This window comes from Thunnus thynnus, chromosome 9 (genome assembly GCF_963924715.1).
Source record: "Thunnus thynnus chromosome 9, fThuThy2.1, whole genome shotgun sequence".
In the NCBI taxonomy this organism is placed as follows: domain Eukaryota; kingdom Metazoa; phylum Chordata; class Actinopteri; order Scombriformes; family Scombridae; genus Thunnus; species Thunnus thynnus.
The window spans coordinates 31,526,365-31,637,583 of NC_089525.1; the positions used below are offsets into that span (position 1 = coordinate 31,526,365).

At 38.6% G+C, this 111,219-nt stretch overlaps 2 protein-coding genes across 2 annotated transcripts; one reads left to right on the forward strand and one right to left on the reverse strand.

Annotated features, from left to right (window-relative positions):
- The first annotated feature begins 4,026 nt into the window (after positions 1-4,026).
- slc25a48 (solute carrier family 25 member 48) lies at positions 4,027-23,679 on the forward strand. The gene is made up of 7 exons (XM_067600045.1): positions 4,027-4,322; positions 7,278-7,321; positions 8,013-8,084; positions 9,084-9,336; positions 12,273-12,560; positions 17,190-17,323; positions 20,736-23,679. Exons 1-7 carry the CDS (start codon positions 4,268-4,270, stop codon positions 20,838-20,840), a joined length of 951 nt encoding a protein of 316 aa, XP_067456146.1. The 5' UTR covers positions 4,027-4,267; the 3' UTR covers positions 20,841-23,679.
- An 8,555-nt stretch (positions 23,680-32,234) lies between these two features.
- Positions 32,235-95,447, reverse strand: LOC137189917 (complexin-2). Its single transcript, XM_067600046.1, has 4 exons — positions 95,341-95,447; positions 56,550-56,723; positions 38,854-39,029; positions 32,235-38,364 (listed from the first exon to the last, which is right to left on the reverse strand). Exons 2-4 carry the CDS (start codon positions 56,578-56,580, stop codon positions 38,167-38,169), a joined length of 405 nt encoding a protein of 134 aa, XP_067456147.1. The 5' UTR covers positions 56,581-56,723; positions 95,341-95,447; the 3' UTR covers positions 32,235-38,166.
- Positions 95,448-111,219: the final 15,772 nt, after the last annotated feature.

The following is a 111,219-nucleotide window of genomic DNA, read 5'->3' on the forward strand; positions in this document are numbered from 1 at the left end:
TATTAATTTACATTTATATTTAGGGATATATTCTTAAAGTTTACTTACTGTTTTCTATTATATTTTATATTTTTATATATGTTATGATCTGGTAAGCTGTGTAGAAACAGTTTTCACGTTGGCCGTTGGATCCCGCAGCTCCACAGGTCTATGTATAGCTGAACACATCAGCTGCGGTGTAGATTTCATCAAAGGAAATCCGTCTAAATGTGTAGTCTAGGCTTTCAGCAAGTAGATATATTTCTATTTACACTATGATCCTGTTACAGAGATTTAACCCTTCATCATCCATATTTTTAAGGTTTGCCATGTATCTGAATTACTTTTTTTTGAAAATGACGACAATGTCCAAAGATACAAGAATCTGATCTTTACACACACATATATATATATATATATATTAAATGTTCATATATTAATGTAACTATTCATAGTAGCAATCCATGAAAGTTGTAGATAGTGTCCTGAGGGTATTAGTGTTGGTTTTGAGAAAAAGAAAAGTCATGAAATACATATATGATAATCAAAGTCCTTATATGACAGTACAATAATACAGTAAGAAGCAGATTGGCTGCTTTAGTTTCCCTTTAGGACATAATGAATGTTTGATAAATTAACTAAAAGCAACTTACAGTAATTAACTTTTAAGTCCACTTAAATTGTCTTCTTTCAAATGTTAACAGTGTGTGTTTATATGTTTTAGAATTAGATTCTTCCTCTGCTCAAGCGTCGACCAAAAACAAGTTGAAACTGAGAGTAAAATGCAACAAGTTCTGTTGGAAACTGTGTGAACCGTGAGATAAAAAGCCCATGGGAAAAATTGTCAGCGCTGTGCATCTGAGACTTCTTCTGTTTGAAACAGACTGTGCGGATTCTAGTGAACGGAAACTTTTTGTACTTTCCTTTATCAGCAACAGAGCAGGTTTTTATTCAGTTTGAACATTACCTGCATGCCAATAAATACATACTTAAGTATGATATTATATATACATCCTCAGACGACCTTGGACCAGGACTTTTTAAATAGTTTCCAAGAGATCTGAGGAAGATGGAAGCATTAAAAATGGGTTTCTAGATCATGACAGGAAGCAGGAGGTATTTGGGGAAAAACAGCCAAACTCTGTATTTTCGATGGCAAAGAACCAAGAAAAAACATTAATGCTTTAAATCAACAAATGTTCTGTCTGGAGTTTATTTCTTCACACATGTCTGTTGGCAGATTAAAAAAAGGAGAGACTAATCAAATTGAGACTTTTATTTGTTTTGAATAATAATAAAAGAAAAGACAGAGAAGTGTTGGGAAAGAGCCACAGAGAAACAGCTGTTTTTTTTAAAGGGGGTCCACTTGTGTTTCTCTGGTAATTTTCCACAAAGTGTGCATCGCCGTTATCAGCGTCTTATCGCAGGGTGGAGCTCGGTTTGTGTGATTGTTAAGAGGAGGAGGAGGAGCGTGAGGGGAGGGTATGTCCTCCAAAACATCTCTGAAACATTAACTTCTATATTTTATGGAGACAAAGTATCATGACGGCAGCATCATGGAATTTTATACAATAATAAACTTTTATATAATTAAACCTTTATAGCTGCTTTCATGCAGTTCAAGGTACAACATGAGAGACAATTTAAAATTATATTTGTTTGTTAAAACATAATAAAAAGGGTCGTAATTATGAAATATGAATAAAAAGTGCATATTTATAAGAGGAAATACCTACTTAAGGGTCATAAAATGATTTAGAAGCTATAAAAACAAAGAGAAATATAGTTCTTCCTCCTGTAGGTCACAAGTTTGTGAACCAGTGTTCTGGGACTTTTTAAAACTATTGTTACAAACCACAAAACAGCAAAGGAACAATATTAAAATAAAAACTGAATTGAAAGATGAGAATTAGTGGATAAGAAAAAGTTGTCCGATAATGTCTGTCTATCATAGTAAGGTTTTAAAAATGTGTTTTTCAAGTTAAGTCAAGCTTTGTTATTAAACCCAGTGGGCACATCTGTCCTCTGATTTGGCTCGTATGAACTCTTAAGGAGCAGCAGTGTAACGCCTCGGGGACCGGCTCCACCTGTGAGGTCGGCGCCTTGGTCAAGGGTAGCGGCGGGAAGATCCTGATAGCGAACATAATACTTAACATATAATACCTAAACCAGAGTACCTGGAGGAAACACACACAGACACGAGCAGAACAAACAGACTCAGGTCAGTGACCTGAGCTGCTTCATGTGTTTTATAGTTCTGATGTATGTGGAGGCTGTAATGATTAGATTATTTTAAAAAGATAAAATAGAGATAAAAAACGACAATAAACACACAGTGAATCCTGAAGGTCTTAAACTACTGAGTCCAGCTGTCAGATAAACGTTAGTCAAGTAAAAAGTGTAACATGTTTCTCTGAAATGTGGTGCTGTAAAAGTACCACAATAACATACCTGAGGACAGTATTTAAATGACTGAGACACTCAGTATCAGTCTTGAATATCAGCTAATCATGTAAAACTCCTTCAGAAAACTATAAACTATGTAACCTTAAAGAGTCAAAATGAACCTCTTACTGGGGTGGATCTGTCGTTACAAACTCATGCTGTGAAGCTTAACATGTTATCAATCCCAAAGTTCTCAAACATACTAAATATGTCAGGCTGAATATTGCAGAAATGTGTCCAAAATGATGACATCTAGAATATTTCCATTTGATGCTTGTTTGAATATGCTGTATCACTCGATGAATACATATAATGTCTGACAGAGTGGAATAAGAGGACTTTACCAAAATTAAAGCTGTAAGTTTTCTTAAACACAACATATTAAACTCAATATCGGAGGGTTTGTCACTGTTGATCCTCTGAATATGTTCACTTGGGCTTCAGGGAATAATGATCGGCATTTTTCTCACTGTTTTCTGACATTTTATACACTGAACAATGATATTGAAGATGAATTGTTGCAGCCTCACAGGACTCCTATGATGGAATAATATGACCTGACCCTCAGTTTTCTGTGTGCAGTTTAATGAAACACAACTTTACGACAAAAGAGCTCAATATAAACTAAAATAATTTAAATCTTAAAACTAGATTTTGACACAGAATGTCTCTTTAAGACAAACACACTAACAGATGATTCCACTTGTAATACCTGTAAACTCCTCTGCCCCCTTTCTGTACAACATCTCAGCCACAGTTTGGTTTAATGATTACAGAGAGGAAAACCTCTTTCACTGATCATTTGGACACCTGACTGTTGTTTTAAGACTGACTTGAAAAACTGCAATATTATCATCTGCATCGGTGAGCGTACCTGACCTTTAAGGGGGGAGGGGGGGGGTCCAGTTTCCAGAATCCTCTCAGTTACAGACTCAAAAATAATGCAAAGAATACAAAGCTTTATAAACTTTCTTCTTTACAGCCAAAAAGGCAAGAACTGCTCTTTTTTAGGCAGCAATTTAAACCCCCAGGATAAAGGAAATAGTGAGACATTTATATCCATTAACATTGATAATGTTTTATCCACTTCTGTCCAGAAAAAGATATGAATTCAGTTACCCTATTTATCCACAACCAGCAAAGATCAGATGAGCTTCAGTCCATTGTTTTAAGTGCTGAGGGAGGAATGTAAGTCCTGTGTATGATTTTTTATTTATATAACTCTATGAATCTGACTGTTTCCTGTCTCCAGAGGTGACAGACACTCATAAATCTTCCTCTCATTGACACAGAGTCTGATTGTTAAAAGAAACTAGTGATGAGAATTGTTGTAAATATGATCAGCTGATTACAGATGCGCTGTATATGTTTAAATATAACATAAAACATCACTGAAATCTTTATGCAGTCTTCCACAGACAGGGTGTAGCCTCCTATGATAATATTACAGAGTGTGTGTCAACAGGCTGCAGTTCACACTGGAGTCTGTCTGCATTTCTGCTCAGCTTTTCCTCCTCATGGCTCATTTCCATGACTCTGTGTCTATAGGCTGTGTGGCTTTGGAGAGCTCACATCTGATTGGTCGGGAGAGCTATCCCGCAGATCCAAACCGCGCTGTGATTGGCCGTTTGTGCCAACCTGCTGTGCGGTTCTCTTATCATCGCAGACACTCAGTAAGATCTCTTTTCGTTACAGAGAAACTGATCCGGCAACTACATTTTCAGTAAAGTCTGACCGTTGTTTTCCTCATCGCTGTGACTGATTGTGTTTTTTTTTATTTTTATTTTTTTTTTAATGTGCTGACTGATGAAGTTTGGACGCGCAGAGCAGCTCTGAGTTGAAGATGCAAACCTCAAAGAGTTTTCGGTTGGATGATTTTATCGCAGGATGGATCGGAGGTGAGTGGCACTAAGTTATTTGCAGCCTTTTATTCAGAGTGAAGCTGCCTGTTGGTGTTGTGTGGATCAGTGCGGGGGGTTTTTGGGGAGGAAGGGGAGAGGAGGGGAGGGGAGGGTAGGAGTTGCACTCAGTGTCCTCTCAAATCTGCATGTTTGTTTGGATGAAATCAGGTTTGCATTGAGGAAAACAACAGATAAACACACGCACAGCTGTTATATTCGCACAATAAAAAGCCGCTTTGCAGGAAAACCGTTGCTGATCAACATGCATCCAGATCCATTGTAAACAATGGAGGGTCTGCAGAGAAATGTTGCCCCCCCTCTCCCTCCCTGCTTTCACCACACTAATAAACACTCTGACCTCCTGCTTTAACTCCCAACTAAAATAACATCCTGAAGTTAAATGTTTTATCTTCTTGCATTTAACGGCTGCGGTTAAAGGATTAGTTTCATTCTAATGAGAAAACGTTGTTGAAGTAGATTTCCATGCGTGCAGCTCGGGCCGTTAGAGGCGCTGTTGCTGCATCAGTTTTAGTTGAATAAACAAAAGTAGGCCTCCCAAAGCCCTCATACTGACCCCATGTTGTCCTGTTTATTCATACAGGATGGTCCAACGGCAGCAAAAAGCGATTCTGAATTAAAGATCAATAAAAACCTGAAGAAGAGAAGCAGAAAGTCTTTGGAATTACATTGAAAGTGTTGCCCGTGTAAAGGCAAATTAAGAAAAAAAAGTTGAGATCAAACTGTTTAAACTAAAAAAAAGTAAAATTTAAACTAAAACCTAAAGTTTTGGGATGAATTTGAAAGTGGTTCAAATATTTACATGGTTTAATAATGTAAGAAAAAAAAGCTGATGATGATGATGATGATGATGATGATCTGTGATGAACGTTGCAACCTTAAACCCAGAATTTCTGTCATCAATGCTACATAAATATGAGCCACAACTAAAAAAAACTGTAAATTGATTGAAAAAAACTACTGCAAAATGTAATAATCCAATGAAACTGATTGTACGTTTTCACAGAAGACGTTGAAATTTTGACTGTAATGGTGCTATTTTTTTATTAAAAGTGCAAAAAAATCTTTTTTACAGTATGTGCAGTAGTGGAGGCAACAAAGACGTCACCTAAACACACCGTTCATATGTTTTCTCTCATTGTCTGTCTCGTATGTGAGATGAAGCATCTTTCGCTCTGCTGTGACCTTTAGGAACTAATCCAGGCCACATGCAGTCAAACTCAAGTTTCTAAAGACCTCAGACTTGCTCTTTTCTCAGGAGTTTGATATGTTGGTTAAAAAAAAATCAAACTAACATGCAGTAATTATCCTGTTTTTCTTATTCTAGTCGATTAAAACATAGTTAAAAGGAATGTTGGAGAAGTACTGAGCAGCAAAGAGGAAGATTTAGAGGATCTGGGGAGGCATAAAGCATGATGAAGCGATGACTGATTTGTGACTGATTTTTTTTTTTCCTCTGATGCTCTGCAGCAGTGCAGCCACTCAAGAAATAAAACGAATAAAAAAAGCAAATCGTTTAAAAGATTGAAGAAAAATTTAGTATCAGTCGAACACTTTGACCTGCATTTCAGCTGAAAATGACACAATGTATATACAGCAGAGTGAACCAAAGCTGTCTGCTCAGTTACACATCTGAAATAAAGACTTGAGATGTCTTAAAAAGTTTAAGTACTTGAACTGCTGTTAAATACATAAAGTTACACCCTAAAACCATGTTACGAGTACAAGCTGCAGTTTTAAGCTCTGCTCTGGGATTTAAGCAGCAACTGCAGGATAAAGCTTTTTTTTTTTTTTTTTTTTTTTTTTTGCAATTTGTGCTTCTGTAACTGTCATGGCAGCAGCCAAAGCTGGATTAAACAACTAGATGAAGTGAGTCGGTAAAATGGGCAACTGCCCCGGGGTCACTGCATGTCAGTTGGTTTTTGTGGTCATCGCAAATAACTGTAAATTTGTTGGGCAAGTTTCAAAATACGCACAATTAAAGCCAAATATCATCAGGAAGGATTTGAGTAGTCAGCCAAGTCCTGCATCAGAACTTATTCTTGAGGTCTGGTAGAGCGCCCAGAGTCAAAATCTAGTTTTAAGATTTTCTTTTAATTATTTGATGTTGCTTAAGTCTTAAAAAACGCACAACAGATCTGCAGCCAGTGAGGAGAGGAATCTAAAAGTCAAAGATGTGTGTGTGTGTGAACCGTTACCTTCGGGTACATTCCCATCAGCTATAGGGTTTTTCTGGATGTTTCAGTAAAGGAACCTTTTGTGTGGCTGATTTTAATTGTAGCTCTTGGTGCAGAAGACAAAGTTCTTTGTTTTGTAATGTAATGTAAGTATGTGTTTATGCAGCTGTATTTTGGTGTCTTGTAAGTCCATATGGGGTTGGGCGTTCGTATGTGCACGACACAACTAACTAACTATTGGTTGAGTACTGAGTCTTTAAGCAATATAGTGTATAAGCTGCTATGTGTAGTGTTGTGTGTGTGTGTGTGTGTGTGTGTGTGTGTGTGTGTGCTTGATGGGTGCTGGAAGGTGACGGGACACCCACACAATGCACAGAGAGCGGTGGGGACATGAGGCACAATGGCTCATTTTTGCCCCTGGGCCTCATGATTACAGCACCGTTTGACCGTTCTCTTGCTACATCTTTATCACAAACTTCATCACAAAGCGGAACAAAAGGCCATAATATTTGTTTCATAGTGGAACAATGAAACTAATATGAAGTGGTATAGCTGCCTATCGAGGGGAATAAAAAAAAAAAAGTCTTATAAAGAAAAAGAAAAATTCGCAGTTATTAAAGCAAATCCAACTTTTCAACAAAATGCCTTTACATCAGCAGTTCCACGGAAACATAATCTCTTTATTCCTCCTGTGGTATTTTGTAAATTCATTTTTTTTTCCCCTGTGTGTCTGTTTTTCTTTCTCTTTTGGCTGCAGGAGCCTCCAGTGTTGTTGTGGGCCATCCACTGGACACAGTGAAGGTATTTCAGTCCTATGGCATGATTTTACCACACATCTCCCACATGTATAACTGCCCCGTCCTGATTATAGTTGTGTAAAAGAACAAAAATCTGCCATTTGATAAGGCTCATGTATCTCTGGTGCTTTGTCCTGTAAGAACAATCAAGACCAGTTTACCTCTTTGAACAAATGTTCTTGTTTTTTCTGACAGACATGTATCCAATTACTGATGCAAGAAGTGGAGAAAAATGGGGGATGAATGGGGAAATTATGTATTTTTTTGATACAGAAAGAAGGCAAATCCACATCCAAAATGTTGCAGTTGCAGTTCTGGCTCCATTCGGTAGTTTGGAGTTTGAATTTTATACTAAAAACATCTTCTGAAACTTCTTAGTCTCATCTATAGAGAGGTGAATTCCAGATTAGCTCAGATTAGCTAGTTTTGCTAGCTTTCCGTGTATTTTGCAGGTATTTATTGTAGAAAGCTAACAAAAATCATTGTTTTATGCTACAAAAGAAGACGTTTTTACATTTTAATGTCCAGTAAAGTAGTAGATATTTATTTCAGGAGGCTGTTTTGAGAAAGCACAATGAAAACTGTAAGAAAATACTTTGTTCAGCTGATGCTAAAGGAACAGAGTCGAGCTATAATGGCTTTCTGTTCTGTTTTATTCAGTCCTATTGTGACGCTGTTTGGTTTCTCTCCTCTAGACGCGGCTCCAGGCGGGGAAAGGCTACAAGAACACTTTACACTGTGTCCTCACCATCTACAGGAAGGAAACGGTAAAGATCAAACCATGTACAGTAACGTCCTGAGTACAGTATGAATGATTAGGAGATAACAACCGTTTTCAATTCACTTCCTGGATGCTTTGTACATTGCTCTTTGGTAATAAAGATAGACGGAGAGAGAGGAAATGAAATATTCAGTCATACATTTCTTAGAGTTTGAGCTTAACAAATCCTGAGATTTATAAATCTCCTCTTTTGTCTCAGTGAATTGTGTTGCTGTCAGTTTTCACTCAATGATAATACTCTTCTCTACATTTTTTTCCACTCATGCATTATATTTATCACATCCCAACGCTGTAATTTGTGGGTTGCTTATGTTTTTATACCTATTTTTTATTTAGCTTGAGTCGGTTCCAGTTTTTGTTTTACTTGTGTTGCTTCAGTGACCCAGTTTCTCAGCAGGAATCCTAAAAATTGATCAAATGTTAAGTGAGTTTAACCTAGTTATTTTTAAAAGTTTGAAATGAAGATAAAGGTTTTAGATCACCAAAGCTTGATTATTTGTGCGATATGAATGATTATAAGTTAAATTGTTAGTGGGAAATGAAGAAAAGTGTTCGCTGCATCTGTTGAACACTAGGTTGATGGTGCAATATGAATGATTGTGGTATGTGTCAGCCTTACACTACCTTACAGAAACCAAAGGCCTCCTCCTCCTCCTCCTCTCAGTGGTCAGATGATTTGTTAAGGCAGTGGACAGCTGTGTTTAAGTTTCAACATGTGTCTTCCAAACCTCCCCCCCCCCCTCCCCCCGACTAGGAGAGAATACTTTCTGCAGAAAGAAAAATATTTGGCAGCAACCTCCAGCCTTCATGCTGCTACTTTTCATTCTGTGCATTGTTGGCAGAGGAAACGCTGAGTACACTCTTGAGTTTAAAATGTGCTCCTTTAAATCCAGGGTTTTGCTTTCTTTCCCCACAAGAAAAAGTCTTTTTTTATTATTCATAATCACTTACAACTAACTGTATTGCAACCTGTCATGTTTCTCAGGTCATGGGGTTCTTTAAAGGCATGTCTTTCCCGCTGGCCAGCATCACCGTTTACAACTCTGTGGTGTTTGGCTTCTTCAGCAACGCACAGAGATTCATAAGCAAGTATCGCTATGGCGACGGGCGGCATCCCTGCGGCATGCTGGATCTGACCGTGGCCAGCATGCTGACTGGACTGATGTCAGTTGGACTGGGAGCCCCGGTGGATCTGGTCAAGATCAGACTGCAAATGCAGACGCAGACGGTTCTAGCAGGTAAATTAGGGTTAAGTTGTTTTTTGTTGGGGTTTTTTTTTTGGCTTTATTTTCCCCCCCGTAGGCAGTAGAGAGCAGGAAAAACAGTTTAATCTAAAAAAAAAAATACATGACCGCTGTTGTTGTTTCTGGTTTTTTTTTTTTCCTCTGGTTCTCTGGAACATAGTCGACATAGTTGCTGACAACGCTTGAGCACACACAGACAGTCCTAGCAGGCATATATGTTGTTTTAATTTGTCTTTGGAAGCTCAAATAGGCTCAATTTGTTTTCTAAAGTTAAAAAAAGATTATAAAAATTCGTACAAGGATCAGCATCAGAAACAGACTCAATGTGTCCGGTCATCATCATCATCAGTCAGCTAATCAAACTGAAGCAGTTCAAGGTCGTGAAATAGCTGAACGTCAGAATGACATTGCATTCTGATACTGAGAAGAGACTGAACAAACATCGCTGACTGTCAGACACTGTGTCAGTGTGTGTGTGTGTGTGTGTGTGTATGTGTTTGTGTGTGTGAGTGTGACAAGGCTCCATTCAGTGATTTGGAAACATTTCCACCTTATCGTGCTGTTTACTGTGAGAACAGCAAGGTCCCTGCTACTGACCTGACTACTTGACATTTAGATTTCATCCACAAGTTGCAGTTCTGGTGTAAGACTGTCACTTAAAGTAAAAGTCATACTCCTCCTAAAATCTGTGTAGTCTTGAAAAGTGGCTGTTTAAAGGTCAATAATCTCCTCCTTCACAGCAGCTGTGATGAGCTTAGATTCATGTCAGATACTCAAGCATCGTAATCTAAATCTTTGATGTTCATCTGTACGTTCGCTATGTTCCAAGCGCTTAAATTTTCACCTAAAAATGCCCAAAAAGTTGCAACATTTATTAGAGTTGCAATGATTAGTCGGTCGTCAGAAGCAGAGATGCCAAATATTTGATGTTTCCAGCTTCTCAAATGTGAAGATTTGCTGTTTAGTTATTGTTATTTGGTTAATTGAATATCTTAACATTTTTAGACTTTTAGTCAGACAAAACAAGGAATTTGAAGACCTCGCCGTGGCCCTACAGTTCACGGACTAAATGATTAATCGAGAAAACAATCGGCAGATTAATTGATAATTAAAATAGCTGTAGCTGTTGGTTGCAGCCTTAAAACTGACTACTTCAACTTTTTGTAGAATCCAGTATTTCTACTGATGAATTCTAATAATTAACTGAGTAATTGGATAAGAATACTCATGATTTTAAAAAACAATATCTAACATTTGAAACAGCTTAAATGTCTCAAAATTGTTCTTTTGAGGGTTTTGTATTATTGTATCTACTTGTACAGCCGTCATGGCTGAAGTTGAAGTACTGAAAGAACTTGAAGTGATAGTTGAAAGAGAAGCACTTAATGAAGTAGAAATGGAAGTACCAATAAAGTTGTAGTGGCAGATGAATTGGAGGCGCTGAGAGAGTTTGAAGTGGCAGTCATATTAAAAGTGCTGGAAGGAGCTGCGGTTTCAGATGAAGTGCAAATGCTGAACAGAGATGAGGAACCAAGTTTTTTTCTTCTGCTTTCGATTCGCACAGTCAACTGGTGAAACAGTGATTAATATCCGTACTGTCATCCACGAATTACACAAGTTCATTGCCATTTGGATCATACTGAATGTAGGGAAGTCAATTATATTCCCAGAAAGGTCTGATAAGTGATACAGACACCTTTTAAAACTACAGGGTTGAGGCTGTTTGATAGTAGATATATTTTGGACATATTTTGGTTGGGGTTTTGTTGTCTCTCTGTTAAACAGTAAACCAATAAAACTGAGGTCACAGCCGTTAAATTAAAGGATGAACTTGCACGTGAAACATTTATTGCCTTTTATTTGTTTATGGTGTCTATTAAACTCACACTCTTCTGTTTTTGGCATGTGATAACTTCCGTTTAGATACTTCAGATCCAGACTGATTCTATGATGGTGCAAAGTGCCAGAAGATTCACTCAGTATCGGGCAACACTTTGATTTGATAATCTTGATAATACCTGATACATGGTTATATAAGAAACAGATTCTTTTTCACCACATTCAAAACTGTGGTTGGCATTTTGACTGCCAACCACAGTTGGCGAGAAATATTAACAATGCATTAACACATTCGGGGTTGGTGGTTTCACTCCCAGTGTACAGGAAGTCAATGGTTAGAGGCACTTCAGGGTCAGAGCATAATGTTTTCATCAGTTTTTCTTTTGCAGTTTGGAGAAAGATGCACCAAGACACAAAATCTCTTCGCTAAAATGCTCACTAACACCCCAAGAACTGGCTATAATCATCTTTTATATAGTTATATGTTTTTAAGTTGAGTTTTATTGAGTCTATTAATCACTTCCACTATTTTTTAACAACCACACAAGCAGAAATCCATCAGAAGAGGAGACAGACTAGTTTATACACCAACAGGAGCAGGAAAGTCAAGTCAAGTCAATTTTATTTGTATAGCCAGATATTACAAATCACAAATTTGCCTCAAGGGGCTTTACAATCTGTACAGCAATACAACATCCTCTATTCTTAGACCCTCGATTTGAGTAAGGAAAAACTCCCTAAAAAACCTTTTAACAAGGGGAAAAAAATGTAAGAAACCTCAGGAAGAGCAACAGAGAAGGGATCCCTCTTCCAGGAAGGACAGACATGCAGTAGATATTGTACAGAATAGACCAAGAAAGTAAAATACAGTATGGAAAAACATGATGACAAACAGTAAATGGATCAATAACATCTAAAGAATCTATTCAGGATGTTGAGCAGTTTCCAGTACCGCCAAAAACAGATGGGAACTGAGCCATGAAACCTCCATCACCATGTAACCATGTAACAAAGAGTATACTGCTCAGCAGTTTGGTTAAACATTGCATTGATGTTGCTAATTTTGTTTATTTCCTTTTTATTCTTTACAGAGAACTTACACCTTGCCGGCAACGTATCCAACGGCACCAACATCCCTCTGCGCTCCGTCGACATCCCCAACCAGAGACTCTACCGTGGCCCCATCCACTGCATCAGCAGCATCCTGCAGACCGAGGGTCTCCAAGGCTTGTACAGGGGGGCCGGAGCCATGATCCTGAGGGACGTTCCTGGATATATACTCTACTTCATCCCTTACACCATCTTCTGTGACCTGCTGAAGCCAGACGCCACGTCCAGCCCTCATCCGTGTTCCATCTGGCTCGCCGGAGGACTGGCAGGTAAATGTGACCAAGTCTACAATACGCAGCGTTATAGTAGTGAATATTGGGTATTTCTGTTGTGTTATTAGAGTTTGGTTTGGCTTAAATTGTCTTTTCAGTAGGGTTGGGGATCTATTTAAGCGTAAGTTATGGTCTGCTGTGAGGCCAGGGAGTCAGAAAGGAGTAAGAAAAGAAAGAAGAGTGAAGCTAAACCTTCAGGAACATTGTGCACATCTTGAATTAATACAAGCTGGTTGGCTTTGCCTTCTGCTTCTTAAATATATGTGAAGGTTTTGTATTCACTGGTTACCTCCGCCTACAACTCATCAAGTTAATCGTCGGGTCATGGGACAGGAAGTTGACAAACTGAGGATAAAGTGGTGTTTTTTCTTCTTTGGGTTGTATCCAAAGCCAGTTGCATTACTGTATGTTCTGATCAGTGATGTCAAAACTTAACTGGGTATTAGGCAGCTGTTGGAAACCAGTGACTGCAATGTTACACTTTAAACCCACGCAGAGCAATGTAGTACTACTTCCCGGACTAACAGTATGTGAGTCATTGTTGATTCACCCTTTAAATGACCATTTTATCAATTTTCAACCTTATCTCCAGTGTTCTGGGGCGTAGATCTGTTCTTCTTCCAGCACCAGCACCTTCATTTAACATATACAGTGACCAAGTTGGGGGCAATGAAGAACTACAGGCTATTTCCACTTGGATTTCTAGTCTCTGCTTCTGGGTATGCAGCTCAAAAACAAAACTTCCTTGTTCTCTTCGCTTAAATTGCAATCTAGCTACATTTCCAACAGTGAAAATGGCATCCCAAAATATGAGTGCAGAGGATGTCATGGATGAGGATACATTTAACAGTGTTTTGGCAACCACGTAAAGGCCGTGGTATGCTTAAAAATGTGTATACCATGTAAATATACAGTATATACATCCATTCAGATATATCTGTTCCGAACAGCCACACTCGAAGGTGGGATGAAAAGCTTGCTGTCATGAAGAGAGGCTAGACATAATAATTGTTAAATATAGGGATAATGGTGCACGTTTTCAGAGTGTTGCACTATGTTGTATACATTTAAAGTGACAAATAGTTGTGTAAAGAGTGAAAAAAGACAGCTGGAGAGACAAGTTCAAAGTGTGCTTTCTTTCTCTCCTACGCACAGCTGGTCAGTCACTGTACGAAATGGGTGTGGATGTCAAGATTGTCGGTGTCAGAAAATTAAAAATATTGTCAGACGCAGTTCTGACATTGGACAGGTGTGAGGAGAAGAGGTTTCCAAAGCTGTCTGACCATCTGACAAACTCTTCTGACGGAGTACACCGATACCTTAAATAACTATTTCCTTTACTTCTTTAGGATGGACAGCAATTGGCTCTCTTGTCCCCAAATACAAGCAGCACAGCTGCTGACCGTTCAGCAGCTGAGCCAGCAGTGCACTCCCATTTAAATCAGATTTGGCATGAACTGTTTCCGACAGAACACCAGAATACTAACAGTCAGTTCATTTGATGGCTTATTGTAAGTTCCCATGAAAAAGAAGTGAACATGAAGTACATGACTCATAACTATTTATCATATTGTTGAGAAAAATCAGGTTTATCGTATATCGTCAAGTTGGTGATCAATGTAAGCAACAACTGAAGTTGAAGTAGCCAGTCTGTGCACATTGCCTCAATCAAAGCCATGATGCCGGTTCATTTTGGTCCCTCACCAAATGAACTTGTGTGTGAGTGTATATTCAGCCCAGATTGGTTTAGATGATGCACAAACTTTGTGCTTTAATGGAAGCTATTTTTTCTGATTCAGCAAATAAATGCAACAAGTTAAAAGGAGGATTTCTATAAATCCAGAAACTGTATTTAAGCAATGTACAGTATACGTCCAGAAATTAAGATCAAGATTAAGATTCAAGATTTAGTTTATTGTCATTTTCTTTCAACGGCAAGGAAAAAAATGGATAAAAACATATATTCTAAGAGAAAAAACAAACAAAAAAAGAACAAGCAGTTAGCACCACAGCGCACTAAAGTGCATTTAGAGAGAAAAGTACATGTCTCAGTTCGATGCAGGCAGCCCTTGCATGTCAACGAGTGACCAGCACTGATTGGGGAGTTATATAATCCATTTAGCTGTCCAGAGAACATTTGGCAACATAATTGTTGGGACAACTGGTTTGTATGGGTTAACAGTTAGCCTAGCTTGCACTCCTCCGTGCCTGCCCCACTTTCACGTCCTGTCACACTGCTTTCGATGTTTCCTCTCTGGTGCAGATCCAGTCTCCTTGGGGTCCACTAGGCGTAGCAGAGTAAGCGCGCTCAGCTGATTTAATTGTCCCAGCTAGTATTTCTCATAGCAAAAGTATTTCTTACAAATGTCCAAAAGAAACTGATGACATATTTCCTTTGCACTCCACACGATGACACAGATGTAGGCGTAGACATGGACAAAGACACTGCATAGTTGGAACTAGGAGAGGCCGCCGTAAACGTTGGTCACGCCGCCATCACACCAGTTCATGGAGAGAGAGAGAGAGAGAGAGAGAGAGAGAGAATACCACAAACAAGAAACTTTTTTAATTTATCTTTTTGTATTAAAATAACTCTTCTGTTAGCTTCCTAGTTGTTTTAGCTAGCTAGTTGTTTTGATTTAAAAATATATCCAAAGATGATATTTCCTCTTCTGTTCTTCCTGATTAATGCTGTTACCTGTTCTTTAGAGTCTTTTCTGAAGATTATTTGAAGATTGTTTTGCAAAATGTCCAGGTTTGAGATGTATTCAGGAGCCCATCTCTCTCTCATAGAACACATAGCATTAACTGGTTTAGTAGGAAATGATGTACTCTAATACAGATGTATTGTACTTGACAGTAAAAGATAGTATTCTTGTACTTTTCCTTGTAGCTACAAACCTATTTCCGGTCTAAATCACAACCCAGAATGGCCTTGATCTGGTCAGTCAGCAGTGTGTGAAGTGTGTTTGTGCAGACCGATCTTTTATTGATGTCTGTGTGCTGTTTTACTGCACGATGTGTGTCGGTTATTTTTATTGACTAGTGAAACACCTTGTGACGCTTGCTCCGGATAGGTGTGCCACAAATAAAGGTTACCTTAGTTCACCTTAATTAGGAGTGTTGCTGGGTTTATTAGTGTAATGGCCTCATTCCAGGACAGAACAATTACAAGAAATCATTAACCATTCATCATCTGCGAACATGTGGAAGCTCAAACTTTAGAAATCAGGCTGCTGCTGCATTGAAGTGTAGAGCAGTAGGGGTGTTTGAACGCACAGCCAACCACAGGGAACGACCCGGGTGAATGTGAGCTGTGTGCACGGCGGATAAACAGTGAAGGGCCTGTGGACTCTGATTTGGGAATTGTTTGGTCTCAGAGGTTTCAAGTAGACTTGCTTCCAGATGCAGACCAGCCACCTACGAACACGTGACGGAGTCAAAACGTGTTGGAGAGAAAACTGAAATCCCTGTGTTCTGTAAATCACTTCCATCAGGCCTGTATGTGAATCATCATCTGGTGCCAAAATGAACCCCTACAACTCTGAACATGTCCAAAATAAACAGCGGCTGTTCTACAAGGGTATAAACTGTGGTATTTTAGAGCAGCCTTTACACCGTAAATTCTAACATGTTCAGTTTACTTGAAAAAAGTTTGGAAACCAATTGCCTGTCATATCACAATGATTAACCACCGATAGTAAACTCAACATTTTGTTTAAAATCTAGTAAACTTGACATGTTATTTCTAGTAAAGTATACTATTTTTATATACTATTTTTACTATTTATACTATTTTCAGTTTAAGCCTTTAATCCAGTGGAGTGGGACAGACTAAACTTATTTTGTGTATCATCAAATAGCCATTAATTCACATTTTCTAAAAGCATTTTTTTTTCTGCTAAGGTGGCTGTTTTCCTCCCAGTCTCCACATAATAGACTGCTATTTAGCTTTTGATGACTTTATTGAATACTGAATTCTAGTATAAAATATATCAGCTGAGAAACAACTTCAAAGAGGATTGCAGGCCTTTTATTTTCACTTTACCGCTGGTACTTTTCCACTTCCTCAGCTGTCTGAATGGATATATGACTCAACAGGTTTTATGAGATCACCTAAATGCACCATTGGTTTAAGTTAGTTTTGGTTTCTGTGAGTCTTCAGGTCCACTGAAGGATCCATCTTTGTGGTCTGTTGAAGTATCACATGCTAAATTGGGACATTTTGGGGGGGGGGAGTCTGTAAATTATACAGTATTTTATTCAACTTTGTTAGTTTCAAGTTGAAAGCTTTGACTTCAGTGCATGTCCCAGTGGTCCTATTTAGAAAAAAACAAAACAAAACACAAACAAGCAAATTAAGATGATACCTGACTTTCCGAGCACAGATTTCATGTTATATGCCATATATTTGTACACAACAATGTATTTTAATAGTCATATTTTGTTGTTGGATTGTGCCCCTGTTTAATATTCAGTACCATTTGTACTTTTCCATATTAGATGCCAGTTAATCTGACTTTCTGAATTACCTGGAATGCAGCATAATGCTCTGCGGGGAAAAGAATCCATAACCCCGGCAGTGTTTCACGCTTGACATCTAAAGTTATTTTTTCTCTACTTAAGGGTCCATATCCTGGGTCACGGCCACGCCGGCTGACGTGGTGAAGAGCCGAATGCAGGCAGACGCTCAGCTGCAGAGGAAGTACAGGGGAATCTTACACTGCATCATCCACAGTTACAAGACAGAGGGAGCACAGGTGAGCTGCATGACTTCCGACCTGAGGAAGAGAAGTTTGATTTACAGCAGAACCATAACACAGTCATAAAAGTGCTTATTGCAAACTCAGTCAACCTGTCAAGAATTAATCATCTGCATTATGAGCTTCCTTTTTCCTTGACAGCTGATATGTGTAGGAAAATGTAAATAATGATGAGCTTGATCTAACGTACTAATAGTGCATTATGTTAAAAAATGGGAGTTTTCTTTGTAATTGCGGTTTTCATTTTTGCGATACGCTTGGCCGAATCACAAAAAGTGTATCTATAAAAAGCAGAACAACTTAATAAGAAAGCAAATACTTGGTCCAGATTTCAGTAATGAGTGGTGTAAGGGATTACAGTTTGAAATTCAATAATTACATTACAGTTACTAATCCCAGTAACACTCCGTTACTTTTACACTTGGGGGTCGGCGTGCTCGCTGTCGTAGTGCGATTAATGGAGTGTTGATATCAATGTCTGCCTTCAGCTGACAGACACTCTGGAAGAGGAGAAATGTGACTTCCAAAGTTGTGATGTAGGTTAGCCGGCTTGCTCACCTGATGCTGGTTTAGTTCAGAGTTGGAGGGGTGTGTGAAACGTGCGGCTGAGGTCGGGACGTCTTCCAAACCGTTTCCTGCCTGCTTGTTTTCTATTTCTACATGTTACTGCAAAGGAGCTGTAATCTGAATTAAATAACTGTACAGTACTGTGATGAAACATATCAGTACTGGTGTTAATGTTGACATTGACAGCAATTGTATAAAATAACATGCTCAACATGTAATCTTTTTAAAAACAGCCCTGAACCTTACAAGGCCAATGCTGACATCTTTCAACCGTTTGGGACTTATCTACGTCACTCCCCCACAGACACACACACACACACACACACACACACACACACACAGGAGAGCCTCTCGTAGCAGAGCCGCTAACACACATGGACCACACAGAAACTTTTACAAAGTGCTTTGAATGAGCCTCTAATGACTGTCAAAGCTCCGGTGGACTCTCCAGCACGGACACAGAGAGTCTGTCAGCAGCTGCTCACGACTGGTTAGCTCAGATTACCAGCTCTACATCTCTGTTCATGCTACACTGAGCGGTGGTCAGTCGGTGTCCCCTTACTTCCTGTGTCCCACACTACATAATCGCGAGGCCACGCCCCCTACAGTCGTTGTCCTATCTGGTCCTCTGCTGCATTTTTTAAAATATGCTGGGAGGGAGGGAACCAGCAGAATTTGGATGCGTAGTTATTCTTTAAATACCAAAGATGCTGAGTACCATTCCCAGGGTGCCAGGGTTACTGGGTTACTAGCTGCTGTAAATGAAACAGATGGTTTAATCGTTCAGAGGTGAAACCCTAGAAGAGTGTAAACACGACAAGCTTCAAGCTGTATTTTCAGAACGTGAATCCCCTGAAGGGTGTTGATCCACGTGAATCTGTCGGTGAATGAAAGCTCAGCATCCAGACAACCTCTTCTGATAAAGATCACATTACACCAACAGCAGCCAGGGCATCACACCCACACACATGCAGTATGATAAACACTCTCTGGTTCTCCACTGATCTGAGAGTAATGGATAATCAGATTCATTTATTTGGATTAGTGTCATTTATAGGAAAATGTTTAAAAAGCTGGAAAATATAGGTGACATTATAATGAAATACAGACAAAACTTGCAGCTCTCATCCTGAAATAGTTTTGATCTATCAGCAAGAATCAGTATATGATGCAGCTGTAAACTGTTACATGAAACTACAAACAGCAGATTTGTGACTTTGTCAAGCTTTAGTGGGGGTTATGTTAGGTGAACCGTTGCAACGTGATTGTATGAATCCCTCCCAAATCAACAACAGATCTGCTGCCAAAACCAACGTCCTGGTGTCAGGTTTCATAATGTTCATAATGTCAAAGGTCACAAAATGTAGACAAACTATTCAGGCTTCCAACATGGAAAAGCGTCAGAAACTTTACTTAACAAAACAGTCATGTGATCAATAACAGAAGGTCACCAGTGCTCCAAGAGGGGACTGAACTGCTCATGTGAACTCACGGATCAATGAGTCAGGTTATTATAGGATACTGTCCTCTAAAGCAAAAGAAGATACAACACTGTCTTCCCTGTGCGCTGTGTGTTTTTGTTAAAAGTCAGGCTATCTTTGGATAATGTTCTTTAGTTTCGTATACAGATCTGGAAGAAAGAGATTAAAATGTAAAGAAAATAATGATAATGACAAAATGTGCAAAATCTGAGATTAAAGGAAGATACAGTAAGATAAAGTAAGCAAAGAAAACTCTGGCTGCAACTGACGATAATTTTCATTATCGATTAACCTGTCAATTATTTTCTCAATTAAGTGATTGTAGTTGAAGTTGATTAGTTGTTTGGTCCATAAAACATCAGAAAATGGTGAAAAATGTTGATCACTGTTTCCCAAAGTCCAAGCTGACATCCTTAAATGTCTTGTTTTGTCCCAACCAACAGTCCACAACCCAAAGATATTCAGTTTACCATCACAGAAGACTAAAGAAACCAGAAAATATTCACATTTGACATTTGACAAAGATTAATCTATTATCAAAAATTTAATTTAATAGTTGTCAACTACTCGAATAATTGACTAATTGTTGCTGCTCTAATTGCAATTATTTATTTTTATCCTCAGCTTGCAGTTGCAATGTGCATAACATTTAGGTAGCAGTCACGTTCACCTGTTCAAATGCCAGACATCAGTGACGGCAGATTAAAGTTAATGTCATGAGTAAGTTGCCAAAGATGTTGTCTGGAAACTGGATATCATTCATGACGCAAAAGAGACGTCACTTTAAATCACATCAGGAGTCAAAGTCTTCCCAATTAACATTGCGTATGATATTGACTCAGGCATTTTGGGAAATGTGCTTATTTACTCCCTTGTGGAGAGTTAGATGAGAAGATTAATACCACTCTCATCTGTTGAAGTATGAAACTAGAGCTATGAGGTGATTAGCTTAGCTTGCTTAGCATCTAGAGGGGAAGTGGGGCAAACTGCTCTGTCCAAAGTTTAAATGGTGCCCACCACTACCTTTTTATATCTCAGTAATTAAGTTATATATAGTGTGAAAACTAAGGCGTGCAAAAACAAGTACACTACACCTGTTACTCCATGTGTCAGATATATGTAATGAACATTTCACAACTTCTGCTTATTTTTTTTATGCAGGTCATGAACATAAATCTGACTGCCACTCAAAACTGCTGTAATTCTGCACTCTCAACCTACAAATTGATTTTGTAATTTGATAAGAGGATTCAATACTGGATTCAGATAAATGCTATCCAACTCCAGCCTTGATTTTCCATATAACGATAAACAAACAATAATGTAAATCCCTAAAACTGTCCGTATGTTTCTGTATGCAGGTTTTCTTCCGTGGAACATCAGTCAACGCCATTCGAGGCTTCCCGATGAGCGCCACCATGTTCCTGACCTACGAACTTTCTCTGAAGTTCTTCAGGGGTCTTTAGGATCAGAAACGATTTTGGTGGTAAAGGAACAACACTCAGTTTTTTGGCAAATGAGCAAACAGCAAACAAATCCCAATTCTACCAGCTGTGAGTCAGCAGCTCTTTTAACTGATGTTAGCTTGTAGTTGCACTGAACACACAGTATAGTGTTGGCATGCTTCACTGTAAAGTGATCAAATATTTTCACTCAAATAATACGAATTAGGACACCACAGTCATCCATGTGTTCCTGGGTAGATCATTTCCATGAAGACCAGGATCTATCTGTGCTTATATAGCATGTTGAGATGTTGAGCTACTTCTTCCAAGTTTCAAAGCTAAAACTTTAGATAGTTCAACAGAAGATATGTGTAAATAAAGACGGTGGTTGAGGCTGGACTCAAACCAGGAACCTTCATTAATGATGGTTGCCCCTACAAAGCACTTTTAATGCTAACATGTTTCCATATGATGTTTGGTAGCACTTAAACTTAACCATGTGCTGAGAGATGGTTTGCTAACTAGCATTAACTCAGAAGAGAGAAAACAGAATATCTAATGTCATTGCCTGGTTTTGTTGTTCTAGACAATGATATTTATTATTCATATTGCTCTATATTTTGGATTTATATTGTAAGTAAAGCTACATGTACAGATGATTTTAAATGGTAGCCAAGTTCTGGATGGAAACTATGTGTGTGTTTTGTGATTAGTATATCAACCAAATTAGCTTTAAAGAAAAAATGCAAGACAGTTTGCAACATTAGGGTTTTTGCAATAACTTACTAGAGTTGAAATATTGCAGGTCAGCTGTTAAAAAGAACTGCAATAGAAGAACCCCTTTGATAGTCATGTAATTGGAAAAGTGAGAGTAAAATGTTTTCGTCAGCATCTTTGTTGCTAGCTGTTAGCTTGAGCATTAGCTAGTTGAAGTTGAAGATGCCTCTGTTGGTGCTGCCAGCAACATAAGCATGATAAGCACGTGATAAGCACGTGATAAGCACGCAAAGACAAATTCTAGAGAAAGTGGGTGCTCCTCTGCAGTTACAAGGAAGTGTTTGTTTGTGGAGATTGAGGATTGATTTATCGTTTGACTTTGGCTCTTTAAAAGTGGTTCTGAGATGAATTTACCAGGGAAAGTCGATGAGTGGGAAAGTTGCGAGCATCCTCGAGTTAGTTGTGTAGTCGCTAAATATTTCCTGACACAAATGCAAAAATAAATATAGCATAGCACAAAGATAATGAAGCGAACTGGAGACACATGGATGATTCTGGTGGAGCAGCTGAATATTTATTTGATGTAAATTTGCCAAAGAATTTAGTGTGTTTTCTTTTTAAGGTAGTTTTCTGGAAATGAGATTATGTTGTCAGTTTGGGATCAGTCTGTCCTGCAGCAGAACTTTAGCTGGACAACAGTCGTCTGCTCGCACACCTGCAGGTTTTTCCTGTGAGACCATTATTCCCCTGTGTCAATCTGTGATATATTGCACAGTAATACTTATATTACACAGTATCACCCATTAAGCACTGATTTGCAGGTCCAAAGAAGGCTAGATATCAAAATTAAAAATTTGCCAAAATCTGGTTGAAAAATTACAAATTTAGGTAACTATTGTGTCTTTGCAACACACTGAAATATAGTAATTTAAGTGCTTTGAAAACAACACTCACTTTTCAACTAAACTTGGCGCAGTTTTAATCCAGCTGTCTGGACATCATTTGGCCTGCAGATCAATGCTTACTGGCCAAGATTTTGTAGTCATTTATCAAGAAGAAGGGAGAGGTGCACTTTCATCTGAGTAAGATGAAGAAATACAAATTCATGCTGAAAACAGAGCTGAATGCTTGTATAGAGGATGTGACATTTTCAACACAACCGTGAGTTTAAATTTAACATTTTTGTGTCTTTTTTTTTTGCAGATGTCTCAGTTTGCTTTCTGTGATGATTTGGCTGTTTCAGTTAATTCACTTTAAGTTGTAGTTAATTGTTTTATTTTTGTACCGTGCACATAATCCATAATATACATTTTAAATTATTTTACATAATAATTAGTGCATTTACACATTGAATATTTTTGATAGCTATAATGAAATTCAAAACTAGTTAAGTTAGCAATAAAATAACTGCTCTTTATGTTGTATTGAACAGTACAGTGTAGTGTTGAAAATGACACATCCTTTTATTCACAACGTGAAATATTGCCGCCTTCCACTGCACACGAACTGTATGTGCATCCCATGTTACTGTCCACTTGTACATATGTTTGTGTGTTTCTTATATTAAGAAAAGTGAGTTTTACAAGTTAATTTTAACTTCATATTAACAAAAGCTAATTTTGCCCATGATACCGTTCAAATGCATGAATTCTGAGCCGTTTCACTACAGTTATATTATTGCTTTTCAAAGCTTGCAGCACAAATATAGAATTTAATATCTCAACAGTTATATGGCATTTACACTAATGAAATTAAGTTTCATTCCGAAATGAGATAACCTTTTGAAAAACAAACTCATTACTTTCATGGAAATAAAGCACATTCGGGGGAAAACAATCAAACTAGTCCTCATGTCAAAATCTTCCTGCATCAAAAAGTCATAGTTTTAAGACACAATCATCTTCTTTTTTTTGAAAATATCCTTTAATTTGACCCTGCACATCTTCCCAAAATTGATATTTCTAATTTTGAAATGAAAACCTTTTGAAGAAAGTTGTCTGCCCTCAGAGTTTTATAGCTATATTTTACATATTGTTTTCTTGTCATGTAAATACTTGTAAATATATAAAGTGCTATTTCAGATGGTGGAGAGCCAGAAGTGTCTTATTGTATATAAATAAAGCTTTTAATAAACACTTGAACAGACCTGCTGCTTCTCTGAATCTGCTCTTCTCAGAATATTGTGCTCATGTGGCAGCATGTCATGTGACAACCGCTGCATAAAGATAATGAGTTGCGACCAGATAAACACTTCAGGATATGTATATACTGTACGTTACACTGCAAGAGTTGATTTTCATGTAACTGAGCCTGCCAGGAAAATTTAGGCGTCGGTAGAAATTCGGCCCGACAGTGGTCGTCTGCCTGCAGACTGCTGATAAGAGTGTGAAGCTGAGGTCACTGTCATAACTACAGTAAACTATATGCTCCGTTTGTTTTGTACATTTACCTAAAACTGGCTGATATTATACAATGTCCACTAGATGGCAGCGTGTCACAACAAGTCATTCAGCAGCTGTTCACTACCTGCTGGATGTCCACTGGGGTACAGTATCAAAGAAAACCTGCCTAAAAGAAAATAATATCATTAATTAGCCTTTTTTATATTGTACTTTTTAAATATAAACTTTAATTTCTAATTACACATGTAAATTTTTACAGTTTAATAAAGTTCAGAGGTATTAATGATCATTTTAAATAACCATTTTTCTGGCATTTCATGTAGAATATCTACTGCAGCTGTCCGAAGGGAAGCTTTCTTTCCCAGTTTAGTTTTTATACCAGTCAGGGGTTTACATTTTCCCACTAAATCCAACCAAAGCTAACCAGGCTGAGGCAATGCAGCAGCACAACATCTGATATGATGTGTAACCCTGACCTATGATGCTGTAACAAACAACAAAACAGCCTCCATTCCCATTTACAGTAAGATAACCACTCAGTGTACAAAAGAAGGCCTGTTGATTCCAATACGCTGGTATATTCAAGTTTATGTATGTGTGTGAGTGTGTGGTATCTGAATAGAAATAAAAATACATAGGCTATAAAGTTATATTAAAATAAAGGTCTATAACATGGGTAATTAAATAAACTCACCTTAGTAATGACCACATTACTTGTTACAGGTGAGGTAAAATAACTGCCAATGCCAGTTTGACACAAGCGCAGTTAAATATGCAATATTTCAAACAGCCACCAGAGGGCGCTCTATAAATTTGATAGAGATTTTGCATAATTTTTATACAGAGGTGTCTCTTCCCTCATGTTGTGCATCAATAAGCAGATAACTAGACAGGAGTGTCTTTTTTTTTGGTTAATTCAGCAAACTAATTACCTGACAAACCAAAGTACTCCATGCAAACATCATAAAAATAGAGTTGTCAAATGATTTTGTAGAAAATGTATCTCCATATAATTTGTATATTGATATTGCAATATAAAATTACACATAAAGTCAGAGATTTTATTTATATCTCCTCTTCATAACCTTCACTAACATCAACAAATTGAAACTTAATAAAATATGAACTCAACAACAGTAGAAACTGCAGCCTTAAAAGTGACTGAGTTGGATGTCAAAAATCACCAAATGTGTATTCACTGTGGACTATAAGGTGACTGACTCTTTTTTCTATATATTATATAAATCCATATTCTATTGTTGGAGTCACTACAAGTCACTCTTGATGAGTGTGGGCTAAACAACAGAAGAGAGAGAGCACTTTAGATGTAAATGAGGCTCTCATGTTGACAGGTTTTCTGATCTGGAAGCCAACAGATCAGCAGCTGGGATTCAGTTTTGAGGTTGAGTCAGGCCATAGATCAACCGAAAGCGGTACATTTTCACAGCACCTGGGGGACTGGCTGCTCCTATGTCTGACCTTTGATATGTTAATGTCCTCACTTTTAATTTTCCAAGAGCCAACAGAGAAGCCAAAACCAATACAGTCACACCATGTCCTCACTACTACTACAGACGCATCTGAAAATGTACCTCTAATGTGTCTGAATTTTGCTGTTCATGCTAGTTTTTTTAATTGTTTTCTAAATGTTAGCAATAACACAAAGGATACAGAAAATGCTTGCATCATTTTTTCTCTTGGTCTAATGGTGGTTCGCCAACAACAAAACTGCGCATTGGTCCCTAGCCTGAGTTTGAGGTCAGAATGGGCTTGATCCTGATCCCGACAAACACTTAACAAACACTGGACACTAAAAACTTGTCCCAGTTGTGGGTAACGTACTCTAAGTTGGTCATTTTAGTATAGAGACCATGCATGTGGAAAATAAACCGGTGCAGCCATCCCAGGCCCGACCCAAAGACTGCGTGAAGGGTGACCAGGCTGTAACAGCTCTGTACTGTACATATACAGGTGGCACAGATGTATGTGGATACATAAACATTGCTAAATGAAACTACACTGACTATAATAGGCCTTTTTCACAGCAGACACTTAAGCTATTTCCAAATTCATTCACGACTCCCTATGTAACAGACACTTGTTAGTTTAGTTAATGATGAGAAGTAAATCAAGATTATTAATCATCATCATTTTGTGTCATATGACATATTGAGTCATACAACTGTAGTTTTTTTAATCTACAAAATGTGATATATTGCATTGTGGGATTATTAGCATAGAGAACTGTACTACTCTGCAGAACTGTACTTTTTTTGGTCTGTTGTGGGAATTTTTGAGGGCACGATATAGAGCATATATTTATACTCAAATTTGGACACTCAAATGGATGAATATAGTGAACTATATAATAAATAGGGTGTGGTTTTGGATGCAGCCCATGTGTTACTAATAATGTGAACAGCGACTCTGTTGTATTTGTGTTGTAAGTGTTCCAGTAAGTCATGACAGTGTGACAATGAAGCAGCATGTACAATATGCTATACATACATAATATAATACCAGGACACAGAAATTTTATTTTTTACACTTGTTTTTCCTGCTGTGACAAATTGCGGTCCGTTAAAAAGGCCTGTTGTAGAAAAATACTGTTACAGGCTACACATGAAAATTAAAGAATAAGGAATTTTAAGTACGATTAATTAAAAAACCTACTTTGAATACAAATCACATTGTTTAAAGACGTTTTAGAATACTAGTCTCTAGATAATACAATGTAGAACTGATGTGTTTTCTGGTGTATCTGCATTACGTCTTGAGGAGAAGTGAACAATTGGTCTGTTCAGGTGGCTAATACGTAGCTTCTTTCTCCTCTTCACCTCTGTCCCTTCTTCCTTTTCTCCATCTGTCCATTTCACTCCTATAATCTGCCCTGCCACTCACATCTATAGTTTTTTTGTGTCCGCTTAAATACATCACTTTGCCTTCCTTCCTCCTTCATCAGTCACTCTCCTCTCTCAGCCTCCTCCGGACCCCCTCCATCCACTCCTGTTTGTTTCCTCCTTTTCCTCCTTCCTGCCTTCATTTTCGGGTTTAAAATGTCTGTGATTTTCCCTCCTGGCTGTGTCCCAGTGCAGCTGAGGTTCCCACCCCTGCACACAAAATACAGAATCTAACACACATACACACACACTCACACAGTCCACATAATGACTGATGGCTTCAGTTTATATGTGTGTATGGATGCAGCAAAGTCTGCCTTGGTACACATTACAAATACATTTTCATCGTATGTACAAATTAATCTAATTTCAGCATTTTCTCAACTTACCTTAAGTTTAATTGTTTAAAAGATACTGCCTTCCTGTTCTTTGCTTGCAGATGGTGATCCATCTGTCCAGCACTTACTTGAAGGATATAGCTAATGATTTTCTATATTTTTCTTATAGTCAAGAAATCTCATGTGCAGAGCTGAACCGACAATGAACCGATCTATTGACAAGTATTGTGTCTGTATCTAAAGTCTGATATATCTTCTTCCTCTGTGTCGTAGACCTCCATTGTTGTCCAAAAACTATTAAAAACACATCAGTGAGTCACACCGCTGTGCTGAGTGACATGTTCCTTCATTGTGAAGAGTTTGGTTATGTTACTTTGTTTAGAAAGACTAATAACAGTGATCATGTTTTCAGTCTCCAGAGAGTAGTTCTGTGTAAGGCATTTTCCAGTTTATAGCTTTGATGGCTTATTGTGCTACATATCACAACCTCTTGACTTTGTACTGAAGTTTTTTGAGAAATTTACAATGTACAGTGTAGTAGGAAGTCAAAAGCACAACAAGCTACTGACAAGCTCTGTAAATTGGAAAATGTTCAGTGATATCTGCCTTACACAGAACTACTCTCAGGAGACTGAAAACATGATCGCTGTTATTAGTCTTTGGAGCTGTTTCTAACCAAACTCTTTGAGGTGAAGGAACATGACACCCAGTGCAGCTGTGTGGCTTTTTTTTGGACAACAATGGAGGTCTGCGGCACAGGGGAATAAGATATATCAAGCTTTGGACACACAAACAATACTTGTAAGAGAATCAATTTATTGTTGGTCTGGTTCTGCACATGAGTTTTGTTCTCAGGAAAAAGAGAAGATGATCCCAAATGACTTTGGTGAACCCTGACCTTTAATTTAGCACCTCCACTGGATCAGATTTACCACTTGGTGAGAAATGGAGAAAAACTAATCAAAATGACAGTCTCTGGTTTCATATTTCATGTTTGGATGCATGAATGACACCAATGTATCTGTGCTTACATGCTGTGAGTCCATTATACTGCAGTGAGATTTCACAAAAACCAAGGTGTCATTGAGTTTTCACAACAGTTTTTCATTACATCAACAGGATACAAGGCCAAAAAATGATAAAAATGATTCAACTGTTATCTCGTTGTTTTTTGGGGGGTTTTTTGCAATTGATTTAACAACTTTATTCTGTATTCAGGCTTGTATCATCTAAGCAGCTTTCCATTCAGCTTACCTTACATTTCATATTTTACAGAAAAAAAAAATCCATCAGCACATTTTAGTTTTGTTGCTTTTAGTAGAAACACAGAGGAAATATAATTATACATATTCCAAGACACACAACGCATATGCTTACAACCACACACACTGTTATACAACCTTTTGTCTTGGCATTTACAGTGTCCCTGTTAAATGTGAGCATTCGCTGTAATAAACAGCTAATCTCTCTCTCTCTCTCTCTCTCTCCACATGTAAATGCCTTGTGTTGAGTTTTCCTCAGGAGACAGAAATACACTAAACCACTTCTCAGCCGTCTGTCATTCAAACCCCTTAACGAGAAAAGTCTACTGGTCTCTGGAAATTACAAGCAGCCCACACACACTAATCTGTCAGTCAGTCTTTCATTCAGGATTAACAAGACTGTAAAAGAGCAAATCACCGCTGGTAATTCATCAGTTACACAACACTGACGACAGCGGCAGTGGCGGCAGCGGCAGTGTTGAGAAGCAGTGAGGTTTGAGGCTGTGGACGAATACAGCAACGACAGCAGGCGTGTTTGCACTCGACAAACGGTGTGAATGTATGTGAATGTAGTGAGTGTGAAGCAAGGAGTCACTGAAAAAGACTAATCAAGGCTTTTAAACACTGATCTTTTTATATTGCACCATTCAGATATTCCTGTATTGACCCTAAAGTATTCACTGTCAGTACACTGTGGAAAAAAATGACAAAAAAAGAATTGAAGGTGGCTGCACTATCTCTAACAGTTATATGAGTAGATTACATTAAGAACCATGTATTTTACATCCCTACAAACACAGCAATGCAATCAGATCCAACAACATCCTCTGGCTACTACACTTTATGCTAGTGAGAGGGAAAACCTTTAGTTTTAAACTTCTCTCTGCACCGTTATTTATCATATTTGCAAAATGTTCACAAACAACATCTTCCACATGTGGATATTACAATAACCAATATTTTATATTAACAATAGATCAAATGTGAAAGGTGATGAACCCTTAGAGTTTTATGGCTCTGCATTTTCCCTCAGCTCTACAAGCTTTATAGCTTCTGTCACCTGGACTTCTATTTGTCAGGTGAATAGAAACAAGACTTCAAATGAAGTCAATGTCTCCGTATCTGCTTTGGCAACTGCTTCCTAACAAGTTCACTATATCAACTCAAAGGGTGATAATGTTGATAACTAATGATAACTAATACAACTGTATTGTCCTAATGTAATTAATAATTAAGTATGCTCTTGTAGAGATGCATGGATGACATCACTCAGCTGTACATTTAAATACAGATATTTTCAGTGTAAGAGACTTAAATAAAGAAAACTAAAGGACAACAATTATTCTAACAGCACACTGACTGAAACTGACATCCCATAATATAAAAATTATAATTGGACTGGGATATTTCTCATGTTGAAATGAAAGTTTTGATAGAGGAAAAGCCATTGCCAATTATTGTTTATGTGTAAACATTTTAACACTGTTTTTTTTAAGATGCCATACAAATAAACACCTCAGTTAACCCTATCAAGAAAGACATGTAAGAGCAAAAGAGACAATTAAAAAAAAAAATGGTGTCATGTTTGCATCTGCACAACACATCATTTAGGCTAGTAAATACATAAAATAGATCATACAGTGACTTTAGCTCAGTTTGTTGGATTCTTACCTCACAAGCCAGTCAGTGTTTATTATTATTCAGCTGCTGGGATGAACAGCACTGTCATCTGGCTGATTGATGGTTGGTGTTGCATTATGTGGCAGCGATTCGGCTCCAAACGACGTTAAATCTACTACAAGCAAACTCAGTTTTGTTGTGCTGCCAGAGTTAAGAACACTGGTCCTCTTCTCACAGGTGAATGTCGGCCATTTTGCTTTGAATCTCTTGTTGTGTGTTTGGTGAGTTGGACTGAGCTACTTAGCTACTATTGCTACACATGTCAAGCTTTGAATTCTTTACTTTTTAACTTTTTTTCTCCACTTTTTGCTTTATGTACACTACCACTTTTCTCATCAGTTTGTTTTAGAACATCTCATTAGTTTTAGACAAAAGCAGGCTTATAATTTTGCCCAGAAAAGTCAGTGTCATGAGTAAAATGACAGTCTGTGCCACATGTTAGCCGTTCCTAGGTAGCAAGCTAATTAACATTACTTATTCAAAACTGAAGTCCCAGGCTGACTTTTAGTCCAGCTCATTTGAAAATGAGAAACCTTCAAAAGGGTCAGTATGGATTTGATGGCTACATAGGCTACATCTCATGCTAACGGAGCACTGTTAAAAAGACTTAGCCTATGTTAAAGCTAATGATGCTAGGTACCAGGCTTATAAGACGTGAAAATAAATGAACAGCATTGTTATTTTATTGCATGTAAGCTAAATAGGAATTGTTTTATAAGGAAAAATGTATATATCAGACTTTTAAGTCTTTCTAGATATATTTTTTCCTTTTAACAATGCTAAATGATGATTTTTACACACAGATCTAAGGTAAACTTCCCCAAAACACAATTAAGAGAATGACTAAACCTACTCTCTGCCATAATTAGCATCTGGGATGCAACCTCACATTACGTTACCACAGAAAAAGGTAATTAGCTAACATTGTGCTACCCTATAGCCTTGAAGTAAATCATTACTGTAAGCTAATTATACAGTCATCATTATGTTAATTTTAGGGCAGAACACACTATTTAATCCATTCCTTGCACTTTTGCTTTTGTGCTTTTGGTCTCAGAAGTGATAAGCAAACTACACTCGACTTAAAAACTTTAAATTAATTTAATAACAAACAATGAACAAATACTAGCAATTTCTGGTAATTAAGCCAATAGTGCTCATTAAAAAAAAATGTAGGCTATACAGGCTATTTTTGAAGTAGCCTAAAAGCAAGCAGAACAAAAAGACAGGAAGTTTTTTATAAACATTTTTTTATTAGTGTTATGTATTTAATTTCCAAAAAGAATGATTCAATTCCATTGATGAGACAGTTTTACAGTGATTGGGCTCCACATAGAGTATATGACATGCAATTAAGGAAAAAATAGAATAAGAACTTGTATTTTACATTCTTAACCTCTGCACCCTGAAATTATTTTTACCCTGAATTAAAAAGAAAGACCCTCTTGATTCAATTATAGGAACTTGAAAAAAAATCCAGTCCTTTTTCACTCATTTATACCATTTTTAAACACTTCTTTTATTCATTATTTCCCCATTTTCCTCCCAATTTTGTTGTTGCCAGTTCCCACTGTGTACCATGGTCCATGTCATTGCCAAATCCCAGGAAGGGGACAGACCACCATGTGTCTCCATGTGGAGTCTACAGCTGCTTCGCCTGACATTAAAGACAGCTAGCGTACTGTACAGGACAAGGTCACATCCTCTCAAACCAGTAAACATCGCCAATTTTTTTTTTTTTTTTGGTTGGCACGATTGGCCAAACTAAAGGGACTGTTGCCAGGTGTTGAACCCTGGGTCTAAAGGTGTGGCTGAATGTATTACCTCTAATCCCTTTCAACTTCATCGCTTAAAAGGCTGGCGGACAGTAAAAAAATTAAGGTAGTTGATGGTGGTGACTCTTTTGATGCCACAACGGTTGTCAATGTAACATTTTGACATATTCTAGTGCAAATGCCAAAAAGACTGGAATGTATTCAAACAGTGTCTCTTCACAGTAACAGTTGTGCTAAAAGCTAACAAGAGCTCCCCGAAATCTCGACATCCACTGGAGGGAAAGTAAACTTTGTGATACAACAAGCTACGTAACATGCCGTCTCGATAAAAAAAAAAAAAATTTCACCGAGCGCAACACGTTAACTTCAACTTGTACATCTAGTGGCAGGAATCAGCAGGGCAGTCACAATAACGGTACATTTACATGAAAATGTTACAAAAAAGACAAATGTTATGACATCATCACAGCGTTCAGGAAAATCAAATCCAGCCTTGTTTTTTTTTTTAGGTGGAGGAACGATAAAGTTTAAAGGAAAGTTTTTCATCTTAAAATGTCCTCCATCTTAACTGCTCCTTGCATTTCATTAAGTTATATTTAAGAAGTAAACGTTCATGGCAAGTCTTTTGCACACTGCCAGTATGAATTCTTTTTTTGTGTATATATCATAATAGTCATGAGAAATATCACTAAACCTAATGGAGAAGCTTTTTTTTTTTTTTTTGGAGGGAATGTATTGTGGTTTTGAATGGCAGTTCCAAGCCAAGCCTGTTTCTCATTTATCTGAATGTTTCTGGGCTCCGGACAACAGAAGATGCTTTGATAATCCAGTTTTTCAGCTGCAGTGTCTTGCAGCTTGAGTCCCAACTAAAACCATCCCATTGACCGACAATGGAAGTAGCCTTTGAGCTAAGATGTTTCAGAGAAACACCAGCCAGGATTTGATGTAGCTGTTTAAATGTCTTTGAGGCCTTTCATCTCAAAATCTACACTTGCGGTTTTCATCTCACTCATTCACGCACATCTAAGTCTGTTCAACTGTTAAAAATATACACTTTATATATTCCATGTAAAATAATCCTTATTGTTAACAACTCCTACTCAGATTTAAAGAAACAACTCCTCGCTTTTACACTATTATCTATCAAACCAAAGATTGATCTAAACTGAGAAGCTGCAGGAGCCTCTTAGATCAACATTTCACTCCACAAACACAGATTTTTTTTCCACACTGAAGTATCTCATGCAACCAGAATGAATTAAAACAACAACACGTCACGCCAGGACAAGCACAGATGTGACAGACGAGTAACCACTAACCTCACATACAGATGACAAGGTAATAGCCCTTTTCAAAGGCAGTTCACAAGCTGTGACGCCTCGAGACGAGTCCCGCTGAGAGACTATTTTACATACAGAGGATGTATGGCTGTAGTTTCCGTGAAGGAAATGAATTTAGAATAGTTTTCATTTCCAGCAGGGGGAAATGAAAGCAAGGCTAGAATAAGCTTAATCTGTGCACTGTAGGTGAAACTGGCCTGACCTTCAGGTGCAGGAGGAAATGCAGGAATCCCTGTGTTGATGTACTAAATCAAATAAATCAAGGTGAATCTCCTCAGACAACTCGAACAAAGCATACTGCACTAAAAACCATCTCAATTTCTACGCTGAAACCATTTTATGTGGCTAATCCTAATGCATTATTCGAAAATGGGTGGTTCGTTTACGATGATGAGCAATGTGACTGCATCAAAATAAATCTCTCTGCAGGTTAGTCTCATGTATAGAGACATGGAGATTTGCATGATGTCTTTTACATTGAAATCAAAGTAACAAAAATATTCTAGTACTACACTTAGATTATCAAAAAAGTTCATATTTTAGTTACAGTATCTTCGTCTTTTTTAATTGCACGTCCCCTTGTTTCTTTTTGAAAACCTTCAAGCCAGTTGTCAATCCACTAAATTATAAACTTAAATTCATCTCAGAGTTGATGTCTTCAGGCTGTGATCACACAGGATAATTTTTAGCTCCGCTGACACAAGTTGGTGTGTTGATCGCTTGGAAAACTGATCCAGCAAATTAGTTTGAACCAACAGGTGCATTTTTCAGTCATCTATCTGACTGAACATTTTCAGTACAGTAAGTGCAAAATATAGCGGCCATGTTCCAATCCAGTGAGGGAAAGTGATAAAATTTCTGCTTTTCTGGAGTGTTGTTGGACATTGACACCAAAATAGGACAGCGGCATATCCTGTCAACCAACTGACATGCTGACCTCATAATAGTGAAGCTAAAAATGCTGCATCTGGAATGCAAATTAATTAGCTTGCAAGTTGTGTCAAAAGCTGTGTCCCAATTCCATATTATATGCTAATACTGTAAAGTATATTTATTTTTTGCATAATATACTAATTTGGCAAGAAATCAAAATACTTTAAATGTTTAGTGCGTCAACAGACATCAGTCAAATTCTGACTTTGGAGCACCACTTACGATTTTAAATTTGAAAACTTAAGAGAGCAAAGTCCTTTTCTAAAGACTTAATTTCTTTTACTTTTAGTACATTTTCTGTAATCTGCAATCTGACATATTTTGGTATGCTTATTTTAACTGTGCATTCTTTGTATTTGAGCAGAAGAACAAAGATCCTGTCTGATCACGGCCTTAAGCTTCAACAAAGCTCCATTTAGTCAACTCACTAAGACAACAAAGAACATCCAACACCCAACAAGCCCATCGCACAGCTGATCTTTCTGGATCCAATGCACAGATTCTGTTGCCTGGAGACTCAGGAAAAAACAGGAAAATTGTCTATTTTTGTCTTTTGACATTTTGGTGTATTCTCTTCTTTAACAAACATTTGCATGCTCAACATTTGAAAGGAATGTGTTAAGTATTCTTTTTTTTTTTTTTTTTTTTTTGTTTAGACATGGCACAACTAGGGAGCCGCCCTAGTTTACTTGTGCACAAAATAGTTCAAAGACACATTTACGTAGTATAAACCGGGACTATATGGATCAACGACATGGTCTCACATCACAGACACGTAGAAAGACACACACATATAAACACACTCACATACAGTACACATGTAGTACATTGAGACAGTTATAACAATGGCTTCTTTTTTCTACATACATTTTCTTTTTGCGTATACATTAGTATACATGTTTAAAGATACAAGAATGTTGAGGATTTACAAACAGATATGCAAATATCTTTTTTTTATTCTTTTTTTTTACAGAAAACAAACATGAGACAGTTAACTTTCAATGTTGAAATATTCTTTTTTAGAATTTTAAGTAATTATTGCAATCTAAACAATATGGCTTTGTCTAGTGAAAAGTCCTATCTGAGCTAGAAAATGAAAGAAAAAAAAAGAAACATGTTTTTATAGTGCTTGTGACAACTTCATCATTAGTCTTATTAATCCTTAAAGTTATTCTAATTTACAAACTCATGGAACAATGTATTAATCATACATCATCGCATAACTAACCACTGAAAAGCCACCGGATCATTTAGGAATAACTAACATGCTTTGTTTCACTGTTAAATGTCCATATATTAAGGTAGTTTCACTTAATAGAGATCGTTTCCATTTAAATTACATCTACTTAAATGCTATATGACAAATCACTATGATATTTTCTTGGATTAAGAGATGCAGGATGCAGAATATATTCCGCTCTAAGCGAGCTCTTCAGGCAGTGAGATACGACAACTCACCAACCGGTTTTCCCAGGCTCAGTCTACAGTTTAATTATCTAGTTTAATTTAGCCATGGAATACTTTTGAGGAAGTAAGAGAGTATAATTTTAGTTTAGTGGTGGTCTTTGGAATGCATGCACACGCTGAACAGGCTGCTGTGTTTCTCCTGCAAGCCTCACACATATGATAAGTCCGGCATGCACGTCTTTGTTTTTGGCGGTGACGAAAGAAATAGTAAGGTCTCACCAGTATTTCTTTGGTCTCGATGTTGATGAATTCAAACTTCGGTCAAGGTAAACATGCATTAAAAGATAAGGGGGAAGGTTAAAACAGTTGGAATGTAAATACGGCCCTCTTCACACTTGGCATTAACATGCATAAAAATGTGATTTGATCACTAGTGGACGGCACTCGAGACGTATTGAGGACGCATTGAGATCCAATCGCTCAGACCACATATGGAAGTGCACGCAATATGTCTTGGGCCACACTGAAGGACCGCCTATTCAACTGACATCCTCTGCAAAAGTGGAAGTAAGCACTCATTTACGCACCAATTGCATCACATTAAAGTGTGAAATGACAAGAAGAAGCCACAAGAGGCTAAATGGATTCTCTGGCAATATTTTTAAATATTGCACACGGGAAGTGCATTGCTGCCTCAATAAGGCATTTGGTCTTTGCAAATGAAAATGATGTACATGTTTATTTACATATAGAGCGGGAAAGTGAGAACTAATCCCAAGTGGTCACTCGAGACATATGGAAATGCATTCTAACGCCAGGTGTAAACCGACGTACTTAGAGCTGTCCACTTGTGATCAGGTCACCAAAGACGCATGTTAACGTCAGGTGTGAACAGGGCCTGTGTGAATTACATCACAATTTTGCAGTTGCATGAAAATAAATTTGCAGCACATTCACAAATAGTAAAATTTAAAGTAAGTTAAAAAAAAAAACCAAAACAGACATTGCCTTGCATTTGCATTCATGTGTGAAGAAGTGATGAAAAAGAAGAGAAACTCTAAATAAACACTTTAAATGAAGAGCCACTAAATAGCAATCAGGTAATCAAGTGCTTAATGTAGAAACCCACTTTGAACCAGTCATGGATGGCGTGACAGGAAATGACAACATGTACAGTACCGGCTACCCCCACTGTTTCCCAGTGGTCAATGTTTTGATTGTCTATGGGGACCACACTACCTAAAATCATGACGACTTGGCTTGACCTTTACACTGAGCTATATGTTAATCTGTAGTTGTTAACAAAATTTTTAAATTTTATTTTGAAAATGAGATTCTAAAAAGGTAAAAAAAGTTGCGTTTGCTTGCATGAATGATACCTGGAGTGAAGCGAAGTAAAATATAGTCTAAAATCCCTTTTTGATTGAACATATGAAGATCTTGAGTTGTACTTTTCAAGCATAATGGCAGTCTAACTAGCTGACAGGGTTAGAGAGTCTAGCTGTTGAAAGACTAGAGGTGGAAGTAGGAGGAAAAACATCTTTTTTTTTTTTTTTTAGCAAACAGCTCTTCGGAGGCTTAAGCTTTGTAAGTAACAGTGAATTATGTTTTTAAGAAGTTGGCTGGACTGTTAGGCCTTCAAAACTTTGTCAAGGATTTCCAGAAATAGTTGATTTGAACAACAGTTTCTGGAAACCCCCGGAAAATGCCAACTAGCAAACCTTTTATCAAATACATTATTCCAAAAGTGTCCTATATTGTATCCTTGAACGTGTGCCTACGTGTTACCAACAACTGTACACCTGTTTCACTCAAAATGAAACCCTCATTTACAATTCCTCTGCTAGAGGAGATGATATGAAGGCACGTCCTAAAAACTGAAATGCTGATTTGTTTTTTGTTTTTTTTTTAATATAAAGACCTACATCAGGCTCATAAAAGTAGAAAACACCCACTGAAATAAAACGAAACATGCTCCATCTACTGTAAAACATGGTGGCAGTGCCATTTGAAAAAAAAAAAAAAAAAAAAAAAACACGTTCTGAAGAGTACACTGCCCTTCTTTAAAAAGGGAATACTGTTCTCCATTGGTCACCATCGCCTGGCAACAGGTGATGGCCGACCAATCAAAACGTCTGATCTTGATGTGTGTAAAAACAAGAAAAAGGACACAAAAAATACTAATTGTAAGAAATGCGCTAAGTGGCAGTTGAAAGGTTGAACGGCAATTGTGGCAAATAAAAGGGGGAAGATTGACGCACTTGTCGAGGAGTAGAAAAGAACAAAGTAAACAGTTTCTAGAAAGGCAGTGTGTAGCCTCTAACAGTTTGGCAAGAACCCCCCCCCTCCCGAATCTTTTTTTGCCCCCAATGATCTTTACATTCCCCAAATCTACACTCAAACCCTACCTGCTTACAAATACCCCAACCAGTTCCCCCACCAGTCTTTCTTCTCCAGTAACCTGCAAATCTCAAAGTTCGCCCAACCCTTTCCACAAAGATCCCCTCCTCCCTTTGCCCCCGCAGCCTAGCCCAGGCCAGACTGGACCCTGAATTTAGGGTTTGTTTGATTTGTTTTGGGTTTTTTTTTTTTTTTACTTCTTCAACATATCCTGTAGAGGTCCGGGCAGAAACTTGAGGACAGTGTCGAGGATGCTCTCCTCGTCTTCTTCGTCGTCATCTCCACAGCCCCGCGGGATCGCCTTTTTCGGACGTGTCAGTGACCCTTCGCAGGCCTGCTCCATGGCCGCTTTCTCCTCCGCCTCCTTCTCCTCCTTCTTCTTCAGTCCATACTGAACAGACAGAGAACAGGTGGTGAAGTGCAGAGAAAGAAGAGTAGGTTGAATGAGAAGTGAGGCAAAGAAGTTAAACCTGCATTAACTGATGTATAGTGAGTAGTGTAGTAGTGAACACAATTTGATATGTTGAACTTGTTAGCAAACAGCTGCTTATCTCAACATCCAGCAGTTATGGAGCAACATTATCATTCATTTGGAGTCGTGTTTCTGTCCAACTGGTGAATATAAGTCCAATATTCACTCTCTTTTAGCTCTGTTTTTGTTCTCTACCAACTCCTGAGGGAAATATCTGGCTCTTTAGCCGCTAAATGCTTCACTATGTTCACCAGCTAGTCTACAGCTAACTGTGTCTGTTTGCTGTTTGGTGCTGAGCAGGTAGTGAACACTGAGGCCCTGAGATTAGCTATTGCTGGAGGATCGTCTTGTATTACTGATGCATTTCTGTCAGGATGCTCCAATCAAACCAAGGCTGTGTGTCCGTACCTTGTCCCTGATGGTCTGCCGTACTTTTTCCCTCTCGGCCTCCATGCGGGCGTGTTTGGCCTTCCTTTCCTCCTCCTGCTGCCTCAGCGCCTCCTGCCGCTCCTCCTCCTTCTTGGCTGCATCTGGGTCCTTCTCCTCCTCTCCACCCAGCATCTTACCCATGTCTTTGGTGGCCCCTGGACAGAAAACATAAAGATACTGGAGGTAGGTCGGGACCTTTTCGACCCTGAAGATAAATGCTGGGAGAAATACTAAATACTCTTTGTCTTGAAAATGTTCTTAAGAGAGGTACAACTGTAACATCAAAAGGTGCAAACATCTAAAAATGGTAGGTATGTATAGAACAAATAACTGATATGGCAATATGCTGCAATCTTGCGTAACACTGTTGGTCCACTGGAACAAATATTTTGATTTGTTCTCCTGCAATACCGGACCAGAGGTGATTTCTTTTGTTTACTTCAGACTTTTTAACTTTGGAACTGTTGCTTTCTGTGATACCATTTTACAGTATCCCCTGATGATTGTTAATGTGTATAACAACTTATTATGTGTTACCCTGATTTTGTACAACTCTGTACCTCAGCTGGGGGGTGTCATGCTCAGTTGTAGTTACTTAATTTCCCACAGCCAGATTCAGTTACTTAAAAGTAATGTAATCAAACCCAAGCTTTGGCACTGCGAACATGCAACTCCAAGGTAAAAAAAAACAAACAAGAAATGTTATTTCTCTTGTCTAAAATTTAGTTACATACATCATAGGATAAAGTTGCAAAATTTAAAAAAAATGTTGCAATTTACTTTAACTTCTAAACTTCCTTTTTAACTTTGGTTTTAGAACAGACAAAAACAAATTCATATGAATAAGAAAACATTCAAAAGACCGCATGTACACCGACACCCATATCTGTCATGTTGGACTTTGAAAACACTGCGTTGGCAGTTCAGAGGATTATGTGGCGACGGGGTTCCCTGAAGATCCTCATGGCGTCTTGGAAAACAACAAGGAAGAAGAAGAGCCAGCTGGAAAAAGTTCAAAGAACCACCGAGACAGAGGAAGACACATTCTTCCATCCGGAGTCGGCCATCTGTCAGCCCAACCTGTACCCCCTCATTCAGGTATTAACCGTCACTTTGAATCATATCTGAATTATTAATCATAGATTAATGTGTTTTTATTTCTATATAGTAGAGCAACTACTCTGAGTTTTATGTTACGACCCGCAAGTTCAGATTGTGATGGAAATCTTCTGCATTGTTTTATGGCAGATAACAGGGAGAGAGTGCTGCTTAACCCCCCCTGCTGGTCAGAGGATGTATTGTATTTTCTTTCAGAAGTCTATTGCCAGGTCATGGTTCAAAAAATATAACTAAAAAGAGTGCAGTCAGAGTGCATATTTCCACCAGGTGTGTACAGTCAAGATGGCGGCGAAGATAACAAAAACAGGGATTTATTCATCTTGTATCGTGTCTAACTTTAGTGGATCATAACATATCAGATATGGAATTAATCTGCAGATGCTCCAATTCAAGATGAGACCAAACCTTTCTATGGATTTCAGTTTTTGAGCCACAGGCCTGCAACAGACATGGTAAGCCTTGTTTTTAGTCTAGATGACTGTCGGAAATACCTTTTGCTATGTTGTACCGTATATCGTAAAATGGCAAGGACTGCTCCAAAGACAGAAGACTAAGCTTTACGATACGTTCATAAGGAATCTTATCAATATTTATTTGAATTCACAACACAACCCACTCTCAAAGTATTTAAATTTGGCACCGATTGATCTAATATGGCAACAAGGCATGACTGGTTGTCCCTATTGGACACAAAATTCCTAACTGAAGCAGTTGTTGATCACTCATCCCTCCTCTTCATACTGACTATTAAAAGATCTCCTTCAAATGTGCTTTCAATGTAAGTGATTCCTTTACTGGACGTTTTGAGGTTAAATTCTTTGCACCTTGAGTTCAGTTTCATCTGCACTTTCTCTGTCCCTTCTCACCTCTTTATCTGTGACAGAAGCTGCTATCTAGACGTGAAAGCGACTCCCTCAGGCCTATCGATACTGCTGTTGTTACCACCGTCTGATCGATAGTAAATACAGGACCACCTGAGAGTGTATGAATTATGGATCCTCCAGCGGAGAGAAACTTCATCTGGGTATTGATCTGCCTCTCAGGTGCTGGTGAGAGGAGAGCCTGGCTGGTAGTCTGGTTTGCTTTTCTTTAGCCAGAACCAGAATACTGACTTAATATGTTTCACCACTGAGGAGATCATTGGAGGAAAAGCAATGGTACGAACAATGGAAAGCTGTGTATTTTCTGCAATGTATCGAAGATTAAATGTCTTGGAACGTAAAATCATGCCGTTATTTTTTTAGCTGCTTGACATTTTTCATATTCAGCTACTACATCTATTGTAAAGTCATTAGTGCTTCAGTGTAGTATGTGTAGTATAGTAAACTGCACTGATGGCTTGTATTTTCAATCTGCTTAACATGTCACATGGTTTGTACCTTCTTTATTAATAATATAGATAATTGATTTTTTTTATAGCTAGCTCTCTTTAGCTATCTACTCTGATGAAGGCAAGATAGCCAAAAATGTTAAGTGAATAAAGCATGCTGTACAGAAAAATACTTAAATTTGATTGACTGGAGACTCACACTGGTCTGCACCTCCCTCTGTGCATGATATCAATGCTATAAATGTACGGAAGCATATTGCTGCCACCACGACAAAAAAAAATATTTGCTCCATTTTTTCTTATAATGAGAAACTTTTCTCATTTTAACATCATCCTTTTCACATTATAACAAGATAGTTTAGTATTATAATGACATACTTTTTTGTTACTGATAGATACTAAATTATTCCATTTTAACCCTTTCATGCATAGTGGTCACTACAGTGGACAGCTATTCAAAAGCCGTTTTCTTATATATGCATGGGTTTTAATGGTATATTTGCACATCAGCCAACACAGTGGACTCTAGTGTGTCATCCCATACACTGCCATCCATTGGCCAGCCTTTTTAAGTGCAAAACAAATTTCTCAAAACCATAGACCGTAAAAGCTCAAAACCAAGATGGCCGCCTGCAACTGGTTTATATGCTGCTGTAGAAATGGACAATTTAAACCATGACATTTTTTTGCCACATTAAAAGCATGGCTCTAAGGATGGAAATGTTGTTCTGTTGGTCCAAAACTCAGCAACATTTTATAGATTAGAAATTTGTATTTACTGTCAAGTCAAGTATAGTCAAGCTGGTAACTCTCGGGATGGTAATGTTGGTTGGTCTGTTGGTCCAACACTTTGGTCCAGAGAGAAATATCTCTATTGTGTGACTTACAATTAAATTTTTTCCAAACATTCATGGTTCCCCAGATGATAAAATCCTGTTGACTGTGGTGATCCTGTGACTGGAATCAGCAGGTAAAAATGTCCAACGTTTTAATTCATGACAAGATTCCTGTCACCCTCAGCTAATGAGATCATTATCTTCCTGCCAGCTTTAGCAGGTTAACATTTATTTATTTTTATTTTGTTTTTTTTAAATTATTATTTCTTTAAGCTGAGTTTGGGTTGTTCTAAAATGGACAGGGTACAGATGATAAACCATTTTAATTAAGGTTAAACAAGGCCTTAACTTTAATGTCACCCTCATGACACACTTTATGTTGTTTTCCTCACTAGAGGTAAAAACAGGGCAGGAATTATACTACAGCCAAACAGTCGTAATGCCCCTTCTATAATTAACTACCCACACGGCCAGTTACTACATGCACATGCAGCGCAGCAAATAAACAGACTCACAAGATGGTTTTGACTTGTTTTCACTCGTGATTAATTTATTTCCTTCGTTGCAGAAACAGGAGCCTTCAGAAACTCCTGCAGTTGTTTCATAATTGTTTGTTTGATAATTAAACTGTTAATTTGACTGAACTGGTTAATTGGATTTTTTCTAGAATAGTCAATTAGTGACTGTGATTGGATTGAAATGAAAGAAACAGAGGCTGAGTGCTGTTATTAGTCTGGTTCCTTAACTGACTTCAGTGTGAAGGTTTTATTCTGAGAACATTAAGCGACTGAAAGTTACTTCTGGAAGCTAAAGTCATTAACGGTTCTGTTATCGCCATTGATTACCAACCCTATCAACCTTCACAGATATATTGTGGTCATTTAATGTTATGTGGCAGTAAAAATCTGACTTACTGCCTCTTAAAGCACACAGGAGCTAAAAGAGAACTTTTCCGAGAACCACAGTAAATGTGACCGTAAGGACTCTGCGGTTCCATCTTGGGTTTGTGAACCCAGGGGTGGCTGGTCCTGTGGTTCTGCAGTGGACTCAAACAGCGGTCCTAATTGCCCTGCAGTGCTGTGTGGTGGCAGCAAACCTGAAGATGACAAATTATCACTCAGCTGGTGGGAGGGGTGGGGGTATGGGTGAGGGGTGGGGACTCACAGGGGAGCCAGGTTAAGGTCAGACTGTCCGCTGTGGGTGCTTCATTGTGTTTAAACACACAAACACACACCGTATGTGGTGGAACTGTGTGCTTGTCATGTCACACAGCATTGTGAGTAAAGATGCACAGATGTACTGTGTGCAAAAACACACAAACATTGATTTGTGCTACTTTTTGTACAATATTTCTTTAAAAATGTCATGGTTAAAATAATTGCTAAAGTGATACAACAATTCACATTTTTCAATAATTCTTGGAAACGTCCACTATCAAATGAACAACACACAATCGAGACAACAAATGAACACACATACACACAAATGCGCAACAACAATAAAATATAGACAAATGCATGATAAATGTGCTGGTGGTGCACAGCTTGTCCTCAGATAACTTCAGTCAGTGCTTTATATTTTTAAAGCAGAAACTGTGTCAGGGAATCTTTGTGGTTATTTTTCAGAATGAACGCTGCATCTTTTCAAAACCACATTATCTTTTCCCCCGTCATTGCTAACTACACTAACGTCCTTTAAGAGCTTGGTAGTTTTCACTACAATTAATTATGGTGTGAAACTCTATATGACAAAAATAATAAAATGAGAAAAATAAAATGTATTTGCACAGTTGTTTGTAGTCTTCCTATAAAGAGGTTTATAACCTATAACACAAAGATTTACTAACAAAAAGACCCAAAACAACAATGAAATTATTCTTCTTACAGCTTGTACTAGCATTTTCTTTTTGTTTGTTTGTTTGTTTTTTCATTATCGATCTGTCGATTATTTTGTCAATTGATTGATTAAAAATGTCAGAAAATTGTGAAAAATGCTCATCACCATCTCCTAAAGCCCTGGGTGACATTTTCAAACTGTTTGTTTTTTCTGACCAACAGTCTAAAACCAAAAGAAAAGCAGCAAATCTTCACAGTAAAGAAGCTGGAAACCATGAATGTGACATTTGTGCAAGAAAAAAAAAAGACTTACTATGACCCTTCATTACTGTGAACACACACACTCTAAGTATATTTCTCACACACACGTCCTGATGCCAGAAATACTCACTAGAGCACCGAATGTGGATTCATCCGCCACTGAAAATAGTCCCAAACAAATGCACCGTTTTCTCCTTTTTGAGTAACATTTGCTAAAACCTACAGTGCCCCGCAGTTTTAAGAGCCTTGTTTAAAAAAATTAGACTATAACTATGGGTCGTTTTTGCAGATTTACATCACCAGTGAAGGGACCAATGGGCTTGGAGCTGAGAGCAGGGGAACGTCTACGTGCACTGTATAAATGGGACCTCTGAGACATAAATGATCTTGGTAAACCAGAGGAAAACGAAAGGCTGCAGATAGTTAATGAAATGGGACCATCATTATAACTCTACTCTCCAGAGAGGTAGACCGTTTTCTCTTTGACCCATCAGTGTTTTATCCTTCACATGTTCCCTCCCCTCATCTATCCATCCTCCTCCGTCCTTCTCATCTGTCCTCTACTGTTCCTCTTCCCTCCCCCACAGTTTCCTTCTCTATTTTCTTCTATTAAAGTCTTCTAAATTTGATTATCTACAGACTTACTCCTCTTTCATTATCTACTCCTCTTCATGCCTTTACTTACTCCCCTCTTCTGTTTCATTTTTTTCTGTTTTTTGTCCTCTTCCTTCATTTCCATTTCTCTCATTTCTTTCCTGCGTTCGATTCTGTCACACAACCATCAGTGTTAACGTGCTGCGAGGACTCATCTATCCTCCCTTTTTCCTTTGCTTTCCTTCTCATCCCCCGTCTCCCTCCTCCACCTTCCACCTCCACCTCCTCCGTCAGTCCATTAGAGGCTAACTCGCAGTTTGCTCTGCACACAAAAGGTGGGCAATTCAAGGCTAAGTGCTCAAACGGCCCCAGTCCTCGTTATTGTGCATTCAATCGCTCATTACTTCATTCACTGTTTCCGTGGGCCACGTCCTTGTGCCGCAGGGGTTTTAATGCACAAAAGCTCTCAAATTTGAAGAGGCAGAGACACGGTGGCATGATGGTTACAACACGGCTCCTCGAACGCTTTAACAGACGCCTCAAAACAGACAAACAGAGAGCCCCCGTGGTTAGATATGATTGATTTAGAATTAGTTAAAGCTGATTAAGGAATGAAGAGTATAACTGTCTTCACTGTTTGTGGAGAGATATTAGTGGCGAGTAGAGAAACTTGTGATTACATCTAACTGAGCCAATTTAGGCTGTGTAGCTTTTTAAAAAAGTGGTTCTAGCTGCTGAGAATGAAAATAACCTCCACAGTGGTTGAAACTGAGACTTATATTTTCAAGAGTATGACTAAAAATAATCACATATGGACTTTTCTGCTGCTTTGTTTTAACAATTACACCTGTTTCTGAATGAAAGGTTCCCCAAAGTTATGATGCGTGAGTTTAACAGCTCAGTGACAGACAGCAGGAGAGGAGGTAGAACATTTCCTAGTGAATCTTGTTAGTGTTACTCGATCAGCGAATCCTCTCTGGATATGAAACGGTTAAATAAACTGTATCATGACGAGCCGAGGCCACAGAGCGAAGACAGTGTCTCTTCAACCAGAAGATGTCATATAATATTTATCTTAGCATTTCTGAACTGCTGGGACTCTGCACCTCGCCCTCCCTGCTGGAAGGCTGATTTCTACTGTCTGGTGAGCAGCGAGGGAAGCGAAGCTGAGAGATTTTAAACAGAGATAAAGACGATGTAAGAGCAAGAGGAAAATAGGAAGAAATGCAGGAAGGAGATACAGGTTGCCAGGAAATGTTTTGATGAAACACTGAATGAAAAAACTGGATGAAAACTCCAAACTTGCAACTGCAAAATCCCTTTTTTCAGAAGGAAACCTGAGAGAAGATGTGGTTGAAACTCATTTGCAAAATACATTAAATTATACCATCGTGACATCTGCACTCAATGTTTTGTCCACAGAAACGGTAGTGATGTATGAGCATTAAATCTGCCTTAAAAAATTCAAAAGTGCATTTTCTTTTGTTCTGATGAATTGTGACTGAAAAGGCATCTTTACCTCTCTGATTTGTCCTTCTGTTCACACTAAGCTGGCATTGTTTGCACCCAAAGATGGAACTTTTCATGAAGATGCTGAGTGGATAAAAAGTTGCATAAAAAAACACCAGCTTATTATAAACAGACGACCAAATCAGATTTCACTCACGTAGTGTGGACATGGTCTGATTCTGCTGTAGATCAACTCTGAAATAAGGAGGTTTATTTGCTTAAAGACACAGTGAAATAAAATAAAACATTTTCCAAGTTCTAATCCTGTGTCCCTGTGTTAATTGTTCATTTCTATCCTTTTGAATATACATGAAAAAATACATTTTGAGTGTTTTTATATGACAAATCCCTGATTTTTCTCTTCCTGTGAAACTTTTCAATATTTTTGATGGCTCATCTTGGCATATATATATATATATATATATATATGTGTTTGGCAAAGAATATGGTTGTGCACTATTTTATTAATTCCTCACTAGTCATCTTTCTCCCCATCAAACAACACGGCTGAGGGAGATGACGATCGAGGCCGGCGGTCTACAACTCCGTATCTGCTAATCTGTTCCCACTTTTGAGCTATCCAATCAAATGTGACAAGACTTTATTCCTCTTTTATTGAAAATATTTGAACCTTTATCTGCTGGTTTACATCCATTTTGTCATAAGGACACGGACCAATAGAAAGGTGTAAATTATTGGCAAAACACGAAGATCCCTAGTAAAGCTTACTAGTAAACAAATCTGCAAAAAAAGCATATAAAATTATCAACAAGCCCATAAATGATTTCCTCTATAACGACTTTGACCTATAATACTTTATAATATGTGGTGTTGGATATTGTTGGTCATTAATCCTTGGGTATTTTGACTCTTTCTAGCATTGCTGTATTTGTACTTGTGTGTGTGAATGACATATGTATTTGTGCATTGTTTGCAAATTGAATTAATCAAATCCCTTTTGTAGCTTTACCCCACCAATATATTTTATTTAACTCAGTAAATACGTCATGTTAAGGAAACTAAAAACTTTAAATCCAGCTGATGGGGACAAATTTAATTAACATTTAGCTTTTCTGCAGTATTTATTAATATGGAAATGTAACTGGGAAGAACAGGTGTAAAAATAGAAAAAGGGTAAAGACAGGAAGCTTAAGAATGAGAGAACGTGAGGATGGTTAGTAGAACGCAAGACAGGAAATTAGAAAGACGAGACATGGACCATTGACTCTCCCTCCAGCCGGTCAGATGGATGGTGGTGCTGCTGGATAATTTGTAAGAGATGGGGGGAGGGGAGGGTGTTGAAAAATGGAACTCATTTAAATAATGGATGACCTCCGTTGCCAAATTACTCCCTCATAAGTCACATGAATGCCTGAAAAATCGTTTGAGCAGCAGGGCAGGACGGCTTCGTGGTTACGTCGCTGGATGGTCACCGGTTCCAGCCTAAATCCCAGACCCGTGTGCCTTGTCTAGAGTCTCTGGTCAACTAATCAACCTGCTTATGACTTCCTGTTATTGCACCGTCTTCGCCTTCTCGTCCTCAACCACAGGAAATGAAACTGCGAGCTTGACCCGCCTGCTGAGGACCAGTTCATGCCGATCTTTCAGAGATTATCTTAACATTATCTTTTATATGAGCTCCTTTATGAGAAAAGGCACAATGTTTACGTGTTTGATATCCTGGCAAAGGCAGAACACGCAGGAGGAACATGCTGTGGGACAAAATAAATGTTTTGATGGACACTTTGCTGGAGACAAAGAATGGACAGCTCACGCATCGGTTACATCTCATCAACAAAATAACACAAATACCCATTTTTCACCTTATATTTGCTCACTCACATGCAAAGAGCTAAATTAACTGTCTCTGGAAACTCCCTTGACAGTTTGCTAATTTAAATAACCTTGGTCTTTGCTCCTTGTTCAAGAGTACACACAGGAGACAAAAAACATGTATATTTAACATATAAAAAAGTCTAAACACAGCTGAGCCACAGTTTCTTCAGGGTGGATCATTTCATCTCATTTCTCCCCTCAGTTTGCTTCTTGTCTGCCAGAACCTCTGTCCTTTTCTTCAAGATGTTTCTATCTGAGCAGGAGATTAATGAAGGTCAAAATGATGCCATTTAGACTCTAGTGACCCCAAATAAGAATACAGACAAGGTCCAAAAGTCCAAAAACAACCCCAATTTCCCCAAAGAAACTATAAGTGATTCTGAGTAGGAGACAATTACAACTAGCCAGGATCTAGACCAGTGAATCACCACACGTGTCCGATATGTTCAGTGATTCATAGACTGTGGGTCTTGCTCACTGATGCTGTTTCAGTCCGTCAGACGTCATCTCCCCACAAAGCCAGCGAGCCACAGTCATAAAAAAAAATAGCAAGAGAATACACCTTACATGTTGACCACCATCCAGCTGGAAATCAGCTAATATGAGCACAATATCAGGCTGTATGAATCAAGTGAAACAAATTGGTGATTGATTCTGATTGATTCTCATGGATGATGGAAACTCATTTTAGAGGTATAGAGGTATAAACCGAGGTAGAAAATGTGACTTGTTTAAAAGTCAGGGGATCACCAAAGTCATTCGGACTCATTCTCTGTAGCGCTTGAACATCTGTATGACATTTCAGCATCAATCCAACAGTTGTTGAAATATTGGAGACCACAGTGTTGGACTGAGACCAGCAGTTCAACCATCCACTACATACAATACAGTACATACTAGAGGTGTGCCCGAATACAAATACGTTATTTGGCAAAGCACAAATATTGTGTCTCTTACGAATATTTGTTTCATACAAATATTTTAAAAATTATTTGTTTTCGGGAAGAAAAAAAGAAAGTCAAATACCAGCAAGCAGGTTGGTTACATCGCTATCTCAGTCTCTCTCCTCTGCTCAGCAGGTCTCAACGAGGGGAGTCACATCCACCTGCTACATGACGCACATTTCCTAATTTGGACATCACTCCTGGAGCTACTGACACTTTAATTTTCTAAAATTAAAAGTGTAATAAAAACAAAAACAGTATTTTTAGGCCTCTTTCCACTTTCATTCGAATACAAATACAAATAATTTTGCTGCCTCAACAAATACAGATACAAATACAAATACTGGGATCTCTGCAGTTCCCTACTAACTAGTGATGTACCAGGATACACTTAACAAAGGGAGTCTAATAATTACATACTAGAATTTATAATTAGTAACAAGTTTTTTTTACTTTTATGAGCTATAATCTCCAGTACATACAGCTTTGATGTCTGTAAAATGACTTGTTGCATCATTTTGGTGTCTACACAGCGTGGTTCACAGCCTTTTCCATGGATCCACCGTGTTGTGTTGGACTGATTAATCCAACACAACATGGAAACTGATGAATCCAATTTCTAATTATAGAACCAGTAAAAACAATCTGTGGCCCACAGCTGAAATCTATAGCTCCGTCTGCACCAATGAAATGTTCAGGAGATGTCCAATATCTAATGACATTAGTGAGGCCCAGTCTGGTTGTGTGTGCCAGGCTAAATTAGATAAAAGTTTGACTGCAGATAAACTGGACAGAGTGGATGGCTGTGTGTGTGTGTTTGTGTGCACGTGTCTAAATGAAATAACACTGAATGTGTGTTTGTGCTGATAACGAACACACAACTTCATTTCTAAATTGATGACAGTCCGTCTCTGAATGTGAAGCAAATGTTGATGAAGAAGATTTGGTGTCAGTCCAATCAGGTTTACAGGTTTACATATATTTGTGGTGTTTAATGAGGATTACTACTTTTTTACTAGAATACATTTTTCCCTCACAAACCAACTACTCCAAAATATATCAAATACATCAATACATTCCAGAGTAGAAATAAGGAAATAAAATTCCTTGGTTCTGGTCTATTTACTTACATTTCACTAAAACTAAATGTGATGCTTTTACTGCCATGGAGAAACATTTCATGATGTTACATTATACCTGCAGATAAAACTGTTTACAAAAAGACCTTAATGAGCAGCAGTGAGCATATTGGTGTCCTTTTTTGCCCTCAGTTTTGCACAAGTCCTGCTCTAACCATTAAATCATCTCAGAGTTTATATTTCTTGAGAAAATGCAACAAATTTGGAGTTTCAAGGGAACATATGGTTCAGCTACACATCACTGTTGGAAACTCTGATAACTTTGTCTGGGTTAAGTTTGGTTTGGTATCCTGACCATTCAACACTGGGCTATAAGACCTTTATTGTCATGGCAATAAATTTAACTCAGCTCATATCTGATCTGTCTAATTTGTCTGTTTTAAGAAAACCTAACTTAATTGTTTTACACCTACTTCTGAAACCACGCCTTCACCCCTATTTAACAAGAAAATGCAGGTCTCTGATTTTCAAAAAAAGTCCTAATATTTTCCACAGTAAATTTGTACTATTTATACCAACAATTAAGGAAATGTTCAAATTGTACACTGTCAATTAATTAATTCTGCAATTAGTTTATAGGTGAGAATACAATTCAAAATATATGTAAAATAAAGTTTCTGATAATAAACAAATAATGATTGAAAATGTCCTTGTGGAGAAAACAGTCTCACCTCAAGGTCCATTTAGTAGCTGTTCTGGAGCTTTAGATCATATCACATGGTCTTTATCAGCAGAAGGACTTGTCATGGAATTGATGTTCACATTTTCTGTTTCCGTCTGAGCATTTTGGTGATTTGGTGATTTTGGCTGAACCTTGAACCTCAATATTAATAATAGTAACTAATGATAATAACTTTGATTTTTTAGTGGAAGTACCTGTTTTCCCTATAGTTAATATTATGGAGAAGTAAAATAAAAAGTTGCTAGAAATAAATGTTTTTTGGCTGGTGCAAAATCAACTTGGTTATGCCACCTGAGTCATCTCTATGTATGAGAAACACTGCAGGGGTTGTTGTTAGATTGATGTCCCGACACACCCATCTAAACACAGCACCTTCATTGGATGGAGCACACTTCATCTCAAAATGGTCTTGTGTGTATTTCGTGAGCATTTTTTGATTGCTGTGTATGTCTTCCTTTCTGGATTTTTTGTGTGTATGTGTTTGTATGTGTGTGTGGGCTGCTTGTATATATTCATGGACGGCCAGCTGTGTCCAAATGAAATAAATGCCAGTCTGCTCCAGGAGAAAAGGTCACAGCAATAGACGCTCTATGGGAGGTAAATTACAACACTTCAAGGATGGACAAAGGGGGTGATGGAGGGAGGGATGGAGTAGGCTGTAACATGCACAGAGGGAGGGATGGAGGTAGTAGGTGGAATGGATCCTTTGGATGGAGAAATGTTTTGCTGCTGTCAGACCTGCACCAGCTATGGATGGAGGGAAGGATGGATGGATGGGTGAGTTAAAGGAAGAGAGGAAAGCCTGCACTGCTCAGAGAGCGGAAAGTACAAAAGGATGGATAGATGGATGGAAAATAGAGTAATAGCGGGAGCTGAATGGAAAAAGATGGAGGAGAGCGAACAGTAACAAGCCTGTGGGAGAGAAGGATGAGTGAATTAGAGAGAGGTAAAGAGAGAGGGGGCGAGGAGTGGAGAGCAAGGAAATTGCCCCATCCCAGGCTAACAGCAGGTGTTGTAAGAAGGTGGAGAGAAAGAAGAATGGATGGATGTAAGGCTGGATTACCAATCAGGCAAAGTGGTCAGCTTCCCAGAGGCCTAAAAAGCCCAGGTTTACTCCATATTTTTTAGGTCAACATCATATGATTAATCGTAAATTTGTTAGAAATTTTCACCACTGGAATAAAATGTCATGACTCTGACAAAATCTGGTTTGAAGACTTTAATTGTTTTAGTTTATATTGTGCTCATTTGTTGTTAAATTGTGTTTTAGTGTATAAAATATTGAAAAATGCCAATCATTGTTCCCTGAAACCCAAACTGATATTTTCAAATTGCTGATCAATCAAAACCCAAAGATGTTAACGGAAAACAGGCAAAATGAGCAAATATTCACATTTGAGAAGCTGGTACCTGTGAGTTTTTGGCATTTTTCAGTTAAAAAAAACTAACAAAATCAATTTTCTGTCAAGTACAACCATGTATAGACTAATGGGTGTCATAGGGGCCCCAACAATAACCTTTTGCCCCAGGGCCTCATAGGAGGTTAATCCGCCAATGGATGGATGGATGAAGTTAGACATAGATGAAGCGATGGTGTTTAGACTTGTCCTCATTTGACCACAGGAGCATTTTTGCAGTTGAAGTTTATTAACCAGTAAACAGCAGTTTTTAGCTGTTGCTAGCTAACAATATGCTACATGTTTGTGTGTCAAACATTTAGTTACAGAGTCAGAGTCTGACTGATTTCAAATTTTATTAGGTACTTAGGTTATTTCTGTTATTTTGCTTCAGTTTCTCATGTTTTTTCCTCTTTCCTCAGAATGTGGAGTCAAACAGCTTCTGTCTATAACTGAGCAAACAAGCAGCACCCCCAAGATAGCTGAATGGCTCCCTAAACTAGAAGTCATTACCTCTGTTTACCAGAGGCACAACACGTTGCCATTCATCACGAATTGAACCTCCAAATAACATCCTTGCGTCACCCACTGTGATTCAAGACTCAAGAGTCAACATGGAGAAGTTGACAAAGCTTCAACTTAATGCAAATAGTCTCTGACACATGGGACTGAAAGCCCCATAACCAGTTGTGCTTGTTTGGAGTTGCTTGGGAAAGGGAAGCACAGCTGCTTTTTATTCCAACTCAACTACTTAAAGTCCAACTGAAATTAAATAGCATTTTTTTTTGTCTACTACATTTACAGCATACGTATGTGCTCTGTAAATCACTTGTCCTGTGTTCTCCTTTGAGAAAAATCAGAAACCAAAGGGGAGAAATTTCTACATTTCTTGGTTTCATGACGTTGCTCCCTAGTTCTACGTGAATTCAACAGAATACCGGAATATCCATCTATGTAAGCTTAAGTAGTTGTTTCCATAGAGCAAATCAAATCTTGCATAAAATGATAATGTGACGTTCTATCACAGGCAGAGCAGTCGGTCACACTGAGCCTGATAGCATCCTGCTACATAACACAAGAGCCACAGACTCTGAACAACAACCCACATTAGCTTTCCTGCTAAATTCTCCTTTTTATCTAACTCACAAACATGAACACACATCTTGTCCTGCAGCTTAGCTTGTTGAACGAGCCACCAAACAAACATTCATCGGGGAAAAGTGCACCGCTAACGTCGGTTAGCAGCTAGATAGCTAATTAACTGCTCAGCTGCAGCACATTAAACATACCCGATAATGTCACTTCAGTCCTATTTGAAAAGGTCATATCCTCTTTCATCGTGTGCCAGTGTAGTGTGTGTGAACAGGGTGTTAAAATAAAGGAGGCAGACACACAGGGATTGGTCCAGATGGAAGATGTGAAGTGGTCACGTGACCACTTATTTCCCACATGTAGGTCATGTGATGACACTTGAACCAAATTTATTTGCTAAATGTGCAATTGAAGGCTCAAAAAATTAGTATGTGGAGCTTTGAGCTTAGATTTTCTTTCTCTTATTTTCCCGATGTTCAAGAATGAATATGTGATCAAATACTTTTGAAAATAATTGGATTTGCATTTTAGAAAAGGTGTTTATTTTGATTTGAACTTGGTACTTTTAAATACAGTTTTAGTTTAATCTGTTTTGCCTCTACGATGCCCAAATTTGCTGCTACATGGGTAGCTATAAATTGCTTTTAATCTGACCACACATCACATCCCAACTACACCAGAAAGAAAAACTGTAAAATTTATTTGACACTTTTACAGTTACAGTTTCTTTCACAAGTTGATTTGTTAGTGCTATGACACCAGAAGCAGCTAGCAAGCTAGCAACATTAGCATGCTCACTAGAAAGAAAGAGAGATGCACAGGAGAGAAATGATAAGGAGATTCAAGTGAAAGGCAAATTTGGAAGAGGAAAGAGAGTGAGGGAATAAACCATGAAGGAACTGATTGAATGAAAACCGTGAGGAGTAAATGAAAAAGTGGGGATGAGGGATGAATGAGGAAGGGAGGAGTAGGAATAAAAGAGTGATGGGGGATGAGAGAGACTCGGGAGGATGGAGGGAGAAAGCGAAGGAGGGCAGGCTGAGCTATAAAGGAATAAATCTCATTTCATTCTGGCTGGTGGTCACTGAGCTGATGAAACTAGATGAGAGAGTTGATTTAAGGAGGCATTGACCTCTGGCCCCCGGGGGGCCCTCACTTACAACATTCACACAGCCTTTTTTATGTTGCTCTTACTGGATGAGTCCAATCTCCACCAATGCACAAGTCACCTGGGGTGCTAATGAAATCCAGGGCCAAGACTTAAAGAGAAATCCAATCGTCTTGGTAAAAATCTATCACATCATCCTGATAATTATTCCGTCCTATAACAGAGTTCTTGAGAGAAATAGTCCAACATTTGGATAATATGAATTATCAAGTTCATCTCTGTGTGTCCACTCTGGACAATTTGGGCATTTCAATAACTAGTTTCAGAAATAAATGTTGACATCTTACCCAATTTAAAACCAAACAGACCAGAACAGAAAATGATTAGAGAGTACATATCTCCACTAATACTGGACAAGCCTCCGAATTTGTTATTTCTGCATCAAAATACACACAGTGTCAGACAATCATCAAGTGGAGTTGAGAAATGTTTAATGACCTCTATTATATATTATTATGTTTAGTAATCTTTCACAAAATTCCTGGATCTGCCTCAAAAACCAATCACCTCTTCCCCGTTTTGTGGCCTTACTGGACCACGACATTTCAATAAAATCTGTTAAATAATTTTTAAGATATATTGATGACTAATGAACTATTAAAAAATATTATCAACGTCATTACAGCATATGCCAAAGAAGTTGTGTTTTCTGGGTGACCATTTACACCTTATCACATGAAATTGTTTATATCAAATCAAGACAGACACAAACACACCAGTTCTTTTTAGAGCTTCATAAACTCAAAATCTCCTGCCTGCTACATTGAGATCAAAGAAGCCACTTCAGTCAGATTCAACCCAGTTTGCTGGTGAGATTTGACCAAACCACCGATCCACCCTGTTATCCATAAAAAATTACACAGAAATTGTGCTCCGACATGAGTGTTCATGATAGATTAGGACTTTTGTGGGCCACATTTATGGAACATATTACCAGAAGAACTACAGTGTGCCCCAACAATGACTGTCTTTAAGAGCAGACTTATAACCCTGTTATTCTCTGCTGCCTAATAATGTTGTGTTTGTCACCATGTGTATTCATCTTTCCCATGATTATCTGTTATTTTGTACATATGGTTACATTTTCTTTTACACTCTCTTTCAGATTTACTTTTTTAATGTTTTTTTTCTAAATACACATAAACCACTTTGAATTTCTCTAAGTGTATGAACTGTTATATAAAATCAAACTTGCCTTTTTTTCATAGCCATTACTTTGTGGCAGCAGCCATACCAGCAGCTCTGTGAGGCTGTACACAGCTGAATGTTAACATACTAATGTTTAGCAGATAATGTTTACCATGTTTAACATCTTAGCTTAGCATGTTAGCATGCTAGAAACTACTAATTGACACCTCTCACAAAGTGCAGCTGAGGTTGATAAATGTCATTGGTTCTGCAGGTCTTTGGTCACAAACCAAAGTGTTGGACAAAGTCAAATGCTGACTTGATTGTGGGACTATGAGAAAAATTAGATGATCAACAAAGTTGTTATAATTCATCCTGCAGGGAACATAATATTCCGTACTAAAATTCATGTCCATGCATGAATGCATGTTGTGGAGAGTGTTTTATTCTGAACAAAAAATGTCAGCCTCGTGATGGAGATAGAGGAAAAGTCAGGGGATCACCAAAATCAGTGGGATTCGTCCTCTGAGGACCATGAAAGTTTGTACAAAATATAATGGCAATTCATTCAACAGCTAAGCAGTTGAATTTCCATTGATATCCCTGGTTCAAATGACTCAAATGACCACACTAGTGTGTAATTCCATGGAACAAACACAAGATACAGGGTTACCAGACGTCAGACTATCTCCAGGAGAAAACCAACTGACTCTTCTGTTCCGACATGATGGCGACATGGAAAAACTGTCAGAGCACTGACAGGTTACGGTGCACATGGACAAGGGGTCTAGAGTTGGGTACTTACCACCTAAAGCTTGTTTCATTACAAAATCCATGGTTCCTGCTGATTCGTACGGTTGTTCTTCTCAAAGCCAAAGAGATCTGAGCATGTAGCCACCAAGCCTGGGATCTCTGGGTGTCTCGATCCTTTTCACTTTCCCCTTCCTCTGTGGTGATGCCGAGCGTCTTTCTGCTGGACCTGAGAGAGAAAAAAGACGGAAAATATTTAACAAACAACCTCTGTAAACTTTGTTTAAAATAGACGTTAAAACCTTACATCAGAGAGTCTAAAGCAATTTAACCAATGTGTCCAGCTTGGAGTGTGAGACAGCAGATCACGCTGATGTTAAAACAAGAGATAATGGGGATCTTCTTAACACTCTTTAGCCCTGTGACAGGAATCCCATTCTGGGAAGCAGGTAGATCAATCAATGGCCATTTGCTCCAGGTCACTTATCTGTCTGTAACTCAATACCAACGGATCAGTCACCTTGTGTTACTAACTGCTCATAAATATTTCACAGTAACTGAAATGATGTGGTTGTTTTCTGTTTAGATCCATCCGACACATGGATGACACACTTTCCACTTGGATGCAGATTGAGGAAATGAGTTTATATCCACACATATTACTGTATATAAAAACACACACTTGCACTATTTGAAAGGGAAATCCACCCCACAAAAAAAAGATAGTCACATCCATATTTTCTCATTAATATTTCATGAGCTATGACAATTAGTGTCAGATTCAGAAGATACTTCCTGCATTTCCATACGAGTGTGTAATACAATCGCTTTGTATATCATTCTCATGTGCTGCAAGACTGCCTGAGTGCATATCAGCATAAAATGAACATGAAGTTTATTTACAGTGCAGTATATGAGCAGTAAGCAAAACGAGCTCAGAGAGTGTACTTTATTATAGAGCTGCAACGATAACTTGATTAGTTGATCAACAAAATTAATGGACAACTATTTTGATAATCGAATGAATTGAATGAATTACAGCTAATGGTCCGCGCCTTAACCTCGGTGCTATCAGAGGACCATGTACACTACTTTTTCACAGTCAGTGACAGGCAAAGAAGGCAAAGTGGATTCACAGCTTACAGTGTACACTCTTATCAAAACATTGCTTTGTCAGTTTCACCTTCCCTCTCCATGAAGTTGTGGTTGAATTAAATGTGGCAATTTCAGTTTAGTGAGTGGATTGTAGTTTATTGAATCAAATTAAAGTGCAATTAGAGTCTTATCCAAAACATACTTCTCTTTAAGCCCTTCTATCTGCTTAAAAGCATTTAATTGTGATTTAAAACATCACCAAGAAACATATCAGAAGAAGGGAAATCAGCTAGTGTCACATTACGCCATGTTTAATTAAGGTATGGTCGATGAGATGTGCAAATCTAGGAAGAATATGTGGTGAATTTTAGGTTTTTGGGTTCAGGTTTATTGATACCTTAATACATTTTATAAACACAACATATCAGACTTTGTCTGGGATAGCAAGATAAAATCCTAGACTTAATTCCATCGTTGTCCCTGGTGTTTCCACAGTCCATCAACCATTCAAAAGATTGGGACAGGAGTTCATTGTTTGATGTGAAAAAATATCACAACACAAGCACCAAATGTAGACATCCGAAGAACAAGTAGTCAGCAACATGTTTTTAGGATGTGGTCAAGACAAAAGGCAAAATAAACTCATAACATCACATCTTAAGAGACAAGAGTTGGTTGTTAGACACAAAAAAAACATATTGTACCATCATTCGATTCAGGAACTAGTAGACATTGTTTTGCCTCTGCTGTTTCACTGGAGCATTGTGGTCACCAGAGTCATCAGAAGTTCTCTGGGGACCTTTTTTATGCTTTTACAGATACAAGCTTCATGAATACCATCCAGAGATCCTATCACTCATCTGCAGCTACTCAGGAATATATATGAGGCTGAATTGTATATATTTGAAAGTCCTTGAGCTTTAGGAGTGCAGTTTCATGTGAAGAGGTGTTTGTTCAGACTCTTCTTGAAAGCATGAACACCTCATGACACATCCGACGACAGCAGGGGGAAGGCTGTTCCATGTTGTTACAGCGGAGTTGAGAAAGCTCCTGTCAAGGCACTTGGTGTTAGCCCTGGGGAGTGACAAGGCATGGCTTGGTGATAACCTCTGGGTGGTTGGGAGTGTGCATCTTGAAAAAAAAAAGTTGTTACAGCAACTGCTCTGTGATGGCTCAGCTTGGTGATGGCAGAATCCTTTAGGACATAGTCTTCATCCACACAATTTATTTTTATTGCCTTTTTCCAGATGATATCTAGCTGCCTAAGAGTGGTTTGTGAGGCATTCATCTAGGCATGGCAGGAATACTCCATGATGCTCCTGACCTGGGTTTTGTAAACATTGGCTCTGCCTCTAGGAAACAAGCTTATTGGCCAACTTCTGCCATGCTCCAAGATGTTAGACTGATAGCTGGTCCACTGGAGTTTTCTATCAATGCATAGTCCTAGAATTTCCATCTGCTCACTGAGCTTGATTTGTAATGCTCAGGCTGATCAGGATGAGATGGATTCCTCTTTCTGCACAGGATCATTGCCTTACACTTGTTGGGCTCAAAGACGACCTTCCAGGCATCAGCCCACTTTCTGATGTTTTTCTGATGTCCAGGTCTTTGTTTAGGCTTGCTGACACCTCAGACTCATTTGATGGAGTTATAGTGGAAGATCATGCATGTTTGTACCAAATTCATGGCAATCCATCAAATAGTTGTTGAGATATTTCAGTCTGGACTAAAGTGGTGAAGCAAACGACATTGCCATCCCTAGAGTCATACCACTAGCATGGTTAAAGCATATGATTGATGATTTAATATGTTTTTTTATTGTCAACAAATCTCATGTGCAGAGCCAACAATGAATTGATTCACTGACAAGTATTATGTGAGTATCCAAAGCCTGATATATATTATTCCTATGTGCTGTAGACCTCCTTTGTTGTCCAAAAACTATTAAAAACGCTTCAATAAGCTATACCATTACACTGGGTGACATGTTCCTTCGACATGAAGATTATCAGCAGCATGTTTTCAGTCTCCAGAGAGTGGTTCTCTGTAAGGCAGAGGCCTCTGATATCTAGCACAACATGCATGCATACGCAGTGGCGTCCACCTTACACAGAACTACTCTCTGGAGACTGAAAACATGATCACTGTTATTAATCTTTGGAGCCGTTTCTAAACAAACTAATATGACCAAACTCTTCACAATGAATGAACATGTCACCCAGTGCGGCGGTGTGGCTCATTGATTTGTTTTTAATAGTATAATAACGGAGGTCTACAGCACAGAGGAATAAGATATATCAGACTTTGGATATACACACAATACTTGGTATAGATATATACATTATGCTATAGATCAGTTCATTGTTGGTTTGGCTCTGCACATGAGATTTGTTGACAACAGAATAATGTAGACAAATGCCAGCCTGATCCTTTAAGGATTGACGGAAAGATCCTTAATCCATTTGGAAGAATATTTATTGCCTTCATGTTTCATTAGAGAATTGTTTTCAGTATATTTGGGTTTTTCTTGGAGCCACCATCCAGTGGCCATTAGAGGAACTGCAGCTTCAAGCACATCTGCACATTGAAGATTGCGCCTTGTTGTCCCTGCACTGTGTTACTGTATACTGTCTGCCTGTGTATCTATTTGATAAACTGTTCTCCTGCACTAGTGTCAACGACAATGAAATCCTCCACATTTATTGCAGCTGGCGAACCAGAACACCATTTCCATTTTGAAGCAGATCCCTCCCCGCTCTCCTCGCAGAGCGCCTGGTGTCATTTTGCTACGCCAATATTTTTCAGAGCTGAATAGAGCTGGGATGAGATGGGATGGGACGGCAGATTGAGCTGCACAGCTTATTCTGGGAGGCAACAGGGGAGACGAGGACGCGTGGGACGAGAATCCATTTGTAACTGTGACCGAGTGCTTCAGGGGGTGAAGCACCTCATTTCCATACACACACACATACACACACACACACACACACACAAAATGAGAACACACACCCACACACAAGATTTCATTAACAGGGAAATACGCAAATACATGCTCACACACAATACGAGAAACACAAACGCTACACATTTAACCTTGTGTGAGGAGAGTAAACTGTGCACGTATACATGAATGTGTGTTTGTGTGTATGCATACAAAAATAGGTGCATAGTGCATACAGGCGTGTGTGTCAGTAAACAACAGTGTCATTAATCTGAATTTATGCTCAACTGAAAGGACATGAATCAGACCATTTTAGAGATTAAATCAGTGCTAAACAAGGACGTATAAACACATTCAGGTTTTCTGAAGAGCCTTCTCTGAAGAGAAGTGTGTATGTTTGAGCATCTATGAATAAGTGTGTGTGTACTTTTGTGTGTGTTGCTTGCAGTTTGAATACATATAAATGTAAAGAGAATATAAATAGTATATATATTTTTTTATTATCTTGATTTTCATATGGAATACAAGCAGTGTACCTTTAGAAATACCTCATCCTCCTACACCTGAGCTTTCACTCAGCAAGGTCAGAGGTCATAGACACCCACGGTTCAGCTATGGTACATACTGTACTGTATATATCTTTTTTTTTTAACACTTCATGCTTCTGAACAAAGGAAATATATGTACATAAATATGAAACTGTGGCCCTCTTACCATGTGGATAACAAAATAGGAATAGCAAGAATGAAAACTGACAGAAAAAAAGAAAATCGTCATGTTAGGTTTCTGCTGCTCTGTGGTTTTTCTTACTGTTGCATTTTCAAGCATAATTTTATTTTACATTATTTTATGTTTCTGTATTTCATGAAAAAGAAAAACAAGGACAGCACTCCAAATTGACTTTTCACAAAAAGACAGAGGTGGGATAATTATAGATTGTTAATTATAGATTGTTAGATCTATAATTAATCCACCTGTGTTTATTGATTGTGAAACTGCCTGTACACATGTTGAAGAAGGGCGTCTCGCCCGAAACGTCCATGTGGCAATTAAAAAAGTCAATTTGGAGCGCTGTCCTAGTTTTTCTTTTTCATTATTTACTACTTTAAGGATCCAGCACCCAGTTTTCATGATATTATCGTGAGTTGAGTGCGTTGTATCTTATTTTTTTATGTTCCTGTATTTGTGATTGAACTTTACTTTGCAGCTGTAGTTTCATTTCGAGTCTACATTTTTGGTTTTGTGAAGACAGTCTTACATCTTACATAAATACAAATACATCACAGCTGTGTGTGTGTGTGTGTATGTGTGTGGCCTCTGGTGTTTGTGGTCTGCCAGTAGAACATTTCTCTTATCATTACAGAAACAGACTCAAGGACACACTAATGGAATAAAGGAAAGATGCTGCAGTCAGAGAAGGACATCTGGAAAAAAAGGCACACACATACACACACACACACTTGTGTATTGAGGGCATTCAAGTCATAATCCGTGACAATAAATGTTCGATTATCTTCATATCTTTGTATCCCAGCAGTGATGCGGTCTGTATGAAACCTTCTCTGACCCTGATCATCTGGGACAGGTCTGCTTTCTGTCCCCAGAGTCAAAACTAAACCTGGAGAAGCAGCGTTTAGTTTTTATTCTCCACATATCTGGAACAAACTCCCAGAAGACTTGAGGTCTGCTGCAACTCTCAGTCCTTTAAAATCAAGACTTAAGACGTTTCTGTTTGCTGTTGCCTTTTATTAAGTCAAATCTGGACCTTTTGATTCATATATCGCACTGCACTGTCATTTTATTCTCCTGTTTTATTCTATTTTAACTTATTTTAATTTTCTATTCGACCCTTTTAAATTTGTATTTTTATAATGCATTGTGTTTCTTTTACATTTTGTCTTGATGCCTTTTATGTTTTCTGTAAAGCACTTTGAATTGCATTGTTGTTGACATGTGCCATACAGATAAACTTGCTTTGCCTTCTCTGTTGACTTTGTTGTTCCAAACATTCATTTTCTTGTGGCTCTCTCCTGAAACACAGTGACAGTTTGTTTAAGTGTAAAAGCGTATTACATTTTTACGAGATATTTTCAAGAAAGACAACCATGGTGACCAAACAGCAATCTAAAATGTGTTAATACTCAGTTTTTCCCACCAAAACACATTGTGTGTGTCCTTGAGGTCTAACCGAGCAGCAGCTACCACAGCTTGAAGATGAAGCCAGTGCAGAAGTGCCAGCAACGGCTGCTACATGCTCCAATTAACTCACATTGAAAAAGCCTCAACTTCTCTCTAGAAATACAAAGTCAATCACTTTTTTTAGAGTCATTATGGTCTCAATCTCTAAATTCTGTGCTCATTTTGGAAATTATTGCTCCATTAATAAAATTTGAAGACTTATGGTAGCTTTGATGTCTGCCGTGTGGGCGTTGATTGACAGCTGTGATTGACAGCTGGTTGGACAGTTGGCTCCTGGACTCGCACTGAGTCGACTATTGTTGCAATATTTCACGAAGTTTAATGTTACTTGATTATGATACCTGCCCTGTTAGCACAATTTAGCTGAAGTAGCTAATGTTAGCCCAAGTGTTCAGTGCTCGGTGTTCCCAGTAAGCTAGCATTAGCTTGGGTCCGAGGTAGCGGGGTGTGTTTCCAGAGCATGAAAGGCAACACCTTGCGTACCTTATTTGGAAGGTCCTGGCTCTAAACAGAAAAGATGGCGCCAACCATAACAGCAACTCTGGGCTTCAATCAAGCTCTGATGCAAACCAATGGGTGACCTCACACCTTACTACGTCCATCTTTATATACAGTCTACGGGTCTAACAAATGCTTTGAATGCATTTCCTTCCTAATAACACATTTGTAAAAAATTTACCAAAAAAAAAAAAGTCATTTTAAATCCTGTGTTGCTTACAACAATGTTTGCTAGCAAGCAGTTTTCTTCTGAGTATTAAGTGTATTGCATCACTCAGGTCCTTGTGCCAGTGCATGATACAAACAAAAAATGGAAACCCTTGGAAAAACATTACTCTATAGTCCTACTAACAGTTTTGGGGTAGTTAGAGTACTCAGATTGCTTTTTTGTTGAAACGAGTAACATCACGCCTAGTGCTGGACTGGGTACTTTGCTAAGTTTGCTGTTTTATGTTCCAAAATGTAGATGTTACTTTTTGTTAGCGTTTGTAACGTGTCTGTTCAGAACATGATGGTTTACGTTGGTAATTGTCATTTTTGTGCTGGTTTATAGTTTTAATCATGAGTGAGGTGGCTGTTACGTTTCTTGACCGCAGCTGTTTTTTCTACGGTGTTTTTGCGATTCTGTCCACTGTGTTGTATGTCAGTAATTGCTGAGAACTGCTTCCTGTCTCTCATTCCATGCTGCTCACCACAATATATATTTCTAACATGCACAGGGAATTGCAAGGGGGTTTTCAATTTTGGTAATGCAAAAGTACTCTGATGTGCTACTTTTCTCAGGAGGTAACGTTGTTACTTTTTAGTGGTAGTAATGTAACGTAACATGTTATTTAAAAAATGTTACCCAACACTGGCTACTAGTGGTCAAAAACTCCACAAGGTTCCTTTAACTGTACTGCAGCATCTAAAAAGGTAAACACATGGAGAAAAGGAGGCAAAAGGAAAACACAGAAGTTATCTGTCATGGTATTGCACTAATTGAAAATCCCACAATCCTAACATCTCCACTTCTACTCATTAGAAATTAATTAAAACATAATTGATGTAATATAATATCCTTTTAATATATTTTTAATTTCAAGGGTCATAAAACGTGAGCATGGTATATTTTATATTTTAATCACTTCTCTGGGAGCAACACGCATGTTTTCATCTCTCCTCATTTCATCTTCCACATCACCCTCTACCTGCAAACTGAAACCTCTCCAACACAACAGAAACATAGCAGCACAATCTTAGGAGCTCCTTTATCTGCCAAAGACCGGAACAATTCATCACGCTGTTATCATGTGAAACAGAGAAGCGTCACTCCACCTGCCTCCATTTACATCCTCGTCAGAAACCAGAGGCCTGAACCTCGGCTCGTTATGTAAGAGCTTATCAGTGGGCGGTTAGCGTTGGACTGGAAGCTGAAGCAGCTCTGCCGCATACTGAACTTCTCCATTCCAGTGATAGTGGCAAGGCTTTAAAACCTTACGTAACCCTCCCTTTCACACAGGGCCAAATATACCATACAATCACTGACAACAGCACCCAAGGGCAACCCCCTCCCACCCCCACCTCCTCCTCCTCCAATCTCCCATTCCCCAGCACCCAACCATTTTCCCTCCATCCTCCACCACCCTTTCTTCTTCTTCTTCTCCCTTTTTTTTTTTTTTTTTTTAATTTCATAATCCAGGCGCTGGCAGCGGTGCATGACTTGGGATAATGTTATCAGGGCCGGGCAGGACCGCGCGCTGATCCTATCCAGTTAATTGGAAGTTGTTTCCGAGTTTCACGGCCGGAGACGGGGATGGGAGCGGCTCGGGAAGGCGGACATGAGCCTGTCAATGGAACATGTTTATGACAGGCGAAGGAAATGTGTTAGAGGGAAGGGAAGAAAGGAGAAAAAAAAAGGACACAGAAAGCCTTAAATGTGTGTGATTTCAGTTCAGGGATGACAGGTCCATTAAAGGAGTTACAACCAGCACGGAGAGGCACATACTGGATCCAATAAGCAATGTTGCTATTACCTTTATTCTAATGATGGAATAAACAACATATTGCTGTTGTCATGCAAAAACCCATTACTCCAGCTTTTGCTGATTTTCATTTTTTAGCTTTAAAGGATGGTTCTATGTGTTTCTTATTGTCAACAAATCCCATAAAATAGACCAAAACCAACAGTATGTTAACAACAAGCTATGTAGGTGGGATTAAGAACGGCAGCGTCCTCATCCTGTGGTCTTGTGCTTGAGGCAGAAAAATGGCAAAAGTCACTAAAATCTAAATCGACTCAGCTGTATAGATTGTTGTAAGTCGGCTGACAAAAATAAAGACACAATATTTCTACAATCATCATGACACAAGTTAGGTTTGGGTGACGTAAAATCCTTCCCAAACAGAAAACAGCTACCATGAACACAATGTCAGACTGAATAATGAAGTGATTCAGTCAGATTATCAGACTGCAACTATTTTGATAATGAATGAATCATTTCAGTTATTTTTTAAAGCAAAAATGTCAAACAACCCCGAGTTACAGACAGTCATTTGTGAGGATTTGCTGCTTTTCATGGTCTTATGTGATAGTAAATTGAATATTTTTGAAACAAACAATTTGAAGATGAGTTTTTAAATGTTTTTTAACTGAAAATAATATTAGTTGCAACTCGAGTGTAATTACAACAATTTCCTGTTCTCTCAGGCTCATGAAACTCTTTTAATGAGCTCACAAATGCACAAGGATCATCAACCCTTTTTATTACTCCTGAGGGTTGTGAAGACTCAAGGTTTTTACCCTGTTATTAATGTGCTGCATTGTAACAGTCTGTGCAGTGGAAGTGGTTGCAAAGGTCCCACATCCTGCATCTGTGCTGCATTAGCGGTGTAATGCAATGTTCTCATCATTGGTAAACCACATCTATGACGTACTAGTGATCATCACTGACCTGAAGCCAATTATACGTGAAGATGGAACTCACTCATATAAATCTTTTTGATCTTTCCAGGAACCTTTACCTCCATTTTAACCTCAGTAACCCAGAAAGATCAAAACGAAGCTTTATAAAACAGAAACTAAACATCTAATGAGCTCTGAAGTGTGGAGAACGTCTCTCTTTGGAGAATCAGTTACACGAGATGAATCAGAGGTGAAAGGCTCCTGTCCCCTTTAACCAGTTTCAAGGATAGATGTTAAAAATAAAAGTCATTTGTAGCAGTCAGCACACACACACACACCCACACTCTGCCCCCAGCTAGCCTTTCACCCAGTGTTTGATGAGCTGACCCTAGGGACAATCTGTCGGACATGAATGGGAAAATCAATACTGAGAGCTGGACGAATGAACCAAGATGGATCCCTGACAGGAGCTGTTTTTATACCAGGTTAGCATGACGCCAGCTGGACACTCAGTCTTTATCTGTCAGCAATTAGAGAACACAATACTGTGGTACATGAGACTACTAATCAAATTTGAGGCTTTTGATTAATATCTTACACTGCACTGTAACTTTTACTCTCCTGTTTTATGTGTCTTATTCTATTTGAGCTTATTTTTATTTCCAATTTAACTATTTTTAATTGCTTGCTTTAGTTGCTTTTACATTCTGTCTTGATGCCTTTTATGTTTTAAGTAGAGCACTTTGTATTGCCTTATTGTTGAAATGTGCTATACAAATAAACTCGCCTTGCCTTACACAGGACTACGATAATACAGTATCCATTACATATTAACTAGGGGTGTGCCCAAATACAAATACGTTATTCGGCAAAGCACAAATAGTGGGTTTTTTACAAATATTTGTTTCATACAAATATTTTAAAAATTATTTGTTTTCAGGAAGAAAAAATAAAACATGTTAAATACCAGGGTGCAGGTCGGTTACATCACTAACTCAGTGTCTCTCCTCTGCTCCGCTGTTACGTCTATCAGCAGGTTTCAACGAGGGGAGTCACATCCACCTGCTACATGACGCACATTTCCTAATTTGGACATCACTCTCGGACTTGGGGGTGTTCCCCAGAGATAAGTGAAGTGATCCAATGGGAACACTTCATAAACGCTTCTTGTAACACTTTAATTTTCTAAAATTAAAAGCGTAATAAAAACAATTAAAGGATTTTTAAACCTCTTTCCACTGTTATTCAAATACAAATACAAATGATCTTGCTTCCTCAACAAATACAGATACAAATACAAATAGTGGGCTCTCTGCACATCCCTAATATTAATGCTAAAATGCTATTTTTGATTACACATGTTTTTATTTGTTAACTAATTGTAACTTTGCCATTACATTTTAATTTAAAACTCCTCTATTGTTATTGGATGATCTGAAACTGCCTGGTTAAATAAAATGGTTTCACTCTTGGTAAAGCTATACTGTCATTTATATCTGACTGCTACAACACAGCAGACATACAGCTTTATTTAGATTATGAAAGCTGTTCTAAACACAAAATGTTTCTACATCAGCGTTTTGGGGCATCATACATCACAAATTTCTTTGTAAAAACTTACTTTAATGCATCAAATACCCAATGTATTGATTCAAATGACAGAAAGTATACAGAAACCTGACCTCAAACTAGAGCCAAAATAAGTTCAAGTTTTTTTTTTGGTGGACATGTTACCTTTTTCTGTTCTCATTAGTGTCATTATTAGAGGACACGCTGGTGTTTAAATAGAAGAAATTTAGCTATTTAATTCAAAATATCCCAGACATCTTGTTCCATTAGTTTTCAAACAGGAGGTCAGTTCCTCCCTTAAAAGCCAGATCCTAAGTTAAATGAACCTGATTCACGAGGGACCAATAATCAATAAAGAGGGCTCTGATGCGGGAAGAAGAAGATTTTGGAGGACCAGCAAAGACAAAGGCACCCTGGGCTTTCATATTGGTTCGTTTTTGTGCTGGTGTGGTGTGGTTTGGGTACAGATTGGTGGGAGCAGTGCCAGGGTTAATCTAATAGGCACAGGTGTTACCTGTTGTCTAATAACTCTCTCCTTTTTAAGCAGTAGCGTGCTGGACCTGAAAAAGACAAAACACACACGCTGGAGCCAGAGGAGGACGGACACACCAGCCCTCTGTTATAATTGTATATTGATTCTGTGTTGTTTGAAAAACTGGACTGTGTGCCCTCCAGAAACACCGGGCGAGTGAGCAGAGTTAAGGAGTGAAAAATGTGTTTATGTTGTAAAAGCGTGCCTGTGTGGTCAATAAAAAGACGACCCAATGTGGACAGAACTGCTTGCGACTGTTTGTGCTGCGCAGAACCCTGAGACACCTGTTACAGTTTTGTTAAGGAATTTTTTGGTCTTTATTTCAAAAAGTTTGAGAACCAATGATTTGTCCTTCAGTTTTCGTGTAGTACTGATTTTGTAAAAGATGCAGTTGGTCTTTATTTTTGTTTCAGTTATTCTTATATTATCCATGTCTGCAATTCAGGAGGTAAAAAATTCACTGAAAACCTTTGAGATAAATATGTGATGGAACAGTCAGTTCCTTCCTCTCAATGGAAACTACAGTATTTACTAAAATTTTAACTTACTTTAAAATCTGTTAAAATCTGTCAGGATACAAAAACTCTCCAATGAGCTAATTCTGAATAATTTATTAGTTGTTGAGAGCAGCGGAAAGCAAAATGAGTCAAAGTTGAACGTGCAACAAATCGGTTCAAACCGAAGACAGCGAGACAGCCACCAGGAACGTTAAACTTGTCCCTAACAGGGCGTTATAAACACACACACATACACGTACACACAAACATTTTTCCTTTTGTTTATTCTGAATGAAATAACGTTGTGCGATGCAGAAAATTCACGGTGCAAATGTCACCGAAGACAGAAAATACATTTAGGAGACGAAAGTTAATGAATTAATGATGAGCTGCTAACGCCGCGCCTCGCTCTCAGATCTGCGAGGCAGCGACTTCACCGCTCGACAACATTATTTATTCATATGACTCTCTGGTGATAAATTATTCCCTCAGCACAGGCTGGAAGGCAGAGGAAGGCTACATGACTCCATTTAATTTCTCTTCTTTAAAAGTGACTAACCCTCCCTCCTCCCCCTTAAATGTTAGAGGAGGCTCTAGGAGACCTTGTTGCATAGATGAGGCTCATTTTAATTTGCATATTTTATTTTTAATAATGTGGTTTATAGAACTAGATTCTTGCAGGTTAGAAATAATGACATAGTTATATGATTATAAATATGTCACTCTATTTCCTCTGTGGGTCTGTGATACAACATTATGTACTGATAGCACTCTTTAGTGTGGGTAATTTATATTAATTCAGTTATGGTCTGTTTGTAACTAAATTAAATGACTGGACTGATTATATCACCACATCTATGCTTCTCTGTTTTTATTCTTCGTCTTCTCCTTCGTTTCTCTAAATCTTGCCTTTTGGCATTTTGTTGCCTCGGTCATATTTCTGTTTCGTTCTCTGGGAGTTTGTCGGTGGGAGGATTCATGTGGGAGTACGCAGGGAGGTGGATGCTGCTTCTGTGTTCCTGCTTTTCTAGTGTATCTGAGGTTCAGTTTCCTTCTTTGATTCAGGTAAAAATTAAAAAGAGTTTAGAAAAATAATTGCCAATGGCCGATTTTAAGAATGATTCAATACAAGTAATGTTTTTTTGAGCTGTTAATACATAGATACTGTAAGTTCTGTTAGTAGTAAAACTTAAAATGCTGTTTTGGAGGTTAAAACTGGACTTAAGATGCTTTATCCTAGTGTGTAATTTTAACCACTGCTGAAAAGCTGATGCTACCTCATTCAATGACATAATACCAGAGACTCTGAGGGAAGATACAGTCACCTTAGCACCAATTTTGCCTCCCATTAACTTTAATTAAAGCTTGAAGAACTGGCAACTTTTAGACCAACAAAGGATGTGATGTCACAGGTCCGTAGATAATAAATATTGAGGAGAGCGAGCATGAGTTGAACCACTGTATAGAAAGGTAACTACAAAATCTAAATACATTGAATGGCCATTGCTGAAAAAATGCCATCAAAACAGTGTTTGGTTTAATGAAAATGTTAATAATTGCAGCTTTAAAGGATCTCCTGTCTCCTCACTATACACTGGTTTAGTACTGAAATTATGAATACCTCTAAAATTTGATATAATAAGGCAGGAAACTAGTAGCTCATTGATGTGTAATAACTGCGGAGAGACTGTGCCACGCCATCATTAACTCCCTCGACTTCTTAATTGTTGCACTCGGTGAATCTATCTGGTGTGAAGGACTATTGATGTGCGGTACATGAGGTGTAAAGAGGTGAAGTGTTTTTTTTCCCCCCACTGTCTGTTGTCTTCCTCGCTCCATCTGTTTCTGTCTCTTTCATTCATCCTGTCTTTGTTTCACCCTCTGCTACTGTTTGATTCTCTCTCACTGTCCGTCTGTCTTTTTCAACGTTTTCCTCGTGTTCACTTCTTTTAGAAAACTTACTGCGCTGATTTAGGAACTGAACTTTGATGTAGGTGAACGTAAATTTCTATCACCATGACTGTTTTTCCTCTTTCTTTCTTTTTCTATTTACTTTATTTAAACAATTATAAGACATAACAGAGGCTGTGCGATACAATGAGATGCAGATTGAGGGTTTTTGTATCATTTGAAGTGAAAACTGTGTTTGGTTTTGACAACATAATTCTCTATATTTGTATATTTATATTTATATTTATATATTTATATGGATATATCAAGCCCTTTCCATGATCCATGATCACTTTTGCAACACAGTAACACTGCTACAAATCTACATTTTAAAGAGTCATTTTTTAAATGCAGCAATTTTATTATGGTTCTTCCATAAAGTCAGTGGACTTCTGAGTGACATGTTAAAATCATAATCAAAGACTTGACAAAACTCTCCTGGAGTCACAGAAGATATTGTACGACTGTTTTTCTAGACTGAGTAGTACCAACCATGAAAATTCAGCTAATATTGAAGCGAAAAATTGTTGGAGTGCCCCTTTAAGGCAAGCGAAACCTGTTTAACAATCTTTTTTTCAGTTTTGTATAAACAAGTGTCTCAAAAGAAGACAGAAAAAGGCAAACTTGCTGCATAAGAACGAAAAAAAAATGACTCTATGAATGATTGTTTTGTTTTTATATCACTGCCACAGCAGATTTTCTTACTTGTATTAGAAGAATAAGACTTAAGGATTCAATAAAATTGCTAAAAAAGGAGAATACAGAGATATGAAGGTATGTAGTGGTGATTCTGGAGGATTGTAGGACAAAGACAGATGAGGAAGGAGGGAAACTGAGGCCGACATACAGAGGCAGGTTGAATGTTATGTTATTAATGGAGCAATTAGCTGCTACAATACGGAGCGTTTACTCAGACATCTGTTCAGATGACAAACAATGAAATTGATCCGGCGCAGAGTCCCGACGTTCAGCCATTAAACAAACAATTCAGAGTCGATCTGAAAACACTGAAGGCTTCATTTACACAGATAAACCCCACATACGATATATTGTTCAGGTGTTTACTCATCATCTCTTCCACCTTTTTCCTGGTTCACATCCAGTGTGTTTACCTTTGAGCTAATGTTGGATTAATTAACATCCATCTGTCAGGTTAACAGCTTAACCAGATTATTTTAGTTAAATTAAGTCTAAAGGTAGAGTAAACATAACCAGATTAACAGACCTGAGCTATAAAAAATGACCTTTGCTGAAGCAGGAAAACTTCTCTGATTTAAGCCACGTTATCAGTGCAGCGAGAGTAACGGCTGCCCTCTCTCAGGGGGCAAAGGAGGAAGTAGTTTAACATTTTTATACTGCCGAAAAAGGTTGTATGAATGACACCAGAGACTACAGTTCACATCCCGTGTCTTACCAAGCGTCAACATTGGTTTATCTTAAAAGACGACTTTGACATTTAAAAATTCACTTATTAAGAGTTAGATGAAAAGACGAAACCTTTAACATCCTGGAATCTCTGCTGGTTGTCAACAGGTCTCGACCCAGAAATAGAACAAAACCCCTCGTAAAATGGTTTTGTTACTATGGGACAGAGCCAGGCTAACTGTTTTCTTGTGCTAAGATAAGCTAAGCTAACGTCTCCTGGCTGTAGCTTCATTTTTAGCGTACATGACATCCTCTCTCATCTAGCTCTCGGCGAGAAAGCCAGCACATGTACTCCACAAAATGTCAAACTTTTCCTTTAACCACAAAGGCAATCTTTCCCTAACGTTGAATAACTGCTTTTATATCATCATTTGGAGCCATAGAGAGAGATGACTGAGAGATGATGTATGTGTTGGACATTTTTGTAGGAAAGTCATCAGTTACACTCATTTCTAGCATATATAACAAGAGTATAAATGTAATTAGTGTCATCCAAATAAAGTCTGATGTGAAATATTGTGTCATGCAGTTCATGTAACCCTAGTTGGTGTATTTTGAATAACTGCCTTTGTTACTTAAGTGCACAGTATCTTCCTTCTTTCCAAAAGTAGAATATTTAACATAAAGTCAATCAGCTACAGATGATGGTAGAAAATGTCTTAACTGGAAATGCAGCCAGAGATTATTTTCTCAATCAATTAATCTATAAAATGTCAGAATGGTGGAAAATGCCGATGACTGCTTCCCAAATCCCAAGATGCAACCTCAGATGTTTTGTTTTTGTCCTGACTAAAGATATTCCAAAGATACATAAAAGATAGACTGCATATGTATATATTATACAAATGTATACACAAGATATTAGACCCAACTCAAAGATATTCAGTTTACTATCACAAAGGACTAAAGAAACCAGAAAATATTCACATTTAAGAAGCTCGAGTGAGAGATTTATCAAAATCGCTCATTAATTTTCTGTCGGTCGACCAATCAATTAATCAACTGATCCTTGCTGCTCAATTTTAGCGATATAAAACCCTCAGAGCTGAAGAAGGAGCCGCCATTTTGTAGTGATGTTCAACAATCATGCAGGGTTCATCCTCAGAAAAGAGGAAACAGAAATCAATCTGCTGGAAGGAAACCACAAAGCAACAAAGCTGCGACACATGTTGGAGTTTCTATCATTCATTTGTAAACCAGAGATGAGAGAAACAACATTTTCTGGCACAAGATGCATTCTGGGAAATGTAGGAACTAACTAATACCAACAATCCATCACAAAATGACTCCTGGAGTTGCTGTGAACAGATGAATGGAAATCTTTTACAACTGTGCGATTTGCATGAAACACAAACACAAAGGCAACAAATAAACAAACAGCAAAGAAAAACCAAGCAGGGAAAAGGCAGCTGGTGATGAAGTAGAATCAAACAGCTGGTGACATTTTCAGAGTGAATTCATTCAGCCTGAAGACAAAAGAATCCAAACAGACAAAAGAGCCTCCGATGCACCTCTGACACAAACACAGAGACGGCTGCGTTCGTTTGGTGACATTTAATTATCTGCTGATATTTTACTATTTGCATCAGTCCAGAATGTCATCCAGCCATCCTGACTTTTTCCATCCATCCATCACATTTTTCTTCCTCTACCACTCCTTTCATTTATCAACTCTCTATCCATGTGAGTCACTTCTTTCACCCATGAATTCATTCGTCTATGTGTTGTATTGGTTGTCCATTGAACAAACTCTACCTTCATCCATCCAGCCAGCTGCCAATCACTCCATCAATCTATTTGTCCATATCTGCCCTTTGGCCCAACAGTCCACAATTTTTTTTCCATCCTTCCACCTGTTTATTCATTCATTCTTTCATCCATCCATCCACCCATCAGTCAACACACTGGTTCCATTCAAATGAATGAGAAGGCTGTACGCAGACATGATGTTGGTTTAAGCCTTTCATCTATTATCCACTCTTCTGCCAGTTTATCCAACATTCATCCAGTCACTCGTCAGTTCATCATCCATCCATTCTTCCATCCAATGGCTTATTTTTTATCCATCATCTATCCACCCACCCCTACCTCCACCCATCCATCAGCTTTCATCTGCCCTTCCATTTAGCCTTTCCATCTTTTATTTACATCCCTTTTTGTAATCTATCCATCCATTCATCTACTGTATGTTTGCATCTATTATGTTACCCATCTATTGAGTACTCTACCGCCATTTTATCTATTCATTCATCCATCCATCATTCATGAAATCCTGTATTTTAGTCTATTAGTGTTTTTTTTAATGCTCCTTTTAAGGTGGTATCAGTAAATACTGGGAAATTCTAGTCACATCTTTGTCTTCACAGTAATATTAAAAATATATCTTGTTCTTTAATAACATCTAGATTTTGAGAGATTTATATATGAATCTTTCTGCAAGGTTGCATTCATCTGCACAGGCACAATAACCCTGGAGTTAAATAAACAACTGATTTGTAAAAAAAAACAACCCTTTGATACGTAGTTAGTCAGCTTGGGTAGTCACTTCATGAAAATGAATGTATAATTTAATCAAGGGCGGCGAATCCAAAGACGACAGCAAGGACACAGAATCTGTTGTCACTGAAAATCACAACGCTGATGCACGGACGCTGGAGCCAATGATATCACACATACACAGTCCACTGACTCTGGCTACTTTTTGAGCCTTATACATGTAGCTGCAGACCTCCTCCCCTCAGGCGACGGAGGATGGAGGGGGAGGAAGCAGGCAATAAATCACCAACGAGGCGTTCGTCCATTTGTCTTGCGGTTGGGTGGCTGAAGGAAGAGAAAGAGGGAGAAGAATGAAAAGAATGGGGGTGGGGGTGCAGGGGTGGACATACAGAGAGAGAGGGAGGATAACGAAGAGAAATGAGGACGAGGGGGGGAGGGGGAGGAAAAAGGGAGGAAGGTAGGAAGGAAGGATGGAGAAAGGAAGAAGATGATTGGGTTGGGAAAAAAAGGAATGCAAAAATGTGAATGGTTACTGTAAAATGTAGAGAGGGATGAGATGGAGGATGGAAGAGGAAGGAGAAAACTTGAGCAAAAGAGTGAGTGGATGTGAGAAATGTGCGGCAAAGAAAAAGAATGCAAGGAAAAGGAAACGGAAGGAGACAACGACAGGTAAAGGAAAAAAGGAAATGATAGATGGAGAGACAATGAAAAAGGAGAAGACACGATGAAATCAAAAGGTAAAAAGAGATGGAGAGAGAAAAGGGAGATAAGGATGAGATAGAGAAGGAGAGAGAGGACGCAGAAATAAAGGAAGTGAAATGGGATAAAAGTAAAGAAAGAAACAAATGTGCATTTTGATCGTGTAGTCTCTGTCAACGCAGCAATTGGAGACAGTCACCCAAAAACAATCCCTCCTACAGTACTTTCATAAATTTGGACCAATAATATGGCCATTGATGTCATGGTTAATGGCTGAACAGATCACATATGAAACAAAAAAATCAAACACCCATCAGTTTGTCAACAGAAAACTTTCCGATGATCATCAAAAATTGTTAAAACCTGACCAAAAATGTTCTTTTCTTGATGCAGCGTCACCACTTTAGAAATGTTTCAGCATCGTGTTTATTGGGTCAGACCACCCAAACTACCAAATAAATAAACCTTTGTGATATCTAGCCATGCCGAAAGTTTCAGTTTTAAGTGCAGAAGTTTTTATATTTAATTTTCATGAACCATCTTTGACAGATTGGATTAAAACATATTATTTCCGAGCTTTAAAAAATCATTAAAATTTCTTTCACCTCCATTGTCTTGAAAGCTGAAACTCTATTATTTATTTATTTATTTTTATTTGGATGAACTGATCCTTTAATTGATTGACTGCAGTTTGTTATACTGCCGTTTAACACACACAAATATTAAATCCACTCACTCGGAGAGAACCGTCATCAGAGATGTCAACGAACATGATGAACAGCGGCTCTATATTTCACTCTACCGTCTGGAGACTCGCTCGAGGGAATTCTGATCATTTGATGGCCCCGAAGCTAATACAAGCTGTAGCCACAAGTCACCTGCTAACAACTGCAAAAAGCACCTTCACCTTCCCAGTCAGCATGTGAAAGCCCCCCCCCCCCCGAGGCTAAACATCTGTTGTCAGGCCTGCAGACGTGCACACATCACTGCTGGAAGATGGCAGAGATGTGGACTAATGGAAAACTGATTGATGTGCTGTGGTTGAAATAGTAGTAAAGGTGCTAAAGGTGGTGCTTTTAAAGCTGCACTAGTCAGTAGTTTTCTAATAACTCTGAATCAAGAAACTATGTGTAATTTGAAAGGATTATAGGTTGTAGTGACAAACATACTGAGAATTCTCACCAAGTCTGCATCTTTACGGAGCTTTTTAGCTCATAGTTTTGGTTTTATAGCACATTTACTGTGTAGTTCAGTCTCAGCTCATTGACTCCATGACAGTTAATGCAGATCTAAATGTTCAAACTGATACTGAAATATCAGTTTTCTATCTCACATCAGGTAGTTTATGCTCCAACATGATTCCGTCCCATTTTATACTTTCTACACAAAATGAAGCAGTTTCTTTTTGTGTGTTTTTAACTTTAATATGTTTAATATTAGTGGCTAAATAAATAGAGAATGGAAACAACATGCAAACATATTAACTTTGACTTAACCTGAATCTATACTTCCTTGTAGCTGTAGCTGCTTCTATCCACAAAAATGTGAATCATAAAACCAGCGGATTACAGGTCAATGTGTGAGTCACACATTTTATTCTTAGGTTTAAATTAGTCTGAAAAGGTCAGTTTCATTTCAACATGTTCATACTTTATCTGTCAAATATTCACATGATTGTGAGGGAGTATATTCATGAGAGAAAATCAGGTTTTAATGGCAGCAACTGGAAGTGGAAACTGTTAACGCCACACAGCGAGGAGACGAAACACAATAGCAACAAATGTAGGCGAAAAAAGGTTGGAGGAAGCTGGAAGTGGACTGGTATGTATCTGCCAAAATGTGATGACATTGTTTTATTTCACAGCCCAATAAAAGAACAAAACATAAGTGGAAACATAAACATTATTAGAAGCCAAAAAAATATATCCAAGAAGTGAATTTCCAACCCTGCATAGACTGTATCATGCTGTGCGAGATGCTTTGGATGAACCCGTCCGCCAACTGGAGGAGGAGAAGCAAGACGATACACTGAATTAGTAATAGCAAAGCCTTGTAGCACTGTGTTTGCTCCTCTTCCTCTGTTTGTACGGGCCGGAAGTCCTCAGAGAGACGAACGCTACATAATGCATGCTGAGCTGAGTGGTTTGTCTTCAGTCCTACTACGCTGTCTGCTCCGCTGGGCCAGGACAGATCGAGGTTAAAGCCACTTCACCGAATCAGGGCAGACATGTAGACATGGTCACGACACCCTTGGACTGAGGAATTTCTTCATGTGTCAAATGTTGATAATACTTGGATGTTAAACTAGAAGATGAGAATTGTGAACAGTATGTATGAAATGTATGTATAAATATATCTTATGGATACAGATAATTACATTGACACGTTACTAGGATGGTAAATGAACTACTCTACACAGCTCACTGTGATCCTGAAGTTATTTGTGATTCAGACACCGTTATTCAATAACCAGTGTTACAGTAGCAGTCAAGATAAACAGTAAATCATCAGCAAATAAATTGGCTTGTTCTGATGGATCTAATCTGATCAAACCTCTGATTTTTCTTTCTGTCTTTGTTGCCCAGTGCTCATGGCTGCTCAGCGCTTCTCTTTATTCCACACAAACTGGAAGAACATCACTTTGGTTGCCTCTTCATTCACATTTGTTCCTCTCTCTCTTGTGATTACGTGAAACAAAGCAGTGTCCTGAGACATAACTTCAGTCTGTAAAGAGACTAATTAACCCCCCTCTTCCTCCTCTGCCTCCAAACACTGCTACTGAGGGATCAAACACTGGTATTGAAGGACATCCAAAAAAAAAAAAAAAAAGCATGTGAGGAGGAAAGAAAAAGGGATGAACAGAGAGAGACACATGAGACTGGATGGTTTCTTTTTGAAGGGCTACTCCTAACACAAGGTTTGGTTGGTGATAGAGAGGCAGAAAACAGACATTAGTTTATATCAGTGCAGTTCCTGTTCAAACTGATCAACGGCTGACTGCTTGACCTCCAGCTGCTGCTTCAACGCATAGAAAAATGAATACAGTTGAAGTGAAGTAGAGGCCTGAAAGAAACTATTCTATTAGATACTACATAGATGATATAAATAACAGGCTGAGTACTCTAAGAGTAAATAAATGTTCTTTTCTCATTTCAAGTAAAACAAAGGCTGCATTTAAATATAAAATAATCCTAAAATAAAGTGGATCAATCATATCGGGCTCTTAGATCGTTCCTATTTTCTGTGCCTTCAGGTCAGATTTGAGTGGGTTGATTTGCTCCAATTATTTGTGCTTTTTCCAGTCACCATTGTCTTGGAGCATATGAGACAAAATGGTTTTGAACTTTAAAGTATTTGCTCCGTTTAACTACAGTCACTGTGCACTGGGCTTCCAAAACGCGAGTGACCTACGCTCAACAGTGTACTTGAACGCCTCCTGTGTAGTCACTCGCTTGCTAATCTGCTAAACGTGATGCTAATGCTACCCTTTCTGTCTATACATGGAGTAAGAGTGTCCGTTCTTTATTTAAAGCTCTGTTTTCGCTGTCTACTTTCCTCTTTTTAGAGCACTTTTCTCTGATTCTGTGTCGATCAGCAGAGCCCTGACGCTTCGCCCTGCACCTGCACAGAGCGGAGCGGTTCATTGAACGCTGGTTTATTCAATACCAGCAACCACAAAGTTAGGTTGTTAAAACAGATACAAATACAAATACTGGGCTCTACTGCACATCCCTATTGAATGTATTGATTGTCCAAATTGCACCAAATACGAGTCAATCTGATGAACGGTTCAAGAGATACACAGAGGACATACAGACATACAGAGATTCCTTCTTTTAGTAGATAGAAGAAGAGTTACTTTCTCCGGTGATGACCTTGATTTCACCACATCTGCAATTTAAGATCAAGAGTCTCGGAGACAGAGAGGAGTCAAATCCACTCGTATGTAAATCTGACTGAGCTGTGCTGCTCTTCCTTCAGCTATTTTTTTTCCTGTCAATAAGTGCTCATTGAGCCCCCCCCCCTTCACTCCATCAGGGTTAAGAGGGCTCTGGTAAGTGGCCAGCAGCAGCATGCTGTGTGGGTGGGAGGTTTGCTACGCCTGCCAGCTGCTGGAGTACAGTGATGAATGTTACTGGGAGATGGAGAGATGCACTGCAAAAAAAAAAACATATACCACATAACAGCAACGTCCGCAGACCCTCGTTGCACACGGTACCCCTCTCTCTGCCCTATTTCCCTTCCCTTATGCACTTTCAATTATCAAATAAGGGCAAAATATGACCCAAGAAATGTCTCAGCTACCACTAGCAGGATAATAAATAATAGTCAGACTTCCTAAATTATAATTTTAAGGAAATCAAATTAATATCTTAATTATTTTAATGGGGATCTTTAAGCAGCTTGTTCTTGTCTGTGAAATTGTACCGTTAGCTAACGTTAGCTAACGTTAGCTCAACGGTAGCGTGAGCTCAACCGGATCAATTTTGATAACGTGACTTATATTACATGATGTTTATCATTACTTTAAATAGATAATTACATTCACCACTTTATATAAATTCCACTTTTTAATGTAATGATTTGCATTGTAGACAGTAACGTTCTATCATCACCATATTTTTGATTCATATGATGCCAAAGCTATAATTTCCCAAAAAATCCTCTTTTGTTTAGAGTAATCGCAAAGGAAACAAAGTTATATTTCTAAAATAACAATATCAATATATTACACATATATATTATTTTAATAGTTTTTTGCAGCACTCATCGGGCATTTTTTATGATATCGTTTATCGTCCCCCTTGGATGGAGCAGTGACCCGCTATAAAAGTACTAATAGGCCCATTTGACCCCAACTAGACAATCCTGGCACGTTAACAGCTGCTTGCAACATTTGATCATTAAACTCCTGTAAAAGAGTCTGAACGAGAGCATCATCTAAATCCTGAAACTGTGAAGTTGTCAACATTTTGTTGTGTTTGAGCGTCGGGTTGGTGGAGAGGTGGGGGCAGTCTGTAATCAAGTTATGCTCAATATAGCTCTTCCGCTCTGACAAAGTGGATGTGACAGCAGGAACAATGGATGATTAGCATTAAATACACAACTCTGGTGCTCGCAGTGGGTCGCTCGCTGCCCCACGCCGACAGGAAGATCTGAAGAGTTTAAAAATACTGAGAGACCACAGGCTGCTGTCTGAGAGAAGCCTCATGTCCAATAACATTATTTAAAGAGAATATTAGCTAATTAAGGAGATTATTGCACACTGCAGGAAGTCAAGGGAAGATCTGAATCTTAAGTATTTTTCTGGTTCACACATTTGTATCAAGTGTGCAGTGTTCTTTTTTTTTTTTTTTTACTTGAATAAACAAATTATAGTCGCCTTTGTCGTTCTATGTCAACGCCTAAAAAAAGAGAGACAATAAGCACCCGTGTAATCATGGGTTTGCTGACAAGAGCAACATATTTAAGAAAAGGAAGCAGCACATAACTCTGATGCTATTTTCACTTTCTGGAAACACAAATAGCTTCATTAAAATAATAAATACTAAAGTCCCAAACCAAGCTGTTGATCCAGTGACACTGTTAGCTGATACAATTCTTAGATCTTTACTACTAAAGGGGTGAAAAATGTAAAGTTTGTCGTCAGGGTGGCGCTTGTTGTTACAGCACGGAGGCCGTTTTAGGGATTCTCAGACTCAGTTTGTCAGGCTCAGCTCAGCTATCATCAGTCAACTGTTTTTATACTTCGCTGTGAGCTAAATGCTCAACAAGCTTAAAGTGGGGATGTTTACATGTGAACAACTATTGGAAGTTTAGCATGTTCAGTTAGCAGCAAACAACAAGCAGAGTGTACGCTATGAGCCCCAAGACAATATGATTATATAGATTAATCAAATGAAAAGACTATTCTTTTTTGTATTAACAATGGATAAAATGATGGTGTGTAGCATTAAAAATAGCCCGCAGTGATGAACCCACTGAAAATTAATACCATCTCTCAATCTTTACACTGCTTTTTAGCCTCTTTTAGCTCATAGTTTTGGTTTTACAGCACATTTACTGTATCAGCACGCAGCTGTTTTCAACAGACAAGCTCTGATAAACCCACTGTAACGGCACCAAGCAGCTATTGAGCCAGAGGTGTTTCTAAGGAGTTGGTGGAGACCAAACCAGAGTTAAAAGGAGAGTGAAGATTCAACTTCAAACATCAACAGTCCAAAGATGATAAAGTTGCTCCATGTCTGATGGACTTTGACATATTTTTGCTAACATGTAAGCCACAACAACTCTATAAGCAAGTATTTTTCTGCCATTAAAAATGGCTCACAGCAGCTTTAAGCATACCTTAAGGCGCCTTTAGACTGTGCGATAAATATGGACGATGTGTCTCCACTTCCTGCCGCTATGCAAAAGTGAAGCCAAAATATCTCCTGTCTTGCTTGTGTGACGTCATTTGGATGTCAATCATGATGTCACTTCCCCTTTTATATCGTCAAATAACTGGTTGAAAACACACTTATCAGAAAAACTAGCATATATAGAATATACATCAGCGTGATAAGAACGACCCATAGAGATAGAAACCATCTTTGGGAAAAATGTAATGACGTCTACTTTGATTTTTTAGTTTGGCTCATGTCCCATCCACTAACATGGGGGGAGCGGGACTTATGACCTATACTGCAGCCAGCCACCAACCAGGGGTCGATCCAGATGTTTTGGCTTCACTTTTGGGGAATCTGCAGCTTTGATGTTTGAAAATGCAGCAAATTCACACAAATTTATTTTTTGTTTCACCTTTATCATTTTGGTTTGTGTGTCATGGACGTATTAAGAAGAACAAGTGTGTTTAGTTTCTGCCTAAACTTTATTTTAAAAAACTGCACTTACGCCTGCAATGTCACGCCAGCTATTCTGTGTCATTTCATGTCATATTCTGATTGGTTCGTTCGTAGACGTGGATTTATAGCAGCAGGCACACTGTGAGACACATTGCTTTTTAAATTTCTGACTCTTTGGTCGCCAAATCTCCAAATCGGTCATTGGTGAACAAGTCTCACAGTGAGATCTAAGAACACCGTTTGACAACCAAAGATTTCACCACTTTTCTCTCACGATTGTAAACTTTAGTCTCAGACAGTCCAAAAATCACCCAGTGTGAAGGAGCCTTTAGCTGCCACACATACATATTATAGGAATAACCAGTGCTTTGCTTTGATATATTTAGTGTCTTATAATTACTGCACCGTTTAACTTTCAATGTCTAACAAAAGAAAATGCTAAAAACATGGAGCTATAGTGCAGATGATCCAGTAAAAACAGAAACTTCACCATCAGCAACTCTGTCCAGTCCATATACTGTACAGCTTCTGTCTCATGTTAATTCTAGTTCATGACCTGTTTCTGTTTCAGGCCACATACAGACTCTGCTGTCACGCTGCCAACATTGTGCTGAACAGTGAAGCAGAGCCAAGATTTGCCCCGTTTCCTGTCAGTGACTGACAGCGTGAGGAGCTCTGTGATAAACGCCGTGACAGCCGTGTGTAAAACAAGACTTCAGAGGCCTCGTTACATTGGCGTCTCGCCAGAGCAACGTAAAGCCCACGACTTACGCTCTTGTGTGTGCAGCATACAAAGAGAACCGTGGCGTCAAAGTGTAGATAATTAAAACTCTAAATGAAAAGCTCAGCAAACCGTTTCAGCAGGACTTTGGTTTCTTCTGAATATATTGAAGGTATTTAGTTGGAATTAAGTGAATTAGCTCTGCTTCAAGGGGGCTACCGTGTGGGCCGGCCGCAAGTTATTTAACTTGTCGGTGGAACCTGCTGTGCAGTTAATTAGCTGGGGATTCTGGATGGTGGGATTCATTACATGGCTGATTGAACAATAAATCCGTGTGTTTTCTGAGGGGTGACATGAGGGGCTCAGTGAAGCTAAGGTCGAAGTGCAGAAACAGCTTTGTCCAAGGAGACCTGGAAACACCGCACTGATGTCTTTCTGAATTAAAAGGCCAAAATATATGAATTTATTGCATATAGGATCATAGTTTCATGCTCTGGGGGAAAGATTGTGGAGCCGCAGCCCTCCGCTGTCTCTGGTCTGCCTGATATCATTTACTTGTTGTAATTATTCCTTGTTTCAAGATCTGTGTTATCCAACATTTAAAGTAAAAATAACACTTGGAAACTTAACTTGGAAACTTGGAAGCATTAAGATAATCCAAACCTTTAAAGTTGCCATATCAGGTTTCATGCTCTGCTCTTTTTGTGGACAAGTTTCATTCACAAAAATGTTCCCAAAGAGTAAAAAGAAGAATATGACGACAGAAGACCTGCTCAACAGATGAAAACAGTGCCAGTAATGGTATCAGTGGCTCTGAAACCATTAGAAAATGATTATGAATCTAAGTTAGATGCTAAAAAACATCAAGTGCTCCATGACTAACATGAGAGGTGGTCATGTGACAGTCAAAGAGATATTAGATAGAATATTACAGCCTACAGTAGGTGATGTTAAACTGCAGTTAACAGAAGATGATGCTGGACAGAAACCTCCAGAAACAACTACTGCTGTGCCAGAAGATGACGATTAAAATCATAAAATTGAATAAACCTCAGTAAACTGGCAGCCATGATGATGATGATGAAGTTTGATTAGTTTTTATTCTGGTAAATTTTGGTATCCTTAAACTCCAACTTCATTCAGATTAAAACTTTATGATTACAGGTCAAGTGAGTGTTTTTTTCCCCTGTTGAGACTTTCTGTTCATGAGTCATACAGCAGGTCTGAACACGTCAAAATTTTCTTTTCTAGGAGAAAATTACAAGAAAAAGTACCAACTATACAATTATAACTAATTGTCGGTTCTTTTTCCTTTTCCTGACACTATAAATGAGACATCGCCTGTTGTTTTCTATTCTGTTTGGAACTGAATAGAAGTGACTGAGTTTAAGACGTTTGGCTGAACGTGTTTAATTATCTCAATGGTGCTTCATGTAGGTGGAACTGTGACAATTAACATTTCAGGGATAAAAAATAAGCGATACAATTTTCTTTCTTCTCTGTCTTTAACATATTAAAAAGATTCTCTTTCTCCATCTTAGATCAGTTACTGTAAACATTTAACACCAGAGACACTCAGCAAACTGAGATGAAGTCACTGCCTTTCCCTCCCTGCTGCTGCACAAGCTGCTTTCTCTCCCAAGTCAGCTGGAACGTCACCGATTGGCACACGCTAACGCGGTGATCCACGGCAACAGGTGCCAAAGGGTTGTTGCTGGGGCAACAGTGGCACTTTGCATCAGCTATAAGACACTGTTAAAGAGGGCAACAATACTGAGTTCAGATGAGTTCAACAGGCAGAAACCTTGAATAAACAGTGAGCAGGAACATCTACTGCTATTACAAGCAAGTGCTGCCACAAGTATTGATGTCGTTACTGCTGTCGAGCTGCGCAGGTTTCCCCGGGTATATAAAAACTGATTTAAAACTGTTCTTCGCACTTGTTTTGGCAGGAAGTGAAGAGGTCAACGTGATGTCCTGTTATTCTGACGTTTAGCTCACAAAAAGTCCATTAAATGTCTGAGTGGCCATTAAAAAGAATTACATGTCAAAATATTTCACCATGAGTCATCTAATGGGAAACAAAAGTGAAATCTATCACAGGTGTGAGACACATAATTGACCAGCGAGGCGTCAGTGACTCAGACAGTTTTTAGAATGAGTCATCAATTCAGAGCTGATCAGCGAGATGATCCATCAGCTGCACAGCCAACCGAAGCAGACACAAGACGAGTAGACTGAGAGAGAAGCTAACAGACAGACAGATATGTCTGTTACAGATATGTAAAAGCCCCAAAACCAAAAGAGGAGAAAGACCCCCGGAGAGAAGACTGACAGGTGAACCAGAAGAGCTGCTGCTAAACTTCAGCATTTAGTTGACACAGGAGATAAAGAGGCTGTCTGACTCCTCTCCGAAGCTTCCTGACACATCATATCCATACTAGGGATGTGCAGAGATCCCAGTATTTGTATTTGTATTTGTATTTGTTGAGGCAGCAAAATTATTTGTATCTGTATTTGTATTTGAATAAAAGTGGAAAGAAGCTTAAAAATCCTGTTTTTGTTTTTATTACACTTTTAATCTTAGAAAATTATTATGATTACTGAGCTAAAACTTTACTCATCACCTCATTGCAGCCAGACCTATCTATTTGTACACCCATAACAGAGACAGCACACCGTGTAACATGTAGGGAGGAACTTCAAAGGTGATTCTTGCTTTGCACTTTTCATTTATTGCCTATTTTTTACAACCTAACTTCGTTGAAAGGAGAAGGGGAACAACAGTTTCACTTTGCGTGTGTCAGTAGCTCAGCTTTATCTCTGGGGAACACCCCCAACAAATCATTTTTAAAATATTTGTATGAAACAAATATTCGTATAAAACTCACTATTTGTGCTTTGCCGAATAATGTATTTGTATTCGGGCACACCCCTAATCCATACTGACCCTCGCCTTTTTATAAAAGATTTCAAGATTTGATGTGTACACACAGACATTCACATATATACCTTACATACTGTTCATATTCTGACCCTTCACAGTATCTCCTCATAATTAATCTCTATGCCAAACATCTGAACCACAGATCTATTTTTCATTCACAAACATTGTTTTTTAGGTTTTACACTAGTTATTTATGGAGAAAAAGTATTCACAATCACACTATATTATGGTCTCATGTTACCTGAAACAGGAAAACATAACAGCTAGCATGATCGCAATTAATTTTATTGAATGTGAAGAATGCAACATTTTGATTGGTGATTAATAATTGTGTTAATAAATATGGGTCAACTTTAACATGGAGCATCCTCTACGTACAAACATGTATCAGATGCACAAAAATGTTTTTATAAAAGTTGACATATTTCCATTTTCTGTATATTCTGGGTCATCCTAAGAAAATTAATACAATTTTAGGTTAAAAGAACAGTGTTCAGGGTATTTTTTATTACTCTTAAATGTAAAAATTTGACGGTTAAGTGATTAAAAAAATCACAAGATGGCAAAGTTCAACTCTGAGCTGAACTTTTCACCCTGCATGAATATATTTATACTCATGTTGTTTACAGATCATGTGATCGCATCGCTGTGTGTTTTCCCATTGGTCGTGTTAAAACCCGTATCCGCTCCCCTCCTGGTGGTTCGGGCTCGCTCCAGCTGAGCCGGGCTGCGGCGCGAAGATAAGGCGGTGGCTGAGCCTCCTCAAAGCGCGGCGTGAAGCTCAAACCGCATTATCTGCATAACATTTCAACAAGATTAAACACTCACACATCCAGCCACTATCAGCCCCCTCTGACAACACCACCGCTGGATTAAGAAACAGTCGCGGCGGTCAGGTTCGCAATGAGTCAAGTGGGAACCAGCAGAGGAGAATCTGAGCTGTGTGTGCGGTGGTCTGGTCACTGAAGGAGGAACTAAGATTGGTTCCTGAACGCCGTCGAGCTGAAAACTTTCATAGATGATAAAACTTTCAGTGGAAATTAAGAATATTTAAATCTCACAACAGCCAAAGTTTTTCAATTTACAGTGAGATGACAATAAGGTTTGACATGAACACCAGAACAGTTATTACATTGTTCAGCCTCTATAATAAAACTTGAAACTTAATGCAATAACAAACGGAGTGATTGTGTTTTTATCCTAAAAGGTTTTTCATGATTTTAAGCACTTCATGCACTCTTCAAGAGAAGCCAAACAAACAATTACTTGTTTACATTTTGTCATCGGTTCAGAGCTGCAACGATTAGTCGATTAATCGATTAGTTGAATGACAGAAAACTCATCGGCAACTATTTTGATTTTGAATAAATTAGTTTAGAATAACAGACAAAACTATTAACTTATTGCAAATTGTACAACAGGAAGTTTCCTGCACTTGTGTAACCCGAACAGGTGACTGTATTTCCTGTCAAACACTCTGCTGCAGCAATTAATTAATCAAAAAGCCGACTGACAGAAAATGAATCAGCAACTATTTTGATGATCGATTAATTATTATAAGTAATTTTTTAGCAACGATGCCAAACATTTGATGGTTTCAGGTTTTCGGATTTGAGTATTTTGCTGCTTTTCTTCATCTTACATTTTACTAAATTGACTTTTAGACTGTTGGTCGGCCAAAATAAGACATCTGATGACATCACCTCAGGCTCCAAAAAAAGATTATTTGAGTTTTTTGAAGTTTTATTGACTAAAATGATTAATTGATTAAATAACTGGAAGATCAAATCAATAATCAAATGGTTGCAATTAGTTCTAATACTGTAGTTTAGTCTCCATTGACGCTTCAAATCAGAGCAGCACAAGTGTTTTTCCTGCTGTTGTTTAATGTCATTGTATCCGATCGTTGTCTGTAAATCTTCCTCTTAATCTCAGCAGCTGTGAAATCTAAAACCGCAACAGCTTCGTTACCCTGATTGACCTTCATCAGTGAAAACTAATCAACCACAAACTGGCAGACGAATGCTGAGAGAAAGACGCCTGCAGCCTGTCTCCAACCCTGAGCCTCATTCTCCCATGAGGCTTAGCATTTCCTGAGCATCCTAGCTGTCCTCCTGTCATAATTTTGTAGATAATAGATGAGACTTAAATTTTTTATATCACCATGCACAGACTGAAAGGCGATAAATGAATAAAACAGTAAATCTGCCCACATGTATGTTAGACGCAATACTTTTTTTTATCTTTTAGACTAAACCTTAGCACGAACCGAAATGTTTAAGAGTGAGTGTAGTGAGAGGTCTCACAGCAGGGAAACTGTGAGATTCACTCTAAATAAAGAGCTCCAGGAAGCCTAATTGAAGGTATTTCAGTTCACAGTCGGTTATTAATAATGCATCTTTCATGAATTCCCTCTGACGTACTGTCGCTCCTGCGGTGAGAGTCCTGCAGAGTGAAAGCATGACGAAATAAACACACACACACACACACACACACACACACACACACACACACACACACACACACACACGAAAATGTTTTGCAGCTGTTTTTCTCAGGTTTCTTCCTCACATTGCTCAACTTGTTTCATTTGCTCATATTTGGAGGATGTATTGTGATGAAGTTAACAAACATGGTGTACTGGGGTTCGTGCAAACAAAAGAGTGAGATTGTTCCTTTTATTTCGTTTTCTCAGTCAGACTTGAGCACTTGAGGGAAAATGCACAGATGTCTCAGTTATGCTTCTTCACTGTGTAACATGGTTGAGTCCTTTTAACTTTACAACAACTGGTGTCTGCCTGTGATCGGAGGCGTCCTCAGATCCGCCTCACTGGAAACGTCGTCAGACCCCTTCACAACATCAGATCCCCCAAAAACAAAACTGTTAACACATTCACAGATATGTATATACACATATACAATCAAACAGATGTTGATGTGAGTCATCTGGACAATTACAAGACAACTTCCAACCACCGCAGACAAAATAAACACAGATATGGTGTACTACATATCTGTGGTATATTGTAGTAGTATATCACGGGAAAAATTGAAGGTATTTATTTTATATTTTTATTCCTGCTTGCTTTATCATCAGTATACCTACTGTATGTGGTCTGTTTATCCTCATGCCGTGGAATCAATAAAGTGTTTTATTATACTGGTTTTGAATCATATTCAACCATTATTATTATAATATTATCCAGGTTTCTGATCTTCTGTGTCACGTCCGTCATTTCTGAGTTACAGCAGCAGTTGACAGTGAACTCAGCTTAGTTTTTCCAGTTGCCCAATCAGACTGGGATGACTGTATCTATCTCCCGGCTGCTGGGACTCTGCTACAGTTACTGTGTCCCTCTGCTGGATTTGGTTTCTCCATCTGATCACCGGTAATCGAAGACGTGTGTAACAATACAATTCATCCTACACAGTGTCTTTTACTTTCATTTCAATATCAGACACTTATTTGAGGTATCAAATACTTCCTGGCAGGTGATGTATTTTATAGCAAGAAATTAAGATCATTTGCCTTCTCAGGTGGATTTTGCGACTCGGTTATTAGAAGTGATACGATAGCATCGAATACGGTTTGAATAGCGTCAGACTGGTTATCTTCCCCCCCTTGTGTTTTCTTGTATTTCATCCATTTAATTTCTTCACTTAATGTGGGAACAAATTGCGAACAAGTGACGGAAAAAAGCCTGAAAGCCAGTCGGACCTGGACGAGGCTCGTCTGGAAGGATGCAGTTCCAAAATAATTTACTCAAGTAAACTGGGCTTAACTGGTATGAAACTTCCCTAAAGTCTCTGACACCAGGATATGATGTTTACATGCATCAAACACATCATTATAACCAGGATGCTGATGCTAAATATATAATATGTATATTATACTAAATGCACTCAATCATAAGTGACTAAACAAACATCAAGCTGCACAACAACAAAAAACAAAAAGCTGCTCTAACTATCAGAATGATTGACGGATCTTTGAACACGACATGTGTCGCACTACATTTAACATTATCTGTGAGTCAGTTTACATCAGGATACGTCTTTAAAACATATGATTAAACCTACACTTTAAATTAATTTATATCAATCTGCTCATCTATGATTTTAATGATTTATATGTAAATATTACCTCTGATCTACACAGTTAAAGCAAGTTCTGTGTACCTTTAAGGATGTTTTGGGGGCAAAGTTGCTTGATTGACAGGTGTCTCAACCTATTATGATCAGACAGGGTGGTTACCAGTTCCTTATCCCACCTCACCTCCATCCCATGTGTCCAAATAAGGATTTTCTGACACCAGTAACTGAAAACAGTAAATACAAACATCTGGATTCCTTGTTTTCACTGCAGCATTTCAAGAAATCTCAAAGTATGCCTTCAGTTTGGAGCGACAAGACAAACGAGGGGGGTTTCCTCTCAGCATATGTGGCTCATACACTGAACCACGCACCGGCTGGATGACTAACGAGAGCTAATGGTGTATCAGTGCAGCGATAGCTCGCATGTATAGAAGTCTGTTTATGGCAACAGCAGGATGACAGACAGAGAGTGAGAACGCCAACACGCCGGGTGAATGTTTCTATGCTCCTGTCACTCAAACCTCTCGCTGTTCGAGAGCACAAAGCCAGAGATTCAACAAGCGATGCTCGAGATTTATTCATTTGCAGAAAAGGTTTTCTATGAGAGATGCCGTAATGATAATGGTAGCTCATTCTTTTCCTCACGCTTGTGTCTTTTCCTCAAGTCAATGCAGCGACGACAGCCCACATACTGCTCATCGTCTGCTTTGGTTGTTGATGTTTTTCTGTGGGATTAGTTGTAACGGCACATGTGCCTTTTGCTGTTTTTTCATGAGAAACAGGAGCCTTGTACAAAGACAAAGGCAGAGGGCCGTGACAGAGAGGTTTACCTCAAAGGTCAACGGAACAGAAATGACAGCGATACATGCTTTTAGCAAAACAGGACATGAGCTTTGAAGTCAATTATTTTCTCTGGCTTTGCAGGGCTGATCTGCTCGTACTGTATCAGAGCCTACGTGGAGCCGGATTCGCCACAGATCGCAGGAATCCTTTCCAGAGGGCTTAAAGGTAACAAATCTAATGACAGCAGAAAAAGGGAACGAAGAAGAGGAGATGAAATTAGATCTCAACAGATCTGAACTTGCAATAACTGACTGAGAGGACGTACAGTATGAGTACCTCTGCTCTGATACCCCTTTTCAACCGAGGCAGCTTTCAGCCAACAGAACCGGCTCCAGAGCAGCACCAACATTTTGCTTTACACACACAACCACTGCAGCTCCTCTAAACTGTGTCTACACGTCAGGGCTACAGCGGCTCAGGAGGTGACACATGGGCACCGTAAGACCTGTGAAATTTCTGACGCCGGTCGAGTTTGTTGATAGTGAAGACAAACCGGAGTCCAGTGTAGGTTTTCATTTCAGCTGCTGACATCACCACAATACATCAGACACATAGATCATACATGTCATGCTTAAATTACGGTATATTCTCCATGGTAACAACAAGATTCATTTCATTTTGTGATATAGAGTGATGACAGGCGACTCACATACTTACAGAGCAGCAAGAAACTTCTATTCAACCTTTTCTCATCACTGAATAAGGAAACAACTCCTGTGCAGTTGTTTACGTTCATTCATTCACTCTGAATCGTAGTGAGCAGAGGGTTTGCTAGATGTGCACTTCTTCAGAGGCACATACGACTGTCAACAATCTTTTATAGCATCGGACAGTTGTAGGAAAAAAACACAAGCAGCCAAAGCTGACAAATCAGTTCTTCTCCATATTGTCTCTCTGTCACTGTCATAGCCCCGGCATGTGGTAAAAATGTTAGCTATGTATAGCTTGGAAGCCCATGAACATACATGTAGGTACACTGCAACCTCTTATTTTCAACTATAAATTCAGTTTAAGGAAAGATTCAGTAACCTGCTGTTTCTCACTAACACATCTCTGCTGCAAACACTGATGAATGAAACAAAGTAAATTGCACGTAGTGGGGTTTACAGCGGGGGCAACACACACCGCTCGCTTCTTCATGCAAGTGTTGACACATCAGGAAATCATTTACCAATTTCCCACAATCAACACTTCAGAAAAAGACTTCAACAAATCATCTCCCTGGATCACAAAATGAATCCCAAACTGCTCTATAACTGGAATGTTGAAAAACACCGAAAACTAATCACTCGTTCCTTCGCTCGGGGACTAATTGTGCTCCAGTTTTACTCAAACTCTGGTAACAAGTTTTAAAAATATCCTGCAAACTGACAAGACTGGAAAATACCAGACTGCTTTAAGGACAGATATTAGCCTCAAGTGGTTCACATTATAGCCTAAACTGTGTGCAGAGGACGCTCTTACTGTAGTGTTTGCTGCACATTTTCAGATCACTGACTTTCTTTTCTAACAGCCTGGAGGAACGATAAAGAGCACGTTACTGGATGCTCTCATCATGTCCGCGATGCTGTTGTTGTTATGATTCTGTTTCTGGTTACTGTCCAGATACAGTATTTGTGTTCTTACAGACTACTGTATGTTTATTAGGTTATATGTGTTGGTAAGAACTCAGACGTACTTAATAAAGATGACGAGTCGGGGAAACTCTGTCATGCTGGTGTTATTCTGAGTGTTATGATTTACTGAATATCAGGCAACAGTTTTATCATCTAATGTAAATATTCATTTTTCTGTTTGTTTGCTGAGCTCTCGTACAAATAAGAACTTAACATTTTAGATATTAGTCAAAAGTCATCTGCCTGCAGTCATCACTGCAAATCAGAGGAAGTTCAACCTGTAATTTAAACCTGCATTAACTGAACACTGATATATCATCAGCATCTAAGTTGCTTATTTCCACATCCAGCAGTTATGGAGCAACATTATCATTAATCTGGAGTCGTGTTTCTGTCCACCTGGTGAATGTAAGTCCAATATTCACTCTCTTTTAGCTCTGTTTTTACTCTCTACCAACTCCTGAGGGAAATATCTGGCTCTTTAGCTGCTAAATGCTCCACTATCTTCACCAGCTAGTCTACAGCTAACTGTGTCTCTTTGCTGTTCTGTGCTGAGCAGGTAGTGTACAGTGGCTTTTTATAGCTTTTTCTCTGAAAACAGCTGCCTGTTGCGGCCGACAGCAACACTATGAGAGCGCTGAGAGTGAACCAGAACAGTAAAGTTGCAGCCGGACAGATTAACAAGGAGCTGGAACTCGCTATAAAGCTCCATAAAGCCGAGAGGAGCCGCAGAGTCACTGATAGGTTCATCAATATGAGACGGGGCTTGAGATAAATCAATCACATTTTCACAAGAGGCTGTGCTTTGTCTGTAACTGCCAGCTGGGACAAAATACTGCTAATGATATCATAACAAAATGTAATATCAGTCACATCATTACAGTGAACATTTATTGTTTTTAATTCAATTATTTCAATGTTAAAAAACTAAAGATTTAACATTAAAATGTTTCTAAAATCCATGTTTGTTTAATGTTTGTCTTTCTGACAACACAGCTCATAAATGCTCAACAGCAGCTGCCGCAAATATCAGATGTCGCAGCTTCTCTCCTGCACCTGAACGCAGCACAGCAGCCGCATTGAGATGGAACAATAACTTCACTCTGGTGGATCCCGTCTAAAGTTTAAAGCCTATAAGTTTATTCTCATACTGTACTGGAAATATACATATAGAACATATAGAAAATATGAAAAAAGACCCATAAAAACATGAAACACATTGATGTGCTTTAGTAAATGCATGATTTGGTGGGCCATGCAAGTCGTCATCATGAGAAATATACTTGTATTTTTGACATTTCACTGATAACTGTCTGCTCTCTGACTTCATCTGCAGTTTTATGATTGCCTACATATTTCATGATGGTGACCTTTTTCTAAGAGACATTAGGAGAGGATAGTTTTCCTTTTCTCGCCCCTTTCTCTAACTACAGCTTGATTTCCGGTCTATAATCTGCTCCTGCGGGTGCAAAAAATTGGTCTTTTTGATGGATTTCTGTCTGTATGATTGTTGGATGTCGGTGCAAAATTCTCTAGACGTGTTTTGCTTTTTGATGGGGAAGAATATCGAACGACAAAAATGTGTTCGCAGCAGAAAGCAAAAAAAGGTTTTGCAGAAAAAAACTATGTTTTGTTTAACTAAGATGTCGAAAAGTATTGTTTTGGTATCAGTACAAAAACTCAAGTACTGTGTCTGCAGTACAGACATCCAGCCCTGCCCTTTGCTTCTCCGGGTATCAGAATGAATTGAAGGTACTGAAAAAATCCTCTACATCGAGCCAGTTTTTCACAAGATAAACCAAACTGTACTGAATGAAACCAAAAATGCAAACTACATGAGCAGCGATGTTTTTTTTTTTTTTTTGGGGGGGGGGGGGATTTTCCTTTAAATGTGCAGTAAAGCTGTTTTATAGGTTACTATGGCTCAATCCTGTCTCTGCACGTGATTGGCTACAGAAAGATATTTGCATCTCACACCCATTTACACACACAACCACCTCTCAACACTATCTGTGACACACCTTTGATTTCTAACACTGTTTCCTTGATGCGCACGTAAACACACACACACACACACACACGCACACGCACACACACTATGACAGCCCCTCTCCCCGGTGCATTACATTACATAAAGCTAATCAATGCACTGGCTGCTATAAATAATTCAGGCTCTCTACCATCCATCACCAGCCGAGATGCTGCTGCTGCTGCTGCGGCTGCTGCTCGGTGCTGGTGACGGCACTGCAGAGGACCGGAGCCGGCCAGGCCCTCCTCATTCAGCAGCGAGGGATCTGCCTCATCCTTCATCAGTGATTTTCAGTGAAAAGCACTCAGCTGCAGCAGCATCCTCTTCCTCCTCCTCCTCTTCTTCCTCCTCCCCGCCTCATCATTCGCACCTACAGGCGCGATATGGCGGTGAAATGGGCAAGAAGATGAGCCTTCACCTGGATGAAGAGATAGATAACACCGAGCAGGAGGAGCAGGAGGAGGAGGAGGAGGAGGTGGAGGGAGTGGGGAGGTATGATCCGCAGCACGCCTTGATGTTTGGTAACCCCGGGTGCCCAAACTGAAATATGAAACCGTGATTTTTAGACAGAAAGCGCGCCTCTCCTGCCGGGCTGTTTCCGCATGTTGCATTAAAGCAGCCCGCCAGGTGCACCTGACTGATACCTGCAGCCTGCAGACCGTCTGTAGCCTGTGTTGATCTCCACAAACACACTCAGAGACACACACAGCAGCAGTTCACGCCTAAAAAAAAAAAAACCTATGCGCACCCTCTCTCTCTCTCTCTCTCTCTCTCTCTCTCTCACCCCTCATCTCCATCCTCACACCGTTAACATCATCCGAGCTGCAGCACAAAATGCAAATCACTTCCACCAAAGAAAAGAAGAAAAACAAACAACAACAAAAAATAACGGAGCATTCCCGCCGCCCCTCCCAACAAGGCTTCTGTGATGGTTTTGGCGCACGGTGCGTTTGGTTTTTACTGACCTGATGCGTCTGAAGCGACCGAGGCGGCGAAAGGGATCCCGACCAGTCTGCAGCCAAACCACCGTTTGATGCCTGTCCTATATCCCCCCCTCGCTCTCTCTCTCTCTCTCTCTCTCTCTCTCTCTCTCTCTCTCTCTCTCTCTCTCTCTCTCTCTCTTTGTCTCTCCACCACCACCCCCTCCTGCGCACTATTACCTCACAGCCTCCATCCACTCTGTTCCTCCAAGATAGGAGCGAGCAAGAAAGCATATGGCGACAGACTCAGCAGCGAAATGCCTCAATACTAAACCAGAGAATCAACAGTTTTTTATGCATTAAAAAGAACAAAAAACGAAGCAAACAGCATCAGGTCTACAGACACTGATAGCCTGGTGAAGTCATTCATAATCAAATATATATTTTACGGGCATTAAAGTCCTCCTACGTTTACATATATGTTTTCTTCTTGTTCCCACAGTTGGATGTTTGAGCTTCACTGTGCAGAATGATGTATGTGCACAGTTTGACACTAGAAAAAGATTTCAAGTTTATTTTATTTATGTAGCACTGTAAAAGAAAAGAGGTTTTGCACCAAACTGCTTCACAAAGACAGGTGTATGTAAACACATACAAGCATAAAGACATATACGTGCATAACAGATAACAGATAACATGTTTAAGCACAAATTAACACCCAAGAAATCAGATAGAAATAAAACAAATTAAACACAGTTTAAAGCCAGAGAATAAGAGTGAGTCTTCAGGTGCATCTTAAAAGCAACAGTTTCTCTTCACTCACCAAAAATCAGATTTTAGGGGACTATGAGCAGGATTTGTGACATCACAACTAGTTTGGAAGCTAATCATAAGTAAGCAAATGGACCAGCTGTGATGCCTCCAGTGCACAAACACTGAGTATGGACTTTACAAGTGAAGTAGGAGACATCTTATAGCCAGTGGTTCAACTTTTTAAATTAAATATATTTGCATATTTTGAGATTTTGAAATTTTTAATGAGGTAGAAGGAGTAGATGCCATTTTACACACACACACACACACACACACACACATTATTGTTCCAAGCAGAGTTTTATATGTCTGGAGGGGATCTTTAAGGAAAGCAAACACACTGTAGAATTTAGCAGAGTAGAAGAGTTTCTAACAGAGCTGAAGTTAGAATAAGTCCCTCAATTTGTTTTTTGTGATTTAAGTGTCCAGTGCAGCAGCAGATACTCATTTGGCTTAAAATAGGGACAGAAGCTGTAGAGAGACAGATGCTAGCTAAGAGAACAGGTGGCGCTTCAGCTCTTTATAAATAAAAATAACACTGCTGCTGCTGCTGCTGCGTTCAGGTGTCGTCTGTCCGCCTGTTGTAGCTGACGGTGGCCGCTGATGTGAAGCCCGGTGTAACACTAATGCACTCATTGTTAAAGTGTCATTACCAGCCTCATTTATCACTGAGCAAACACACACATACAGACACTGAGCAAACAGACAGGACAGGTGCTGCCCGCCGCTCAGCACCGTGTCACGCTAACAACATGGCCGAACCAGCTGGATGAGAGCTCAACATCATCTCATGTTCTGCCCCAGAGAGAGAAATGCACTAAAAGCCACAAGTGGATTTAATTTTAGCAACGTGAAGCGTCTCAAAAACAGAGAAAAAAGTAGAAGTACATTTATCATAAATGTACAGATGTCATTATGTGTCTGCAGCAAAATCTCTGGTGCTAGACAGAAAAGTCTGGCTGTTCTGTTTAAATTCAGGGTGACAGCTCCCCATCCTCATCATCCTGAGCTTCAGATTTTTACCTTCTGCTTCTCCCATCAGCAAAAACTAAGAGATACAAAAACTCTGTCATCTCCTCGACCATCTCTCGACTTTACTTTGTGAGGAAAAGGTGATTTAAACACACAAACCTACTCAGGACCCAAATCCTTAACACCTTGAAATTTTACATGATGCATATGTTTATATAGAAACTGTCTGTGTACTTTGTTTTGCATTTATCTGATGTTTTTATTTTTATATGTTGTGTTCAAGCATCTTTATCCTGCTGCACGACCAATTACCTTCTGGGGACATTAAAGTAATGAATTCATTGATGTTTGACTGTATTTTGTCCTTTTTTTTCTTGCTTTGTCCACACTGTGCAGTTGTATCATGTCAGGTCTCGCGCTGCATTTATCTTCCTTTTTTTATCATTATTTTTTATTACAGGCATTAATAACAAAATGAAGGGAAAAAGTAATACACACAATACAAACTGTAACATACATACGTCCAGAACATAGATAGATACAAACACACATATACATACAACAACAAGAACAATATACACATACATCATACATCATAACACCCCGAAACAGCACAATTTACTGATAATAAAAACTAAAAATTCATGTCACAGTTTATACTAAGGGTTCATTATATCAAGTAATCCATTGAAGTTTAAAGAAAAATAAAATAAAATAAAACACACAATGTACCAAAAACCAGTTTGCTTCTCCAACTTAAATCTTTCAGTTGACATTGTTTGTAATCACAAACACAGTTTTTAATCCAATGTCGACACATTTTAAAGCGTCCAGTATCAGAGAAGGTTGTGTATGTTATGTGTTTATGTTAAAAAGTGAATGTTTGCTGATATTTTATTTATTTAACCCTTATATACTGTTCATATCCTGACCCTTCACAGTATGGAGCGGGTCATTTTTGACCCGGCTCAAGTATCCCCTATATAATTAGACCAAATTTTGAACCACAAATGTAAACTGAATCCATATATATCTATATCTTATCAGTCATTAATAAACGGGTGATTAATCCCTCATTAATGAGAGCAGAGAGAGTGTTTTCTACTATTTGTTTTTAACACACTATATTATGATCTCATGTCATCTAAAACATTGTGACAACATTTTTGGATGGTTTCATTATAACCATTAAAACCATCAATCAACTCTGCCTGCAAAACCACATGCCCTCCTTTTCTGTCAATTGTACACAATCAGCTCTGTATCGAGTGTATTAGTCATAAAACAAAACAACTGGTTTGTAAATTTCAAACAAATGAAACTGCAAAAAAAACTTCACTTTTTCAGCCCTTTTTTGTTTTGCAGAAGTTGCATCTCCTTCTCTTTTGTCCCCTTGTAGCAATAAACTGTGGGGCCTGCAGACTGATCAGGGTCAGATTCAGACTACTGTGCTGCCGCGGCTGCTGTGCTGTAGCATGAGAGAAGTCACATGGACCTTTCCTCCATTTTTTTCTATGTCCTCCTCTTCTAATACTTTCTCTTCAACTCACTGTCTCCTTTTTCATCTTGGATTAAAAGATCCATCAAATCACTCCTTCCACTCCTCCAAATCAGTGAAATAGGGGCTCAGGTACTTTTTATAGTCCTATGAAAGCTGCTCTCCACAACAGGAAGGACCAACCACTCTGTTGGTTGCCTGGTAATTGATGAGTTTGATTTGGTACGTTGTGTAGGCTTATTTGCAGGTGCAGATGCCCATCTGAGCTCTGTCCCTACTGTCCCAATGACAGAAATACACAGACATGGCAATCTATAGTTTCACTGTTTCAAGATTCCACATAACCACTCTTTACTTTGACTCGACCCCCTTTAGTGACTTTAAAATCCCTTTGAATACATATGGGTCAAATTTGACCCGCAACACCCTCAATGTACAAATATTTATACCAGAAATATTTCCATTTTTCTATATTCTGGGCCACTTTAGGAAAAGTCATAAAATTTCAGGCTTAAAGAATGTCATTTAGGGTGTCTTTACTGCTTTCAAATGTCAAAATGGGTCAAATTTGACCCGAACAGTATGTTAGTCCACTCACATATTTCAGATCGTATTTCGGCTTGAACATGATGTATTTGAGTTGTTTGATTAAAGAACGAGAAAAAAAGAGGTGATATCCTACTACAATTGTTTGTTGACGTAGCCGCTGAAGCCAGAGGAAGTTTCCAGAAGCTGGCCAATCAGATCGGGAGGGGAGGGGCTTAAAGAGACAGGAGCTAAAACGGCCTGTTTCAGACAGAGGCTGAACTGAGGGGCTGCATAAAGGGTCAGTATAAGATAAATAAGGAGGGTTTTTAAACTGTAAATCATAGAAAGATCTTCCAGTAGAGCCCCAGAATATAAATATCGACCAGGAAATGAATGTTTTTGGTTGAGTCTGTCCTTAAACAGCTTGTAACAGTAATACTATAAAGTATATTTTGTAATTTGTTAACTCCCTGTTGAGTAGTCTGAAGTATTGAAAACCTACAAACTTGTCAAACTCAAAACACAAGGAGCATTTCCTCAAAATGCTGAGTTTCAGAAGAAATTAGGTTTTCATCCAGCAGCAGTAAATTTTTTTTTCCCCCTCTGAGGATACAAATCTTCCACCGCTCTCGCCTCGTCACAAAATCCATCCCATAGGGTCGGAGAGAGGTTACTTACACAGCATTACACGCCCACATCCACTGTGGAAAAACCTCTCAACTAATGAAATATGTCTGCAGGTCTGATTATTGGCTGGATTAAAAGGCTTACTGCTGCCGTAGTGTGAGATCAGTGTAAATGTGATAATGAAGTCTCTAAATGGCCCTCACATCGCCGGCGCTGTGCTTTCAGGCCGAGCTGCCGCCGTCTGTCTCATCGTTCACTTATCACTTTATGTGTTTCTTCTTATGGCATTTCTCAGCATTTTACATTGTCTGCATATTGAAAAGTTAATATTTTATTACCCTGCCATTACTGGTGTGGTACTTAAAGTCTCAAGTCCACATTTTTGTGATTTAAGTCTCCTCGCCTGCAGTTTTATTCCTAAAGAAGCAGCACAGTTTGTACGACTACGGGAAAACCCCGGGAGGAAAACATGTCCTCACTCACACTCCTAAAAGTACGCTACAAAGTACACTGCGACTTCCACATCTTCGACTTTTCCCAACACTGTTCAGCAGTGATGGATTGCACATGTGACAAATACAGTCTCTCTAACTGTTAATCCACTCTGCTTCTTATTACCAGGCTGTTAAATCAAACATAAAGCACAATAACAGTCTGATGAAAGAGCTGAGCTTTACTTCGGAAAATGCAATCAGTAATAGACTGCAGTGCAAGATTAGCTCCGTATTATTCAATGAATCAGTGTGCATAAATAATATCGGGTGCAGAAAGGCCATCACACCACAGCTGCTGAAGAGGAGGCAGAGTTTGAGCCCCACGACTCAGACGTGACGTGTTCGGAGTTGGTTCAATTTCGGTTTGGATCAGCGTTGACTTTATCTGCATAATTAGAAAACAGAGAAGACATGATTATTGTTTTAACTGTTTCATCAGTGACTAAGTTATACTTGGACAAAAACACATAGGACACAGTTGTCTCGTGCTGAAATGTCTCCTCTGAAACAAACATTCACTAAAGTCAGTGGGAAGCAGCAGAACAGTGAAGTGAACACTGATATATGTTTTAAATTTGACACGCATGAGGCGGCTGAAGGCTGTTTCATGACAAAAACAGGGATGAGGGTGTAATTGCATTAAGCCATGATGCCTTTAAATAGCAATGTCCTGCTAGCAGTCCTGCTAGTCCTGCTAATCAAAATGCTAATTAATGTGATTTGGGTCTGTCAGTGTCCACAGTGTGTGTTTGTTCTGCAGGTCTGAAGTGTCCTCAGGCTGAGCCTCCGTCTCAGTCAGTTCACAGGAAGATCTTCTATATGTCGGACTCACAGATAAACAGAAAAACATGATTCTGTAATTTGGTGTTGCTGCAGCTCAAACTGAGTACATCTACAGTGCTGACTCATGGACAGAGGAAGGATATTTATAAACTTGAAGACCAATTTAGAATAAAAAAAAAAAAAAAACTCAAACAGGAACAAATCTACAGATTATGGGCAAATGTTGCACTTCAATAACTTTAATGGACTGACAAGACATAAAGTTTTTTTTTTTAAAGGTCAATATTGATGTAGCAGAGGTCTAGGTATCCTGATGTGGACTCTCTGGTATGGGACAGGCTAAAAGAAAGATAAGACATTACCGTTGCTATGGAGAAGAAGCCAATCAGAGCGTAATGAATTCAAATCGTCTTCGTTGTTCAAGTTGTAAACAAAACTCAGCGCGATAGCTGCTGAATTCACTCAAAAGTGACCTAGAAATTAAAACTGAACTGATTCACACTGCAGATTGTAAAATCAGTTTTAATCTTTAGCTTCTGCCTGCTGTTAGCAGCACACGTGGCTGAATTTTAAGTTTGGTGATTGGCCGTTTCTTGCTGAAATGCACCTCAGGAGTCTGGACATAAATGTTAATGTTCACAGTCTTATCACTTCGACGTTTTATGAAAGAAAAGTGATTTTTACTTCTTTACTTTTACTTTTACTACTTTCTACTTTGCAACTCTATGAGACCTTCCTTTAAATACCGTCAGAAAACTGATAGCTTATATATAACAATGACATATTGTCAAATGGTTTTCTAAATATGGAAACAAATTATGTTAAATAATAACTTTCATTATAAGTAATTATGAATTCAGGTATTAGTCTCTTATAGAACAGTAAGAATTGTAGTTTTTTCCTCTTTACATACATACATACACTTGTTGTTGGATCTGACCATCACTGCAGCCACATTCGGTTTCTCTGGTTTGTTTAGACCTTAAAGTGTTTTTGCTCTCTGTTGTCAGGACTCATTTTTATTCCACTAATAATGAGAATACGAGCTCAGTCTTTGTAAACTTTTCAAAAACTTCTGATTAGTTTGTGTTGTCATCTTATTTCTCTCTTTCTGAACATGCTCACACAAGTGAGTCCAACTTTGCCCCCATAATACATCTTTGAACAGTAGAAGTATATTCTAATAAAACAGTTGCTTTGGTGCAGAACTACAGCAGTAAACCAACAGCGCTGCCATGATGGACTCTACGCTGCTCTGTCTTCCTCTAAAATTAGCTTGCAGTGAAAGCAAATATTAGAAATGTCAACAGGACACCTTACACGATCATTTTATTTTGTTCTTGTGAAAACACATTTGCAGGAGTCATGAAAAGAAAAGACCGGCTCGTGTAACTGCAGCCGCTGTTTGCTCTTGATAAAATTTCTCTTGAAGAAAATCTGATTATGTTTATGATGGTGAGAAGAAATGTTTTTCTTTTCCTCGACCTGGTGATCATTTTATCCAGCAGAAACAGGCAGCGGCGGCGGCGGCGGCAGCTGCGTGGACCAGATGTCGTTAAAAACACATTTAGTTCGATCGTAGTGAATAATTCATACGGATATAACACTATATGTGTTTTCTGATGTGTTGATCTTCACTTCATCATGTTCATACTGCAGAGTCACCGGCGATAAAATCAACAGTGTTTCAGTCCATCAGAGAGTTAACGCTTTGGTTTTTAACCTGCTGCTCCGATGTCAAACCAGTTCAAACTGAACATTCTTCACATTAAAATATTGTTTAAGTGCTGATATGTGATGTTCATCTTTCAATCCTGTATCCCTGAGAATGACGTCCATATTGGCTCAAAGAACATCACTGTGGAACGATAAACTACTATCAGTTTGTCCAATGTGATGAGTTTGAGAAAGAACGGCTCCCTCAACTACATATTTTGGTTTTGGCCTGCAAAAATCTTTATTTGTATAGATTACATCATTTACTAAAACCCAGTAAATCCTATGTGCTCACAACTTACATGACATATTTTACACAAACCTCCCACATACCATGTACATACATAATTCAATTCAATTCAAATTTTATTAAGGACGCAACTCATGGAGGGTCCATAGCACAATAAAATACAAAGTGTAAATGAATAAACAATCTCAAAACTATTACTATTTTTAAACAGGTTTTCCTTCCTTCCAGGGCTCATTGGTTTCAGTAAACTTTAGATCAAAATCAGCTCACAGAGACTTAAAACTTCCTCAACATGACTGAGGCATCACAATGACACATGTCTGAGCTTGTTTTTCTCCACTCAGCAGCTACACAACATTACATTCATAAGCTACGATGTTTGGAAACTCAAAAACAAAAACCAATAATCATCGGACATGAATGTCATAAAAACTTGTCATAACTTTGACAGTTGGTTGTATGAAAGTTAATTAGCTGACCTCACGGTGGAAGAAAGTTTTAGCTACACGACAGTTGAACTCTGACGTGCACGTTGGGTTTTACTCACTAGCTGGTAAATAAAAAGTAATTATTGAAGAAGAAACTCTGCAAAGTGACACTTTCATTATAAAACGTCAGGCGGCGAATACGATGATGACGATGACGTAGCGTTTCAGTCTGAGCTGGAGGAAGAAACGGTGCTGAGGCGAGCAGAGTTAGTCGAGGACGCTGACGTTACATTATCGGATCGATCGATGACGTGGCGTCGACGGTGACGACTGATTGATGCACTGAACATGTCATACGGTATGTAAGAATATCCTGACTTGCTGGATGAGTAGCGAGTCGTACAGAAATGTTAGTCGGTAGATCACCAGAGAAAAAACTTCTTTTCAAACATGACACCAAAAGGTAAAACTGGAAGAGCTTTTACAGGTTGCAGCGCATGGATCAAGCAAGAGGTTGAATAACAGAAAACCATAAAATAAAGAAAATAAATACCAACCAGAATGAACTACAGCTACAAGACGGATTGAGTTAAGTGACAATATCTTGCTCTGCCGTGGTTATCGCTTTTTTTCAAGTATTTTATAAAACTGAATGCAGCAGGTTCATGTTCCATCTGTGGGGATTTGGGGGAAAGGTATGTTGGGAAATCTGTAAATATAGCAGAGGAAGATGAGGCAGGTAAAGAGACAAACAAAGACATAGACAGAGAAACCTTAAAGACACAAAAATAGTCACGATTGCTCTTTGAAACCCTGCATCATGAGTTTACAGCTTCTATACAACAGCTCCCTCTGTTTCCACCTCTCTAACAGCTCTGATTAGTCCATTAGTCACAGAGAAGAGTCCAGTTTATCATCAGTGAACAAGCCATCGCTCCCGCTTCGCTAACCGATCCATCACTCTCGTTAGTCGCTTTATTTGTTGGAAATAGTTCAGAGAAGAAAAACATAAGATTAATTGCCGCGCCAACCCTTTTCTCGTTACAGCAGCAAAAGAGGAGGAAGAAAGGAGGGCGACGGTCAGAGGAAACAACTTGTAAGATATGTACAAGTATGAAAGAGAACATGATGGCGAGTCGTGGGGGTGAAAGCGTCGGAAAGATTCAAACACACAAAAAGAGAAAACGATGCCACTTCCTGAGAGACGGGTGTATGTCCATCTGTTACACCTGCAACAATGCTGAGGAAGGTGAAAGAAAAAAAAGGTAATAAAAAGCAAACGGATCTTGGAGTTAGGATTGTATTGTCATATTTCTGTTTCCAAGGTCAAGACTGGACTTAAATGCAAAATTACACATTTGATATGCAGAACTGTGCAAAAGTTTCATGCACCTTAGATGTTTAGATTCTTATCCATTATGCAATAGCATCAGGGAGGTGTCTGATTGGTCCCAAATGTATTTATGACATGACAATGACCCCGAGCATACAGCTAGAGTCATAAAGAACTATTTTCAGCAACAAGATGAATGATGAGTCCTGCAGCAGATGGTATGGTATGACCCCCACAGAGCCCTGATCTCAACATCATGGAGTCAATCTGGGATTACATGAAGAAGCACCTGAGACGGCCTAAATAATAAATCCACAGAAGAAGATTCTTTCTCCAGGATGGTTACAACAACCTACAACCTGCAAGTTACCATGAAAAACTGCTGCTGTTATAAAGGCAAAGCTGCTCATTCAGGTTTCTGCTGCAACTTTGTAAGAAGTTAATTGATAAATTAAAACAATTTATAGCAATATTTTTATATCGCGTTGATATATATATATATATAAGCAAACATCAATGAGCAACATTAATACGAGTTTTTAGTTGAAGCTGCACGTTGAAGCTGAAGATGAGGTCGATGAGATCAGCGAGACTGAAGCAAAACAGTAAAGTTGTGAGCTGAGAACCAAATCAATGAGTATAAGAATATAATAATATAATAATTCTCTGTGACAGATAAGCAAACTCCATCTGTTAATGAAGACTGTGTTAGAAAGATAGTAAGTGGACCTTGAGTGGTCGTCATTTTGTCAAAATTGCTGTAGAGTTGCAGACATTTCACTAATTGTGAACCAAACTACCTTAAACCCAGTTTCATTGAGTCATAAAGGTGTGTTGCTTTCACAGTTCTGCTCACTTCTGTCAAGGAAGCACTTTTCCCAGAGTGTCAACAGAAACCGCCTGCCAAAACAGAGAAGTAAGTTGTGAATGCAGCGTTAAGTCACATTCAGACTGACTCTTCATAACACAGTAGTGGTCACAGTTTAGAAGGATTTGGCAAAAACAACTGTTTTTTTTCCGTAGAAAAACACAGCTGGAGCATTTTTACATGCATTAACCTGAAATGTTGAATCTCTGACCATGTTTAACATCCGACACTGTAACAGTATATAATTAACAGAAAATCACAAAAAGTTTTATTTGTCCCCTTTAAATAAGCCAGTGGCTCTGAGAACATCCACATATACTGTATTTTCATAATTACTACTGACGCAAAAGGTGACGGATAAATATTATCTCATATTTGATGTACGTGATCCAGTAACACACTGCTCTGGCCAATCAAATACGTCTAAGTGACAGTAATTACTTCGTTACATAAACAGAGTCATCCTGAGTTTTTTTTAGTTGCAGAGACATAAAATAATTTTTACTGTAGTAACTTTCTAAAGCTGTAAAATTATTCCTTATTGTATTATAAACCACTTTGCAGCGTCGTGGCTACAAAACCGTTTTACATCAGATACATCAACAATCTGTATTTAACATCATTTTCTATAAATAAATAAACTACAAGACAAATGTGACTGTTTTCGATCAATAGAGTGAGAGGAGGAAATGAAAATGTAAAACCTGCTGTCTATAAGACGGATGCTGTTGTACACAGTTTTCTCTCTCTCTCTCCATTACTCTTCCCTCTTTACTTTCTACAGCTCTCTCCTCTGCTCGTGTGTGTGTGTGTGTGTGTGTGTGTGTGTGTGTGTGTGTCCTCGTGCTTCTTGTCTTTATCCGGAGTGTTTGGCTCAGCCAGCCGAGCGTTGCCGCTGTCAGCAGTTCACTGCCTCTCCAGAAAGGAAAGTCCTGACTCCTACACTTCTAGTTAAAGCGGTAATCTGCGTCCTCGCCGCTTATTCCCCAAGGTCAAAAAACACAAATTAGAAACCTGAACATCGTGTATTGTTGTCTGTGATAAACTCTCCGAGTCGGGTGAACCTGCAGCTGTAGTCTTTATTTATCCAGAGAGGGTTTGCTGAGCACACATGCTGCTTTCTATACAGTTTATGCAGGCAGGAGAGGAATATGACCTGACTTTTATTGTCTCTTCTTCACCTCCATTTATCCAGGAGCACTAGACTGAACAACCTGCTCTCATTCACTTCTTTTTTCCATCACATTCAGGACATTTAAATTCCCAGTATAACCACAGATTTCTGTTTGCACCCGTCCATCCCCCTCCACTGGAGCAACAGAGGCATCACAATTCTTCCATCGTGCAGGTTCGTGCATGATATAAAAGTTATAAAAAGTGTTACACATAAAAATTGAGGGGTCGTTGAATTACACCATGAAAAGGCAGGTTCAGCTTTATTGTTTTTTTAAAGCTGAGCTTGCATTACAGGTGAGAGGTGGGGAACAAAATATTCACTGTGCTCCTCTCTCATTGTTCCTGACGGCGTTTTAAATGGCAAAAATGACAGAATGTGGTCTGTATTAGACATTCAGCAGGACGAGCCAAAAGAGAACAACACTATCTACCGACCTGCAGTTATAACAGTTTATTTGTAAGATCTTGCAGGTTCTTGCTCTCCTGGTGGCTTCAATGTGTTTTCTGTCATTGTATTGGTTCCCAGATAGTCCCATAGAGAGCTGAAGTCAAACCAGAGCTTCCAGATTCTGTTCCAGAAGTAGGAAAACCTCAAAATCTCATTTATATTTGTAACTATGCTAATAAGTAGAAATCCAGCCTTGGAACAGAAACATTCTTTATGTTTACATAAGGTCTGTAGATCTAATATCGTTATTTTTGAGTGGCCTTTAACGAACATCATTTCCCATAAGTCCTAGATGTTTGCAGGACAGAGAGGAGCAAACGCTGTGCAAGTCTTCACATGGTACAGAAAGCGTTGAGGAGTTTAATGAATACGGACAAAACCAAGTTACAGTAACGTAAGTACTCGCGCTGCCATGCTTGTAGTTCTTTTAATGGAGGATGTAGTTTTTTTTCTGTACACACAACAAAAATGTTGTTAAAATAACAAAGATTTAAATTTCTGATAGCAGATGTTCAGATGTTTATAACTCCAGACTGGTTTCATAAGCCACATGATGAGAGTCGTAACTATTTTTAAATATTCTGTTGGTGTGCAGACGTTACTCTTTTCATCGGTGCTGTTTTCCAGCATCCAGGCACCTACATGTGATGTACGTATAAATATGCTCATTTGGAAATGTTATCTTGACCAACAGTCCTGACTGACAGAGTTATGTTCCTTTAAGGACAAAATTTTTTCACATTTCAAATCAAGTAACATCAGATGAACAGCTCAAACTAGATTCTTTCATTCTGCTTGAAGCTTTATTATCTGATGTTTTTTATGACTCTTGTAATTGTTTTTTATCAGTTCTGCAATCAGTTGTGGTTGTCTGGCTTTATTTGTGTTGTTTTTCTATGCTGGTTGCCTGATTATAAATTATCTTTGTTCTTAGATTTTTCATGAAAAAGAGCTTTTTATGAGACAACCTCATTAAATAAATGACATATCTGCATTTTCTCAGTTTTCAGTAGCGTCGGTGTTGGTTTTCATTCCTCAGGCTGAAATAAAGTCACATATCAGGACAACAGAGAGAGTGAGAGAGAGAGAGTGACCAGACATCAAAGATTCTCATCTCACCAAAACTCTCCAAAAATCAATCAGGGAGCCTCCGGTCAATTCAGCACAGCAATTATCCAGAACAGCGGAAGTGCCCTTTAACAGATCCAGAGACTAATTCGTTTTGACTGAAGCAAATGGACGGGTGGGTCTGATTATCTCTCTCTGCACGCAGCTGCCCCTCCTTAACACACACACACACAAAGGAATAAATACACAATAACACATCGCTGATACACATACACACATGCAAAATGTGTAAACAGACACACACACCTTGTCTGAAAGAATTATAATCTGAATAGATTGATCAGCATGCCCGAGCACATCTGAGCACTCCGCGTGATGATGCAGAGGAGGATCACCTTGGGAAAAACTGCAGTTCAATGAATGAGAATATTGATCAGATTGAAAGCCGATTTAGGTTGTGAGCTTATTTGTGACACTGTTTCACCTTCCATACGTTTAACATGTTGAGCACATTAGGTACAAATGAATATTAAAGGGCTGTCAGGATGCAGAAGGTGTCCTTGTGATTTCACAGTTATTGTATGTTGCAGAAATAAACATTCTTGTTTTAAAGAAACATCAGTCATTCTTGATGATCCCCGAACTTTTTATCTAGAAACTAGGGGTGTGCCTGAATACAAATACATTATTCGGCAAAGCACAAATAGTGGGTTTTATACGAATATTTGTTTAATACAAATATTTAAAAAATGATTTGTTGGGGGTGTTCCCCAGATATAAAGCTGAGCTACTGACACAAGCAAAGTGCTCTTAAAGACTCTCCATAACCTGTTGTTCCCCTTCTCCTTTCCACAAAGTTAGGTTGTAAAAAATAGGCAATAAATGAAAAATGCAAAGCAATAATTGCCTTTGAAGTTCCTCCCTACACGTTACGCGATGTGCTGTCTCTGTGTTATGGGTGTATAAATAGGTAGAGGTCTGTCAGCAATGAGGCGATGAGTAAAGTTTTAGTTCAGCAGTTTAGTGACAACAGTCGTCTATGATCTGGGAGACTCATTTCTACTTTTATTCGAATACAAATACAGATACAAATAATTTTGCTGCCTCAACAAATACAGATACAAATACAAATACTGGGATCTCTGCACATCCCTACTAGAAACGACCAAATTCTTGTCAGTTTCAGCTGTACTTTCACACTGAAAGTACAAGCATGTTCACATGTTAAATATAAACATACTAATGTCAGCATGTTAACCTGCCAACTTTAATATAAGCCTTTTATTTATCCTCAGGGGTGAATTAATTATTCAGCATTCAGCACATGGCTGAAGTACAGTTTAGACGGCTGAAAGCTCAGTCATGTCTGACAATGAAGAGACGAGACTGACGTGTTAAATTGGCAACTGAACAAAAGGAAAATATCTTTAAACATCCTTTTCTCTGAATCCTCCTACTATCCAAATTTTACATTTCATTATTTTGTTTTCTGACGTGTAATTAACAGAGTCTTGAAGGGTCACTGGCTGCAGAGTTTTAACCTTCATAATCTTACAACTAAACCTAATTTTCTGGTTTTCCAGGTCTTTTGTCTTTCTGTCCATAAATGTCACGGGAATAATTTCTCTGTTTTTAGCAGCAACCTCTTAACCTGGAATTAAGCTAATAGGAGTGTTTTATATTAAACCCATTCATGTTACTAGTCATAAAAACTGCACGGTTTTTGCTTGATATGTACAAAAAAGACTCAACTCAATGACTCAACAAATAAAACAAGTGAAACAATGACCAGAATTTTACCTTCACCTACGTTATAGAGCTCCTGATTTTGATTCATTGATGAGGTGTTTAAACTTAACAACAGCTGCACGGGGACGTTACTCCAAACCTCGATAAAATCAGACGTGTACCTTTTAAAAACATCACCCTAATCTGAGTGTGGCAACAAATAATTAGCAATCTTAGAGGAAAGTCCTCCAAATTAAACCAATTAACCAAATACGTTGTTTGACTCCAGAACGACACATAGCAGCGTTTTCTAATCCGGCGCCTCCATCGGCAGTAACCAGCAGGACAACATCATTTATAATTTCCAAAACTGTCACTACTGTAAAAAAAAAAAAAAAAATGTTTTATGTGACAACTCTGTGGTTAAGGTCTGGTTAGGTTTGGGTTAAAATAATCACTTTGTTAATGTTAGAAAAACATGTTTTAGATTAAAGTGACTACTTCCTTAAAGTTAGGCCACCTTCGTCGTCATGGCTACAATAATAAAGGTTAAGGTTAGCTGATGATGTTTTGGTTTTTAGGGGTTAACTAGTTAAACAGTTTGGGTTAAGCTGTCCATTAAATGAAGAAATCTGTCTGCATATATTGTATAATAATATATAAACATCATCTAAACTGCGCCGCTGCTCCGGGTCAGACGTAGTACCGCTACATGGCACGTCGATTTCGGGCGACTGACATTACAATCCTATTGTGTCGTTTTTCTCGGGAGGACGGTCTCTTGAATTTGGCCTGAGGTTACACGAGTTTGAACTTTGGATACCGCAACTTCTCGAAGTTATCTGGAACACAGCATTACAACAGTAAATGGAGAAACTTTTCCCTAAACTGAATATGTTGCTGCCTTAAGGTGTTGCCTGAATCACTGCTACAGTGAGAGAACAACATTTATCAGCAGTGAAATAAGGTTATTACAGATTTGTCCTGCTAGCTCTCTGCAGTGTTCCTACTTGAGCTGGAGAGGAAGAAAATTATTATTTGGACTGTGCATACACTAGCAGCAGTGTTTAATGCTGTTCTCTATCCACTTCAGAGCTTCAGAGGCACATCAAAACGTCAAAACAGTAGTGATTTAGAGGCCGGCGGTAAATGGAACAGTGAGGTTGCTCCATGTAGATCAGACCATTAAAAGTC

Bases quoted from the DNA above. Each gene is read 5' to 3' on its own strand.
- slc25a48 (XM_067600045.1), top strand. From the start codon at position 4,268: ATGCAAACCTCAAAGAGTTTTCGGTTGGATGATTTTATCGCAGGATGG. The intron at 4,323-7,277 runs GTGAGTGGCACT...TTTTGGCTGCAG, and splicing joins TATCGCAGGATGGATCGGAG to GAGCCTCCAGTGTTGTTGTG. The intron at 7,322-8,012 runs GTATTTCAGTCC...TCTCTCCTCTAG, and splicing joins ATCCACTGGACACAGTGAAG to ACGCGGCTCCAGGCGGGGAA.
- LOC137189917 (XM_067600046.1), bottom strand. From the start codon at position 56,580: ATGGATTTTGTAATGAAACAAGCTTTAGGTG. The intron at 39,030-56,549 runs GTAAGTACCCAA...TTTTCTGTCCAG, and splicing joins AATGAAACAAGCTTTAGGTG to GGGCCACCAAAGACATGGGT. The intron at 38,365-38,853 runs GTACGGACACAC...CTGTCTGTTCAG, and splicing joins GGCAGACCATCAGGGACAAG to TATGGACTGAAGAAGAAGGA.